Below are 144,179 nucleotides of genomic sequence, written 5' to 3' on the forward strand. Positions count from 1 at the left end.
CCCCAGCTGTGTCTGAAAGCTGATACTTCCTAAATAAAAAGCTCCTTCTGTTTCTCTGTTATATATATGTAGCGGAGATAAAGTATATAGAGCAAGGACTGTTCCTCAGAGGACTTTAAACATACTCTTTGACCAAATGATATTTGACATTTCCTTTGCCACTCTGCAAGGCTCCTCAGAGGGCTGAACTACTCTTATTTCTGCCACGGAAGCAAAGCCACCATTTCACTTCCCTCAAGCTAAACAGCGTATGATGGGCAACAATTCAGAATTAATTTGACAGTAAGGGAGATGACAACTATTACTGTGAGGTATTTCTGCTATGGACATTGTCATCCTGTCCTCATTTCACCCCTCCACCCACAAGTTTTGAGGGTTACAAGGAATCTCTGAATAGTGGACAACCCCATATACAATGCATACTCGTATACACTGCTGTCTAGGCAGAGCAGTAACTTTGGACTCGACAGCCTCTGTGGGTACAAGAGCCCTAAAGTCCCACAAAACTGCAGCTCTCGCTTGGAGATAGAAAACCATCAGCATGTAGCTACAAAGTGCATAACACACACCGGTCCTCAGGAAGTGGCAATTTCTTCTAAACAGAATATCGGCATAGAATCATAGACTAATTTTTGTTGAGAGGGATTTTTGGACATCATATGGTCCAATGCCTTGCTTAAATCATAAGACATCTAAGGCTGTTTCCATCAGGAAACAGGAAAACTTTTTATTTTCTTTCTGGCTAATTTTCCACTATGAATGCCCAAAACAAACTAGAGATGAAAGGATGCGTTCTGTGTACATAGCTAAGAAAAACAGTACAGATTAAATTTAAAATATGCACAATTCCTTTCTTTCTAACACTGGTATCAATGCAGAATGAATAGCATTGAAGCCAACACAGTAATAAAACCAGACATCACTGGCTACAATCCCCACACAGCATCAGTGGATCCTCTCCGTACCTACATCGATTTGATTTATTCATGTATACACAGTAATTTAGGTCTTGCAACCCTGAGAATAATGAATGGCCTAGGGTGAAGAAAACCATTCTGCAATCCCTCTCAAAACAGCCTCACTTCCCTTTGTCTTCTCTTCCCCTTTCTAAAAAAAAAAAAAAGTGATTTCAACCAACCTTGTGTGAGTTTGGCTCCTGCTATACCAGATACTCCTACCCAGCAGAGAGATGTATTCCACCCGCTCTTCTACAAATACCCACAGAAAGCGTCTAGGCTCACTGCCAGTTTTCAGATACGGCCTCTCCTTGATCCTAACCTGCCATACGTAATGACTTTGCGACCTTCCTGCGGAGAGCCAAGCTAAAGACTGATGCTGGAGCTGACTACTGAAGAAACCCAAACATGGCAAGAATGCCAAGATGCGTGAGGACAGGCATTGCAAGCAAGGGAGAGGCAGGCAACAGGGTTGGGGAGAACAGGGCTCAGACCAGCCTGCTCCTAACTCATTGCCCCAATAGCCTCCTATTAGCTCAGAAAACACTTTAGGTCTATAAAGATTTTTATACGCAGCATGGGCAGGTTCCTGTCCAGCTGATGAAAGAAATTTCCTTAACTTTTAATATCTTAACAGCTGAATTTGTAAAATCAGAACTTAATGCTGTACTAAGGTATTAACACAAAGTCTCAGCTCTACTCAAGTCAACAGGTGCCTCATCTCTGACTTCACTCTGCATAGCTAGTGTAGGCTTATTTTAGTAACTAACCCTGTATCACAGGGACTATAATAAAAAGACGTAATCTCTAAAAATCAGTTTAAGTATGATACGTGAAAAACTTCAGGAAACAAGATGATTTCAGGGGGCTTTTATAAATGTAACTTCTACAAGAATAACAGAATCGCCTACTTGGTCTAACAAGCAACATGTTTGCTACTTACAGGTAGCAATTATTTCAGCAGACTACAACCAGAATACAGTCATCTAGCTCCAGTTTTGAATAAGTCCTTCCTTTCCTTTAAACAAGGACAACAGGGACGTCAGTTAGCCACATGCTGCTGTTAAAAATGGTGAGCTTGTTTTTACTGGAACCCTCCCTGTTGGTTTTCCTGTGCAGCCCCAAGCAAGTCAGACACAGTGGCTGTGTGTCACTTCTGTTTCTCTAGAAGGAAATGAGCACTGCTGCCAGCTTCACAGAAGACAGGTAGTGATCAAGATTTTGATCTTTTGACGGGTTGCAGCACAGAAGAGCAAGATACTTTCATTATTAATATTCTCATACATTTATCCTGCAGTGATTTATTGCACAAGCCAAGAATTATTCCTCAAAGAAATGTAGAAGATAAATCCTCTCAAACTCTTCTATGAGCAACAGAGCCAATGAATGTTGGATTCCTACAGATTTGAGTTCTTCGTCTCCTAAATTCTGCTGCCCACCCCGCAATAGTAGCTCTGCTGCATGTTCCCCTGAAATGCCCACTGGGCATAGACAGCACACGCTGCAGTTACTGTGCAGCCATCCACAGATTGGCGGGCTGACCAGGTTATGTCAAATGCCTGTATTCTGCCTACTTTTTTCTCATAAGGGTCATTAAGCTTCCATGTAGCTATCAATTTTTCAGTAAAAAACCCTCTTAAGATCACATTTGAGACTTCTACATCATTTAAATGCAGCTGAATATGGCCAGTAGGCCTGAAAGTTATGGGGCAGGGTAACAACAGATGGATCAACCACAAAAATCAAGTCTCCTTAGGAAACTGGGATGTTTCTCCCATCCCTAATGTATGGGATGGAAATGCAACATCAAGACTCCCAGACAACCTTCTGTTTTATGGCAATAAAATGCAATACAATACTCTAAAGGCATTTTCATATTTTCAGGATAATTACCCTATCTTGTCATGATAGGGCTGAATCCTTTTTCATGTCCTAGATAAGCATTTAATAATCTCATATCTTAATATAATTCTAGATTTTAAAACCTTTTGGTTTTGGGATAATCCAACATTCCTATAGCATATTTTATTGCAAATTGCTAATATGATGGAGTGGATAGAGAACATAATTTTGTCTATAAATTCATAATGAAAAATGTCATATATGGATAAACTACATTTCTAATGCCTTGAAAATATAAAGTATTGAGCCTAATTTCAGAGCTGTCCTTTGTTACAATTGAATCTAGCTTTTCGGTCTTAAGATCAGTTTTCCATTAAGCTGCAGGCTGATGAAAAAGTATAGGTAAAAGTACAAGAAGCAGCCTGTTCTTTGGCCTGGCTAACTGCAGACAGTCCAAATAGTTATTTTAATACATCTTACTCTTTAGGAGAATTATAGTGCAGTGCATTTGTGCTTTAGCATTGGCAGGAAGGTCATAGGTACGTTCAGGTTTTTTTCTGAGTATGCTTTTACCTAAGCTAACAGGGAGACCCAGGAAGGCCTACAGCTGTACGTACGCCAAAAAGGAGTAGTGTCACTGTGACAGTGCCATAGCAGCAAAGATGTTAGTTACCTCAATTAATGTCAGTCAATGTACAAATGTTGCTTATGGCGCTTAAGTGATAGATCAGTGCGTCCAGCTGGATGTGACCAATGACTCGCCTCAGAAACAAAGGAGCAAGGGTACAACTTAAATGGATGTTAGACTATAATCGTGATCTTTTGGGGGTACAAACCACTATAATTTCTTATTTCCCTTACATTAATGTGTCTGTTAGAAATTGCCTTTCAATCACTTCCCTGCATGTTCAGCTTAGACGTACCCTGCAGCACACTTCCTGGAAGCTTCGTGTTTGCTTTGCTGCTATACATTGTGTCAAGGAATCTAAAAATGGATTCTTAACTTTATAAAGATCGTTGCAACTACACAGATATGACTCAAGCAAGATTGTAGGAAGAGAGAGTATCTTTTATTATTCAGTCTAGTAAAATACATTTCTTTACCCAATAGGCCTTTCCTAATGTCTTTAATGGAAAAACATACCATAGAGTTATTATGTGACTCCCAATTAATGAGAATTGGCTCCGAATTCTTCTGCTTAAGATGTGCTGGCCTGCACTGCTCTAAACCGACAGCTTTAATTCAATCACTTCAGTACAGCACGACCATTTGCTCTGTGCTTCTCAGTGGTACAGATCACTGAATTCTGCACAGTCCCTGTGAAATCAACCAATCCTGTCGCCTGATGGCTCACACAGCTTAGTCAGCTCCGTGAAAGGTTTCGTTTTTTAAATGAAAAATTCAGATGAAGATTGCTGCTTTAGCTTTCTGTGATTCAACTACTTGTAAAAAACGCAACGTCCTCTAATATTCATTGATGGAACAGTACTGGCATACTGGAGTGACAATCAAAGTAAGACAACATGCAATTTTGAGTGAAAATAAGGTATCAGTGTCTAGAATATCTGAGGACACAGTTTGTGGTTGCATGGGACATGCAACAAGGGAGGAGGAAGCCTAGAAGACATACCACGAGGTGTGGGACCCCAGTTTAAACCTCACTTGAAATGGAGTTGGTAGTCCTGTGTTTCTGAGGTGAAAGTTGTATTGTCACATCCAACGGGAAACACTGACCTGTTACCTGGCCTCTGTAGTTTCACTTTAGACAGAATCACAGAATCTGGTGTTTGTTTGATCTCTCCACAAGCTAATTCAGCATATTGTGCTGGCAGAAAATAGCTAGTTTTGGTTTGGGTGGGCATAAGGTTTTTGTCAGTGTTATTCAGTGCAGAACATAAAAGCACAGGGAGGCAAAGCCACTTGGTAGGCCAGAGGGGCATGGCTTCCAAGTCTCTTCCAATGCCAGTCCAGTATGGCTTCATGTGTTGTTTAAAATATCGAAATGCCCTCCAACATTTCAGTGTCAAAATCAATAGTATTCTGATTAATTGGGCCCTTCATTTTCTTCTCCCTCCCTGCCTTCCACATTTTTAATCTCTTTCTCTCTGCTGCTATACTAAATACGTTTTGAGGTTTCAGACAAATTGGGAACATTTTCATTTTTAATTTTAATTAGTAGACATCAGAGGACCTGACCCCTTTTATAATAACCGGAAGGGTTGAATAATTGAGATCTGAGTAGTCAAGGTCAAAATATGTTGCTTAATGTACATCTTACAATTATCTAATACCGACTTTATAACACCACATATGTTAAACTACAAAATCTTCAGAACCCAAAGATCTGTTTTTTCTCTGTGAACAAATTAAACAATATACATTTTTTAAATTGAAAATTATTAATGGCATAACATTGCGTGTAGCAGCAGTGCATCCGCTCGCGTTTAGGTCTGTTCACATTAGCAATAATACTTAGGATAAAGCTGCTTCTGTCTTTAATACAGGATCTGTTATGTCATGGGAGGTTCAATGTCTGCAACACAAGCACAATTACATAACGATGCTTCACCCACAGCATCTATTAGTGTGCATTAGTCAACAAGGATGAGAGGCATACGCTTATAGGAATCGATGTTCCTGTTAACATATTGCATTAGAGATATGTCCAGACACCCCCATGAAAATGGGTCCAAGGAGCAGGTGGCCTGGTTTTCTTAAGACGTTGTTCTCATTCTCCCTAAAAGTAAGAACGAGATCATCTCTGTTTGGTTATGCTAATCTGTTTTCAAAGCTTTATATAATTTGTCAGAGCAGGCTATTTTACCAATATAATAGCTGTTAACTTGGGGTGTTACTTCTGCAGTAATAAATGTAGGAGAGAAAGGGGAGAACTTGATCTACAATTGAACCACCAGTTCAAGGTACTGCTTACAACAATACAACTGCATTTGTATTTGAGACTTACGAGGAACGGTGGAAGCTATGTCTCAGAGCAAAGTAAGTGTGCTTGCACATGTTTGAGCCAGTTCAACTAAACCATTGTAAGCTTGTACATAATTATTTCTACATAGCTGCTTCCTATCTCTTACATTCAAATTAACTGCTTCAGTCAAGTAATTTTTCTTCAGATTTTTGGAAAGAACAAGCTAGAAATAAGGTGCTTATATCAGAAAAGAGTAAAAGGCAGGAAAAGACACATTGTAATACAAACACTATGGGTCCCCTAGCAAGGAACAGTTCAAAGGAGGGCAGGGTAGAGCATTTACTTGCTGCTGAATGGGCAACCAACCCCCATAAAGGTGAATACTGCGTACTTGTCCCATAACCTCCTCTTCAGTGGTGAGCTCACCAGACCCTTGCCCTAAAGTCTGTTTTTTTCTTCCTTGAACTTTTCTTCTCCTCCTCTAGCTCTGTGTTTGGTAACCTTTCGGAGCAGTGCAGTGAGATCTGACAAGCATTTTTAGTCAGCCCCCTGCTGCCTCAGCTCTTGGCCCGGTCAGTTAATGCAAACTGAAATCTGGGCCCGTTCAAATCAAGATGCCACACTCTGAATGTAACATCTGAAGGCATACTGCCTATCTACAACTTTTTAAGGTAGTAGTCACCACTAGCAGAGAAACTGAAAGGCGCAGTAGTAAGCTTTTCATCTGCCGCAGGTAAATCAGTTAAGAACCATGAATTAAGACCGCAGTGCTCCTGCCCATTGGGGAGCCTGGAGGGAGCCAGTACTGCAGATAGGAGAGGCACCGCTATGAACAGGCAGCTTCGGAGGCTGCTTTTCACTGGCTGCACACATCACTAGGAACTGGTTGCAGATTGTGTTTTCAGCATTACCCAGTGACGTGGACTTGACTTGGTTTGAGAGACTGTGTTTGGGCAGTACTCTTCCACAGGGCATCTCAGCCAAGTTAGGCAATCAGGCGTCCCGACTGCAGCCTCAGGCATTTACTTTGAAATTCTTTCCCTCCCTGACACATCTTTTGTTGAGAAAAAGCCATTACACAATATAAAACAGGAGGTAAACCCCAACACGTTTGCTAGCCCTAACATTTGCTCTATACATAACTATTGCTAGTCCTAGATTCCTAATAACTTAAAATAAAAACATAAAAATTAAGGTTTTATAAAGCTGGAAGAAAAGACTTTCTAGTACAGTGCAAAAATGTAATGCACCCCTCACATCATGTTTACTCATCACTTTAAACTAAGCAGCTGTAAATGCCACTCTTCTTTTAAATTTTGCTACACATGCACTTACTGCCTCTCCTTTCCACTTTTATGCAAATGTTAAAGCAAATTGCAATCTCTAAATATTCTTCTAAGTCTTGTAGGTACGTGACATGGCTGAATAGAAGTACCTTCCCACCTCTTTATTTTCTGTGTTTTATGGTGCAGTCCTGAGATAAGTAAGCGAGCTTTCTCCTCACGTGAGGCTTAAGTATGAGCCATTACTTACCTAAAAATCCAGAGAGAACGTCGTCAGCGGAGTTCTTCCCCAGGTCTGGGAAGGCATGTGGGCAGGGAGAAAGTAAGGCTTACAAGAGAGCAGCTTCCTGTTGGCTATTTAGCTGAAACATTTATTGTAAAATCTCTCAGTCACTGCTTGAGCACAAGCTCAAGATCCCACAGCTTTTGGCCTGAGAAATTCCTATTCGGGCCAGCACAGCGGTAGAGACGCTAAGCCGATGCCACAGAAGCCTGGGCCTTCCTAGTAAATCTGGTTGATGGTCAGTTTAGCAAATACCTGATATCTACCACAGATCAGGTGAATGTAACATAATTAGTAACGTGCTACCTCACCAGAGAAAACTAATGACAGCAACCAGTTTGAAAGATCTTTTAAAATAACAAAAATGTCTAGTCCAAAAATCTCAGCACAGATGTAATAATCCTCTTATTTATACATCTCCTTTTGGGGGAGGGGGGATGAAGGACTCTTAACATTCCAGCACTGGAAACTTCCACTGATGATGCAAGTTGGAAGAAGGATGCTCAGTGTCCTGAAGGATTGAGGTAGCAGAGCCTCTGCAGAACCACAGCAGGCGAGGTAATACTGTCATTCTGCACTGTTCCGATAGTAAGGGTTGAGCAATCCAGGTGCAGCTGGTGGCTACAAGCTGTTCTTTTAGAAATGTTCTCCAACCTTCAAATGAAAATTAGATAGAAATAGCAGGTTTCTCTTTAGCTGCGGCATATAATTTCCGGAAGGATTTTACATTTGGGAAGTGCTTAGCAGAGACAATTATCATCTTAAAGGAACTGTGGACTTTGCCAAAAGTCGAGACGCTCCTACAGGCTGGCCTGTGCAATTATGTTTGTGGCAACTCTTTGTTTGGAGTACAAAGAACAAACAATAGCCAGCAAGCAGCCCACAGCCTTGTGCACAGCCGAAACCACCATTTTATCCTTCATGCTAAACATCAGTTTCTCCAGGTGCTCTCAAGCTTTTTGTTTTCAACCTAAAACAGGGTCCTGGGCATGAAAGAGCAATCCTAATGTTAAATCTCCCAGTTCTGAGTACCATAGGGATTTGCTTGACTGAGGAAAGAGCAGCACAATTCACATCAGAGCCAGTTTAACTTTTGCTGACATTAATGTCACATTCTGATATAGGAAAAATGCTGGTCTCTGTCTTAGCTGAAAATGTAATAACTAAAAAAGACTAAATTATCAACTGTTATTATAAATCCCTATAGGATACCGGGATTCACCTTACTCTCCCAACTAAGATTAATCACCAGAAAATATTTTGTCCACACCAATGCTTGTATTGCAAATTATTCAGCCAGCTCATGTAGCATGGTGAGGGTGCACTTCATTATCTTTTCAACCCCCTGGAAAAATGTGCTGGAATACAGGGACCTACCAGAGTGCTCCAATTTTTAGAATCGCATATCCAAGGAGCCCTCTTGAGATCCAGTCATCCTAAAAACACAAGTAACTTTGGTCAGGTAGGGATAAAAGCAAATTAAGTATGAAAAGTGAAAAGTTTTATAAAGGTTTACAAGAACAGGAGAAAGAGTCACACTTTACTTTTCTGAACCCAGTCCTGAATTCAATTAAAGGCAGGTAGTAAACTGACAAACTGTAGATGCTGGGCCTACCCACTTAACCTAGTGCATATTTTCCTAGGCTAAGTTGCATTTGTAGAGAGACTCCAGGTGGAAGAAGCAAGGTAGCTTTCTATCCCCATCCTTTTCTGAATAAGATTTAATGAACCTTTAAAAGCTACGAGTCCCCTTTCCCATCTCTCAAGATGTAGAAAGTTGTTTTGACTTTCCCACTGATTCCGTTTTGTCTGCCTCCAGCTGTTCAGAAATGCAAATATCTTCCTGGCAAAAAGGAGATACCATCTTCCATGTTTGATTTAATTACTAGCAGTCAGTGCACAAGGCAGGAAAGAGAGTAAGCAAATCTCAGTGTGTAGCCTTTCCATACAGAGAACATATATTTTGCATAAATGTGTAAGTCAACTCCTACTCCTTATGGAAACACATACCCAAGACTCCTGCATGCACCTTATTGCTTGCTCATTAATTTAGTCTTAAGTAACAGTTATCAGTCTTAAGTAACAGTAACAAGTCTGGAGTAACTGACACCCAACTTTGTCTTTGAGGCATATATTGACAGCAGTGATCTAAGAACATAGGCTCCCATTTCAAAGAAATGTGGGGTGTTTTTTTTCTTTTTTTTTTTTTTTTTTTTTTTTTCTCTTTTTAAAATTGAAATACCATGGTCTTTCTAGGAAGAAAGTCTATCTTGCATCCTGATTCTGGAAGATATGGGTGTTAAATAAAATATTTTGGATTAACAACATTTAGTCCCTTCACAAAAGCACAATGCTTTAAAATTATTTAATAATTAATTTTAATTATTTTAATAAGAATAATAATTAAAAATCAATGCAACCCCAAGCATGATAGGACACATTACAAAGAGCCAGAAATGGATTCTCAGTTGTAGCTTATTCAGTTGTCAGGTTTAGGCACAGGAGCCTTATTGTTTGAGTTTGTTCTGGTTTAACTTTACACAGCCTGTAGCCTGTGAAACTGCGATGTGGTGCTACCTTGGGGCATTCTCTAATCGAGTGCCATATACAATAATGACAACATAATTGACCAACTTACAGATTGGGCATCCCTTATTCCTTGCAACCATCAGCTGTCTTTAAAGAATCCTTGAAGAAGTTAAAACATTAAGCTTTTACCCCTTTTGCCAGATTATGACAGAGAGGAAGACTGATCAGTTGAACAGCTGCAGTTTTCTACAGCTCCTTTTTTGTTGTTGCTTTTTTTTTTCTTTTAACAGTTGTAGCCTTCTTAACCTTCAATAGCAGATGATGCAGCAATTAGAAGAAATAAGTATAATTAATTGTTAGCCAAATGTATTTTCTTTCCCTCCTGACTTGCAAACACCGCAGTATTAAAAAAAAAAAAACAAACCAACTTGTCATACTAAATTTCCTAGGTGGGTACCACACTTGTACATTACCTTGTCATGGTAACATAACTTTTGATATCAGGTAAGGGTTATTGCCATGACCTGGAGACTTCCATGCAGTGCTGCGAAGCAAGGAACTTTTTGTTCATTTAGCCATGGCTCTGGCCTTTCTTACTATGCAGCTTATTCCTGACTCATCTTCTGAGCTTACAAAATACGAGATAAAAATAGATTATTGTTCTATCTAAATTCCCATAATCCTTGTGCTCATTAAAAATAGAGTCATGTAACTGTTCTTAGTCAGGATTGCACTAATTAGTGCAATTGGCACTTCTGACCTTGTGATATCTTCCCTTAATACAGCCAGGTTTGCTGTGCTGCCTGCATTACCATACACAGCATATATAATACCTCCTTACACAATAAAGTGCTGGAGGCATACATGCAAACCAGAAAATAAAGGTCAGGACCTTTCTGCATGGTAATATATAGTTCTTCCACATCCTCACCTTAGGCTTAACTGAGTATTTTGGATTTATTTTTGTAAAATGAACTAAAGGGCCACAAATAAAAATTAGAGGCCAACTTTTCATAGATCCTTTAGGGAGACAGAGCTGTTCCCCAGAGAGCTCTTGACGAGAGGCTCTGGTTCAGGGTAGCAGCATGTTGGTTTCTATAAACAACTGCTTGGTTCTCAAAGATTTTGGGGAGATACCAGCAGAAGCTTCTTAAACTTAACCTCATCTGAGTGTTTTTTGTTTTGTTTTTTAAAGACAGACAGACTAGGATCAAGGAACTAAATTCCCTTTTGCTCACTTTACCTGATGGAACAGCTTTATCTTTTTAGTCTCCTTCACTATGCAATAAAATTAAATGTGCATATTTTTGTGCAGGAAATTAAAAACTATTGGCAGTAGATTTTTTGCTGTAGCTGCTAACATATTTATTGTTTGATTTATATATGTTTTACTCGAGTCAGGAAATCACTAATGGTAAATCCATTAATAAATCTAATCCTCTCACCATCAAGCTGTATTTAAATAAGTATTTAAATAAATTATACCAATAGGACAATCAATTTTCTGAAAGTTGTAATAAAAAGCAGAAGGAACTTAACTATGCAGGTGATGGATCTACCAGAATGAGAATAGAAATTTAAATAGTTCAGAGAAATCCTCAGTCATGGTGGACTGACAGAGGTATATAAAACTAGGAAAGGCAGAGAAAAAAAGCTACATCAGGGATTTTTTTGTTTAAACCTCTCATAACTCAAGAGGGAAGGAACAACCAATGCAAAGACAGAACATTTATAACGAATGAAGCTTTTTCTGAAACAAAGTGGACTTTTGAAAGAGCTTATAAGTAGCCTGCGGGACTCATTAACCTCCCCAAGCTCAAAAATGTAGCAGGACAACAAAACAAAACCGACACCGAGGAGGCAGACTAAAAGGAAAACAAAATAGGGATATAAATTTCAGTGGGCCAGGACATTAAGCCAGCTTCTAATGGAAGGGTTAGGAAGAAAATCCCTATATATAGCAAGGTTATTTGACGCTTGTCCACTCCAGGCATCCTTACAATTTTCCCTGAGGCACTTGTCCTGGCTATTCTGGGTGTGAGGATAATGGCTCCGACGTATCTGGGGCCTGATTCTCTATGCAGCTCCTATCATCTGTGTTTACTTAATAAAGGAAGGCATTTTAATAGTTACGCCAAATATGAAAATTATTGAGTAGTCTGAAAAATTAGTATTGTATTTGTTGCTATTTCTTGCAGAATCAGGGTCTTTGTAAGCCTGGAGCAGAAAACAGAAACATAGTGTTGAGAAGTTAAAAGCCTAAAAAAAGCATTGGCCATCTAGCTACTAATAAAATTGTAAGTTTCATAGATTTTCAGGCCAAAAACCATCATGACAGTTACCTAGTCTAGTTACCTCATAATGTAGGTCACAACCTCCCACTGTAATTAGGCTAAACAGTACCTACTTCTATTTCAGCTCTGTAATAAAATATTTAAGACAACAGTTTTGATTTCAAGACTTGAGGGATGGAGAACTGAACACATACCCAAGTTGGAGCTTCCCCCCCCCCCCCATTCTGAACTCGGGTACATTCTGCACTGAACGGCTGCATCTTAAATCTTTTCCTCCATACTGGAGTCCATGATTGACAGCACCTGCCGAGTACTTGTACATAATAGAATTGTATTGTACTTTCCCTTGGATAAACTAAGTAGACTAGACTTTATTCTTCCACTAAAATAAGTTTTTCTGGATTACCTTTGTAGCTTTAGTTGGCTCTGTCTGGGGTCTTTTAGGGGTGCGGTTGGTATAGCTTCATTTTGTGTCTGTGTGGGAAGGTTTATTCAATGACTAATGCTAAAAACCGATCTTGATCTAGATCCTTCTCTCAGCACAACTGAGAGACTTGTGTAAGGGGCACACGGTAGTAGGTGTTACCTTTGGAGGCCGTCCTCCCATACACGTTCTTCTGTCCGCTTAGCAAGTACTTAGTTGTCTGCAAAACATACCACTGTTCTAAACATTAGATAACAGCTATAGTGCAAACATAAAACACAAACCACAACTTATTAGTATTACCGTAGGGCAATGGCTGGAGTAACAAAACCCATCAGCTACAACCCATCAATACTCAACATTGGAATAAAGAGAAGCGGGAGAAAATTTATTTGCCAGAAATTAATCCAGCACTGGTTAATCAACATTGTTTCAGCAAATATTACTGCAGGCTTGCGGGCAATTAACAGAGCTTAGTTTTAAGACTCTACTGGTCTATTAAAATAACATTTATACTCACTTTTATCATCAGTTTGGGCTAAGGAACTTCCTGGAAAAACAACCCCACCCTAATTATAGCATATGAGGTTCAGCTCTGAAGACTCTTAAAATTGTGCTTGTCAAGCGTAGGCCCCATAAGCCGTTGGCTGTGGTGTAACAGAGCAGAGCACTGCGCATAGAACGTTCCACTACTTTTACCAGCTGCGAGGGAGTATTTAGTCAAAGCAGTGGCAGCCCCCCGCCCCAAAGCCATCAATTCTGTTCTACAAATTTTAAGTTTGCCATTTTCAATGCAGGAGAATTACCGTGTCGACCAGTAGAGAGAGTTTTCTTTCTTTTTCAGAAGGATGCATAACATCTTGTGCACTTCAAGATACAGGTGCAGAAGGACAGCCCCTATCTACGAGGTCTGGGTTTCTCCCCTTCAAATACTTGCTGATGAGTAAGACCCAAGCGAGTCAGCCTAAGAGAAACACAGAGATGAGGGAACACAGCAAGACCAAGAACAACAACAAAAGCATCTTCAGCGTTTTCAAAAGCGTGGAGGGAAAAGAAAACCCAGCAGCTTCACCTCGGAGGAAAGCACCAGCAGGCTGGGTTTCACGGCGCTGCCGTACCCATCTCCTCCTCCTCAGGAAAGGAGGTATGTGCAAGGAGGAGGAAACAGGCTGGCTGACTGGACTTGCTGGTGGTAGGTGAGGGTATGACAGAAGTGAATCAGCAGCAGTGCTTAACATCATCGCATCTGAATCTGAAGTTCCAGCTTCTAACCTCTTGCCTGAGGGAGCCTGCTGCTTCTGAGGGGAGAGCCAGTGGACGAAGGGGAATGATTCTTCCCTAAAAAACAACCAAGATTGCGGGGCAAGGGAAAAAAAGAAGGTCCAGGGTGTAACAAGCAGATGAGTTAGGGAGCCATAGCTCAGAGCTGGGAGTGTGCAGCTTCACCAAAGACGAGACAGCTGGAAGGAGCAGTGAGCAGCCAGCCACCCCTCAGAGGTGAAGAAAACCTTGCTAAGGGACTGGGCAGCATTTATTTCAGCTCAGAGTCAGCCAGCCAGCCACGCCTAACCCAGAAGCAAGGACACCATGGAGAGGGAAAGACTGGTTTAGACATTTTTTTTCTTCCACCTTATCTAGCCATTTTCCGTCAATATTCAGTGTATGGTCTCGCTAATGCTGCAGACAGAAATCCTACTGCCCTCTGCTCCTACTTGGCCTATGTGCTCAAAGAGTCAAATCTTTTATTTATATGTATGTATTTATTTACAACAGAAACTCATATGCAGCCATCAGTTGCACCAGTCTCTCAATTCTTTTCACTGTCACTGTCTTCTGGGACAATTTCTCTTCCTGATAGACTCTTCATCTAATCCTTGTGGCTAGACGACCTTCCTTTTGCCTCTGTTACGATGCTTACTGTCAGACACTCGTTACTGAGCGATTTGGACTACTCAGGGACTTGTCCTCATAAATAACAAATTGGTAGAATAAAAAAAATTGTATTTTATTTCCTATCATTTATGAAAACATTGTGTATCGTTGAACAGATCTGCAGAGAATTATACTAGTTAACTGCAAATGGAATTTTTTCTCTTCAAAAGCAATTTAATATAAATTGATCTTTCACAGTTTTTCTCCTTCAGACTCTCAAGTGAGATTAAAAAGCCTCAATTATATTCTGTCACACAATAATCAGCCACATTTGCCATCTCATCCACTCTAGTATTGTAGTTTTGTTTAGCAAAGCCATTGTTGCTTTTTCCCAAAGCCACGCTGACTGGCCTTACTGAGGTTAGCTTTTATTATTTACCCATTGTATGGACCTGGAGTTTGACCTTATTTATCACTGTCACAACATCCACTTTCCCAATTTTCCAAAAAAATCTGTACATCACAATCCAGTGAGCTCCTTGCCATCTTTAATACGCAGGGATCAACCTATCCATTCTTGTCAGCCTTTAGTACTTGTGCAATAGTATCATTTACAACAAATTCTACAACTTTTTTTTTTAAAAGTAAAAATATAAGCACCTTTATTCAGCTGCACTAGATGCTAGCACTAGCTGCTCTGAAGTTCCTCCAACCTCATGGAGAAGTCTTCATCAAACCAACTGGCTAACTCAGTACAAAACCAGACTGACATTAGACAGGACAACCGACCAGACAGACCTCTTCCTTATTCCATAGAGAACCTAAGGACATATGGGAAATTTAAGTCCCAATGGATCCTATCTATATAAAGATGCCAACAAGAAAGGCTTTTTTGCAGAAAGAGATACTGTGATCTCAAAAGTAAAGGTAACCACAGCATGTAACACGTCTGACCATCTCAGGCGCCCGTTTTTGCCCACACTTCAGACTCCCGGTCCATTGTGAGCCCCGTTCTTACAGCTCTGCCCGTTTCTCCACAACTTCTTTTAAGAGAAGCCGCACATTGACCATCAGCCGGAAAGTTATGTACTCGCTCTGCGCGCCCCGTGGGCTAAGCGCGCTATTTTGTAGTAGATTTGAAGCTCACGGCAGGTCTTGGAGAGTCAGGGAGGGACAGAGGGAGAGAAACACCTGGAACCTAATTCCCCTGTGCCCTGCGCTAACCCGCAGCAAGCCTTGCGGTACATTTCACAGGGTGCTCTTTTTTTTTTAAAATCAACAAGAGATGTTTCTTTGTAAACCGGAGCATGCACACATGACATTCACGTACCTTTTTTATTTGTTGCCTCAGCTGAAATTAGTGGTATTTAAAAATGCAGAGCAGCCTTTCAGAAAACCTAAGACAGTTACCAGAAGAGTAAAAATACAAGATAGAGTCCTGAGAGATAAAAATTTATTTATATCTGATCAGCACGTCATGATATGGTCACAACTCATACAGCTGACATTCTCATAGCCAAAAGAGGGATTTTTTTTTTCTTTTTAAAAATACATTTTTCTTTCCGGCAAGAAGGATTTTTTTAAAACAAACATTTCACACTAGGCAGGAATTAAAAACAATGGCTTTTTCAGTACAACAACGCAGCTGGTAAGCACTGGATCCCCCACCAGTGTCTTATATTCAGATTTCAAGTCTTCCCTCCCGCTGTCTCCCTCCCCCTCCCCGATTCCCCCCACCCCTCACAGAAGAACACCGCACAGAAAAACAAGACAAAATCCAGAAGGGAAACAAAGAGGTAGATGTAACTACAACCATGGCGCTGGTTTGGAAATTGTGCAAGATGTCTTACTATGCTCCGAGGAGTTCCTTTTTCCTTTGTTCTATGTTGCAGTACTACCCACCAGCAGTTACACGAAAGGTGACAGGGAGCTAAGTGCTATCGTTACCGAGAGATGCCAGGGCCACAGAAGGAACGGCGCTGTGCCACTCGATATTGCTTTGCCTAGCTGAAGTTGTTCAAAAAGAGACCACTCTCTTCAAAAATATACGTATCTACAAAATGATCACAGCCTCGCTCGCAAAAAGGTTGGCTCCGCATCTCGCTAGGATGGTGGCAATGCAGGGTGGATGGGGGCCCGGGTTCTGCTCTCGGTGTGCCCTCAGCTCTCAGGAACTTCAAGGGGAATCATTGCCAGGCAGTGACCTGCGGGGGAGCGCTGCGGCTTGAGCGCCGGCAAAGCTTCCAGCGGGTGCGGGAGTGAGCGAGGGCTGCAGAAGCTGCTTTCCCCCCTCCTCCCGACTGCTCCGCTCCCCCCCTTACCACTTCTGGCATAGAAACATTTGCCTCTGTGTCCCTCCTGATGAGAGCTCTAATAAGCAACATTATCTATCGTAAATTAACACTGCAGCTGTAGAGTGAACCCAAGTGTTATTTTGCTATTTGTTGTGTTTATGGTAAGCACAGTAGAGATTGTGTATCTATTGGATAGAAGCACAATAAATACAACCAAAGAAAAACATCTCGTCTATTAAGGATTAGAAGCACATGAAATAATCTTGAAAAAAATTAACTTTATTTTTGCCACACAAAAAAAATAATGGGAAAAGACACCTACTAATCTCTGTAGAGAAATGCTGCTTCTGGTATCTGTCTACATTTCTGAAAGACGTCTTGGCTGCTGGAAAGATTTGATAAAAAATCCAATGAAATTCCATAAAATAATTCCAAACACGACCAGCCCTTTGCAAAATCCTTGAGAGTCACTACAGGCTTCTACATCCATTTTATCATACAAAACAAAAATGGAGGTAACACAGGAGGGAAGGAGAAAATTGGAGGTGAAAATAACTGGTATCAGGAAAACGAATTTTTATCATACAAAATGAACACCATTGTAGAGTAATTTTAAGGAACTAACTCACTTTAATAGGACAGTTGTTCAGTGTATAATTACTTCATTATCCAATGATAAAATAAAAGGTTTAACTTTAAAATGCATAGAATCCTTTTAAAGACTTCTTTTGTATCACAGCCAGGTAGTCTACAGTTTTTACAGGAAAAGTAAAGCTGCTCAGAAGTGTTCATTATGTATGCAAACATTTTTAAACAAGAGTATGGTTTCAATTTTGCTCTTCCAATTGTTCTTTTTTTTAAAAAAAGTGTAAAAACTATCAAATATGCAATTTTGCAAAATAACCCTTTATTTCATATGGCTCCATTATTTCCAAACAATACAGTACCCCAGATGTATAATTGTTTTGTATAATTGTATCGGATCACCACAAAATCTCCAGCTGACTATCAAGAGAATGCACCCAACCCCGGTCTCATGATTTGGAAATCCCAGTTTTTAGTACCTTTGGTCCCAAAATTTTATGTCAAGGCAAAGTGGAGCGGTTGAATCCTGTCACACACAGTGATCGGTATCTGTTATCTTGTACAAACAGGTGAAAAAAGTTAACAGCACTTTATGGCAGTGTCAGACAGAAAAAAACAGTTAACATCATTTGCAAAACAAGTGAATAATGAACAGTACCACAGTGATCATTGTATTTTTACTGCAATAAGATGCATCTTATTTTTGATGCTGGGGCGGGGGGAGGAGGGAGAAGGAAGCTTTTCATTTTCCAGCGAGCGCAGTAAGCTGGAATCTTGCTTTTCCAAATCTGATGAGAGCAACTTAAAAAAAAATAATCCCTCCTGCAAGATACATCGGTGTTGAAAAGCTTGCTAGAACCGTACATAAAATACTAGAGAACCTGTAAGGAAGGTGCACTCAAAGGGCGCTGAAGAAAACACTGCTCGTTGTGAATGGGCAGATACTCTTCATGTAATGGGATTCGAAGAGCAGTAATGCTAAACCATTAGGACTTACATCCTTTCAGTTGTAACAACTTGTTTGTAAACAACTAAACATAGAAACATACAGATATTTTGTGTGCAACCCTGGCAGAGAACCATCTTTATTCGCAATACACTTAAATTGCTGTGTTCTCGCTTCTGTGTGCAACAGCTTTCAGTTAGTGTTTTTTCTGTAATTTTTTCATTCTGTATCACTTTATACATTCTTCCATTATATTTCTCTTAAGATAAATTCAAAGTTATATTAATTAACCATTTTGTGATCAACTGTATGGTTCGTTAACATCATTTTCTATCCAATGCATTTTGAACTCTTCAGAAGAGGACGCCCACGGATGGCGCAGCAAAATGCCCACTGCAACTGTAACACCGGCCAACTGCCATCATGTAGAACCGAACTGCAACCGACAGGAATTTACATTTTACAAGCTAGCCTACTAAGCTCCAAATGGTCTTGACCAGCGTGGTATTTTTAGCACAGAATTTCCTATAAGTTGTATACTTTTTATGTTTTTCCCTTAATAGAAAAAACTTCTTGTATCCCATTTATTCTCTTTCCTGAAGCAGCATCCAAGTTCATGCTGGGAGGGTACTTCGGAGTTTCTTAACAACGGTTTCATTCCACTGTCATCTACAGCAACTCAGCCGTAAGGAGACACAACGTCAGGCTCTCTTCACATTTTCCAGTGCAGGCAGGAAAGAAGCCTAAGACCTAACACTATTTACTCACTCTACCAAAACAAAAATCAGTGCTTGAAAACAAATGTCTTGCAAAAGTAAGAACTACGGAGGAACAAACTGAAAATGAACAGGACCAGATAAATCAAATTATTATCTGAAACATTATGGCGCATTACTAATTTCTTTAGGCAGCATGTGAACACTCACTATTGACTGCAATCCACTGAAAAAAAAACCCAAACAACTGCATTTGAAAAAACAGTATGCTCTGACATGGAGTTCACAGGGTCTATAAAGAACAACCTCCTGATGTGAGTTACTGCTGTGCAATCTGCTTATATAAACTTCCCTTTTTATATCACCCCAGTCTGTCCTAGCTCAAAATAAAACCAGCCGTACTATGGGCATCTCTGTGGTTCTGATCAAACCACCTGGTGGAGGACAGAAGCGAGTCGTTTGCCATCTGCATTTTGCAGCTTTGAGAGTCCATTTATGCCCCCGTGCAGCAGACATAACCGCTTACACGGTAACGGCGCTGGGCTGCCCCAACACCCTCCTATAAAATGGCAGATTAAATACATTCATTCCATCAGCTGTACTTTAGTAAAAGCAACAGGAAAATAAAAATACTCCCAAGACTGCTTCCCTTTCACTTCTTTTTAAATGGATTTTACGTTACACCAGAATTCAGGTGTGTGGCTGGGTGTGAAGCGATAGGATTTAGAAACAGTATCTTACCTAAAATGTTAAGCTGTAGGCAACCACCGTCCTTTGCCTCCCAGCTGCAGTGGTTCTTTTAAGTCAAAGAGGGGACTCACAGTTCAGGGGAACTTACTATGGTGTATCATTTTGCAACCATCCCACTGAGCTACCTTGGGATAAAACTACTGCTTTTGGGGGGGCTAGGAGTGGCATATTTGACTAGGTATTTTTCCATTAAGTCAGGGAAATCGGCATTGTCGCATATTTTGGTACGCTCTTAGCTCCCACCACAAAGGAAACACTGACTAGGTTTTGTATTCTGCACACCACCCACTGCGATTCATGTAGCAGGAGAGGGAGAGAGAATGGGGATCAATATGGCTAACTCGGAGCCAAAACTACTGAGGGCTTACTTTGTTCTCAGTAAAATTACTCTGTAAAAGGCAGTATGCCAACATCTGAAGTTCTGGCTATCCTGCTTGTATTTAGAGAGATTAGTTTTATTTTAGGAACAGCTCTCTCAAATCTGTGTATAATCACATAAACACGATGCCAACTAGACCTGCCAGAAGTAAGATTGTACATCATAGACATGCTTTCAAAAGCATCCTATGTTACACATCTGAAAGTGTCTTCTGTTCCCGTTTGCCTTTAAATTCAACTCATCCTTCTTCCAGTAAGATTTTAGCACAGTGGTGAGCTAATTAATACTGCCCTCCATGTAGTTATTCAGAGTATTTACCATACTTTTTTTTTTGCAGCAGTATCTTCCTACAGATTTATGATAGCAATTATACCTATTTTTTCTTTTTTAAGAAACTAGTTTTTCTTCTATTACTCCTTAGCAAAACATTAAGATGGTTGGCATTGAATTATTTAAACTCTCCCACAAGTATATTTAGCGCTGTTGCAACTAGCGGGGAGAAAAAGGCCTCTATAAACCACTCAAAGGTCACCTTGGTTGGACTGCAGTATACAAAAATACAAAGGTGGCTAAAAATCACCAGCAGCACCAGCAGACCTTCAGAAACAGCTAGAATTGCTCTGGCTTCCAATGCGTGACAAATAAAGCTTTCCCCTATTCCCTAAGTTTCATGTCTTTCCTTCACTGTATTTTTACCTTTAAAAGTGCATTCTGAAAACTGATAATGATCGTTGAGATCTGAACAAAAAGGGAAAATAAACCAAGTGACTTTATATTCTCCAGGTTTCCTCATAATACGAGATACTGGTAGCACACAGAATTCGGAGAGCTGATGGTAAGACCACAGCAGGGATGGGCTGATTCATCAAATGTGGATAGCTTTTAATCACACTGTGATGCTGCAATGCTGTTTTGAGGACTGATTCCTCACAAAACACACCTGACGCTGGATCTTATTTGGGTCTTGGTTTCAGATCAATGTGTCTAACACAACAGCTGCTGACTGCGTAGCCGCAAAGATACCGCCACCAGCTCCATCGAGTATCTTTGACTCCAGCACAATGAGTTGCAATAAAGTACAAGTTTGTGCAAACGAGGAATCTCTACCACACCAATGCTGTACAGACTACTGAAGAGACAAGTTGCTGAATTTTCTGAGCTCTAACTACAATGCCAAGAAATACTTGTGGTGACGGAGCTTCCTTGTCACAGACATTCTTCTACGGTGGTTGTACGATTGCACCTTTTGTCCAAATGCTGAATTTGCTTAAGTGTGGGTGAGAGTATACATTTTTAAAAATACAGACAATTCTTAAAATAATACATCATCAGGTCACTATGTTACTGATCTTCACTTTTAGTGGAGTTTAAAATTTCCCCAAAGAGAGGTAAGAGTCCGTCCAGTATTTTCCTTTACTCTTGAATATTCACACTTGTACATACAACATGATATTCATTTGCAAGAGCCTGGATTCCCATTGTGTCCTCAGGTCCCATTCCACTTTTAAAATAGGCAATGATAAAAATACTGAAAGATGCAGTACCACATACCGCCTGACAAAAACGCAAGTGATTGTATGCCGACTAGCCACAGGTTACTGAGGGTCATCTCCCGAGAAATAGCTTTTGTTTGACCCTGCAGGGGAGGAAAAGCTCCTAAAAGAGAAAACGAAACACATTTAATGCTTCTGCAGCAGGAACGGTAGCCTTAATGCATTGTTCTTTACCATCACTGTTGTCCCAGCAACAGTGCCCACAAACAATTAATTGGTTACTTCTGCATTATGCTTAAACTTTAAAAAAATTCTCTGGCATTATCAGTTATCTCCAAGAAAGTAAAAAAAGCCCTTTTCTTTATTATTAACAACAATTTACATTTCATTTGGATATAAACTTAAACTTAAGTATAAACTTCAAAGCATTCCTTAAAAGGAGCCATCCTCAACCTTTGCAGGGAGATCCGACTGTCAGCTAAGTTTTCTGTGTTATTTTTAAAGTTATGTTAACGTCCATATGATCAAATTGAATAGACTCCATATTAAACTTTACAGCTGTTTGGTAATGATTTTGTATACTGTGAAGAAGCAATACATGTACACTCTCAAGTCCTCCTTGAATATATATGCACATATACACATGCACTTTTTTTTTTTAAACAATAGTTTCCTTATGTTGTTTGAACATTCATTGGCCAGACAGTCATATAGACTAAGGAAGCATTGCAATTTGCTATTCAGTTTTCCAGAAAGACCTTTTAGAAATGTCTGTTTAGATGAGAATGACTGGCAGGAGATACAGCTGACACGATTTAAAAAAATTCATTTTTCCCTATTTTGACCTTTTCTGACTTACAACACTAAATTACGTTTGTCTGAATTCATCAGAGCTTTATGATCATAAGCAAACTATTGGCATATATTTACATCAGCATATTTAATAATTTGCACTACATTTTACTGACATGCATAAAGCCTAGATGATATGAACCACTTTTTGTTGTTAATCCTGAACAGTGGATATAAAACCTCTAAATATACCAGAGAAGATGATGTACTTGCTGCAGCATTATGGAGTCATAACTACTCATAGAAGGACAAGAGATGAATGATTCAAAGAGTAAAGATATAGCAGTGTCAATTCTGAATCTTAGAAACCACAGAATTTGGGCAATTAGATACCATCAGCAACTTATCTCTATGCTTCACACTTGCAATCACCGGAGGAATTGCAATCAAGCATTTAAGACAAAGCTTTTCTTCCTGTACGAACACTCTTAAATTAAAAAAAAAACTAAAAAAACCCCCTTGATGAGTCCCATCCTCTTCTCACTGATATGTATTTTCACACATGGGCAGATTTGCCACACCATTTATTCCCCATTATTATTTAGTAATTCTCATTGCTAAGCTTCTATTTGTCCACTCTACGCTACATTTGTTCTTCCATGGTCCATTTGTTTTCCTGTACCAACACTGACCTTTGGTTTAAATAACTTTCCTTTTTGCTTGGTACTGACAGCAACTGTCTCTTCCCCCTCCTCCTCTCCCAAGCCAACTTGTACCTTACAGGAAAAATGATCCTTCACTTTCCTAACTGAGACAAGCCAAGCACTTTTAGTTGTCCTTCACAGAAAAGACTCCTCCTTCCCCTTAATCATCTTAGCGCCTATTATCTGTCCCTCTTCCCGGTTCAATTCATATTTCTTGAACGGGGATGACGGACCTGTAGGCAGAATTTCCAGATGAGATTTCAGATTTGGTACAATGAAGAGTATTTCCGCAGCACTGGTGAAAACCCTCTCCCGTTGCCCTGTAGGATGACATTGCTTACTTTTTTAGTTACATCACACCAGTTGGCTTACGATCAGAGTGAATGAGGAGCATGATGACTTCAGTATACAATTACTCATTTCCAACTGATAAGCTCCTAGCTTATAGTTTGTGGGGTTTTTTTAATTAGTCTCCAAGTGCTTTTGTCCTGCTAAATGTAATCTCATTTGTGTTACTGCAGTGTTCGAGGTTATCCTGCTGAAGACTTCAGAGAAATCATGAACTTGCCAATACAAGCTTTCCACTAGCTGCTAAAATAGGAGTCTTTGTGTTGCTTACACCTACAGATATTAACTGTAAACAGTTTTAATTTTATAGATGAAATGTTTAAAATGCACCTGTAAGAAAGGACGGGACAGTTTCATATTCAAATTTTAGGCAGATACTTTTTTTTTGTTTAATTTTAAGAGATCTAATATTACAGGTTTTCCCCAGATCCATTAAAGTTCTTAACACTTAGGAATACAGCAAACAGGAAAAAGGTGTTTTAGGCTTTGTTTCTTCCTCTTCCCAAATAAAAATATGCCAAAAGAATGTATTCCTACCGATGACATTGTCAATACAAAGTTTTAAAGCTTCATGTAGCGTTAAATGTTACTCCAGCTTTATGAAGTAAGCTTTATGAACTAAGACAAGTTCCTGAGCAGTGTGAATTTAAAAAAAAAAAAGAAAAAAAAAAAGCTGAAACAGCCTCAAGTCTTAAAACCACACCAACTTGAGACCATGTAACACATCAATACAAAGCTAGCTCTTGAGCAGCTTCAGGGATTCCCCTCACATCAGGCCTCAGGACTTTTCCAGGGGGTTTCCAAAAACTGTAACAGCACTTTTGCAGTAAGCCAACAAAAGCAATGCAAGCAAGTTCTCAACTGGCATAAATAGTAGTAACTTTAAATTATGCTAATTTATGCCTAATAAGATCCTGTGTCATAGCATTTACATTTAAAATATGTCTTATTAATTCATACTGATTACATTGGCAAATTATAACCAATTATCCTATTTTGGAATCGCATTTCAATGAATAAATCTGATTATATTCATTATACTCTCTGAAATTCTGGTCTAGTTAGATTTTTTGGGTATGACTTATTTTAATGGTATTTGTGAAATAATGTCTCAATAACAAGAATTCCTTACCTCCTATTGACTACACTTGTAGTTTTAAACAGATTCACAAACTTATTTGTCTAATAAGGTCCAATATACGCATTTGGATGCAATTTATATAGCAGGGTCTGACTTTTGCCATCAGTGCTGGATGAGTGACAGCAGTATTTCATAAAGCAAAATACAACTCTGGGTTGTTAAAGAACTCTATTAATCTTTTTAAGCACTACCATTGATAAATTAAGCACTCAAAAGCAAATTAAAGCAGTTTTTGCAATAAATCATCTAATAGAAGCAGCGTCTTTGTTTAACATAGTCACTCTAGAATGTTAAAGGCAGTTAACAAGAGACTGAATATTTTTCCCCCCTCAACAACTGTGCTACTTGCTAATGAAGAGATTATTTTTCTTCAGAGACAAGCTGCATTATTTCATCTGGAGTCCTCCTACTCAGTCTGTTTGATAAACTTCCTTTCCTGTATGTCTAAATAAAACTCTATTTTTTCCTCTCTGGATTTTCTTTTTTTTTTTATTTTGATGAATTCCTCTGTTTTGTATTCTGAATACACACACCCCCTCCCCCCTGCTGGAGGGCAGATGACATACTTCAGTATCAACTGGACGGAAAAAAAAAGAGCCTTGAGGAAACACTTCTCCAGCTACAGTTTCAAAGTATTTACCTGATATTTTAAATCACGTTTGCCAGTATCCCTTCAGTAATGTTATTAATGCCCGAAGTTTATTTAGATTCCTCTGATCCATTGACATTGAAAGTATATTATGATAGAAGTGACCCTCAGTACCTCACAGCAAGGAGGCCAGTACTCACAGCACCGGGCTGGAGATCAAAACTCCAGAGACTTTATGCTATGTAATTCTTACAGATCCTTCCAGTCATAGCATCTTTCTGTTTAGCTTAACAGGAAACAGAAGAGGACTATGGTTTTGGGTTAGACCTGCAGACTACTTAGATCAGTTCTCTCTAACAGTACCAGAGGAACATGCCAAATAGCCGCACTAAGCAGATAAAGTAGCCTGCCTCACGTCAGAGTCTTATTTAATCCCTTTTAGTCAAGAACTTGCTGATTTTAAACCTTGAAAGTTTTATATCCCCTCCAAACTTAACATATGCTCTGAATACTTTTACTATGCATGTGAGTGTTCACTACCTCTTTGAGTCTTGCTAAATTATTCCAACTCAATGAAATCCTGTGGCAGCAAGTTTCATGGCTGAACTGCATGTTATTGCAGAAAAAAAAGAGGATTTCCTTAGATCCGTTTTGAACGTGCCAGCTTCCAAAAACTACCCTATTCTAATGTTACCCAGGTAATTTACCTTTCCTAGATCATTTCTTATCACACTTTTTTTGCCACATAATAAGTATTGATAATTATATCTATTGTATTAGTGTGAAGAATGTGTATGCGTTCTCAAACCATTTTGAGATTCTTGTAAGAAAAGACATTAACAAAGCACAATTCTCTTTGCTAGCTATCATCCTACCTGTTTCGTAGAAATGTGTCAAGAGATCCTCCTTTTCAATGAATCGTTGATACAGCCAGTGTGTAAGAGCTTCAGGCTCTGCAGGTACATCTTTAACTGGAAAAATCCTACCAAAGAAACAAACATAATTAAACCTAGGAAATGCATTCTGTATGCGAAGGACAAAACTATTCCCTTCTGCCCAGCCCACCCCAAAACATAGAGAACAAGAGTTTGGTATAAATCTAACTGCGTGGTTCATTCTCTCTCCAATTCATGGATCACATAGGTATTAAGGATACAAAACCGAAATATTCCAGGTTACCAGCCAGATGCACAGAGAAGACATAGGCATTACTAGCTACTATCAAATGCTGCACTACAGCATTTGATAAAAGTTAGTAAGTTGCTAGGTTTTTTTAAAATAGAATACCACCACACTATATTACTATCCTTAAAAAATACAAACCAAGAAGCTATGAAGTTCATGCACTGAAACAGAAAGAAATAAAAGACTAAGAAGGTTCATCCACAGTTTTGAAGAAACAGTTCTTCAACAAACAGAAGCTTCGTAATAACGACATCACGAAGTACCAATAGCTCTTCTGTATCGTAGAAAACAAGCCCCTCTGTGCTTTTCAAAGGATGCCAGCATCTTTGTCTGAAATTTCTATGGCAGGTTTTACACTGAAAACTGACCATATAAGTAAGTGTACTCAAATATTGCTGTTATATTTTAAAAACCCTAGTGAAAGAATTACCAATGTTTTGGTACTTCTACACCGAATACTAGGTCTACTTAGAAAATCAGATATCCAGGGCAGAATTCACTGAGATACATACATACAGAAACCCCCAAACAACCCACCATACCTCACTGGATTTTTTTCAAAATAGAATTTCAAGTCTTACAGTAACTGTGAAATCTCCTCAGTAGACCCTAAGTGCCTTTTGATATATACAAGAACTTACATATCTGCTGTGTTTCACTGGGAGGCCAATGCAGAAGAGATTTGTGTATCAGGCTAGCCAGAAAAATTCATACTCTGAAATGTAAGACCTTTACTGCACATTTCTCTTTCCAGGTGAGCTCCCATTTACCCTGTCATCTACGCCATGCTTCTACTTTCATTAGGGGATTTTTCATTTCTTTTTAAACACAGTCTTGATTGATTATACTGAAAAGAATTTGAAGAAACACCACAATCATGTGGGAAGTGTCTGAACAGATATGAGAATGTCAGACTACAGAAATAAGACATTTCTGAAGAATGCTTTTGTTGCTGTTACTGTTTTCAACATCTTTGCTTGCTTTGTTGCCAAGTCATTTGTACCTCCTCCTTTCATTTTGATGCATGAAAAAATAAGCTGTAAGTGGAGGAGAAAAGCAGCAAAGCATTGCTCTAATGAGTGAATTAAAAATAATGGTGCTTCGGTATACAGAGATAACTTCAATATAAGGAGATGAACAATTTTGTTTTCCAACTATGGCATCAACATGAACTCAGATATTTCTCTAGCCTTTGTAGCAATTCTACCTACGTCCTTCTCACACTGTGGAGTTCTCTGTGCTCTAGTAAAGCCAGTCTCAGTAACCAGAAATTAGCAACTGTTATCTCAGGTAAAATACAGTTTGAAGAAAAGTCTTTGGCCAAAGACAAATTTTAGTAAATCGTTGGTGGTCCAGTAAATAGCTCAAGTTCTCAGCATGCATATTAAGAACAATGACAAAGACAGGTAATAAAGAACTATTTTATCTTGAAGCCCAGACGTTGTACAGCAGATTAAAAGTAAACCACATAGAAGCAAGTAAAAAACACACCCACAGAGAAAGGACCATTTTTGTTGAGGGTATATAACACTAAGACAGACTTACTCTATGTCCCCAAACACAACTGAGTTGCCAAGCACTATTTTTAACTCTCTTCTGCCTATCTGCTGTGGAGATAAAAGGACTCGGCAACAGAATATTGTGTTTCACAGTATATTTCTGAAGGACAGATGCTTGCTTACGCAAGTTTGAAGATGGTTCAGAACTAACAGAACACATGTGTGGGCTCAGGACAGAAGTCTAGCATTACCTGGCTTCATATGCAGTTTCCCTTGTAAGCTGCAGATATTCTTCACCTCCACCTTCACTTCTATTACCCAATGGGTAACAACTCTACAGCTCAATAACCTAGTTAAGCCTGGTATTTTTCCAAGAATGAACCTACTAGTCTGAAAACATTATGACAAGAGCTTACAAGGTACTCATTAGAAACAATTTACGAGCTGGCACTTTAATGGACTAGCAAAGTAGCATAAGTGATACCAACATTGTGAGAGATTAATGGAATGCAGCACACCACTTTCCTGCTTGAATCCATCCAGGCTCTTGTATGAATCAATACAGTACCAGAATACTTGAATCTCTCGATATAAACTCCGCTTCTTAGAAGTTTAAGAAGCAATCACCGTTACACTCATTTTGAATGAATATTAATGCAGAATGGAAAACAACTGGTTTTCCAGTAATGCTACACTGGCTGTTACAATTTAGCAATGGCAAGTGCTAGTGCTTCAAAATTTAGAAGCATTTTCAAACATATTTTTAGATTATCCAGAGTTATTTTTACAAGTGGAACATTTTTATTAATGACTGAGCTAAATTAGAGATGAAATGTTTAAAAAAAAAAAAAAATATCCTTAAACTGTGGCACAAGTCCTTCCTGTACTAGATAAGGTGAAGCTAAACCTCCCTGTATTTATACTAAACATACTGCCACTGTCATCATTCTCTGCCTGCCAGAGGGCTCAGCTGGCATCTGTGTTTTAAAAGAGCACCCTCTTTAAGGAGACTGCGTTCAGGAAAGGTAACTGAGAGAGTCTGATGTTACAAAACTCTCTACACAGATGATCCAAAATAACGGTGGAAAGCCATTGCTCTAACTGGAGCAGGGTCATTCCCGACCATCAGCTGCAAGGTCTGCCAGGTCTAGTGTGAAAGATGCAGGAAATAGTTTCTTCTTTTCAGTGAGATATGTAAACGTTGTCAATGTGGTCCCAACATGGGCATCATCTTGGCTCTACCCCACCTTTGTGCTTCCAGCATCAGGAATGCCACTAAAAGCGAACAGTTTGCTGATCTCCTGAGGAAAATAAAATGTTATCACCACATAAAACTGTCCTGACAAGGAACAAGGTCAACATGTAATAGCTGAAGCTTCTAGATTCTCTTGGGCACTTGAATCTTTCTAGCTTTTGGACAAAACCAACCTCGCATTGCATGAAAATAAGAGTGTCCTTGTTCCTGGTGTGGCAAACACGGAATTTAAGAGCACTGGATAAGGTAATTTGACCAGAAAATTCAAGCAGAATAGAAATACTTTCTTCTCTCATTTCTATCAAGGGAACAGCTGCTTTGCTATCATCACGGGGAGGTCGGGAGGGGGCTAAACTGCAATAAAAGCAGCGCTACCACAGGCTGCACCCTGAGAAGTTAAAAGCGGTGGTGGAAGTAAAGATATACTCCGATGGGAGTCTACAAAGCTGTCTCAGTAATGAAGCAGTATCTTCTAGCTGGAGGGTACCTATCTGCAGCTGCGAGATGACGGCTGTGGGACACTCCACGTAGCTGACTGAGGGACGGCAACTTTCTTAAACCACTACACAAATGTGTGTTTCTATGTCCCAAACCAGAATATATTAGCATAAATGACAGTCCAGGAAAGAAGAAAGGATTTTAAAAAAAGGAGATGTAACTGCCAAAGACATGTTGGCATACGTAAGAAATTGTGGAGACTTATCTACGGATAGGCCATTTCTCAAACGATCCCAATTAATTTTCAGAAATACAGCATTTTCAGAAACATTTAATCTCTTTTAAATAGTCCTTCTTGGAGAAACAACCTCTGATTCTGTATTAAAATTCTAAAGTTCATAGATACCACCTTTAAGTACTAATTGCCATTCATCATCTGTCCTATCCTGAATTAAAAGTTCTTTATTACCCCTACACCTTCTAAATCATAATATTATTTACTGTTTCAATGAGTGTTTAAATAAACTCAGCGTGATGGAGGTTGTTGGTAGATCTCAGGTATGACCAAAAATAAGTTGCTTGTGTAAAAAAAGCATATTAAAATATATTGCCAAACTGGATGCCCTTCATAGATGTTTCTGCAAAACTCATTCATCAACCACAATGTATCCCATCTTATTTATAGCTAAGAGTCTAGTTTATTTCAATAAATCTGTATCAATATAGACACAAAAAAAGGACTTCCTCAGTAGTTGAAAGCTTGTTTCAGAAACTGGTACGAGAAAGGTGACATAGTACTCATCCGCATTATGGCACAAAGATAGCTGAGTTAGCTGGAAATAGCGTGGTACTTTCATGCAGCATAAATGCAGCTATCCTCTGCGGCGGAGGCGACTACGGCTGGCTCTGACTTTGGAGCCTCTACACCACGATCACGATCACACAGTGCGAACGCGGGATATGGGCATACAAGGCCATGACCCAGCAGGAAGCTAACGCCAAAAAACCCAAACCCATGCCATTCTTGACCGAGGGGAAGCTAAGCATAGAACAAACTTCATATCCAGGGTTTTTTCAATTTTAAACTCTCGGGTTTTGACAACAGAACTGCAGCACATGGGAAATCTTACTATTAAAGAAACTTGGAGATCAGCTGAGAAGGCCAAGTCAGTTAGACTAAAGAAGTGACTGGTGTAAGAAGAAAAGAAATAATCCCAAAACTCAACTCACTGTGGGGAAACAGTGGGAGCCGAGTAGTAGCCAGTATGCGGTCTTGCTACACAGTCACCAAACCACTCAGCTTACTTCTGCTGAGTGTAACTGCAGTGAATCTGGATTTATGGTCAATGCGCATCACAAAATGACCCAAGCGTAAAGCTAAACCATTCTGAGAAGAGAAAACAAACCTTTCCAACAGACCCATTAAAAGGCAGGTCTTATAGTGATGCCACTAATTAGAGATGCCTAGCACCTTCCAGTCCTTTTTTTTTTGGTGCTTACTGCTTTAACAGATGGGTTGAAATTTCCCCAACAAATCCCAGTGCCATTTGACCTGGTAGAAGTTAATTACATATTTTCCTTGAGTATTATGTTTCAGAGAGCAAACCCAGTTTTTCAGCACTTTCTAATGAGTTTTGAGACAAGCCTGTCAGGGTAAAAAAATTATTTGATAGTTAAAAGGATAAATTCTCACACCTTTGTGTTTTGAAGAATCTGAAATTTGGTAATTCTTCTTTTTTCTAGGGAAGTATCTTTTGACATCCTGAGGAAAATCAGGCCACAGCTTAGCCTAATTATGAACTTCCGAAAAACATGTCATTTGTACAGAAGATTGACGTTTGAAAAGCAAGCTTCAACTCATTATCAAAATTGAGCTTCCAAACAAAAAAAGATTACTGGATTAAACTGAACCTTCTCTGCCATTTCCATCAGCTAGAAAAGCATCTAAAAATGAAAACATAAGGCTGCTTGCTGTGTCCTCTACACTCCTCTGTTGCTCCTTAAGTGGGATGAAAAAGAAATAATCCTGCAGTAAAAGGACAGTCTATGAGAAAAGGAGAACACTAAATTTGAAAGACCATAAGGCAGAAAAAGACAGGTTGTGACCAAAGGGAACAGCAGAAAGGACTGACTGAGCGACCAGAACAAAAGAGGCTCTGCAGTCTCCCCTGCTCCTGTTCGAGTAGCACAGAAAACGTTGCTTTTTTCCCCACTGGTGTCATACATCAATTCCTCACTCTGGTCTACTCTAAAAGGGGAAAAGCATGTTTAAATCCCGATTCTCCTGTCATACAGTAGAGACGGCACCTCGTCAAAACTATTCTTTACTTTTTCCAAAAGGGCTTTTTTCTTTTTTAGTAATTTTTTTTCCTATAACTCAGTTAAAAGAAATGATAGATGAGAAACTAGTGCACTAGAGCACACAGACTCATGCAGAACTTTCTCTCTCCCCACAGTTATTTAAAAATTACCCTTAAAATTTATTTCAAATTTAATCTCCCAAAACATTCCAAATTACAAACAACGAGCAAAATTTTATTGCACTAAATGAAGGAAAAAGGGGGGAATAACAACAATCCAGACATATTCGATATACATTTCATGAAAATTTCAGAGGACATCTGAAAAACAGAAACACCTCTGACATTTTCCATCTTTGGAAGACATTTCTGACATTTCCATCTTTTTAAAGATGAAGTCCACTTTACCTTGCGTTTTCCTTTGCTAATTGAGTTTATTTTAAAGAGTTAAAGAAACACACCAACTTTACAAGGGACATCTCAGAGCTCAACACAGCACAAGCCTTTTCAAACCTCAGTCACTGATTTAATCCTTGCCTGCACTGTTAAGGACAAAGAGTAGTTACTACCCAATTGTTACCAAAATTGAGAATTATTGAGGAACCACCTCGAATTTGTGACCTGCAGAGTAAGTGCTGGCGTTCCCAGCTGACAACCCCAGATACTCACATGGCTCTGTTACAGCAATGTTTTGGTCTCCACGTGGAAGATGAACTTAAAGAAGAAGTTTAGGTTTCCTGGTCAAGCTGTACAGCTACACAGGTCTGGTGTGTCATCTTCCACCCCATAGCTTAACCAGCTCTCAGGGAACAACACTGCACAGAAATCTCCCAGGACACTTCTCAGCACATTAAAAGGTAGCTCTGCATTTCCAGACAGAAGTGCCAGGGACGAGGGGAAGGAGGTTGACACGGCAAGGATCAGCTAGCTGGTCACAAAGTACAGCTGTTTGTAGCACACACTGCTTAACCAGCATAAAGCGTTTTGGTGTTTTTCCAGAACTGCTCCTGATTAAGATCTGACACAGAAACAGGCTTGAGACAGCATTGTATTTTCGGACAAGTGAGGACGCTACCTAGGAGGCGCACACGCAAAGCTCCCAAGAGACAGTTTTCCACTGACCATACCTATAATTTCAAAAATAAGCTCTAGTAAATTGATGTCAGCCCACTTGGCTTCAATTATCCAGCTTCCCAACCCTGGAGAAGGTTCAATAAAGTGATAGCAGAGCTGTAAGGTTTTCTTTAACACCAGAAACCCTCCGGGAGAGAAGGGTTATTCCCTACTCTTCCCTGTCCGCCACCCCCAGTTTCCCAGGCACACACTCCGTCTTCACAGGTTCTCAGTGGTACCAACAACTCTGTTCAAATCATCAATACATAATTTAAAGTTGTCAAAACCCTGAAAGTGCCCATCACATTACAGCATTCTGCTAAAAAAAAAAACCCTTAATGAGTAAAGTCAGGTGATGGGGGGGGGAAGGAATTTAAAAAAAATCAGTTGCTGTAATGCCCTGAAGGGATTCCAACAGTAAAATTTCTGTATAAGCAATAGAAAAGGATGATGCAACACGAGTAAATTCATGTAGACACGCTGTTCAGTCGCACTCTTCTAATCCTGCCATAGATAAACATATCCTTTATGTAAAACAGAAAAAAATTTTTAAAGCCACGCAAAAATATCTAAAAATAACATTTTATTGTCAAAAACACTGAAGGTGCAAATTCACCATATGCATTCCAAACTACAGCTCTAATTCCAGATACATTAAAAGGTCTTAGCATATCATAGCTAGATGATATGCTAAATTTGGAATAAAGGATACAAAAGCGATATGACTTTTTTGGTATAGAATTATTCTGGGCAGTCAAAGAGAAGAGTTGCAGAAGGACCTGACAATAGTTGCAGATGAAATTAAATAGCAGTAAATGCAAGGCAGTGAACACTGGGAAGGAAAAAGCACCAGCAGCTACGCATACACTACCACAGCCTCTAAGATTAGCTATTATTATTCTGGTAAGCGATCCTGAAATCACCGTGGGGAATTCAGGATGTCAGTCAACTCACAAACTAGTTATAGCAGAACCAGAAAAGGCGCAGACAAAAGTAACAAGATAATCAGGGAAAGGCTTTTGTGTAAGGAGACACCAAATAGATGAAGACTCGTTGGGCTGGGAGGGGGACAGGGGCAGCTAAGGCAGGATATGAGAAAGCTCTGTAAAATCACGGGCCATGGAGAGTGTGACTGAGAAATCATTCATCCACTACTGGCAGGACAAGGGAGAAACAGGATGCACCCACTGAAGGGTGGAGAACTTAAAACAAGCAAAAAGGAAGTGGTCCTGGCTGCCGTCTTCAAGAACAGTTACACGTTGTGTCATGGGAAATTGTAGAAGTCTAAGTATAAGCAAGTTAAAAATGGTATTAGACAAGTTCATGAAGGCCAGGTCCATCAGCACCTACCAAAAGAGCGATCCAGATGCGACACCTGCTTAGAACATGTTACAGCCACCATGTGTTAACACGCAGAGGGATGGTGCGTGGGCGGCCTTCCCGTGCCTTTGCTGCTACCACACGCTGTCAGAGCCAGGGTACTTTGTTAAATGCGTCTTTAAGAATTGCTACCCTGCATCCAACTAAAGCCCTTGCAGTCCAGAGGACATGTGCCTAAACTTGACGTGCCAATTTAAGAATTAGCAGGACTGGAAAGTTAGCCAAAGCTCCAGTTACAACCAAGACACTCAGTTCTCATTTCAGAGGTATTACATCCAGCTCTCAGCCTTCAGAGACATGCTGCTGCATTAGTTTTCCATTTGGGGCATACTGCGAATGTTTTTACAGAGCCAGCCATAACAACTAGAGGTTATTTAATTTAAAAAAAAAAAAAAAAAAAAAAAAGAAGAGAGGCTTGCCCCTGTCTAAACCAGTGGTTTAGACCCTCTGGAAGAAAACAACAAACCTCCACCCAACAATAAACAATTTCTAATATTTTTTTCTTAGAATTTTAGTACTAGAAGAACTGCAACATTCGAGTTCAATGCAAGGAAGGTCATCTTTATGCTCGTGCTCATAAATAGGTTTTGAATATACACATTTAGAAGCAGGAAGTTAATTCAACTTAAGATAACTTTCTCTCTTTTTTAAAGGAAGTATTTTTGGAAATACTGTTTCAGAAAATTCTAAATACATTTAACTATCCCAGAGATCTGAGAGAGTACTAAAGTGACCTGAATAAAGCACAATAGATATTACGGTATCCTACCTAAATTAGGGTGTAAGTATATTCACCTTCGGAAAAACTTGAAGGCAGATTTCTATAAAAAGCAGGGACAGATTTAAACATGGCTCCAGTGAGCAGCCTGTACTCTGCATCACACAACACTGACACAGCAGTGATGCTGGAGAAGGTCATTCCCAGTTAAACTGCCACACAGGGGATCCACACAAGGATACCTGAAAGCTTACTGTAAAAGTCTAAAAGCTCCCCAAATCAACAAAAGGGAATTAAGACAAAATAATGCAATTTTGGGATAAAATGTAATCAACTTATTTGGTATAGGGAGAGTGTTAAAGTATTTCTGGAGATTTCAGACTTGCAATTAACTGCAAACCAAAAGCAAAATGCAACTTCTCTCTCTGTTAGTTTAGGTCTTGAGACAAAGAACCGCTGAGGAGAAAAGTTTTAATAGTATCCCATCCTCAGTGTCAATGAGATTTGCTACGATTTCCACAGTGTTTCTCTGCTCAACTATTAAGAGTATGCTTTGAGTGAAAAAGCTGACATTTCTTTGTCAGAAAGTTAAATACAATATCTAATAATCTCTCAGGAAACCTGTTACTGAATAACACAGTGGTTTTTAATTTGTTGTCGTTATTTAAAAAAAAAAAAAAATCAGGTTGAGTTTACCAGCACCTTAACATTAAAGTGGAAAAGATGACCTAGTCATCAAATAACTATGTTCAGCCACAGGATATTAGACAATAACTTAAATGTGCTAAGATATGGAATGGTCACTGAACTTTTCAAAAGAAAACTGTGTTGTGTTTAGATAATATGAGTTGCTCACCTGTGAGAGACGCACATAAAGACATTGCTACTGATTTCCCATATTCTGAAACATGATGTTACTAATTCGTGAATACTCGTTTTTTAATATTTTAATTCAATTAAGAGTAGAAGGTTTATTTCCTACCTGTAATGTACATGTGTAACCGTTGGCTGTCGGTAGCCAAGAATCCAAGTTTGGATGTCTATAGGTTCACCTTTGGGATACGCAATGGTTGTATCTATCACCCACTGGAGGCCTTTTGATTTGCTCTCTAGGAACAAAAAGAAATGTGATATTAAAAGTAATCAGAAAGTGAATGTCACTCATTTGATAGTTATTCCATTTTTGTATTACTTCATGAGGTATGAGGCACAAATAAAATAAGACAGCAAAAAATCAAATCCAGAAATACTCTTACAAACTTCAGCTAGACAAAGATTTTACTTTCACAGTTATTTCTGTTGTTCTTACATATTGTAGTACACAGAATTGAACAAGTTCACTCATTGGGTATGAATATAGTCACACAACATGTTGGCCTAAATGTTAGGTGCTTCCCCCCATTCACTGAAAGGAAAACTTCAAAAATAAAAATCCAACTTTCTTAGTCAGCACTTTAAGCACATTTACAACTGGGCCTTCGTAAGAGCTCGCAGTTGCAGATCCCTGATGAAGCAACAGCCATGCAGATCCCTTTGGACAAATAGCCTCACTACTGGGTTAGGACAAGTGGATAAAGGTGATTTATGTTATACAACATAGTTAGATTTTCAAAGATTTTTTTAAAAAAAATCGCTCAAAGGTTCTTAAAAATCTGAGTTTCAGGATAAAAAGGAAATACACCACTTCGTGTATTAAAGACAAGAAAGCAATGAATAGAAGATGGTCAGTTTTCACAATGGAGAGGAGATTGCATCCACAAGGTCCCAGAAAGACTGATACCAGTACATGTTCATATGCTGCTTAGCATATTTAGAAACTGAAAAAAGGATCAAAGGAGATGAAAATATTTGCTATCAATATTATTCAGGAGAGTCAAAGTTAAATCTGAACATAGGTTACTACCAGCAATAGTCAAGGTCAGATATCAGCCTAGCCATGACCTCTCTCTGGCATGTCTTCAATTCACATGTTTGCAAACAGGGAGAGCAGCAGATCTGGAAAGCAAACCAGGAAGGAAGGGCACATTGCCAAGGTGGCACTTTGAGTTTAGCTTGTCAATTTAATATCTATTCTGTGGGAACTGGAGCTGCCTTGTAACTGAGGTCATGTTATGTTTGGGCTAGTATAGTAATATGCTTACTTAATGCTTAATACACTAGTATAGTAATGTACTTACATCATACCCAGCAATATCTTAAAGTTTTTAAAAAGTTGACTATTAAAAACAGCCACCTGTTGGCAGAAGCATGTAAGAGGTGTTAGGTCTTCGTACAAAGTACAAGACTCTTCAAGCCTGCAGCTGAGATAGCTATGAAAGAAATATGATAGAGGTTGACAAAAACACTGTTGGCCTGAAGAATGTGCACAAGGATAGATTGTTCACCATCTTTCTCAATACTAGAATAGATGAAGCTAAGCGGGAAACTTTTCAAAGCAAACAGAGAGAAATGATTCTTCGTGCAGAGGGGAATAAAACTGTGGGGAACCCCTTGCCAAAGGATGTCAAGGATGCAGAGAGTTGGGTTCAAGAGGAAATTGGACAAGTTTGTGGGAGAAATCCGTTGGAGGGTTAACTAAAAAGGCAGAAACCCCCACCTGGCTTGGGAAACCTACCACACTGGAAACAGTCAGAAACTAAGAGAGTATGCGGGAGAAGAAAGATGCATACTTGCTGTGTTCACACTCTTCCTCTGATATCCACTTGGAGTCATGGACAAGACGTTGGGCTAGACTGATGTTTAGTCTTGCCCAGAAACGCCACTCAAATTTTACAGAAGAGCTACCACACACATGAAGAAATCTGCAACACACAGTCTGAGGTGCACTCTAAAAGCCACAGAGTTATTAACACCAACTAGAACCTATGTGCAAGGCCTGGCTCGCGAGTTTCTACCTGCACTTAATTTAATTTAATTTGCATTTAATTTAATTAAGTGTGAGAAGACAGTTACAGCAATGCTATCACATATATCTATCAATTATTTTAACAAACAGCTAGTGTTTCTGTGGTATCTACTCAACAATGGAGTTGTACTGCTTTGTTACAAATGCAAACACACTACCTGAAAAAGGCTAGACAGTATTTCCTAATATTTAAATTATGAGTTATTAATAGCATGCAATGTGCTATTCCAAAATTTGACCAAGTGCAAGCTGCACAGGTCAAGCTGAAACATCCAGTGTCACCTTCTGGAAATACAGTGTTTTAAAACCCTGACAGACATGTGAAATGAGAACATGAGGCCCCATTAGAGGCTCCAGGCTTGCCAGCATCATGACAGAGTGCTTGTCAAGTCTCTCTTAAGAAAAGCACTAACTACAGAGTCCTTCATTTTAAAAGTAGCAATGTATTAGAGAAAAGCCAATATGAAATTAATAGTAAATCCACAGAAGTATTAATTTAGAAATGGATTTCGGAACAAAGCCATTCAATTTATTATTTTCCCAGACGTAAAGTAAGAATGGATAAAGACAAGTAAATTGTCTAAGTGAGTAAGCAACAAAGACCATTAATTGCAATTAAAAAGTGCCAGATGAATACAGGCACACTATCTTATTATTTACAGTAAAATGCTTTAAAATCATTTATTAAATATTTAGCTAGTATTTCAAACTGTTCTTTCAGTGGATAATGGTTCAAGCTTCATTACAGGAAGACTCCTGCAGTCCTTTTCTGTGCTGATTTCCTACCTTCTGCTTTTGTGGAGCCGAGCTGCTGCTGCATCAGACCAGCTCCAAACCCACCTCCAGCCCCTTCCAGGGCAGGGTGGGGAGAAAAACCTGCCTCTGACAGCCCACCAGGAACCCCAGGTTGCTGTTGCTGGAATTCTGAAGGCAACGTCAGCCTTCATAGACCGTCCTTTAGAGCAAGCAGGTCTTAGTGCAGCTACCTCCAGGTGCAATTACCAAGACATGCTATCAAATCACAGTCACAGGCATATTTCTGCATGCTCTGGTTTAAAGTAAGCCTTACATAATCATCCAAGATCTCACACTGCCAAAAAAAACCCCTAAGTCACCAAGGATTTCAGAAAATTAGTTTTGAAATAAATCTTGCTGTCCTTTTTGGGGGGTTATACTGTGCTGTGCCCTGCTCATGAGAATATTTATTTTAAAGCCAGGAAGCTCTAACAAATCCTGAAACTGAAAAAGAAACAGACAACTGCACACAACACAAAGGGGTAGGACCTCAGTATGCCGGAGGATGCTGCTTTCAAGCCTAAGCAGACCTTTGAACAAGAATAAACCCTATTATTTTTTAAATAGAGCACACTAACAGGAACTCAGAACAGAAAGACTGCTGCATTAGTTATACTATGGTGTGAATCTCAGGTCTGGCATTTGTAGCTGAAAAAAAGGAAGTTGTGTATACCTGTTCAAGAACTCCTCTTGCCAAGTTTGGCTTGGGCAACAGAGCCACAGATGCTTCTGACAGCCAAACCCTTTTGAACTTTCTACCTACCATTAAAAGACACCCCAATTCTTCATTTCTAGTACCTGCTGAAAGATTGAGCAACCCGGCTACCAGAGACTTCAGCAGAAGAAACTGCTGCAGAGGCCAAATTTAAGCTGATCTCTCTGAGGACTAGTTTCTCTTCTGTGATGTCAGTCTGCTTGCCACTTTCAGCACACGTGGAGGATTTTGATTTCTCAAATCGCCTCAAAATGTTAGCAGTCTGATTCTTTTTAAATAGTACGTAAATGTTCAAAACAGGCCTGCAGGCATCTGTCCTACACAGTTGCATCCAAACCACATAGTAACAATGTTCCTTAGTATGAATGGTACATACTTGCCTTATGAGTGCTAAGACAAGACTGATCGATAACATGTAACAGTAGCTTTCTGGCCTAGACAAAAAAAATCAAAATAAAATTTAAATAGTCTCCTAACTTTTTTTTTTTTTAAAAAATCACCAGCACAGGCAAATCTCCATAACTACTTTTTTTCCTTATTTTTGTTCTAGCTGTGGATTCAGCAATAGTAAGTTACTTCATATTTAGTTATGAAGCAACTTAATCATCAGCGTCTTCAAGATATTCAGTGCTCCATCATCCTCTATGGTCCTCTCACAGCAAATACTTGACTGTCTACAATCACAAATTTAGTGGGGTTCAGAGCTCCTCTTCATTGCCGCTATGTCCTCCCTGGAGTTACTCAACCAATGCTAAAAGCTGGATTTGACTATGCGCAGGACTCTTCAAACTTGCCAGCAGACTGCCAGCGATTACCACTGAGAAAAACAGCAAGTTATAAAGACGGGTTTCAGCAGGAAACCTCGCCTCCAGCCGAGCTCTACGTGGTGGGATGCTGCCGGATTGCATCCAGAGTGGAAAAGAATGCACCAGCCAGGTGTGAACCTGAGGACTGCAGCTTCCACTTGAAAAAGAAAATATTTACTAGCATTCACTAGTATTCAGGTGTGGTCTCCTGAATATTTACATCACCCTAAACACAGCCAAAAGAGGCTGTTGCCTCCCCCTGCATAGCAATGCGTTCTTGTAACTTGCCACTTGTCTTGTCCTCGTGTGATCAACTGGACCACTGACCTTAAAATTAACTCTTTTCCCAAAGATTAGCTCTCAGACTGAACATCTTACTCATTATCCCAAGATCGCTCCATAACAAATCACCTGGAACAAAACAAGAAGCCCCTTTACCAGGATTAAAAAAAAAGCCTTCCCACATGTTATTCAAGTCACATTCCTCACATAACAGTGAATCAAAAAGTTTGATAGAAAAAAAAAAAATCAATTACAAAGTCCAGTGTCCAGCTCTGCAGAAGGGAAAATTTAATTTCTCTGAGAAAAAGCATCAGAACTGAATGTACTGTGCTGCATTTGAAAACAATAAGATAAGATTTCAATATGGCTCTAACCAAGTTCATAGCAACCTCTTATCAGACAAAAAATTGCTGCATGGTAAAATACAGCAGAATTTAAAAAACATACTAGAGCAAGGTTGATAAAAAATAAGCTCTGGAACGCGTATCTTCAGTGAACAATTGCTCCAAACTCCTTTGAATTGCCAGCTGTTTAGCACTTAGAACATTTTGCTAGTTCTAAAACTCACAAGATCAATTCTTATTAACTGAAGAAACATAGTACTTGCAAATATGTCAGAGACTAAGCATTCTGTTAAAAAATTAAACAAACAAAACAAAACCATAAATTAACCCCCCCACAAACACATCGGTCCCTACAGGGTTAAGGTGATGATGGCTATGCATCAAGTATTTTCATGCTGCCCATATTTCTATTCTGCACTAAAACCTAAATTCCGGAACGCAGGCGCTGGCAGCAGCACTCTGTTTGGGGGGCACAGCACATCTGCCCAGAGGGATGCTTTCATCAGACACCAGAATTAACTTATACCATCTTCTCAGGGACAGACACCACTTAATTACATTGTCTGTACTTTCTAGCTTCAAAAGCACTCAAGCCATCAAGTGATAGTACTACCTTTCCTATATATTTTTCCATCCTTCTATTTATTTAGGAATAAAATTGTACAATTTCGTTAAAATTAACAAGTGTTTCAAAAGGTAGCAAAAGCAACAACTCTTTTAGTCATTTAATTTAGTATTTACCAACAAAAAGTTAAATTTCACCCCGATGAAGGCTAGTACTTGGGACATTAAATATGAAAGAAGGCTTGGAAAACTGTTAGGAGAAGGAAATTAAGAAAACAAAGGCTGCTTGCCTTGGAAAAGCAACTGATAAAGAACTGATCAGTTTAAGTACAAGAATAATCAAATAGTATTGATCATCTAGCTCAGGAACATTTGTTCTTCCTGCCACTTTACAGAGGAAGAATCAGGTAATAAACTATGGGAAATTCGTAACTAGTACAAAAATAAACTGAATATCGGATATTAAGAACACTAATATCATAGTTAAGGCTAATGAAATTTTAGGGAGGCTACTGAACCTCACACTTCACAACATAAACCCACCTCTACCGAAGGAGGGTATTAAAGAGATTAGATTAGAGACCTTATAGTAGAAGGACAGATGATGTAGCATTTAGCCGTTGCAGTTTTTGAACTCCTATTTGAAGGCTGTAACTCCAGCGACATTTGATGTACAAAAGCAAGCTAGTGGGCTGAGGAGCAGGGGGGGTGACACGATGAAACAACTGTATGCAACTTGATTTGTACCAAATTAGGGTGCTGCATAGCAGTATGTTAAGAATGAACCATCTTTTCTTATACCTGCTTTTGTCGTCTTTTCTTCTTACAGCCAGTATTATACACCATTCCAGCTGGGAAAGTAGAATGGTATAAAATCTACAATGGTATAAAAGCTACAAGGATAATTTAAAATGAATTAAGTACTAATAAAATGACAGCACTCAAGAACACTGCAACTGTGTATCATGACTCATCAGAAAACATAGCTACCCAGGAAACTCAACAGGAAGGGGACGTAATTTTTGATGAGGAGGAGTTACTCTTAATCTATAAACGAATTTAACTAAAATCGAGGAGGGGGGGAGGTGAACCCCATCATTATCAGTAAAGCTTGGCGGTAACAAAAAGATTGAAAGAATGATAAATAATGGAGAAGAAAGCTTATTACAGTAAGCTGAATAATTTGGTAACCCAGGACACCAGGAACATTGTTAAATAAGACAGTATAGAGCACAAAAAGCGGCGCAGAGGAAAAATGTTTTCAGTGAACCATGGAGTTCAAGTGCGATGCTACTGACACAGAAACCACTTCCCAAGCAAAGGAGTACAGTAATAATGTACAAAAAGTTTATACGCAATCTCTATGCAAGACACTGGTGAAACCTTTCCTGTATATACTACGTCTAGTTCTAGCACCCACAACTCAACGATGGTAACCCAAAGAGGATACAGGCAAGTTTGATTTTACTGAGCCAGGTTTTTTCATGTGGTTAAAAAAAGGGAAAGGTAAAAGAGAGAAAAAGTAAAGATGATCACTAACTTGTTAGGCTTCTAACTTTGTAATATAACCTTATCAATTTATACAATTATATTTCATTTAACTGAACAAACATTTTTCAAAAAATTTTCTGAATTGGCAAGAGTACAGTAAAAGCATTTGGAAAGCAGAAGATTAGAGGAAGCGTCTGTTATACAAGATAAAGATCAAGAATTAACCTTTCATACACCTCTGAAAGGGAAGTTTTACCATGCTAGAAACATTTTCTGAGCTTAAGAGAAGAGAGGACTTAAAATACCTCAGCTTCATATGTATCAAATATTACTGTTCCCTAGCATACAAAATTTACTTTCACTTCTCTTTTTCATCCCTTTTATTATGTTTTCATGTCTATTACTCTGAAAGAATGATAGCTAAACCCACACATTTCTTTCCTATTTTTGCCCACTTGTCTTTCCTTCTGTCTTTTGAGTAGGATGGACAGATGTGGTTCCATTGTATTTCTGAGACAATTCCTTTATTTTAGTTCCCAGTTAGGTCAACTACTATCAAATGCTCATTTCTCCAGAGTCTGAATCATGCCGCTCAAAAGAAACAAAACAAAACAAAAAAAAGAAGCAGCCAGATTTAATGTTCAGCTAAGTTGATAGCAATCTAAGAGTATGAAAATACAAAATTGGTATTTGATGAGTTCTTTTGGTCCCCTTTCAGAAAAAGAAGCCCGTAATTCACATTTGGGGAACTTCTTATTTTTCATACCTTTTTGCCTTTGAGAGGGAATAAATAGAACAGGAACAAGCCAAACTTTTCTCCTTAAAAAAATAACTTTTAACAAGGACTAGGGTATTCTGTTTTTCTTTTAAACCTAAAATCTTCTAAGACAACAGGGGCTTTCTTCAGCCTTTCTTTTCCAAATGTAGCCTGAAAGGAAATATTCTGATGCATTCCACAGCTTGATTTTCCGTTCATTTAAAATCTTGCCTCCACTCCTGCAAGAACATCATCTCCATTCATTTCCTATGTTGACAAGATTAACTTCAAAACTAAAAATCTGAAAAAATCGGTATGAGGCTTCCTGCTAACCCTGAAATTTGAACTTCAGCACAGAAAAAACCCAAAGTCATCTGCATATGTGGCTTCATTAGGATGGACCTTTGGTTCAAACTGCTAAACGATTATAGTAGTTTGGCTATGGAAATACCAGCACCACCCATCAATAAGAAACCACCACAAACCCCCAATGCATTGTGTCTATAATAAGTAACAGAAATTCATAACTAGGTTAAGAAAGATCTAACCCTGCTCTCTGAACGTGCCAAGAAGTTAATTTTAAAAATTGAGACACTAAAAGCACCAAGGCCCATAACTACAGGCATTATTTATATCCCAGATGTTCTCTCCCCTTCAGCCCAGGCGTCCCAGAACAATAATGCTGCAGGAATATTCTTATTCCGTCATAACTCTTCTAACATAAGACAGCCAAAACAATCCTTCAAATCTAGTCATCAGTGACAGTTAATTCCAGCAACAAAGGGGACAGTCATCATAAAAATCTGTAGAGAATAGAAGAACTTGAACTCAATAGAGAACAGTTCAAGAAGAAGAATGAAGTATGCAGTACTGGATGCAAAGAAACGTTTAAAGCCAGGAACAAAAATTTGAACATAGTTCGCATATTTCAGAAATACTTTTACTATAGTTCCATACTACCATAAACCAGTGCAAACCATCAATAGTGCTGAAAGGAGCAGCCCATCTTCCTGCCCACTCTGTGTGCTCACTTCAGTATCTGCTCCAGTATCACATGTACCAAGACAAACATTCATGCAGCCACACCATAGACTAAATCAAATTAAAACTAAGGTTTTCTTTTTTTGTGTGTCTCAAAACAAAAAATAAACTTAGTGGAACTAAAAGCAAATATGAAAACATTTATATAAATATGACGGTGCATTATGGATGTATTTGACACTTAAAGAGACCAATTCAACACAAAATGTTTTGCTTAACGCAAATCTTGGACATTCAATTTGTTTTTTATCAACAAGAGTGAAGTGGTCTTTACCTTTTATCACAGCGTCTCCACCTGCTGGAGTTCCATTTTCTTGTGGTGCTACAAGCGTTTTCAGAATTACTTGTGTTGCCCCAAGTCTTGGCAGGGTGACATGTTTAAGAAATGGCAAATTGTTTTTCTTGGCAAATGCCTGGCTTGTTTCTCTCCTTTTCCTAAGAAAGCCACCCTCTGGAAATAAAACAATCCATTTCCGATTACGGCTCCTGTAGTATTTTTCTAGATGCTCCTTGAGTAACACAAGCTGCTGGTCCCGGTGTGCTTTTCCCTGTAAGGATAAAACATTACCTAAATAAAACGAATACTTAAAAGAGATAACATTAAGACAGATAATTATTACATTTCTATGATTTCTCTCTCTTTTCAGAGATACAAATAAGCCTCTATGACAACACAAAACAATGTTCCCATAGTACTCACTGGTGGCTGAGTTAATGCCACGTTACAGAAAGGCTGAAAAAAAGCCCTTGAAATTGAGGATGAAGTTCCCGATTTGATGACTTCTCTGCAAGAGCGACATCCAGACTGTAAACGGGAACTCCACATAACGGGAGGATGTATTTACAGAATTCCCTAGTTGTTACCGGGTCTCAAGTTGAATTTGCTAAACCAAATTCTGCAAAGACAATCTAGGGGTCAAGCTATGATTTGGAGGTCCACGTATCATCAGTAATTTCTGCAAGCCAAACAGTATCTTTGCTCACTATCTTCTACGTACCTCTCCCTGCATCCTGTACTAGAATAGCAGAGGTACCAGAAGACACAGCTGGACCTCGAGACCAGGCTTGAGTTCAGTTATCAGAGCAGAACCACAGATTTCTCCCAAACCTGCACTGCTTGAATGCTTAGTCTCAGCTGAAATCAGCACACTGATAGAAACACTTACTGTTTCGGGGCGGGGGGGGGAGAGGGGGAGGGACGGGAAGTGCTGGGCTCTGATGTTTGGAGGTTTTCTTCCTCTAGGAGAAACTGTTGAGTAGGAAGTGATTTTATTTGTGTGAACTTAAAGAAAGCCTACAACAATAAAAATGAGATGTCCTAGCCAACAAGATACTGTATGACACCAGCTTCGAGTTTGATAATTAGCTGTGTATAGGATATAGCCAGGTCATAATTAAACGTGAAGGACCAAGTGAAAAAAAAGAAAAAAAAACAACCCTCATTCATTTCTCCTCTTTGATGTATTAGCACAACTTTTTCCACTTAAGACAGTACGAGTTGTCTTTAATTACTGCAGAAATATCTTCAATATCTTCAACAACAATCTTTTCTCTTCCCACTTCCACACACAGCAAGAGCAAGCTACCCAAATTTTCACGGGAATTAATTTACATCAATTATCATTTTTGCGTGCTCCAAAGTGACTTTGCCAAATCACTCAAAACACACAGGAGTCCAAAATTTAAGCTTCCCTCAGCAGAGATGATTTTAATTCTCTGAAATGTTAACAAAACTGCGACAAACATTCCACTCTCTTGGTTTTTTTTGGAAGGGAAGAGGGAAAGAATGGGGTTGAGTGGAAGACAACAAGAAACAATATTTTATTGAAGACAAGTTTTGTGAAAGTGTTTCTCCTAGATTTTAAAATTTCACGATTGCAATTACTTCCAACTTACCTCATGAAAGGGAAGGAAAAAGCTCTGCCTGCTCATATTAATGCAATTAAAGAGCAATATAAAAGTTCCTCAGTTAAAACAGTCCTTTCCCACCAGACCACAGGACTCCAGGATAGCACAGTAGTTAAAAAAACCAGCAGTGAACAATAAACTTTTCACACATTAGATATTAGAACTCTCCAAAACCTAAACAAACCTAATGAATATGACTGGTAGATAAATTGCCATTTAGCAAATACCGTGAGGTTTAAGATGCTGCTGTGATACAGAAAAGCCTACTGGACTAATAGGAAAGAGAGGAGTGTTTAAAAGCAACCGTGACTAGTGGAATACTGAAAAGTCCTGGAAGATAAAACGTAATTAACATACTGTCCAGAAAGAAGAGAAAGTAAGTCATAAAAAAGCAGAAGCAGCTCCTTAATACAGCCAACTCTTGAAGACCACGGCTAGCTGATCACCATCACAGGGAACAGGCTCAGCCTTCTTTCCTTTAGAGGAAAGAAAGCAGACTGCTGACAAATTCTTTAGGATGCCATGCACTTTGCATCACTGATATGGCAAGCTACTGACAGTCTCGGTTTCCAGTAAACTTTTCAATAGGAGAGGAGAAAACACTATTCAACTTCTAGTAGACCTCAGAAGCATTCCTAAAACTGCCATTGGTGCTGCTCATGAAAATGAGGCTAATGTACATTTTTAACAAATAGGATGTACTGTACCATGATAAAGTTATGTTATTTTACAGGGGAAAAAAATGAAGTATTTGCTCATCCAAACATACTAGGGCCTTTCTATAGTTAGGCAAAGGATCATTACTCACTCACCTTAAGTGTTTTTGCTACACCCAAAGGCTAATTAACAACTAAGAAACATTTTATTTTCAATTGGTTTATCTTTAGACTCACACTGACATCATTTTATTTGTGATGTTGCATATCTCAGCCACTTTACAAAAATAAGGAAAAGCCTTAGTTTTTGCAGCTCAGTAATGGTTTGGTTTTGTAATTGGAGTTGCAACACCACATTCAGAAATTACAATTAACAAGCTGACAGCCACGTGTACCTCAAAATGTGTATCTTGTGAATTTTAACTACTGAAATAGATTTGTATTTTACAAAATGTCAAACCCTATTCCTTTCCATACTCTCACAGTACACAGTTGTGTATCTCTGGAGACCTTTATTTTATTATCTAATTTTGCCTGAGGTCTTCTAACCATGCCTCTAGTCTTAGTAAGAAATCTCACTTTAGCTGTGTATAGCTGTGATTAAGTATTTCTTTATTTCATTCTGAGTAAATTAGCTTCTCCTTCTCTATAACATGAAAATTCATTAATTCTCTCTGGCTGCCCATACATTTTAAAGTCCAGACAAATAAAAATAAGGAGAGGAAAGAAATGTGTATGCTGGATGTCACAGTTCACGTAACTGGCAGGAGGTTCAAGCTTATCATTGTACTTCTAAGTTTCTACTTTTAGACTGCAGTTTGATCAACAGCTACCAAACAACAAAAAAAAAAACCCCAAATTGTAAGAAATAATCTGAGGTTTTCATTCCTTAATATTTGACATGCTGGGCTCAACACACATTCTTTCCTGATGCTCAAATAATAATTAACCTTCAAGAATCAATTAATTACTATTTATGCAGGTCCACCACCACCTTAAACTGGTCTACTACCATGTCACCATCAAAAGGGACAGTCCTGCCTTTCCTTATCTGAAACTTTGACAGTCAGAAGGGTGACTTAACCAGACTCATTGCACAGCTTCAAGGTCACTAAGGAAAGAAGAGAGGTACCAACAATGGGCAGTTGGAAGCAGAGAGACAAAAAGGACTGCCATGTACTTTGCTTGTACACCTCTCTCATAAATGGCTCCCATTATAATTGGGTTCCGTAAACGTTCATGTCTAGGCAAATAATAAAATAAGCTTGGAAAAAAAGCAGTTTCAGAACAAAGCTCTACCCAAATACACATATTACAGCATAGTTATTTTATCCTGCAAACCATCCAGGAGGTAATGAGTAAGTCCCATAACATCACAACGTTCCAAATATACGGATAAATCAAAGCACTACTACGTGTTTCCATTTACCTGTCTTATAAAGAAGTCTCCATGGATTAGAGACACAATGCCGAAGTTTGTATACTTAAAAATATGATCCATCAGCCACATCATCTGACGGACAACCTGAAAAGGTAAAAAAAAAAAAAAAATTTAGTAAATATCAAGTGCAGAGAATTATGTATATACTGGTCACATTCTTGTCACCCTTTCAACAGCAATAAAACTAGCAAATATATAGAATAAAGTCCTTTATTCCCCAAAGTATAAAGCAGCACAAGTGCTACACTTCTCCCTCAAGAGCAGGATTAAATAGTTGTGGTTTTGTAATATAATATACAGTTCTACACTATTAGCCACATGCTAGGGTAATTTCTACTCTGTCTTTTCACACAGGTAGTGTAATGCTTCTTATTGACATACCACCACAATTTTAAGCCAGTTGCAAACTGAAACCTTTTTCAGTGTTAGTTCAAGTACACAAAACAGTACAGATCTGTATTTGAAATCTCCAACTGTTTTATGTCTACCACAAAAATATGTTTCCTTATTTTTTTTGTACTTGGCGATTTTTGGGATGAGATCATGTTCTCGTGCTTCTGATGTGCCCATGCTCCATACACGCTCACTCTATCTTTGAACAGCAGCATTCACTAAGACCTATGTACAGCCCACATGCCATTACCTATTTCTCTCATGGCAGAGCAGCCACATGCATCCCTGAGAATTTCATTAAGTCATGCTCCTTGTCCCAGCTGAGAAGCATGGTGAGAAGGCAAAACCAGAGGTTGAGCCATTAGATTCACTTTGACCATCACTTCTCACCGGTCAGTGAAGGCAGATGCTATACCTGTTCAGTCCTTTGAGATTTAAAATAGAAGAATTATCTCCCAGAAGAGATAACTAACAGAAGGGAAAAGCTGCTTCTCTCACAAGGTCTTTCCCTATAGCTCCTACATGTAGATTTTGAGAGGGGTAGGAATTGGCTCTCCAAAACTGGAAAATCCAGTGTCTCTTATGTGCTCTCAATCATACAGGCTAGCTGCCTTTACTCTTCCCTATGTTATAAGGCCACACCAAGACTGATTCAAGTTCAGTGAAACTTAAAGTCATATAACATAGTACTCTTCCATTTATCACTATCAAAAAAAGCATATGGAGAACCATGACATTTCTCCAGTTGTCAGAAGATCATTTTTTGAATCTTAAACAGGCACCTTCTGCTTGGCATCTTTCAGTTGTCCAAGATACATAATTTGAGGCAAAGACAGAAAGAAAGCAGTCTAAGAAATAAAGATTTCCTCTAGAAAATACAATTATTGATTGCTGATTACATCTACTGCTAAAGTGTACTCTGTGCTTCTCTCCAAACACCAGAGGCTTGCACGGTAACTGAAATACTCAGAATCCATATCCTCGCCTTCAACAATACTTCTAACAAAACAGTTTGATACAGTGAAAGATGGTGGCTTTTACCTGTTTTCACATCTTCACATGTCTACGTGGAATATGTAGAAAGAAGCAGACCATATTTCATGCAGAAATTCTGTTTTGCAAAAGCAGCTCGATAATTTGCAATTTGTATCTAGAATTGCATGTATCAGTAAGTCTTTCTTCCAAAGAAATCTAATTATCTCTTGGAGTGCTCTGATTATCTATTTTCCCTCTTGACCACAGAAGCTATAAATGAATCCTGGGTTATATATTTGGAGAAAGGTAACCGTCACATACCCTGTTTCTTTTACTTATCCTTAAACAACTGCGGCCGGATACTCAGCAAAGTGAAGTTTTTACATACTTGCAAGAACATACCTGCCAAAGAACGTTTAAGATAGTTTATTGCCTTAGACATATAGCTGATCTCCCAGCGAAATCTGAATGTCACGTTTAGAAGCTACCTATCCTTGCCTAAGAGCACATTAAGAACACCTCAACTTTTGTGGTTTTTTAATACTAGCAAACTTTCTGTTTGAAGATCTTGGATAATGCAAAGGTCCCTCTAGCATCACTGGAAGTAGAAAAGGAAACCACCTCTAAGAGAAAAGGACAGCTCTCAAAGATATGAAAGGTTTCGTTTTGGAAACAAGCATCCATTTCTTCTCTGTGACACGCTAGTATCCTTTCCTGTCTGCCAGTGGTATTTCTTACTAGATGCTACACATCCAGGGGAACAAAGACGCACTATGTGTTTGTGAGTGATTAAAAAAAAATTAGTTCCTAGATATAACTCCCCACTTGAGACTAATATTGGTGAAATGGTTTCTCATACAGCTATCCCCGGGCCTCTGTTAAAATAAAAGAGAGGATCTTAAAGCAAAAATTCTGCTCTGCAGAGATTCACATTCTTTCCATTTCAGTAAATCAGAAAGCCTTAGGGAGGGGGAAAAAAAAGAAAGAAAAGGTGTGCCCTAAGGACAAGAGTTAAAAAAAGCATCACTGAGAGGTGTTACTGCTCTTCAAGGCACTACAATATCGTAAGTTCATGCCCGTGCACCAGCCCAAAGATGACAGGCTGGTTTAGGGAACCATATCCTTTGATAAAAACACCACCAAAATTCCACTGATGATAATTTAGCCTGCAGCAGTACTCATATGACTGTCAGTGTTCATCATCTACTTTGGCATTTTGACAATTATTGTGCTATTATATCAAGCAGAAGTTAAATCAATATAATCTATTTTACTGGAGGAGGTAAGCAAGCTTAATAATCTGCTACCCTGAAAAGAAAATGTTTGTGTCTTTTGAGGAGTCAACACTGGTCGCTAGATGTTCTATGGCAATCCTGGAAGAGGAACTCTTGCCCAGCAATGCTAGTGCTTCTCTCCTCCCATACCACTTTTTATTGTCTTTTTATTTGGATGACAGTAGGTTTATCCTGAAAGTTGATCATTGCTCTTCAGAGTCTGAAGTCCATCTCACCATGTTTTAGGTGACACGGGGCTTCTAACTAGCATCCCTGGACTTCCTCGGAGTTTTTGAGGAGTGATGCGATTGTGTCAAAGATCAGAGTGACTTACAAGTTATAACTAAGATAAAACACAGAGGCAGTTTGCTGCAAGTGGGCTACAAAGAGACAAACTCCAGAGCTCAGTGATTATAAATCTTCCTTTAAGCCTAGGCAGTGCTAAGAAGCACAAAGAGGAAATATTTTTATGTATGAATTAATAGATACATACACACACTCTAACACATAAAATCAAAAAGGAGGAGTTCCAAGAATAGGACACAATTACTTTGTTTGTAATCAAAAGGCAAACTAGATTAATTGATATTCATTCTGTTTTGCTACCAAGGGCAGAACAGAGGACACTGCAAGATATTGGTGGTGGCTCTTCCATTTAGCATCCTCAGGAACGAAACAACGCTTATCAGATGAGTCTCTTATCACTTGCATTTCAAGCAGGTTTAAGCAAAGACATTCAGAAGTGTTTTGAGCACAGATTCATAGTTGTTTATGGATTGAAAGAATTTTTGGATGCCATTTCACGTCCTTTTTGCTTCATCCTTCCTGCTTAAATAAGTTCAGAATGTAGAAAAAGCTTTTACCAATCTCATAAAAAAAAAATCTAGGTGCCTCCTATTCACAGGCCCACTTTCATTTCACCCTACATAGATTTCATAACAAAGCAACCTGAATAGACTGACTTTCATCTTTCAAGCACCTGTAACTTAACAATGAAACCTGGCAATGCTTATCTTGAAACTTGCACTCAAACAGCTGCAAGCTCTACTTTTTCTCCTCACTGCACCCTTCCTGGCACTGCTTTCTGCTCTAAATCAGAAAAAATAGCCACATTTATCAGTCCTAATCCAGTCAGAAAGCAGTAATAGCAGCATTTTAATCTAATTCTCTTTGTTAAACACATAACCTTTAACATTTATGAGACCTCAACTAACTTACTAAGTTTGTTCCAATTTGTTTGTGAAAGTAAGTGTTAAAACAACTTATTGAACTATATAAAAGTGTAATTAGGTCACTTCTGATTCAGTTGAAACCTTGCTCTGTGTGGTTTGTCTTATGGTAACATGTATTAGTCAAACAATACCAGTCCAGTCCTTCCATTAAAATTATAATTTTTAGCTAAGTTCCACTTCCCTAATAAGAGATCATGTTTTCCTTATTCACGTAAGTGATTTTGAAAGACAAGAAACATCTTAACACATGTATTTTAGTCTACTACTTAGTGAGATTAAATTTGCTTAAAACAGATAGGCTACACTATCATTTGTATGTAAGAATTTATAAAATACTAGAAAAAAATACCATCACAGTTCCTGACATGGCCTTTAGGAAAAATTGACAAGTTGCAAGAACATTTCAGTATTCTACCTCGCTACACAGAAAATCACACAACTTTAAATTGAACACTTCTCACGTCTTAAATTAACATTTTTTAAAAAGCAGCATTAAACGGTAAGTGCTTGCAGATTACATCTGGTTTAAGTCTGTACTGGCTGGCAAAAGCAAGCAAAAGAAATTTTGGACTGCCACAGGAGGAAGGTCTTCCTAGTTCTGCCACTGCACCATCACCAGTGAGAGGCCGCCTTTGGTAAGCTGTTTTACTTCATTGTACGCCCTTCTGTGTGAAATGGAAGTGAGCCTTTCACCTTCCCGAAATACTCTGAGAGCTAAAAAAGCATTGCCTGAGTGGTAAAGTATTTAGGAATTAGTGCGGCTTCACCGTCCTAAACAAAATAAAACAATTCTTAGAAATTAATATCTTATTACTAACAGATGAATATGAAGGTTGTGAAGAACTCCATGTTAAGTTTAAACTGTATTTAAAGAAAACTGCCCAATTTAAATAGTTGCCTATTGTATAATGATTTTTTTTGGACAGTTGGTTATTTTTTTTTCTCTCCAGTGGTTTCACAGTCATTCAAAGTGAAGACAATTCTCTCCTGTTCAGAAATATGAAGCATGCTATTTTAAAACACCTGATTCAGCAAGTTCCAGCAAGGATAAACTTTCCCGATCTTTCTCATTATTTTTAGCCACCTGTACTACTCATGCTATATTTTAAGCATGTGTTGAAGCTCATACTTTTTTCTTTATTAGCTAAAAACATTAAAGCCATACTAGGCTCTGAACATGTATATTCCAAGAGCAACGACTGCAATTATTTAAGGAAAAAAATAGTGATTTTAAGGATGTTTTGCTTTTCTGAAAACCCACAAACCTAACAATGTCCACGGTGAAGATTATTTGCCATCTCAATGCCTTCCTCCATTTTCAACATCTTCTACATTCACTGAAACTTACTCTGTCTTGACTGAAACTTTTTAGCTATGGAGTCAAACAGGATAAATGTGGCATAGATTTATATACACACTAGTATACATACATGAGTCAATGAAGCTCCGTGATATTTAAAACACCTGGGACATCAATAGTCAAGATTATATGCAATACATATCCACAGGACTATACCCTCACAGTCACAGCTTTATCACAAGATGGTCTTGTGCATAATTTTGATGAAGGGGGTCATTCTACTCATTGGGATAGAGTACAGAATACCATATATACCTAACTTCCTCAATTCCAAAAGAAATTAAATCAATTAAAAGTACTTTTAAAACACAGTCTTCTCTAGGCTACACTAGAAGGAAAGAAATTAGTCTCTGCTCAATCTTGAGTGGCATTTTCATACTTTCTGTTTTGAGTTTGGTTTGAGTTGTTTTTTTGGTTTTGGGGGGTTTTTTTTGTTTGTTTGTTTTTAATCAGCTCTGCTGTCATAAGTAAGATCTGGGAAAATTTCTAAAAAAATGTTAAATCACTGGTAGAGATACAGTGTATACACAATCTATATTAATATACACTAAGAAAAACAGTGCCAGTTACAAGTTGTGCAGATGCAACAAAAAGTTGTTGGTTTTCCTTGTTTCTTCACCGTATGGTCGCAAGAAAGAAGACAACACTATGACAGACACAGCTGATGCATTTTTTCAGCTTGCCAGGTATGTCTTCCAACATTTTGTAGCCTAATCACACATACCCCCTTCCTTCTGATTTGCACATAAATTTAGTTTCCTGTTTAGATCCCATACTTTAGTTTCCAGCACTACACTCCTTAGTTGTGAATTTTCTGAACAGCAATGCATGAAACAATTGACATTAGTTGCACTTCTCATCAAGAAATGCTTAAAAGTTTGTGAAATAAGAGCTCAAGCAATTTTGACCTTAGCTAGCTAACTTAGCTTGGACATGCCCTCATAGGGAAGTCACTTTCAGTTTCTGAACTCCTACCAAAATCCCATACACAACTTGCTTCTAAATTTGAGAAAAATTCCATGCTGGAATAAAGTCATAACTGAGAAGCTAGACCTGTGTTGGTTTGAGCAAAGTTGGCATGAGTTGCACAAGGGCCCAAGGTGAGAGGAAAAAGTCAAGCACATGATTACCTGCAAGGAGATGTGCTTCCCTCTATGTTAACCTAGGCTGGATGTACACTGACTCTGCTTGTATTTGACCTTCTTCAAAGGCAACGTTTATGGTCTAAAACCTGCTCCAAGCTACTGGCTGTCACATTAAACCAAATCTAAACAAAAAGCTTCCTATTCAGGGTCTTGAGATTATTTGGAGGATTAACACACAAAAGTCAGTCATCGGTACCGCACACAGACGCAAGCGCACCCAAGGTAACAGATCGCATACACAGAAGCTATCCCACTCCCCGGTTGTAGCCTACCGTGCCTTTATCCTGAAGGCACATCATCAGAGTGCAGACGTCACCCGTTGCTTGATGATTCACCAGCACCATGGCTTCATCTTCTGATACTGCTTTAACATCATCACCCCATTCCACTACTATTAACAAAAAAAAAAAAAAAAGGTAAATTTTACAATGATCACACGGAAATCTTACTATCAACAAAACAAAAAACCCAAAGACCCCACACCCAGACAATTATAATACAGAAACCTACATGCTACATGTCAATTTAAATTGGCACATAGCATAAGATAGGAATATTAGCAAGACCATTTTTCCAAGCAAAGGGTATCCAGCTTAGTTTTAAATTGCATGCGCAGAATAAGAACAAAACAAAAATACTCTACCAGAACATGTGCACAGAGATCGATCTTTTTGTGTCATTACACCATTCTATATTTAGGGTCTCAAAATTACGTAAGCTTTTGACCCAGTTTTCAAGTTCAACTGTCTCATCTTATTAGATGAAAGAAAATCATGTTGTCAAAAAAATTTTTTTTTTTTTTAAACCTAGCAAGTTTGTTTCATTTCTACACTTACTATTATTAAACTACTCCAGTAAAAGCAAAACAAAAAAATCTGTAGTTGGTTCATTAGGTTTAAAATGCTACATTAAACAAACTCAGTAATTCAAATCTAAACAAGTTAGCTATAGGCAAGAAAGTGGGTTCAGAAAATGCTGCTCAGATGACAGAAACTATTAGTCACTATTTTGTAGACCAGAGACCAGATACTCCAGCAGCAAGAATGATGTCAGGAGGAAGCTACAGCTGTTGATCGTTCAACATTTACACTGACTAGCAAAAATATGCTGAGGTAAGGAAAAGGAGTTAAAATTGCTAGTTCCATCATCACAAAGTAACTAAACAGAGAAAGAGAAGACTGCCTCCCAAAGAAGAACACAGGATGGAAAACTAGAAAAAGTCTGTTGTAAATTAAAGACCAGAATACGTCTAATGCTGTTATTGGGGCAAGGAGACAAGCAAGCAGAGTCTGGCCCTCTTCAATAAAAGGGATGGTTACTGCAATGCGGTGTAAAGGGAAAGGACGGGCAGGCAGAGCAGCTCTATGAAGTCCAAAAGGAAAAGTAAGATGCATTGCCCATGCATGTAAGATATGATTATTTTTCTGTGTGTGTTTGGTATCTTAAGTGGTTCTTGTTGGCTATTATTTTCATTTCTGACATCAAAGGAAATATTTCACCTCCATTACTGAATCTTTAGTACTGTTATAAACAGGTCTCCAGGCAGTGAACAACTCTTATCACAGGACAATTAATTACTTTACTACTATCTGTCTTCTAAGCAGTGGTTTAGCTGATGCAAAAGCAATAGTCTACACACTGAAGACAAGAAGCAATAATCCATGCATACCTTCCCTGTCCTTGCAGAAATCCAATTAGCATCACACCTTTGAAAATTGCCACTTCTATTACTTTCTAACCGCTCCCAAATTAGTACTGAATTGAGACTTGAACACAAAGCAAAAAAATAAAATGCTGTATTCGGTCACAAGCAGATAGAATCAGACTAGAGCTATGAAGGTGGGGAGGAGTATTCATCCCGTAATGTTCAACCTCCTTTCCTTTCCCCAGGCAAGCTAAGCACAGATCCTTTCTTATCTTTCTCAACATGAACTTGGAAGATCCCCTTTATCCCTGCTCCTTGATTACATGCAAATTCCATCCGATGTCCTCTCTAACTCCATGGAAGTTGGAAAATGCCTGGTTGTGGCAGTCATAGTTGACCGTGGACCTTCCTTATCCAGTATTTCACATATCTACCTATGGCAGTACCCCACAAGGCAAGAAACTAAGATGAAACAAGAATTGTTCTAAAGGGAAATGAAACGAGAATTGTTTTAAAGGGAAATGAATCAACTGCGTACTGGTTTTGAAGTTGTAACTTCAGTGTCTTTATTAAGCAGCCAATATACAACAGTCTTACTAAAGTGTGGCTTTCCAAAAGTACTAAAAACTAAATACATTAAGCATCTGCAAAATAAGGTTTCTCACAAGTAGCTAATCATTTCCAAATAAAATTATTTTATTTCTAGATCACTCAGAGAAAAAATTGATTACTTTACTATAGCTACTTTCCTGGAACATATCAGTTTATACTACTAATCATTTCTACTGTAGAGCAGTTTAAAAAGAAACTATTTTTAATCTTCAAAAATGTTTCACAGATCTAACTTTCTGAAGGATTAAAATAAAGTTCATGACAGAAAAATGTAAACCATGAGAAGTAGCACGCAATTGCAAATAACTAGAGAGGAGAACTTATGAAGCTTAATTTGCTAGAAAAAAGCACATTTTTAGCATACTAGGCAAAGACTAATGTCCGACTTTGAAACTTTCGGATAGGCCCCAGTCAAAGAAAAACAGGAAAAAAAGGTTCTGCTGTTACCTAGAGTTTTTTACCTTCTCTTTTTAAATACAATAGAGGGTAAAAACATACAACCAGCTTACAATGTGCTAACAAGTTTCACCTGAGAAGAGGTAAAAAGGTGGGCTCTGTTATCCCACTCCAAACACAAGGTTAAAAAAAAGAAGTTTGATTTAATTCTTTAATTTACTTACTCAATTCATTTTATCTATCAACTGGCCAGGCTAATAGCTCAACTTCTGCAGCTCAGCTGACAAGTAGTAAGTTATTAAATCACAGTGATTCAGCTGGACATCCTCTAGTTTCTTTTCCCTCTGTCATTTCTCCTCAGGCAATCAGGCTGTCTCTTGTGCTTAATAAACACTTTATGGTCAATTGATTGACCTGATTATCAAGGAGAAAAGAATCAGTTTGTGCAAGTCCTTCACAGAGCATTTCTGGATCGGAAACAGAACAGCAAACCACAAAAGTGTGCAGAAAACCCACTGCCATTACCACAATTTTTTAAAGAAGAAAAAAAACCTCAAATAGCTAGAATTTTAAGTTCACACTGTCCCTTTAAACTCAGGAGCGGGGAATAAATGCTTGTCTTCAATCTTCTCACCACACTGAAATTTTCAAAAGGAGCACTTTTTGCTTTAAGAAATACTTGTGCTATTACATTCCTCCACTGCAGTTGGAAACGCTCAAATCAAAACTTCAGCTGCGTGACACTGCTTTGCTCCACTGTAACAAGACAAAAAACAGTTCAAAGACAAATATTTGTCACTCAGGGGCCTGAAAACCAGCAAACATTTCTCCATGGCTTCCTTCTATTGCCAGGGCACATTTTATAAGGATACCGGTTCTGTGTCTACAGCCTCGCAATAGATTTCTGCAAGCGCAGTTCAACATAGTGAAATAACAAAGGAAGGAAAGAGCAGAAAATCAGTTTAATGTGGTAATTTGAAATCATGGTAAACTCAGTACCAAGAAAATCTGGTAATCCTGATTAGTAATGACATCTTTTACCCACAAGATTGAGACAGAATTGGCTTAGCTGTAAGAGATACTTCATTTGTGACTTAGTGTTGTAAGCAAAAGGCTTCTCCAGGAAAGGATGAAGACAAGTTTACTTGCAATTGCATGCGCTGTAAGACAGAAAGATTTATCCTTCTCTTGTAACATGAAGTCCAAGATGTACATAAGTCTCTAAACCATCAAGAATATATTTCATATAATGAGCTGCAAACTGAGCTTTTTACGAGCTAATCCTTGCAGAGCTTAAAGAAGAAAATAAAAGCAATAAAAGTTTTTTCCACGTTTTTACTCAACTATTACACATTTAAATGTAGCTATTGAGAGTTCTCAGAACACTTGGCTGCTTTGTAACCATGTCCTTAACATAACTGTGTGCATGTAAGTGATGCTATGAATAAATATTCAAGCACTTTAATTGCAGTATGTCATTAGGCTGGGCAAATGACTACTCAGCTAACTAACAATTCAGTAGATTTATTTTATACTTTTGAATATACCTGGCAAGAATGGCAGTCTAGTGTTCTGCGCAATTTCCTAGCAATTAATATGAATTACCTCACTTTGCATTCTGTATTCTAAAACTTAAAAAATGTTCTGAAATTTTTGACCGTCTCTTCTTTGTTATAGTTAATAGTTTCATTGCAGTACGTGCCATAAGAATTGGCATAAATTTTATCGGCATCTTAACAACTTAAGTTCTAATGAATACCTGGGGTTATTATTTCAAAATGTATTGAGTTTTAACTTCTTATTTCTCCACTAAATTGGAAAGCGCAAAAAAAAAAAAAAGCCTTCTGCCAGAAATTTTAACAGCTATTAGGAAATGGGCAGTGAAAGAACCAGTTGCAATTCTCATACTAGCATCATCCAAATCTAAAAGCTACCATATTAATCCCATAAATAAAAAACATGAAGGGACTGATGCTTTATGGAAAGCTCAGGGAAACTCTTTAAGTGTTCTAATCACAATTATTAAAAACCCCAAACCCATAAAACAGCTAGATAAATCACTTGAAAGTTATGATATATGTAAACGTATAATTGATTTGGATATCCACTTTATTTGTCATTTAGATTGGAGTCTACACACAATATTCACAACTTTGTCTAGAAATTGGAGAAGTTAAGAACTTTTACTACAGAACTTCCCACCCCTTAGTTTATTTTCCTTCTGATCAATTGTAATCACTTGCATCCATGAGGCAAAACTTCAAGAAAACCTGTTCCAAGATGTTGCAAGTTGGCAGCACTTAGAACTGAACAGTACCACCTTTTATCAATCACTCAGAAACCTTCAGTAACAAATAGACTGCATTATTAATGGACAGCCTCCTTCGCTTCCTCAAAAGCCACACTGCTTTCTAAAAGAAGGAACGTTATTATTAGGTATTCAATAGTGACTGTAACTCATGACAACCAAGTTTCTATGTTTTCAACATTTCTCCTCATACTCAAGCATTTGTGCCTCACAAGTTGCAACCCTGCTTTACTGTTATTCACAAATGGCTCGTCAAAGCATGTTTCAGCTAGAGTAGGTATGTACAGTTGTTAAACTCATTTGTCTCTCCTTTATAGATGGAATTCTTTGATAGCTGGTATTAAGAAATCCCAGAAGTGATGCCAGAGGTTAAATATTACTCAGCATGCCTAGACCACAATTAAAAAAAAAAATGGATAAAGGCGTGCTAAAGGTGTTTTTTTCCCCTTAACAAAAAGGTTAAAGGCATTTGTCTCTGTGAATTGGTTGCCTGCAGTGGAAAAAAAAAAGAAAACAAACAATGGACTACAAACAATGGACTAAGCAAATCAGCAGACAGTTTTTTACATTTATTAAGTGTGTATTTTAGGGTTAGAAGGTCTTTAAAAACACCTATATAAAATCAGACACATACGACTGGAAAGAGAAAAATAGCTCTTCCTAACCCACCCATTCCTTCCAAAATTCATACTGCCAAGGAAACCTTCATATATTGTCTTTAAGTACACACAAGACATACAGGTGATCAATAAAAGTACAACCCAGAAAAGGAGGGAAAGAGCATGCATACAACATCATATGTCATTAAACACAGCTTCACTTCAGGTGTTATCTTTCTTCTCCTATTACAGAATGTACCCTTACCAACAAAAGTATTGTCAATTTCAATGCTATTACAATATACACATCTCAAGGTTGTAAAAATACAGTTTCAAACAAGATTTTGATACCAGAAAAAGCATCTTTTACAGTTAACTTGATTCAGACTTTTACGATGATAACAAACTGACCTTCCCTGACCAATTTTTCCTTTTATTTCCATTAAGAAAAACACTTATCATAGAGAAGTCAGAGAAGCAGCAGCAGCTGGGAAAGAGAAGCCTGCAAAAAAAGGGATATTGTTCCTACAGTACATGTTAATAAACCAAGCTGGGTTTAAGACATCTCAGTCACCATTTTCATTTTTCTGTAACAAACCATTTTGCACACCTCTACACTTCATTGTAGAAAACAACGCACATTTCCTTTTGCTTTCAGTTGCTTTCTTCTTAGCTTCCACCTTCTCTTTCTGCAGTTTACAGACAGAGAAGAGGACTTTAGCAGTCACAATATTTATGCCCTAAGTCAACCCACACTCTTCAATTAACTGACACTAAGAGGTGTTAAAACCAGGAAACAATTACACCAGAGATGTCCTGGCTCTTTCATCTTTCTAACCAACCCAAGAACCACGTTTTTCCTAAAGCACAGCAGTTCCTTTTCGAAATAGGCCCTAGCGATGACTACTTTTGAAGACTGACTTAATTTTCCTGGAGTGCATGTTCAAGACCTCCTGGGTACAGTTTGCTTGAGTTCTATAATTCACTGGCACAAGAGATGATGCTTGTGGCTGAAGAGAGGGCTCCTTTTACCCATCTGCGACTGAGAATCAATAAAAGCGAAACCTTAGCTCACCTTCAGTGAAGCAAACTTCTTCCACTGACTTCAGTACAGGCAATATCATTTCAAGAGCTTCACACCCCTTCGCAATTATGCTAGGCAAGCAGTTTATATGATAAGAAAACTTTTAAAGTTAACAAATTCTGCCAAGATACACAAGCTATGCTCACTACAGATATTTAAGGAATAGTTCCAATATATCTGAAGTCTTAAAAGAACACATCTTTCACTGGACATACCCTCCACATTTTGCTGGAGGTCTCCAACAGCTATTTTATACTGCTCCCACAACACTGCTTGAATTGTAGAGGCACCAAAGTCCCACAGCTCATAGTTCTGCTCATCCAAACTGGAACCCCAGTTGTATATGATGGTTACTGCTTCCAAGGAGCGGTACAAGAGATGCAGTGTTTGTAGCCACACAGGCAAATGTGGACTGTGAAACGTGAAGACTGCGATTGATGTCAGCTTTCATGACTGTACTGGTAATAAACTGTAGCAGCCAAGAAGCAACTCCACTGTCTGTTTTGCTGCTTCTATTATTAGAAAAGCAACTGCAAGACTGAAGAATGGAATGGAGTGCTGAAATCCTTTTGAAGTACCTCGAGCTCGTGAGTCAGACCACTTGCAGAAGGAGCAAGCTGTACAGCACATTCCTCCCCGGTGACAGATAAAATACATTAAGTATTAACTACCCAGAGGAACATCAATGCATTCATGAACCAATATCCTAATGCTCTAATACCTTACATACTGCAGATGTTATAATGGTCAGGAAAAAGATCTGTTTGTTTGAAGCCTAGAAGAAGGAGAAGCAAAACAATAGGGCAGTCTCGCAATTTTTTCTCACCATGAAAGAATACTTTTTTTAACATTTTTAACACACTTAGGAAATAAAACATCAGAACGAGTAAAGGTTATTACGGGATACTGAAAGTCAAACAGTCAGGCTTGAAAGTTTAAAACAATTCTAAGAAGTTTCAAAGTATTTACAAAAAATTACCTAGTTAGAAGCAACATTGTCACCAAGGTCCTAAAAAGACAGAAGAATCTGAACCAATGGTAAATATACTTCAGATTAACTGCTATCACTTGAGTTCATATTTAAAGCTGGTACTCAGTACCATTTTGGTCATTCCTAGTTACCTCGTGGAAAGAAACACTGTCAATCTATGTTCAAAAACGTTTATTTCCAACATTAAATAAAGACAAAGTTTACAGGACTCTCTTTAAGATGACCATAAACCAAAAAGAGGTATATAAGCTAAAGATAAACTTTTGCCTTTTTCTGGTTAAAAGCTTCTAACCAGTCTGGGGATGACCAAAAAGCTGTAACACCGTAAGTGACAGAAACAGAGAAACATATCTCTGTAAAATAAGCATCGAAGAGACTCTGAATAGAAGGATCTCAGCTAAGCTGTTACACAGAGCAAAGACAAGATTTGCAGCTTACTAAGACTGCACAATTTTATGTGGCAAGAAACCTACAGTACTGGTTGACAGCCGGCTGAACGTGAGCCAGCAGTGTGCCCAGGTGGCCAAGGCGGCCAACGGCATCCTGGCCTGTATCAGAAATAGCGTGGCCAGCAGGAGCAGGGAGGTGATCGTGCCCCTGTACTTGGCACTGGTGAGGCCGCACCTCGAATCCTGTGTTCAGTTTTGGGCCCCTCACTACAAGAAGGACATGGAGGTGCTGGAGTGTGTCCAGAGCAGGGCAACGAAGCTGGTGAAGGGCCTGGAGCACAAGTCTTATGAGGAGCGGCTGAGGGAACTGGGGTTGTTTAGCCTGGAGAAGAGGAGGCTGAGGGGAGACCTCATCGCGCTCTACAACTACCTGAAAGGAGGTTGTAGCGGGGTGGGTGTTGGTCTCTTCTCCCAAGTAACTAGCGATAGGACAAGAGGAAATGGCCTCAAGTTGCACCAAGGGAGGTTTAGATTGGATATTAGGAAAAATTTCTTCACTAAAGAGTCAAGCACTGGAACAGGCTGCCCAGGGAAGTGGTAGAGTCACCATCCCTGGAGGTATTTAAAAGACGTGTAGATGAGGCGCTTAGGGACATGGTTTAGCGGGCATGGTGGTGTTGGGTTGACGGTTGGACTCAATGATCTTAGAGGTCTTTTCCAACCTTAATGATTCTATGATTAAAAGAGCCACGGCTTTCCCCCGCCTGCCCTTTAAAAATTACAGGTATCTTTACGAAAATTGCCATCTGGAGCTGGAGAAGTGGTTCCTTCCTGGGTTCAAGTCAGAAAGAGTTAGAGGCAGGCTTCCCCTCCATATATATCTGAAAAGAATGAGAAATAAAATGGAAGGAAAGGGGAAAAGTCGTTTAGAGCACAAAAAAGGGATATGGTAGTCTGAAATTCAGTATGTCAACACCGGGACTTGAGCTTTAAGAAGGAAAGCTGTAGGAAAGAAAATCATCACCTCCAGCAGCACAAAGTCCAGCTAGAGGCCAGTTACTAGGGGTGTACCCCAGCGTCGATACTGGGACCAGTACTGTTTAACATCCTCATTAGCAACCTGAACAATAGGACAAAATGCACCCTCTGCAAGCTTGCAGCAAGTCTGCAGACAACGCACAAGAGTGGTTGATACGCCATCTGGTTGTGCTGCCATTCAGAGGGATCGGACAGGCTGGAGAAATGAGCCAACAGGAACCTCAGGGAGTTCAACAAGGGGAAGTGCCAATTCCCACACCTCGGGAGCAGCTTTGCAGAAAAGGCCCTGGGGTCCTGGTGGACAAGCTGACCACGAGCCAGAAATGCAACCTCATGGCAGGGCAAACAGTATTCTGGGCTGCATTAGGAAAAGCATTGCCAGCAGGTGGAGGGAGGTGGTCCTTCCCCTCTGCTCAGCACGGGGAGGCCACATCTGGAGTGGGTCCAGTTCTGGGCTCCCTAGTACAATACAAGATGCAGACTTGCTGGAGTGAGTCCAACAAAAGGCCACTAAGATGATTAAGGGACCAGAGCATCTTTCATACGAGGAGAGGCTGAGGGAGCTGGGACTGTTCAGCCTGGAGAAAAAAAGGCTCCGGGGGGGGAATCTTACCCATGTGTAAGTACCTGATGGGGGCGCAGGGAGAGGAGTAAAGAAGACTTAGCCAGACTCTTTCCTGCAGTATCCAGTGACAGTCTGAGAGGCAACGGGCACAAATTGAAATACAGGATATCCCACTTCAACACAAGGAAAAAAAGAAAAAAAACCATTTGTACTATAAGAGTGGTCAAACACTGGCACAGGTTGCACAGTGACACTGTGGAGTGTCCATCCTTGGAGTTATTCAAAACCTGATTGGACATGGACCTCGACAGCCTGCTCTAACTGAACTTGCTTTGAGCAGGGGGTTCAACTATATGATCCTTCCAACCTAAACAATTCTGTGATTCTGTGATCTACAGCCTGACACCAGGAGGAAAAACGCAGTGTTAACAGAATTCTTTCTTAGTGGATACCTTCAACTACACAAAACCTACAATTTCATCCTGCAGCATGAAAAGGAGCAGTCTTTACAGTCACAAAGCACATGTTGCAAATACAAACTGGCAAGGTTTTTCTGTCTTACTGCTGCAGAACTGCAGCAAAGACATAAATTTGGAGGATAGTTCTAATCTTAATATGGAAGAAGCAGAATATGATTCACCTGGGATCATCAGACTCAGGCAAAAAAGTGGGACCAGTAACCAAAACCACAAACTTGAGGCAACGATGCGTTTTAGCCAGAATAAGACACTGTGTTCACTGCTATAACGTCTTGAGATCTTTATCCAAAGATAGAGATCTTCAGATCTTCATTTACGTCTTTATCTGTACCTTTAGTTATATTACGAAATATTATGGCAAATTGAACTACTCTGTTGAGACTGTTTTGTCTGCATGTCAAACACAAAGCATGCAAGCAGCTACATTGAAACGGAGCTACTTTTAATTACTCAAACACCAAGACATTCAAATTACTACTTAACACTCAGATATAGCTACTGACACCTACCTAAACATAAAACTTAAAGCTTAGAGTCGTAACAAGTAAACAAAAAAAACCTCAACATGTAAAGTGGGAAGGCCTCAATTATTTCTCCTACTATCTTTACCTAAGATATTTCTTATTTTTCCTATTTTGTGCAAGTTGCTCTGATACTTGAGAAGCAAAAGAGAGCCACTACAACATCATGTGAGCATCTGTGCTGGTGAAAAAAAAAAGGAAGGGGCAAGCCAGTACAATCAGAGCTATCAGAAGAAGATGGGATGATGGGGCAGCAAGCACCAGTTGGACCAGAATGAATCCTTATGGAACTGCAGTCTGCTACGCTGGAAGACCTGCTGGGCAAGTCCGGTTGGCCTGATGTGCAAAGCATAACCAGCACGAGTCACCTAAGTGACTTTCGAAACTGCTATGAATTTCTTTTTAAAACAAACAAGCTTGTTAAGCATGTTGTGATCTTTAGAGCATAGCAAGCATAGAGTTTTGTTCTTTTAAAGAACATTAGAACATGTTAAAAACATGCAACCCCCCACTCTTCTCCTTTTCTCTGTAAACTTAAGTACAAAAGAGAAAGATAAACGTCCTTGTTACAAAAATTTTGTAGCCATGTGCCACAGACACTACAGTACCGCTATTTAGACAGGGACAGGGTGACAGCTGTTTGATTTTTAGTGGACTTTGGATTTGTTTGGGAAACACAAATTAAAGAAAATATTTTCTCCCTAAGAGAGCACTCTGAAAGCACACCCTCTGTCACAGTTAAAGTACGGCACTGTAACAATAACCTGAGCTGTCTTTGCAGAGTCAACTGTCTAGGCAGCAGAACCTACCCAGGGGCAGTATCACAACTACAATACTATTACTACGGTTTCCTCTTGAGTCACTGGCAATGGTACGCATTACTAATTTGATCCTGTCACTTGTCTTTCCAGATGTGAAATTCCCTGTGATGCCAAAGAGTCATTCATAAAGTACTTCACGTCCCTCAACTGTTAAGGTGGCTCAAAAAGTACAGCTACCATATCATACAGCCTTAAAAAGCTAATAGATACAGGACAAAAGCAGATCTTCCCAGTCAGGTTCCAGGGGAGACAATGCCCAGAGAATACACCCAGGCCCTAAGTAAAGGGATACTTTTCAGATTGTGTAATCAACACCAAAAAAAAAGTATATCCAAACCAACTGTGTGAATTAGGGTAATGGTCTATGCAAAGCAAATTACTTGTGAAATAGCAGTCCTGTTTCCTCCAGGGAGAGGACTACTTCTTTCAAAGCAAGGGGAATGGTTGAAACCTGCTTTGCAGCCTCAGCTGTTAACTCTGAGATTGATGCAAACTAGTTGGCCTAGTGCAAGCTGGCTAAAACAAACTAATACTCAAAAAGCCACCGTACAGGATCACAGACTCCCACAGTTTCCATTCAACTGTTTGGCCGCTTATGCAGAGCTGCACACTGCAACACCACAGGACTTTCTATTAGGAATCAAGCTTTCTTCTTTATACGACAGAAATAGAGTCTGCACTGTGTAGTCCAGAATAATATGAATCCTGGGGAAACGGGACAAAGACTCCACTGAAAAAAAATGCACCCACAAGACAGAAGCAAGCCTTCAAATAAATAATTGGGCAAAATCTGTAATTCTGTTTCAAGAAGAAAATAAGACATGAGCAGAGTCTAATGGCTTAAAGAAATAAAGAGAAGAATAATCTATTATCATAAATAAGTAAATAGGTGGATGTAACCCACACTAGATTTTTTGCTTTTGCTTTTGAAGTGGACAGATTTGAGTCCTTACTGCTTCTGGACAGTGACACATAAGACTTGAAGAAACTTGTTACAAAAAGTTTAAGTATATTCTGTAATAACTGTTGAACTGCGCAAAATGAACTCCTGATAAAGACTACACAAAATTTTCACTGTTATTTAAGAGGGAGCAAGCTCTATTACAACAAAGTTCTGCAAAAATTGCTGTTTGGCTCTTTTTTAAAAAAAAAAAAAAGTGAGGTATTTGGAAAGCCACAGTTCTAGTCATACGGATGATTCTGCTCCTACTTAATTTAGATTTCCAAGTCAGGCCAGTTCGAAGTATGGCTTTTAAGAGCAAGTATCTGGTGGCACATAGCAATGAACCTGCCCAGGAAGAGATGGCCATTTCCTCTCCTTTTAAGATTTGTAGATTGCAAGCTTCCTATATCATTTCAAGGAAACCAGAGCATCCAGAAGCTTTTCAGATGTTTTTCCCAAAAAACCACAGCTGCAGAAATAACATGACATATTCAGCAATCTTACAACAAATATCCCAAGGCCATGGAATATCAAGTCTTTCTGGGGACAGCGGAAGAACTCAACAGAATTTAGTTATTACCTAGTGCATAAGGGACTGGAGAGGCTAGCTAGCAATGAAAAGACACGAGCTGGAGGTCTCATTTCCATTTTTAACTGCAAATTTTAAGTTACTGTATATTTTGGGACCATAAACTTTTCAGAGTGCTATACAAGAGGCTCTTTCAGGTAAAAGACATGCAGAATGCAGAAAATTGGCACTGGATTGCAAAAGAGGGAGAGCAATTTCTCATAGGAAGCTAATAAAGCACATTAGTGTACTTATATCGTAGCTAGAGAGGTAACTAATCAAGGGTTTTCTGGTACCCATGAAATTCTCTGAAGTGCCTTGAGATTTATCAAATACAGGAAGCAGAAAACTGTAATAGGTTTGGAAGTGAGCAAACATTACTTTTTCTTTAAACAAGATGTGTAACTTGCCTAAAACTCCAAGTGAGAGTTTGCATTCATTACCAAGCCTAATTAACTAGCTCGATGAAAAGACTTGATCAGCCCCCGAGCGTTCAACTACTTAGCTCTAGAACTGTACCACCAGGACTGGGCGCAGACAAGGGTTACAGACAAAAGGGTACATATCAAGAAAAGCTGCCAGAGTGACTACAGGTAAGAACTAAGACTATGCTTTTCAGAAAATGTGCTAGGTTAAAAAAAAAAACGTAATTACACTACTGAGCAAGGAAACCATTTTCCCAGTGTTCAAATCCAACTGGGCTCAGAAAAACATGATTTTGCATATATCCTTTAAATAAGTCATATTGATTCAAAAAAATACCAGACCTTCATCAATTTTTCCTCCTAACGGAAGCAAACTGCATTACTTTAATCACTGGCTGAAGGTTCAAGTCAAGAAAACCAACAATCCTATTACTGGAAATCAAGATTCTGAATGTGGTAAGGCCACCCCTATATCCCAGCTCTGGTCATTACCTTCTGCTTATCTAAATCAAGTTCAGTTACCTCGCAGCTACCTCTTCATATTCTTCAGGTCTTGCCTAAGTTACTACAAAATGCTGTTGATACTGCCTCGTTATACAGCTGACGTTTTTCAGCCCAGCTCATGATACGGTACAAATAATCACCACGTAAAAGTAGTGCCAGATGTATTTGTATTTACTTTTAGATTATCTCTCTTAAATGGCCTACATGGGAAAGGCAAAAGGCCATTCTGTGCATTTATTTACTGTCTCCCTACAGTGACCTCGGAACTGAGGAGCTTGTCTCCACTTGAATGACATTGACCATTTAAACCTTTTCAACTCAGTCAACTCTGGACAGAAAAAACAGAGCTACTGAGCGCCTGAATGATCAGAAGAACAGAAATACATATTCAAACAGATTGCAGAAGTAGCATAATCTAAAAATCAATATCCTCAAGCCATAAAACTGGCTACTAATCAAACAGCTGCAGCATTATTCTCTCCTCCCCCCATACACCTCTGCACCATCCTCCAGTTCCAGTGAGTTAGCGTTGCCATATACCACAAAACAGAACCAAGTCACTGGACATTTTCAAGTTGCAGTGTGGAGGGGAAAACTTAATAATGAAAGGCATGCAAAGAATCAAAAAATAACTGGATACAGATGCAAGGAAGCAGAAGGACAAACCTTTTAAAAGAAGCCTTAAATGTTTGCACCGTTAGGTTTCAAGGACTTTATTAAACTTCTCACCACACTACAAACAACAGTCTTTACAACAAAGAAGTTGTAACATGAACAAGAACTATAAAAACATTTCCCCTTGGACTTTTTAGATACTATGTTCTTTTTTTTAAAATAATGGATTTTATAAAGGCCGGGGGAAAATGATGTTCAGTTACCACAAATTTAATCAAAATAATTTAATCATAAAACAATAAGAAGATAATGATGCAGATGAACGTAACAGCAAATTCCTATATTCAGTTTTATGTTTCTGTTTATGCAAGTCCCATTATTAAAACAAGAGGCCACAGTAAGTTTGAAAAGCATGTTGGAAAGTGTATGACAATAATTCTAGCCAAGAACTTAAGCCAGTACTCTTGCGGGTATGATGCAGCAAATGATTCAAGCCAGCAAAGCATCTTACCGTATTGAAATTTACCCCAGGTTATCCTATACCAGTTCAGCGACTCTTAAGAATTAAGCGCGTGGCCAAGTTTCAGGTTGACAGTAAGCAGAAGTCCATCATCATAAAATCAGAAGCGATGCCTTTAATGGCACTCTCAGGCTACCACAAATGAAGTAATTAGCAGGAAAAAACAGCCTCCCTCATTAGATTATTCTAGCTGATGTACCTCAAAGCAGCAGCAGAAAGTTTACTGTTCCGAATTTTAAAAAAAGTTTAGCTCTCTGGCATCTGTTACTATTACAAAACAAATAATCCTCTTACACCTGCTGACAACTGCAAAAAATACCTTGGACTTGTGGCTGACAGTCTTACGGGGAGTTTCAGTAGTACTTTTTACATAAAATGGTCGGACTCGATACAAACAAATTTATTCAAACATTCTGAATGGCTGGCTCCAATACCTACCCTTCATCCTCAGCGCACAGACTGATATTCAATGCACCTTTCAATGAAATACCCAGATCCTAATAATTTTGAAATATGCTGCTGCAATGACAGTAATTGAGGCTTCTCTTCCTCTCTCTCTCTTCTCCCTCCTCAAATTAAAAAAAAATTCCACATCTCAGATTAAAAAGGTTTTCTGTACATTGGGAACAAATGGTAAAAATGACAGCAGACAAATGCTGGGGGAACAAAAAAGGAAAAAGAACAGACTTCAGAGTACTTCAATTAAAAACAGTACTTCCCTGCAAGGCAGTTTCTCTGGAGAGCACCCATGAAGGGGTTGAACAACAGTGTTGTGAAAGAGACTGTTGAAATGGACTTCTCCATTTCAAATACAGCAAGTGTGCCACAAATGCAAGAAGGTATTACAAATCTCAAAATTCCACTTTATAATTAAATGATTAATGTGAATACTCCTAAATCTGTGAGTAGCAATAGGCACTGTAAGCACTTACATGCAACTTGTCATGATCTGTGGCTACAAGTGCCTTGGCTTACTCATGAAGCACTTGCCAAAAGTGTTACAAATTACTCTTCCCTCAGACAAAAAGAAAACTAGGCAAAATAAATTTATTCAGGCTATGAAATAGTCTAGCACTCCCACAGAGCAAGAGCTTTGGTCAATCCACTTCAAACATTAAATTCTACCTATCCAACCAAATCCTCCGTACTTTTCTCAAAGAAACCCTGCCTCAAAGCAAATCCAGTAAGGGACCAGACACTCAAATTTACCACATTGTTTCTGTAAAGCATCAGGAAAAGGTGTAATGGGACTGGAAAAGGAAGGAGCAGGCCACCTGCTACGGTTCTTTCTTCACCACAGCCACCCAAATAACCCTTAGCCTTCCTGCAGTGACGCACGGCAATGCCACTCGTGGTTACATGAACTCAGCTCTGCATTTTAGCTTTTAAAGTTCAGTAGGCTGTTAAAACATTTGCAAAGAATGTACGCAATAAAGGGGGGAAGAAAAAAAAAAAAAGGCACATTTCAGTATTTTCTCCTTCTGAAACAGAAGAGGGACAAAAGTGCTTCTCTAGCCTGTAAAAATCTTGTCAAACTCCAGAAGCCCAAGGTAGGCGTCAAAAGATCTTCAAACACATACAAGAAAATAGAATTACCGGGCAAAGGCCTTGCTGTTGTCACATTCCCTTCCTACGTTACTACGTTAGAAGACCAAAGTATTAGGTTTGACAATACAAATAGAAGAGTTTAAAATACAAAACTATATTCATCTGTTTGTTTTCATGTAACCCACTACATGCAAGAGTCTTAACAGACATTTATATTAACCATACTTGCCTCTAAAAACATTTTTACAAATGTAAACTGAACTTCATAGGTCCTTTGTGTTATATTAGTGTATATACAGGCTACGGTTATATTTATTTCCAAGTAAAGCTGTTGCTAGGAGAAACAACAACTGAATTTTATGCCAGAGACAAGCACAGGAAATAAAAATGGATATGAAAGAAGAATGCATTTGGAAAGGAAACTGGCAGTTACCAGAATTGGAGTTTTGCCAGGCCATCTATATATATTTATGCATATCAAAATAGAACAGGTTCAGGTACAAAACTCAAGAGGTTTCTAATGTAATGCCTTCACACATGCTACACAGTGGTACAGAACTCTTCTTAACAGACACTCATGCTGCTTACTACCCACACCATTGCTCTCTCCCAGGTCTCCGCAAATACACCTCGAGCCTCATGTTTCTACGTGTCCCTGGGTCAGATTCATAACTGACTTTTTCTTTGGGTCTGCCCTGCCTGCAATAATCTGAGCATCACTGCTCTTTCTTGAGAGTTTCAGTCAGGTCGATGTCCTTCCAGTCCTCCTTTCAGGAGGCTACACCAACTCCTGTTCTATATACAGAGTAGCAAGTCTTAAAAACACAATACTTTAAGTTCTTTTACAACCTTATCCTTTTTCCTAATATTGAGACTAAGCAGTTATCTGCATATACCTTTTGGATCTAAAAGGTTATGATAAGCAAAGTGGACTAAACATCATCTAAAGGAAAGAATGCTGCTTCATACACCCTCTGCCACTGCCAGATTAACACGTTGCTCCAGAAGCAGCAGAAGTAACAAAGCCTGGTTTCCCAAAAACTTGTTGTCTAACCTCCTTCTCCTCAATGGGCTGGACAAGATATGCCAGCACTGTGGCAAACCCAAAACCATTGATGCAGTGGCTGGACGTGCAGCACATGTCAAACAAGACAAACGATGGCCAAATCTGCCTGCGCAACCTTCAGCTGAGGCACTAACTTGGGTCGGTCTCTCCTCCACTCAGCTGCCAATTTTCACAAAACTCATGAGAACACCATTATGTCTGAAATCTGAACCATCTGGTCAATCACAGACAGATTTGCAAGGAGGCAAATCAGAAGTGTGGGAGGAGTGAGAGAAAGAATAGTTGTTAAACAAGTAGCTTAATCCCATCAGGAAACCATGCTTAAAATAGTCACATTTATCTACATAGATAATAAAATACCCAAGTCACCAAATTATATTAAAATAGTGTTCAATGGCCAACCCTAAACACCACACTCAAACATAACTGATGCTTAAATTAAGCAAAACCACATATTCTTAATATTAATGGGTTTTTTTTCCCCAGTTCTGGCAAGCAAACAGCCACTACAGACTCTCACAGAAAGTGCACATGCTTGTAACTTCGGGATGCTAGAAAACAAATGAAACTAAATTAAAAAACCTCAGACAAAATCCTCCTTTTTGTCACCAAAAAACCACACCCACAAGCACTCATGCCACTGTCCTAATGAATCAACTTTCCAGAACCCATGTCCTCCCAAACAGCAGCAATGCTGGCCCTTGCTCTTAGAACACCATTTCTATTTTTAGTTCTACACAAGTGAGAAGCAATAACAAAGCTATTAATCTTTCCTCTCCCCCTTTACTTAAATTACAAAACTGAGGTGAATCTCTAAGGTAGACTCCGTAAATAGGGACAATTCCTTACTTTTTAGAACTATAACGTTTAAACAGTAGGTTTTCAGATTATGTTGTATGATTCAAAAGAAGAAACACCATTGACACTATCCTGCAAAGTCAGATTTGTGAAAAGACATAATGAAAGTATTTAGGAAAAAGCAAGCAAACAAACAAAAACCCGAGGCATTGCTGTCTTATTAAATCTTAAAGACTTTAATTGTCTACTTTTCAATGACACTAAAAGTCTCCTTCTTCTTTACACAGAGGCAGGGAGATTGCATCTCTTCTGCCCAGGAAACAGAATCACCAAGTTGTCCAATTCATTTCCAATTCAAGTTCAGCTGTGAATGAAATTGTTCTGATTTGATTTCAGCTTGTACTAATGAAGCTGTTGACCCTCTTAGAGCTCCTTCTTAACTCTTCAATAGCTTTAAAACAACTGAGACTAAACCAGCAAAGTGTGAAGTGGAACCACTGATATTTTTAATATTATTCTCCACCTCGTTCTTTACATATTTTATAACAGAATATAGTTGTGCACTGAGCCAAAACTTTCCCTAAGCTCTCCACCATGATACTAATCTCTTTCCTAAACTGCTAGTTTACTTAAATGTTTATTATCTCCACCATGATACTAATCTCTTTCCTAAACTGCTAGTTTACTTAAATGTTTATTGCTTCGGACTGTTCAACTCTGAACAACTTCTACATTTTGTTGGCTATTCATACAGCTTAAGTACTTTTGAAGTTCTTTACAATTGTCTCTGTAGCTAACAAACAGTATGCATACAAAACTTCAGAGGAACCCCACTGCTAAGCTTTCATCAAAATGAACACCAGTCTTTTTATTCCTTTATCAACCAGTTTTCAGTTTATGATAACCCATTGTTCTCACCCTATGCTTAGTTTTCTTCCCTAAAGGAACTTTGCAGAAGGCACTTTTCCAGTCTAAACAACACTAACCAGTTAACAAAATAGTAAGAAAAGGTGAAGAAGTCTACCTTCAGTGACATCTCATTCACACACTTAGAGGCCTCATCCTGCACAGGACTGCTCTCTTGAATTGGAGCCGTAAGCAGTAGTTCAACAAATATATTAAAGCTGGTACTGTCACCAAAAGATGCCGTTCCTTCTTCTTGCCCTTTGCTATTTGTACCTACCTTTTTCTTTGACCACACCCGCAAAATGAACTGGGTTAGGGACTGTGTTTTGTGAGTCACCCAGCAAAAAAAGGCAGTGGGTAGTTTTAGTGTGGATCAGGGCCATGATCCAGATCACCACACAGTCATTAAAATATTTGGCAAATAAAACTGAAGCAGCAGTGGTAGGATGAGTCCGAAAGGCTGGGACTGGCTTTCTTCAGTGGCACTCCCTGCTCAAAACGCTTGTGGGGGGAGAGGAAGAAAAAAAAAAAAAAAAACACCACACAACCAGCCTCATATGCAGACTCCCTCACTGGTGTCATGGAACATTTTTAAGAATGCAAATGTATTAGCCTTATTTATTTCAGTAACTGCATATACAAATGGCTGGACTATTATCTCAACTGTGGTGACTGCAGTGCAATTACATGCCTACGCAATCCCGCATTTGACATGTCATCTTAAGCATTAGAGTTTATATTCCACTGTAATAAACGCCAGCAGATTACATATCTTGGAGCTGTATTTTGGCTTAGTTCACACTGGAAAGTTACACTGCTAAGCTTATATTCCATAAAGGATTTACTAACTACCCTGTCTAATTAAGGTTGCACAACTCTTCCATTTTTAAGATCCTGTTTTCAGCAACTTAAAACCTTGCCAAACTAACCTTTGGCAAGACTTCTCTGTCCCTCACACACACCCGACAGAGAAAGGGAAAGTGACATATTCTGTTCATCTGTTTGAGTTTCATTCTAAAAAAGTAATTTCCCAGAACAAGATGACAGTTTTACCCACATTAAACATCCAATTTTTTCTCCATTTTTCTTGAAAAGCTCTAAAATTTCTATGCTTTAGAACAGTTACATTAAATGAGAATGAGAAATTGCATCTCTGACAAAGGCATCATCTCTGACATGTTGCAACACAGATGCAATCACATTGTTGAAGTGGAAAAAAATTCCTCCTTCGTACACTCTGCAAAGAACTTGTGGACAAAGAATTTATCTCCCTAAGATTTTGCTTCTCCAAAACAGAGCTGGACAAAGGCTTTCCTGGAATTATTTCACATGGTTCCTAAAAGCCTACCATCAAGAAAAAGAACAAGAAAAGGTACAGAGAACAGACACACATCTCTCAGGTATTCTTAGTCATATCCTTTCAGGCACTCAACCAGCAACGAAGGGAGAAGTAAGATGACTAGCGTGAATAGATACGCTAAAAACAAAGGCCCAGAAGCAGTACAAGGGATGAAAACACATCCTAAAAATAGCAAACTCAGCCATAAGCAGGAATAGAACCCAGAATCCCCAGAACTTTGTCTTCCTTTGGCTGTTAGCACATAAGCTAATTCAGAAGCATCCCACAGCCATTCCTGGACTTAAAAGTAAATAATCAAACCTTTCTGTATAGGTATTCCTCAATAATTTCATCTTTACTATCCTTAGGCAGATGTGACAGATTTGGTATGCTTGCAATAGTTTTTGTATTATCCAGCGTAGGTGAACCAGGAGCAGAGAATAACCCACTCAAAAAAAAAACCAACGTAAATAGCAACAAACAACCCCACCACTAGCAAAAAAACAACAGTGTACGCTTTTACTCTAAGTTTTGTGCCAGAAGGCAGTAGCTTTCTACAAATAAAATTCAGAGAGCATTTCAATACCTAATCTTTTGGAATGAACCTTTATAGTTAAATGATACAATAGGAAAATGAAAGATAAGCTTTACTGCTTTTGACACGTTGCTGACACTAGATGAACTACAAAGACGTATGGTAAAGCCTGTAACTCATGTTCCAAAAAGGAGAGATGGGAATTTCCTGATGTGATTCTACATATTATTAAAATAGGACAAGGGTCACTGTACTGCACTCTTTACAAACAGACATATCACTTGCACAAAGAAGTTGACAGTAAGTTCACTGTACTCCTTACCGCTTCTTACGCAAAGGCACAAAAAGCCCTTGCTCTGAGGCCACAGTAGAAATGGCTCCAATGTCCCCAACTCATTCAACTCTGACCTTTTCTTATCAAGACAGCTCACAAATTACACACAAACTTCCTCTTACAAACAGCAAAATAAACTCAAAGATCCCTGCTTGATCTCAGCATAACCTACACATAAATCATACACATCAGAGAAAACTGCATTTAAGCCAGGGATTACCCAGAAACTCAACACATAGCCATAGCATAAACGAAAAGGTTCTGTGTGGTATGTTGCCACCCAAATCTACTGAGTCACATCAGGTATCTTTGCATGTTCAAAGAAAACACAAAACAAGAACAATTTTATTTCTCCATTTCACACACTGCCTGACCTCAAAAACACAAGTTGTTTCCCCCATGCCCCTCCCTGCCCCGTCCTCCGAGTAGTGACCAGTCCCAAAAACAAAATATTGCCAGTTAAAAATCACACTATAGGAACAGAGGAGGGTGGAAAACAATGGCAGGGTTAGAGGCACAGATACGTTTCCTGAAATAACACCTCCTGCCTTATTTGGGGCAAAAAATTTACTTTATCTCATCTGCTGCTCTCCAGCTTCTGCTGCACTTCCTGCCTAAGGAGAGGGGCCGACTTGTTATGAGAAGCAGCACAGAGAGCGCATGCTGTCTGCACCGAGGAAGTGCTGTCACAGCAACTCCACCTGTATCTCTTACAGTTCTGGAAGACAAAAATATTTGCATTCTTAGATTAGAGGAGTTGAGGCTGTTGACTGATGAAATGGAAACAAAGATTTTGAATTAGAGAAAAAAAAAGTACGACTGCTGAAAAAATTAGAGAGTGGTCACTACTTAATCATACATACAAATCAGCCAATAAATTTTAAATCACTTGAGGAGAGAGGAGGGGGGACACAACTAAAAATCCAAACCTCAATTTTACTCTACTTGGCTGAATAACAAAGGAGGAGAGGGAAATTCTCCTCACTTGACAAAACTTGACAATTCTTACAGACACTCTTTAAATGTCAGACACAGAACAGTAACAGGCAATACCATAGGATTAGTTCACTTTTTATTACGCACTGCATCATCATACCAGTAAGCATACTCACACCACTAAGACTTTTTTGTGTGTGGTAACAGCGGTGCATTACTCTTCTTTTCATCAGCCCACAGCCCACCAACCTGTGCAATGGTACTGCAAGACTGTGTGTGTTGGCAAGAGGCTGAAACAGAAGGTTTTGTCGAGTTGTCCTCTTCGCTGCTGGAGTATGAAATACTCCAAGCACAACTCTCAAGGAAATCCCTCCCAAGATGCACACAACCCTGCTGACCACATGCAACACTTCTCTGGTACCCTGGCAGGCAGAAGAGCGCTGACGGTTGCTGCAGACAGAAGACACTCACCCTTCGCCAACTCCTCCCCATCCCCAGCCAGAGGTACAGGCTGGGCACACACCACCGCTCCCTACAGTGGGACCGAGCTGTGCGGAGCAGAGTGAAGCACAAGATGAGCGTCATGAATATCAGGACTGCATTGCTAACCGATTACTCTGCTGTCCTAGAGACTTCCAATTGCAATACTGCAATAACACTACCACAGGCTAATGCTAACTTCTGCATTTAAGACAGTAGGAGAAGACAACAAAACCGTTTGTCCAAGCATATTTAAGCAGTCCTATTATTAGCGATTTGATCAGATACAGGGATATTAAACTTTAGTCTGCAATAGTTATTTGCCCAAAGAAGTTCAAATCTAGAAGATGGTTGCTTTAAAACTAGTTTTGTAGGTGAGCAGGAGGTCATCAGAAATTCACCACTACAGATATGCTCCATCTCCCTCCCATTACATCTACTGCACTATTTAGTGGTTTCTGGTTTACTTGTATACTAAATGACAAATTATAGCATAGGGAAAAAAAGGTACTTGCCAACAAAGGATCAAGCACTCTCGAGTTTGCTTTTTTTAGAACGCATCTTCCAACAAATGCAGGAAAATATTTAGAAGTGTTATTCAAAGGTGCCTTTCAAATCACACTAATATGCAGATTCCGAGTGTCCTAACTGAAAAGCTCCTACAATGAGAGCAACACATTTATACAAAAAGCCTTTACAAAAGAAAAAGGCTTAGAAGAGTTATAAGAAGGCCTTTCTGAAAGCATATGAAAATAAAATAACATTGCTAGACTATCTGAAATTTCTTCGTAAAAAGACACTCAGTTTTCCTTTTCATGAGAAACACTATAGAGTTCAAGAGAACAACGTAGATATTTATCATACTCTGCCCTTTAAAAATCAAAGGCAACCAATTATACCGAAGTTCTCTCTCATACTTGCATCTTAAGAAGAAAAAGATCAGGGAAAGGAGAGTGACCTTTACAATTTCTCTTCCCATTCCTTTCTTTATTTTGCTTGTCCAGTTATACACTATCTCTTTATGTAACATCAAGTGCATCTGCAAACAGAAACACCTACGTTTATCAAAAAGCACAGATTAGAGCTGCTGATATAGACACAGATCATGTAATTTCTGTGGCAAATCCTTTAGGATCCTAGCACAAAAACACAGGTTTATGCGGGGGTGGGGAGGAGAAGGGCAGACCTAGTTCATGAGTTCTCCTCAGCTCTTCCAGCTTTATTCAATAAAATATTCCAACAATTACGCAACAGCAGCAAAGCCCAGACGGAAAACCTAACACTCACCATATTTTCTTCATTTGGTGTTGAGCTCTCTCCTACACATTACATACAAACTTACGGGGGGGGATAAAGTCTGCCCTGAATCTACTTTGCAGGCTGAGTTTAAGTTCCTAATTACAAATGGTTTATGTCACTTCTCACCCAACAGGTGACCCAAGCTCAGAAGAGGAAAAAGTAAATAAATTAAAAAACTGAAACACACCTTCAACACAACAGAAGCAGAACACTACCTCCAATTAAAAGACAGGTGAACTTATTTGGCTAGTTACCCTCTCAATCAAGAAGAAAAACAAAAAAACCCAAACCTCACCAACAGCTCTGCTACTCAAAAGAAAAGGAAAATCCTTAATCTTCTCAATGAACCCATACATGCCTACTATTTTGTATTTACTTTTACAAAGATGGAATATATTGAAGCCTATCTTTGACTTAGTTTTTGGAATTGAAAACAGAATAATTCTGGAGCAATGTCTCTTTCAGATGCACCACTGCAAGTCTTAGACACCAACTCTAATAAAGTATTATTTCAGTTCTGAATTAGTTATGTTGTACTCTATGAAAAGAGGGGACCAAGCAGCAGTCTTTTATAAATCTATCAATCTGGAAACAGACACATAAATTACTCTGCCTACATATGTTGAAGCCAGAAAGATAGGCTTTCCAGGTTTGTTCTGCACGTGGTGGTGAGCACTGATGAAAGTAAAGAAAGAACAGACAAAGAAATAAGCTATTCTTGCTATTTCGTAGCTTTCAGTATAAAATGTGTTAACGTCTTCATATCAAATAAAATACATTTAAACTGAGACTTCGTACAAGCGTTTGCTTAAAATCCTCCCCAAAACAAAAGCCATGCTTTATAGTGAAAAGCGAAAAGAAGGGCCTCCTTACCCATACACCATCCCAGAAAACACTTCTGTGTAGCTGTTTATAAATGATACTTCAAACAAATATACTAAGACATTTCAAGACTGTAAAACAAAGGATTTCAAATTGTCAAGATACATCAGCAACACCAATCAACAGATGCGTCAGGAAGACTCTAGGATATGCAGATCATGCTAAGACCACTTTCCAAGCAATAGGCAAAAGAAACCACACAGTTCTGCAGTCAGCAGTAAAACTATCCCAAGGAAACTGCTTTCAAAAATTGACAATGGGACAATGGCTTGAATTTTAACTAACACGTTCAATATACACAGCAAATCCCTGGGGTCATATGCTGTATGGCTTTAACATTACCATTATGCCCATAAACTTTCCCATTTCCAATTAATAATACACACAACACCTTGAAAGTCAATCCTTCCTTCTGGAAGGCCTTTGTGCTGTAACGCATAAAGCAGACTTTTAAAAATATATGTGCCACTGCAAATACTATGTGGACTTCTTTTAATGAGCAAATACAAACATATAAAAAGATTTTTAAAACAGCGTATCTGGAAAAGCTTGAGCTGTACCAGGCAAGGCAATTTTGAAGCAGTGCAACGTTGCGACAGTTCTAGCCCAATAGACCAGAATCTAGCTTGCTGCTGCTGCCACCATCTCCTTAAGAAGAACTAGAAGCTCACCTAGAGTATCCACAGAAACTTTGTGCATCTCGGAAAGGCACACGACAGGGTACCGAAAGGCACATTATCACAGAGGCTTCAGCTCTTGTAGCCTAACAAAAAGAGCGCTCCATCTGGGTCAACACTGACTTTCTGACTAATCAGGAGTCTGACCAGACTCCAGAGCTGTGTGCTGCCATTCCTTTTTTTCCTTGTTTACATGGACAAGACCTGCAGATGCAGCCTGGGCAGAAGAGAGGGAAAGAATTTTAGGAAGGCTATTCATATTTTGTACTCAGTAGATTCATTTCCTCCCCCTTCCAAGGTCTAAGCACATACAAAGAATTGATGGCTATTTTCTTGCACAAAGTGCAGTAGCCAGGATGAAATCAGTGCATTCAAGGACAAGACTAGAGCCTCCCTCAATATTTCAGTTCAGTCCATCACCTTGATAAGCCTATGACTAACAAGCAAAAATAAGTTCAGTAATAACTGCAAAGCAAGCATGCAGAGGGGAAAAAACCCTACAGACTCTGTAATTAGCTCTGCTAACAGTAAATGAAGAGCCATACAGTCGAGAAACATTGCGTATCACTATTTGTATGAAAGAGGTTCCCTCTGTTTCCCTCCATTCTGAAGCCGCAGAAAAGACAGTCCCTGTTGCAAGGAATAGAAGACCTACTCTTCTGACACAAGCTTTGTGTCAAACTTCTTAGCCTTGTGTCCTGATGTTTTTAAGCGGAGATGATTTAGAGATGCACAGACTTAATAAAGAAAAGTTTGGCTCTATCAGCTACATGCACAGTACAAATCAACTCTCTTTTGAAGAGACGTACCTTTCTCATGTAATACTAAAATAAAGTGACCAAGATACTTAGGAAAAATCGTATTTATAAGACAAAATATCGATTGAAAAACTCTTACTTAACACATAAGCTTGTACCTACAATTTAAAAAAAAAAGTTTCAGTACACTCGGCATCTCAATCCAGAAATACAATGCATCTGTGTAAGAAACCTGAAAGAAAAACATCCCACGTATCCACTATATTCAGATATTCCCCTACACATCCCCATACAAAAACATCTCTGTTTTAACACTTATTTACATCTTTATATTTGTACATTTTAAATTAATAAGACATTCTTACCTGAATATCCTGCCCACCAGCCCCAGGAAGCCACCATAGCTAAAAGCCACTTAAATAATACTCCTTCGATATACCAGAAGCTTTTACTATCCAACACTCGGAGAGGCTGCAGCATAATTAAATACAAGACGTAGGACGGAATAGCAACCAGGTTATTGGCGACCATAAAAGCGAACCTGAGGAGTGCTTTCAGACAGGTACAGCCCACCCGCTGGGCCTGCTCTAGAGTCACGGCCATTCTCTTCACAGCGGGGGGCGCGGGACCGTCCTACGGGGAGAGGAAAAACAAGGCACAGGTAGCGCTTTCCGAGGGGGCGAGGGTGCCTGCCCGCCGGCCCCAGTCCCAGCCCGCTCCCGCCTCCGCCGTTAGTCACCGGGGAAGAAAGCCGCCCCCCGCTCCAGGGGGGCACGAAGGAAGCGGCGCGACCCTCCAGCCGGCGCCGCAGCGGGGGCCGCCTCCCCTCACCTCTCCTCAGCGGGCTCCGGGGGACCCCATCCCGCAGCTCCCCTGAGGGGGACACACGCGCGGTCCCAGCCGGCCTCCATCTTCCCCCCCAAAAAAGGTCGCGGGCGCTAACGCGGCGGCCTCTCCCCCCTCTCCGGAGCGGCTGACAGGAGCCGGGGCCCGCGGGCGGCGCTGAGGGGAGCGGGCGGCGGCGGGCCCGGCCGCGGGACTCACCTCCGGCAGGGCGGCGGAGCGGCGGCGGAAGCGGCGGCGGGGCTGGGGGAGCTGGGCCCGGCGGTGACGGCGGCAGTCCCGGCTGGCGGCGGCTGGCGGCGGCTCATGGACCCCGAGGTGGCTGGCCCGGCCGCGGCAGCGCTACTCGCCCTGCGGCTCCCTGCGGAGAGAGAGGGGGGCGGGCGGCGTGAGCGCGGGGGCCGGCGGGCGGGGAGGCGGGAGCGCCGGGCCGGGCGGGCAGGCGCAGACCGCGGGTTCACCTCGGTTCTCCCCCGCCGGCCGCCGGGCCGGGCCTGGCACCCCTTGCCCTTCCCCTCCTTGCCTGCTCGGCTCAGCACGGCGCTCCGCGGGCAGGACCGCGCCGAGCCCCGGCCCCGCAAGGACAGGCGGGTGCCGCGGGCGGGGGGAGGACTCTGCACCTGTTGGGGGCGGGGGCCTGGCCCGGCCCGCGCAGGGTCCGTACCTCGGCACCGCCGCCTCCGTCCCCGCCACGGGCAGCGCGGGCCGCCGGGGCGTCATGCCGGCCGCTCGGGCCGCGCTCCCCGCCCCCGCCGGCTGCGTGTCCGCCGTGACCGCCCGCCCGCTCACTGCCGAGAAGCGGGGCTGGCCTGCAGCGAGCACCGCCCCCTCACACACAGACACACGGTTGGCAGCGCGGAGCGGAGCGGGGCCCGCCGCCCCCGGGAGCGCCTCCCGAACCGGGCCGCGGGGTACCCCCGCTCCGCGGAGGGGGCAGAAGCAGGGCCTGCCCCTGCGGCGGTCCCCCGGGGCTTCTGCTCCCGTCCCGGAGCCCGCCGGGGCGAGACCGGGACGGCCGGGGAGCGGCACGGCCCGGCCCCATGCGCCCCCTTGGCGACCTACTGCTTTAATCCCCCTTGGCAGCTGTTTTCGTTAAAGTTGGGTAAACGGGGAAAGTGGAAGAGGGGACACTGTCGCAGGTCCCCTCAGCAGCACCAGAGACCCTTCTGGCCCGGACAGCAACAACACGTTTTGTTTTGTCCCTGTAGTCGTAAGTCCCTTTCACATGCTTTTTATAGATCAACTTTTCCAGCTTTTTCCTTCTCTCTTACCTCTCCCCTGCAGTCACAAACACCATCTTCTACTTCTAGAAAACCCCTGCAGAGGTCTGTGATCTACAGTGCCACTTGACCCCAGCCCAAAAGCAGCCGAGGGGGTAGACTTCGCAACCCCTTCCAGATAACCTGCACCCCCACAAAACCGCTCCAGGGTGAGGAATTTTTGCCTTCTGTGTAACTGCATCATCCCTTGTGGGGATACAGGACTGTTGCCTCTCATTCGCTCACTGTGCCTGTCAGAGACAAGTCTGCTCCTGTCTTCTCTGTAACCCCTGTACGGACCTTGGAAGAGCACTGTCAGACCTCCTCCAGCCCTCTCCAGACTGACCAGGCCCAGTTTCTGCAGCTTAGTTCTATTATTATAATACCTACACTGAACAGAATGGCTTGTGCCATGTGATCTTAACTCTGTTTGGGTTCTTAAGGAATAGAAGCAGATTTAAAAAACAACTACACCTGAGGAAGGAGACATGCTAGAAGTTCTTTTGTGCTGAAAAAAAAAGAAAATTTTCAAATTGTAATACTTAGACTGAAAAACATATCACTTTCACATACAAACCATGCCATGCGTAAAGCTAGTCCACTGTTTCCTAGACAATGAGTCTTCAGAGATGACTGTACCATCACTAAAATTAAATCCCAACCTCCATTCCAGGAAGAAAACAAAGTTCTTATTGCAGATAAATTTCATTTGAGAACTTAAAAATGCAAACAACCAAATAATGCCATCATGTTCTATTTGAGCAAAACAAAACAAAACTGCTGACCTTCTTGACAAAAAGGACGCCTCTTGCATAAGTGTTTCCAAGTCTGGATGTTTTTCTGTCTATGTTATGTTTATTGCTAGGTTAAATCTGACAGTTGCAGTCAGTAATCATTACAGAGTCAGCTTGAGCTGTTCTGAAGTGTTACCAGCATCAGTTTGTTTGTTTGTTGGGGTTTGGGGGTTTGTTTGTTGTTTTTTTTTTTATATCTCATGCAAACAACTCTGGGAATACACTTGAACTTATTCTCAGCATAATTCTTCTCCAAAATCCTCAGGTAGAAAAAGGATGATTTTTAGGCCATAATTAAAGTTACACTTCAATTTTTACATCCCAACAGCAAAATGAAGCCTTGTTTATATATTATTCCAAAATGAAAAACATGAATTATAATTCATTTTTATTCACACTGTACAATTTGGAATTTTATTCTCAAATCTGATGCATTGAAATGAGGGACTGCAGAAATTATGTTAGACACTAATGAGTTAGGCAATTTATATTGCAGAAAGGAATTGCACATGGGGAAGCAGGCGTACAAAGCATTCTTTGTCAGAGTGACTGCCTTAAAGCTTAGGAAGCTGTGGTTTAGCATTTTGCTGAATGAGCTAGTAGCAAAGATCCACCCCTATTCCTCATTTCCTGGCCTTCACATGGACAACCCAAGTCCTAGGAAGCGTGCAAAATTAAATACCCCTCACGGATCTTGAGAAGCCTGCTGTCTGTCATCCAGTCTGAGCCTTTGAAGAATCCTTTCCAGCATAAAGTAACACGTACATGTATATATGTGCCATTACTGCAAACAAAAAGAAGGAAACAACTAAGCAGTAGAATTTTTTTTTCATTTTCAAATTAAGAAATCTTCATTTTCTGAAGCTCAAGTTTCACAACTGGTTTTTGGTTTTGAGTTTTGTTTTTTTTTTTAATTCTGATTTCTGGAAGCAATTCCTCATAATCTCTGAGCTTCATGAGCTTTCATTATATATTTTGTCATTTTACTATTATAAATGCAAAAAAGGCAAAAGATTAATATAAGTAACACTCAGTTTGTGGCCTTTTCAACCATTTCTCTAAAGTTTATATATTTTTTGACTGAATACCCCCCTGTAGCTATGTCTTTTCAGCCTCGTGGAAATACCAACAGGGATGTCACTACTGATAATTGTAAAAATACATTTTAATGTGCTTATTAACTCATAGATACAGATACTAACATTGGTAATATTAGGTGATTAACTGATGTCAAGGATTGCTGGAGCAGATAATTAAATATTGGAGTTGTCTCCCACTCACCTCCAAAAAAACCTACGGACCAAAAACACAGAAAAAGAAGGTTAGACTTATCCCTGCCTGTAAGAAGAAAAAACATGTTATTACTGAGGTGGGGATGTTACACGGTAATAAACACACACATCTGTTACATTCAGTTACTTTAAAAAGTTATCCTAAATGGCATATAGGTTACTGCAAAGGAGCTGCATAGTCTGGAAGATTCTTAATTCACACAGGCTGGATTTGATCACTGCATCTGGCTGCAAGATTCAAGTCAGGTTTTAGTCATAGACTCCTTGAGAGACTTTTGAAGAAGATAACATTTTTTGTCTCTGGGTAGACTTCAAGAAGTGATTAGCTACTGTCATTCTCATACGCTACCGTTCAATGGCACGTATGTGCATTCCAACTTTGCCATAGCATTAGAGCTGCCTGCAAGTGTAGCTGCAAGGAGGGAATGCGCTGCAGACATTCAAGTAGTCCATGAGTCACAGAGGCATGGATAACCGTAATGAAATCCAGATTCAAAGCTGTAAACACCAAACCAACTAAAAGTTTGGTTTCTGCAGTTCAGAAGCAGCAAGTTTTGGAATGCTTTTGAACCTCTGTCTGGGTCAAAGACTGGGAAATAAAAAGCTGCTCATCTGTCCCAGCCAGATTCAAGCAACTCTCCCTGCTTGCTTTCCAAACTGAAGTTACAGATGCCATATGGTTGGGGATAAAAGGGTTAGGAGGATGCACTCGTGTGCTGATGACACTAAAACCAAAATTGCCTTTAAAAATCATAAAGGCCTGTCATACAGAGAGCAAAGACAAGAAAATAGCCTGAGAAATCTCAGAAATTCTACAGAACAGAAAAGTACTGCTGTTTCCAACCTCTCAGAAAGAGCAACTTGCTACTTGAGAAATTGTATGAGATTTTATTTAAAAAATAGCATGACAGAAAAGATGAAAGTAGACAAAACTGCCATGAGGAACTACAAAGATGGGAGCATGTGCAGAGCACAGACTGCTGGAAGATGCATAACATGAAATAGGGCATATACTCAAGGGAGCATAAATCCAGGAGGCATCTCAAGTGAATTAAGTAGTTAGCATTGGATTTGGGAAAAATTACAGTTTAAAGAAGCACCAAGAAGAACTTAACAGCTATGTTTTCTATAGGCTGCAATAAAGAAAGAAGGGAAAACAACTGGTGAGGAAAAAAACAAACAAACAGAAGGGAGGAAGTTGTGCACCCTTTAAAAAAAAAGATATAAATTTTAACCTCCAATTCTGAGCTGCTTTATAGAGTGTCAAATACCCCGGTGTGGACGATTTTTGCATTGCTGTCTTCAGAACATTAAACATTTCATTAATTTTCATAATAACAGTTAAACCTTCCAAAATATTCTGTAACAGTAGCTTCCGTTATGTCCTCTGTATGAGAAGCAAAATCACCTCCATTCTCCAAGTAAATTCTTATTTGAAGGACAGTATCAGTCACTCCATCTCTACCAGCTGTACCTCAGCAGGAAACATGCTTGTTAAAGTCCCTTGATCTTCAGCGGCAAGCTGTTCTTATGCATGTCCTTTCTCTTACTCATCCAACAGTAGACCACACTTTTCAAAAGTTCTATTTTCAGTAACCTTTTAGAACGAGTTCCTTTTGAAGACTCACATTTACCACACACAAAATGCAAAACCCAGGCCATTTTCCTTTTCTGATTTTTCTTCAGGAAGTAAATGTTATCAGACTATTTGACCTTTCGGTCAAATCTTAAATCTTTTAAGGACACTTCAGGGTAACATGAAGGAGCCGTTAAAATGGAAGTAAATTGTGGCACTGACTTCAACTCTTGTTACATTCCTGTATTTATGTAAAAAGGCTTTAACTGACCTGACACAGGGCTCACCCCCCTAACAAGCTCCCTTCCCTTGCCCTTACCCTCCAGATCCCACCTGCAGTATCCCTCACCAAGACCAGCCAGCTGCAGACAAGCTGCCTTGCCAGTTCCTACAGTTCTAGCATACGGAGTTGTCATTTTTGCTCATTTTCTGTAATATTTTAAGCTCTTCGATGAGAGCCTACGTTTTTTTCACATTAAAAAATTATAGGCCTCAGAGAAAATATCACAATTGTAACCAAAAATTTCAGGCTCATGATAAATGCACTCTTTTTTTCCCCCCTCTACTAGCTTGAGTTGACATCAGACTTCAGTCAGTGTTAGTTCTAACAAGACTGCAGGATGCCAGGTTAAGTTCTTGAGTTGTTTTAGGGACATTTTTTTCCTGGGTGAAGGTGGCAAAGAAGATTTCCTGGTTTTAAACAAACAATCTATATAAAAACACAACCGAATAAACCAAAGAAACCAAAAAGTTATTGCTGGGGTAAGAGAGACTAAGCAACAGAAGGTATTTCTTCCGAGTCAATAAAAGTATGTCATGTTGTTCGACCCCAAATCTGTTGTGTTTTGTTTTGGGTTTGTTTGTTCGTTTGTTTTAAATCAGGAATCATTAATATTATGCAAATTGGATTGTTGTATAGTTCTTTGAGTTAGTATTTAATTCCAAAATTTTTGTAAGCCTAAATAAGACTAGGTAAACATTTTATAACCAGGTATTATTGTATTTGTAATTTTGCTCTAGGGAATTTTATGTAGTTAGACATGGACAGAAGAACAAACCCTGTCTCCAGTGAGGAAACCTCCCCTCGCATTCCACTCCAGTGCAATGCTTGAAATTCTGTCCCACAAAGTAAAAATTAAAATTTGACACACAGCTTCTGGGGAGAGCAGGCCGAGCCATAGCCAAGGAAGCCATATGACACGGATGACACGGCTACGCTAAATCAGTACAAGTATACATTATCAAGTGTGCTACTGGGGAAGAGAGAAGACCACTCACATCTAATGCTGGGTCTGGCTACGGTCCCATCGCTCCATCTAGTAAGTCCTGGAGCAAAATAGATCTTTATGCAGTGAGAAATCTCAAGAACATGTGTACTGCACTCTCCCTGCTCTGCACTTCAGATTGAGCTCATCTGTTGGATTACAGCTGCTCAATTTAATTGGCCAACATAGTTGGGCGCTCTCTATGGGAATGAATTTTTCTCCCATTTGATAGCTAATTCTTATTTATCATGTGTTTTCCAATGGTTTCCTGAGGCCAGGGCAGATTTGCTGGGTATGGACACATATAAAGTGATAGTTCATAAACTTTTTCAGGTGGAGATTATGTTCTAAAATTTAAAAGTACCCTGTTACTTATGATTTGTCAAGGGTTTGTTTTCAACTATTTTTGGATACATTTATTTCCTTTGTAGCACAAAAGCAACATGATAACCAGTATCTGTACTATTTTCTCTACAAAAAAATCTAAAGAGACTCTAAGTATAAGCTACAGAGGGGAACCAAGCCATATGATGCTTCGGTCAAGGCTATCCTGATCTCCCCAAAAAATTTGGGTAGATTCATGTCTGAATGTACTTACGCTTTCTACAGCATAGCAAGACCAAATCAAGGAAGTTTGGAGCTGGATAAGAACAGCACACTCATCTTTGTTCATCACCTTCACCATTTGTAAGAAAAAACAGAATACATCATATTTGAACAATTTGCCAGTTAGTCAAGGCTAGCAGAAGGTGAGGCAGATGTAACCATCTCCCCCTTTCTTCTACCAGCTATATGCAAATTTCATAATTTTCCACTTAGGCAGAGCTTGTTAGCCTTTACAACAATGCCACTCAGATTTTCCACCTCAATCTGTTTTGCATAAAATGTATACATAAGCTTTATAATTTTTTTTGGTTATTTTGGCTCTAGCATATCAGGAATATAAGCCCTCTTGTTGCAGCTTTGTGTTCTGTAACTTATATGCAGATCCGGTAGGATTACTTGTCATATTTCACAGTTGTCCAAATCAATATTACCTTCAAAAACAGAAAAGTTAGCTCTCAAAAAAAAGTTAGGTTTTAAATAGCTAAACTTCTCAAAAGATACTTCAATCTCCTTAAAGATGCAGAAGTTAACTTGAAGTTCCCTTTTCTGGCTACAATTTTCATAAGGGTATAAGATAAGCAAGAACTTCGTATTAACCATAGAGGTAAAATGCCTTGAGTCTCAGATTTATGACTGTTTGTTTCAACAAAATACACATTTTGACGTGGCTCTCAACATTGCAGTAACCTAATATATACGTCTCCCAACAGGAAAAAACCTGTTGTTCCTGCTATTACAATGCCATTTCATACCATACTAGGTTTTCCCATACCAACACCTGTAACTGAGCCAAATAATTCAGATGATTTGAGGTGTTTAATTTATCATTAAAACTAAACCGAAGACTTCGACAGAGACCACTTGTTAAAGATGGATAACAAAGATGGATACACTGCAATGCAACCAGATGGTCAGCGAGCAACACTTTCATTTGTTACTACATGTAATGTGTTTCTGCCATACTGTGTGTCAATCAATGGGCAGCTTAAGTAGAGCACAACAAAGCTGGGTTCTCATCTCAGTTACACGGGTGTTTTTCATGCATTGACACCACTGCCACCAAGGTTTGCTTTTGGCTTTGGTTTGTCTGGGGCTTGTTTGGGGTTTTTTTGAAAGAAAGGAGCTCTAGAGTTTCTCCAACTACTTATTGAATCTTTAACCTCTGTGTTAGCTTAGTCATGAAATCTTTTATCCATGACAAATTGATTTAGTTCAATCGTATCTACAGAATCATATTACTTCAGGCAATGATGACACGCTGATTATATATAAGCTTGCACTTTGCAAGATTTTTATAAGCCCATAAAGCTTGCGTATGGAAGCATGGTACAAACACAAAGATGAAGCCAGCCTGTCTTTAGGCAGATGGGACTCCTAACATTGTCTAGCTATCACACTGTTTTCGATTAGCCATTTTAAAAAAAGAATGTAGTAAAAACGGGGACTTGACTGCAGTGAATTAATCTCTAATATTTTTCTCCATCTGTACTGGCAAATTAAGCACTAAGCACAAATTAATCATTAAGCATGATTCTGATCATAAAGATCACATGCTGTGAGGTCAGTCATCAGATGAAGCTCCTATTTTCTTCAAACCCGTTCAAGTTCATTTCAAGTCAACATTTACCAGACTGACTGACTTGGGTTTTGGTAAACTCTTATCAACATCCAGTCAATGTTTGTACATCAAACTGCAAATACAAGAGAACTAAATAAATACTTATCACTGTTATTAAGATGATTCTCACACTTAAGTCCCTAGTGAATAGCTTGTTATAAAATTAAAGAAGTATTCAGGCTACTTTATCCTTCTTACGTTTCTTGGATTCTATATTGTTACAAGCTAAAATTAATGTTGATGTTTCAGAAAAGTGGTGTTTTTTCCAGTTGAAAAAGAAAGTAAAGAGTCCAATGTAATAGCGACAGCTGCTTTTGTGGGGGAGTCTATTTGTCCATGTGCTGAATTCCAGTGACTTCAAATAGCACTGTGCAAAGTGCAAAGATCCATCCCATTTGAACTGACAGAAGAACTGGGGACAAACTAATCAGGTCTGATCCAAGGTCCACTGAGAATTTCTAGGAAGTAGGTATTGTAAAATAAATACCATCACTGAAATTTGATCAGGACCAAGGTCTATTAAAAAAAAAAAAAAAAAAACAACAAAAAAACACCCCCACGCTTCATCCTCCCTTCCCCAATTTAGCACCATTTAACACAGCGTACAAACCCCTTGTCTTACAATGCCATATGCAGCTTTACAACTCTTTTGCTTTGCTTCCTCAAGACTATGTTTAACTTGGTTACCGAAAGAAGGTAATGATAATACGTCCATGCTGCAAACTAGTTATGCAGTTTCTGCACAAGCTGAAGCTGACTGAAGAAATAGCACAACACTGGGAAATCCAAAAGGAGAAGTCACATCATAATTTGCATTTGAGCTATGTTCACCCACATCCTCTGCAGTCTCGCTACCTGCTTGTTCCATGGCTGAAAAACACTATTGGTGTCTCTCTGCTGAATGTAGTAGAGTACTGTTGTCCGTTGTTAACAGCAATTAATCATTTCCTTGGGAAAAGTTCAGTTAGAGCTACTGTTGGCATTGGTTAATCAGCAATCATTAATTAAGTTAGATAACACTATTAGTTAGGCATTAAAAGTCTGCTTTTTTTTTTTTCTCCTGAGTTAAAGATGTAGGAGGAGGTTGAATTCCAGAAAACCCTTATACATCTTAGTTGTAGTGTCAGATTAAGTTTATCATCCTAAACCAGGGACAGTCCCAACGTGCATTGGAGGGAGAGGAAGGGAGGAAGCTGCATGACAACTGCCATGTCATATGACTGGCATCAAGAAGAAGGCCCCTTTCTGTCCTCCCCACAGCAGATCCAAGCTAGGCCACTTTATCCTGATTTATACTAGCCAGCAAAGACTTAAGCAACAGTCAGCATCAGTTGAAGAATTTTGATCTAGAGAGATGAAAGTAATGCTTTTACATACTTCTTATTACAGACACCCAAGACCAGTTTCCTTAAGTCTGTGCCACAGCACAAACATGTTTGTAAGGGACAAATACTCCATATTTTCATGCCATAGAGTCAAGTGCTGCCCAGAAGGTCCGCAGGTTGGCATGTACAGCAAGTGCTGGAAATTGTTCTTCCTAAAATACCACAATTGTTTATTATTAGTGCTATTGATGTATTTCAACTTAATAAAATGTTATAAAAGCCATTACACCATTGTTAACTGTGGCTAAGAAAAGCAATCCTAATGGTGTGGATGAATCCAGCCAGACCACGAGGGATTACATAGCTTGATTTGCTCAGCCTAAGTCTCGTAACAAAAAGGCAGAGGGAAACAAAACTAAGGTTTCAAAACGATCAAGACATAACTGTAATGCTACTTTTGCTTAGATTTATTAATCTACTATGTCTTTAGGAAAAAAATGATTAAAGAACATAAAAACACAACAGAAAGTCCCTTTACTGCACAGAAGTGATGCAAGGGGAAAAGAAAAAACCCTTTCAAACATCTGCTAAACTATTATCACTTTTTCCCCTGTGTATGAATACTCTGCTCTCAATAGTCCCAGTTCCACTGAGCTCCTTTGGACACACATGCACCCTTGTTATCTCACTTGGCCCAGGCCCTGGCTGATCCCATGTACCAGTGTTTTACACCTACTGCCTCGCGCTGTCCCAAATGCGACAGTTTCGCCAAGGTCCCAGCTTTCTCCTCTTAGCACTCTATAGGCCCAAGGGTTCGGGTGGAAGCTGGGGCCAAAAGAGCCCAGAGCAGAAGGAAGCAGAAGAGCAGACAGCGTATTTGAGTAGGACATAGTACCTGCAGCATACTTACCCCAGGACACTCACCACATTGTTCAGATGGAGATGCATCCCCAGCTTCGAGGGGTAAAAAAAATGGTAGTTGAAGTTGTGAGATGGATAAATGAAGTCTGGTTATTGGTATAACTCAGGTCTTTCTGTTTGCTTCCACTAATAATTGTCAAGGCTGTCAGGCAGCAGTGAAAGCCACTATAAGTAGATTTTTGGGGGGAGGAGAAGAGGAAACAGGCTGATTTGTTGAGGTTCTGAAAAATTATCAAACAGGATGGGCCTTGTGTTAATCCTGAGTGGTGAAATGATACATCACAGCAAATTCAGTATCATAGAACCATAACGGCTTATCACACTGAACTGTGAGAACTTTGTACTGACTTAATTGAGGTCAAGATTTAACTGCATGTCTTTTAGATAATATTTCTAACTGGCAGGATCTGTCTAAAGAGAAGACATTAATTCAAACCTTTTAGGCCAAAAATCTATAGAGAAGCAGAAAGTTCCACTCAGAGAAAGAATATGAAAAAACTAAGTAAAAACTTATCTTCTCATAAAATGTGTCTTGACTGGCAAACTGTAAGTAAGGATCAAACCAATAATATGCTAGAGAAATAGCTAGGTACAACAGAGTGTTGGCTTGGATATTTAACCTACTATTCAATGTTCTTTTCTCTGTACTTGCATATTCCAGGGGATTCTTGCCTCCTGAAACCAGCCTAGCATCCTCTTTTCTGTTCTTAATACTCAATGATGACTGGAGTTAGACCCTTATTAAAGCAAAGCTACTAAACACAAAAATAAAATCCAGCGGTTGAAGAACAAATTGTATTGGATTTGTTACAGCTTGTAAGTAAGGATTTCTCAAGCTTGAGTGGACAGGACATACGATGGGGTGGTACTTTAATTCCAGACTATCTTGGTGCCTGAGATCACCAGCTGACAGCCTAGTAGGGAGCAACCCTAGCTAGAGCAATGTCTTGGAGGTGGGAATCTGCAGGAGGATCTACCATGCCCAGCTATAAACTGTTTCTTTTCCTGAAGGCAGGGAGGAGTGGAAGCAGAGGCTTGACACCTTCTAGTCCCACATCAGCTATTGCTGTCTCAAGCTGGGGTGGAGGCCGGTAATTTGGAGTATTGCAAATTGTATTGCACATTCCATTCCCTACAACACATGCTCTTATTGTGGTAACTTCTGTCTCCAAGTGGAGGTAGTATAGGAGTTGTTACATACCTTAGATATTGATCATCTCTCCCCTAAGGATGGGGTACACATTAAAAAAAAAAAAAAAACCAAACAAACCCAAAAACCCCAAAACACAAAACAACAGCAGTCATTAGATGAGGCCACAAAAACATTCCCTGGGCTCCACTCTGACAGATGGCAGAGGCAGAAGCTAGGACTGCAAGAAAGCATAAGGTATGCGTGTCCCAATCTATAGCAGAAAGGCTCACATTCCAGGTGAGGAAATGCACTTGCATCTCTACTATTCATTATATCACCAACCACCTTAATACTTGCTGCTGGCCATTAAATTTTCCCAGTGAAGTGTTAACATGGAAGAGAGCAGCCCTAACAGAGCCTGGTCAGGCAGAGGCTGTTGCTCACTGTAAAGCAACACATACATACACATTATTTCCTAGCTCCCTCTGCTCTTTCCTCTCTGACGTAAATTCTAAGTACCACAAGTTTTGCAAAGATAACTTAAGGGAATGACAAAAAGAATCACTAGGTATATTTGGAAGGACTGGGTACAAACACTGTTGTACAGGATGACCTGTTAGAAGCTATGGATTATGTCTTGAGGAGACTGATGAAAAAGATGCAAGGTAGCAGCTGGATAAAGACAAAATTGAGTAGAAATCCACTTGTGAATTTGAAGAACGAAGGTAATAGATTGTAGGGAAAAAAGTTAATCAAGTGTTTACGTAAGATTGCTCAAATATACTACATAATACCCTCTGGAGAAACCTAAACCATTGCAGTAAGTCAGGAAGATTTGCAAATCGCTGCTCTAACCAACACACCCAGAAGCAGTCATGCTTCACCAGTGTTTACCAGAGGCCTTAGGAAACACCACTACTTGACTTTATGACCAAAACAAAAAGATAAAAACATTGACTTGCAACTTGAGTCTTGCAATCCTGTAGTCCAGAGGTCAGCAGCTTCCAAAACCTCACACTGTCTCTGGTCACTATCTTTAAAAACAAATAACAAATGAAACATCCTTACAAAATACAATGGATTAATATCCTGTTCTGATAGGAAAGGGTTGAGTGCCACAGAAAAACCTATATATTTGCTATTTTAGTTGAAAGCCTGTATTGTTCAAATATTACCACTGCTTTTCAGTAGAATCTCTACTTAATTTCTTCCTAGGACTCTGTGCTCTTGTTCACAGAGCTTTTCATCCTCTGTGAGCTATGTTGCTGGGATCCTACCAAGCCTGTAACAGCTGATCTGGTTCACATTGAATTTCAGTTGAACTGTTATAAAAATCCTACAGGGTTTCTACAAAGGTCATCACAATGTACACAAATGTACGTTCACTTATATCCTTTCATCATGCAAGATAAACAATATGAATTGCTGATTAAAAACAGTTCATGTGAACCTAGGTATTATATATACACCAAAGATGACTTTTATATAATCCGATTGTACTAGTCAGTGACTTCATTATGCAGGGAAACATGAGCTGGAATACTCAGATTTTTCAGTCCAGTCTACAGTTTCACATATTTGCATGCATTCAGTTCCAGGCTAAATCCACTCCTAAGCACATCTGTTGTCTGCAAACAGAGTTCAACAGAGCTGCTTACATAAATGCAAAAAATCAAATTTTGAATTTGTGATACAATGCTATTGGATTGGCCGTTAAAAAAACCCCAACATACAAACAAGCACAGGAGCATATAAATTCCAGTTATTGCTACCAGCTAGATTAAAAAGGATGCTTATGAATAAGATTCTAGTTTTAGCAATTCAGAAGTACTAATTCTGTTACATGAGACTTGACCATCAAGTACACTTAAATTAATCTTTAATCAGTAGAGTTTCATTACTTAACACATGTTATTTGAGTGTATTTATTAAATATACTGTTAACATCTCCTCCCCTCGAAACTCAAATACATCAAGATCTTTTTCAAATTCTCTTTTAGAATTCATCTTTAATCTTCGGTATTACAGAAGTATAAATTTGTCCACTTTCTCTTATCTTCCATCCCCCTTCAGAGTAGCAGTTGCTTACACACGCACAAATACTTTAAAGACTTAAATTCTTGAAGAAAAGGTACAAAGCTTTCATGCATCTCCAACATACTTTAGTAAATGGAATGCCCACTCAACTGTAGCTCCTTCTACTCCTAGATAGTCAAAATAATTAAAGAAACAATTTAAATAATGACATCATTAACCACATTAATCTTTGCAATGACTGAATTCTTTGCCATTGCCTGGATAACACAGGTAAATATTTCACTGTATCAGGTTGTATGTCCTGCCAGGCTTGTAATTGAAGTGGCCTGGAAGTTTTAATATTTTAGAGTGGCACAAATGAGTCATGGTCTCGACTGCCTCTGCTGAGCATGAATTATGTACCTCGTTTTAACAGAAGTCTAATACAGAACTATAGCAGAGATCCTGTGCCCTCCGTCAACCCTACTACAGCATTAATAGGATTTGTCCTACATTGAAGGAAACTTTTGTCTACATTCTGTTTAGAAATTTGATTCCTGTGAATGGCTTGTGAATCCATCTAGACTGTCGAGTAACCAAATCACTGGCGAACAAGTCATGTCTCAGGCAGCACAGCTGTAGATTGCTGCTCTCTTGCTGGACAAGGCCCTTTCCACCTCTGTCCTGTAATTTCAGCTGTCAATTTTTCATTACCAACACCACAACTAGTACTAAGAACGGGTACAAATGAATCAGTGCTCAAACAGCTAAACTGCTATGACTAACCCAGGCTCCATAGTTTCTTTAGAAAACTGCTTAGTTTCTTTCCTTGAAGGTAAAGCACAAAATGAATTATGTTTTTATTCCCAGTGGTCTCAATATTTCAAAACTCTAGTTTACTGAAGACATAACTTTATTAGTTGTAATTATTTCTATGAGCACAATCAGAGGATGTTGAGTTTTTTCTCTTCTAAAAGGTGGAGATGAGGAAATAAAAACAGGTGATAATTACAGCGACGCATTTTTAAATTGCTAACTTGCAATCAACTTTTGTCAACTTGCACACAAGTGCTCCTCACCTCCCACCCGCACTTCCTTTTCTACAGGTTTGAGTGGAAGACACTTGGCCTGTAAAACTTCTATTAATTTCCTATTCTGCTGTTCCTTTACTCCTTGAATGGCCAAATATGTCAGGCACAGCCCTGTAAGACTGGGCATTTGAAGGCCAAATCAAAGCTAATTGAATTGTCTAACAATATTGTCAGAAGGACAGATTTTACTGAACATTTGGTTCTCGGTATTTAAAATTTTTTTTTAAAGCCACACTTCCTGGAGTCAAATACTAAAAATAAAAATGAGATTATGCAAAATGTGATTTACGGCTATCATGATTGTGGAGATGCAGCTGAAAGTAAAAGCTCAAGAGATTAAAAGTGGCATTTTTTTAATTTATTCAGATTGCATAGCAGCATATTTGAGGTGGCCAATGCCAACTTCTCCCTGGGCTGCCTTGGAGCCGCTGGAAGCAGGCTAAGATTTACAGCAGGAAGAGGGCGTCAAGCTCCCAGCAGTTTTTCATATCAAAGAATATTCTCGTGTCTGCCAGTAGAAGATAAGTGGCCAGAGATAGGTAAGAACTCCTGAATCAGAAAAACTACATTACATCACAGGTAAACAGTGGCTGACTTGGCAGTAGATTATTAGCCTGTAAATGCTGTTATTAGCCATGACAATAAGGGTAGTGCCCAGAAAGCACAAAGCCCAAGAGAAGCAGAAAGGCACATTTCAGGTGATTAGGCAGGCATCGCAGAGGGCTCTCCCATCTGTCTTATCACAGCAAGAGCTCACTATGTTTATACTACAGAATGGGCTCCACTGAAAACAAATTTTAAGTTACCATATCCCTCTTGGTAAGCTGTTTTCTGGTGAGGTAGTGTTTACATATATACATAAATATATTCAGTGAATCATCGACATTCCCATCTGCCATTTAGTACACTCCTATCATTAAAGGACAGACCTGGACATGAGTACCTGGTCTGCATGACTGTTTTTTGTTGAGAAAAGTTTTCCTTAAAAAAAAAAAAGGGGGGGGAGGGAAGATTGATTCATCAGCATGGCATTTTAAAATAGTTTTTCTCAAAAGCATTATTGTCATGCAACCACGCACTGGTTTTATTATCTTGTCAAGTTGAACTACTGTAGGTATTGTTGCAACGTACTTAATAGTCAAGGGTTGGGACCTCCTTTTTCCTATATAAAAAGAAAAAATATCTCCTCACAAAACAACAGCACAGTATTTTGTACTTCCATAGCACTAATGAATTTTTAAAACTCTGAACAGCAAAGCGTAAGGAATTAGGGTTTGGTTTTGTTTTTTATTTAAATGGGACAGCCAACAGACAATAACTACGTGCTTTTCTTAGCGTCAGGCCGAAATATCAGAAAGACAACTAAACCTACAGCCTTCAAGCTGTCTTTATGTTTCACCTGTATCACCCCACTCCCCCCCAAAATAAAAATCAGAGTATACACTCTTAACCTAGTGTATACATGCTAACAGAAATACAAATCTCTCTAGGGGATCCATCGTGTGGGCTATACCACCCAGCTGCACTCAGAATTAATCCTCTCAGGAACTACTACCCAACTCACAAAGACTTTGTCCACACTAACACGCAAAGCCTTACGAGAGGCAAAACAAGGAAAGGTTCTGCATCTCTCTCACAGGACACAGAAGACTGTCAGGTAAAACTTTTCCTCTGCAAGGATGAAAATGCACGTCAATTCTTTACTAGTGTCACACAGAGAGACACAAAGGAAACAAACTATCAGTGTTTGTACGTTGCAGATAGGATCAATTCACACTGCTTAGGAAAAAACGTGTCAGAGTGACACGTTTAGGTTCACTAAATGAGTTACAACAATTAGCATAATTAATTACAATAGCTTTTGTTCCTCCCTCATTAAGTGAGGGAGAGAGACCTTCGGAAGAAGTCAGACAACATTTCTGAGGAATTATTACAACTCCTGGAATTTCCTATCAGTCTGAGGTGGGTGACTAGCTCCGACAGGTCTCCATCCATGTTGCTCTTCCACTTTACTCAGTGGACAATGATCTAGTTTGAACATTGTCATTAGTACAGACCAATTTCTGCAAATATGTAGCCATGAAACTAGTGCCAGTGGATTTAAGATGAAGTGATAAAAGCCTGGCTTTAGCCAAAATTTCAAAGTGTTCATGTAGGAATAACACCAGTATAACTAAAAAGTAATGTGAAATCAGAATCTTGACATCTGCACGCTTTAGGATATTGTTAAACAAAGCAAGTCAGACAGTTGTCATTGCTCACAACTGTTAGCTACTACCCGTATGCATTGCTGGCAGACCAGGACATCCTCAAGCACACCTCACCCACTCCAGAGCAAAGACTGACAACCCACTGCAGGCTTGGCCTCATCCACTGCTCCACATGGGCATTTCTTCCCTTCTGCTGCTCACTTGCGGGTGGTGACTCACAGCAGATGGGAAGGCCAGACAGCTGGCTGGTAACTACTGCAGTGATCCCTGCCCTCTCAAACTGGCCATGCAGAAATGCCGCAGTTCAGATGTACAAACAGATAGTTCCCTCCAGACTAGTGTTAAATACAGAAACATATCACAGATGCACGGTCAGTCAGTCCAACAGTTGATTATTACTTCTGGGATACACCAGCACCGGTCTTCCCCAGCACCTTCCTTGTACTGGCTCTGTTGATCAAGTTGCTGCACAGTCAGCCAAGACAAACCTGCTGATTCAGCTGAAAAAACACCCTAGGAAAATGAAACTGTTTTAACTGGATAAACTCGTGATCTGATGCAAAGAGCAAAGATGGAGGCAGGAATAAGCAGCAGAGAGAGCCCCTTTCAGCAGCACCACACACATAGACTGTGTTAAGTGAAGCATGAAACTCTACTCATCATCTTCGGCAGAGTCCACCCCTCCACATACCATTCAGTTTATATTTATCACAGACAGTCTCTTCTAGTTCAACTGCTACTCATTGTTTTTGCCCTGTGGTTAGAAGCTGTGTGTTAAGCATGAACAGCTATTAATTTCAAATTAACTGCAGTCCTAAATTTAGTACTTCTAGTAAGCAGGGAAGGAATAAGATGGACAGCCAGCAAGTCACATACTTAAACTGTTGAGCAAAGGTATTTTAAATCAGCCAACCCACACAAGTCTTTATGTTATCTCCTTCGGAACTTTGTAGTTGCCCCTGATACCTATAAAAAAAAAATTCCAAAGAATTGCTTTTATTGATCAGAGTCTTATAAGACTTCTTGAAAACCCCGTCGAACTCAAATCTGAGGGAATGTGAATGTAAGACTCCCTATCATTGGAAAAAAAAAAAAAGGGGATGATTTTTAGGACTATGAAGGGACTATGGCCTAAGTTTTATTTCTACACAATAGAAGAGCTGCAGTATCTCCTTGACTGCTCTACTGGGTCACTGGTTCAGCACTGACAAAAAGAAAAATCAGCTTTCTACTACAGTTAGGTGTCCAGTAGACTGAACAGTTTAAGACATTGCCACAGGCTCTTTCTAGCCTGAGAAAGATTTTTCGCTCAAAATTCATTGAACGCTCTTCTTACCTTGTCTAACATCCTTGGATCAGGAGGCTGAGGCTAATTGGAAACTCCATTAAAATACAGCCAAGCTGTCCTTAATTTCGATAGCATTGCTTTGAGATGGGCAAGCAAGAGGTAGATAAAGACTTTATTCTAAAAGCAAATGAGGACACCAAAAGATACTTCCTATTTCTCAGCACTATGCTGACAATCAGCAGAGTAGAGCAACTTTCTGAAGTGTGCAGAACAACAACTGGGATGACTGCTCACTGAAATACATATAATCTGTGATTTCAATAGCCAGTTTAAGCAGCTGCAGTTTGTCAAGAGAGATGTCCCTTGGAGTCCAAAGAACTCAGGAGCTATCTAGGGTCACCACTAAGATAGGCTTGTTTCCCAGCAACACAAAACAGCACCTGGCTTAAAAATTCACATGGCGAGAAGGTAACTGCAACACTGCATTATGTATCTTGTAAGAAAAGCAATGGAACAGTTGTTTTCCCCTTGCTTTCAAGAAGTGCTTTTGTCTCTATCACTCTCTCTGCTTTGGAGGTTAATATGCCAAGGTTCTGGATGAGTCTCCTCCTAGCATCTAAGGTTGTGTCCTTAGAGGCATCTATGTGGGTGAAGCAAGAGCAGCTCCAATAGTGCTGGACACTGGGTTACAGCAGTCGAGCAGAGAGAACTACCAGTTCTTGGGCCCTACTCAACTCAGAACTGCTTTGTGAGCTGGCAGGGCTCTGAAGTCCCCTCCTCTACCCTCCTTTATTTTTTCCTCCCTTTTTTTCCCCCCCTCTTGCTTGGGACAATGCAGATACCTGACTACACCTGCACTGCCACAAAAGGAACCGATTGTTTTGAGAAGATGCTGCCAAGAATTAAAAGGGCACGTGTGCAAATATGCTGACCAAGGAGACAGCAAATCACTGTGGACCAGCAGAAAGAAGATAGACAGAAAAGAAATATAGCTACTTTGAGGGCAAGATGCTTCTATACTGTGTTGTATGAGATCTCTCTTTCTCTACATACATACACACACTGAACATCATTCAAAAGAGATTTTAGGAATGCAATATGATTCATTCAAATCCTATCAATTCCTTCAATAAAGTGGTTTTTTTTAACTAGAGCTGTGACATCACTAAAGAAAATAATTTTAAAAGTTTATGCATATGTTTAAAGGACCATTGAACTTGCTTCTAGACCTGTTCAATTCCTGCACAGCTTCACAGGATTTAAGCCAAAGATATACATATATCCACTATCAAATACAAAAACCTTAGCTAAATTAGGGCGTTTCAGTCCTCAGGTAAAATGAGTGCATATCCAAGGAAACAAAAATGGGAAGAAAGGGAAATCTAAATGCCATAAATACCCACGATGAGTGCAACTTCAGGGAATCACTTCTGAAACACACTTAAATGACCTTCGCAGGAGATTACATTCTAAACTCCAGAGGAAGGCAGAATTTGACAGGGGAAATTCCTTCCCTACCCCTTGTTGAGTTCCACATTGCTTTGAGCAAGAGATAAGCCAGGAATCTAGAAATGACACTTTCTGGTATATCTGAGCACAGGTTCACAAGAATGTGAGTAGCAAGTACTTCCGAAAGTAAGTGGCTACATCATCCACAGAGAAGTCAGGTTAAATTCTAGAGCCTAAGCACCAATTACTATTGGCTTAATGCAGAACTGCACGTATTATGAATACCTCCAGTCACCTTAATTTGATCATCTCCACCCTTCCCCAGCCCATGAATTTATCAAAGCTAGATGAAAGCATATCTTAATCATTAAGACTAGATAATGATGTAGCTGCTTGCATAAGTCTTTTTGTTGTTTGAATTCTTAGCAGCAGCTTCAAGACCACTGTCCAGCCACTGAATATTTTCTTTCTTTTGCCAGAAAGTGAAAAAGACCTGAATTGTCTTCCATTATCAGTGTGCAGCTATGCATAGTGATCAAGTTACTGCTTTGTTTATTGAGAAACGCTAAGGAGATTTAACTTGGGTCCATATCGTAGAATTACTTTCTAGATTCTTTGTTGCACATCTTCAAGTATGGGCACCAGAAACAGAATGCAGGATTCAAAAGCAAGATAACCTCCCTGCTTCTATTAATAGTCAAGGGTCACTTCACTGCCAATAGCTCCAACAGCAGCTTTCTGTACAGTGCTGTAACTGTAACACCCTTCCTCACTTCTCTTTGGGTATTTTGAGTATTGATTTCTATGAAAATCTTGGTTCCTGTTTGCAAGTTTACTTCACAGTGTATTAGGAATAAAAATACACAATGTCTGAAAACAAACAAAACAAACACCCAAAGAATAACCTCAGTACAAACCCCACATAACATAAAACACTGTGCTTATGTAAAAGGACAATTTAGTAACAGGTCCGGCGTCTTTCCTGATCAGCACGCACATATACCTAACCTGCAAATGAGCCAGCATGAGAAATCCTTCAGAATTTGTTAGAAATTCACGTACTTGCACAGCAAGCCACCTTCCTATACAAGCTAATTTCCAATAAATACTACTTGCCATTTTCCAGAAGACATTTACCCTCCCCCTGCAATCTCCCATACCTAGCATCCAGATTTTCAGACTTCAGTTATTATTTGCCTGGCTCCAAAATTGATACAAGTTCCTGGAGTTCTAGTGGCCTCTCAGATCAGATGAACATACTTGTTTGGAGAAGGAACAATTTTTTCATCTGCAGCAGGGTTAATCTTACTGGTTCACAGACAGTTACGCCTCAGGCCAGGTCAGGGCTTTCTCTGGATAAGTTTTTTTTCTACCAGGCTTCTCGTAAGTTTAGCTATGCACTGTGAACATCATATGACTTATGAGAAAAGTCTAGTCCCCAATGTGGAAATTTCGTTTCATTTCTGAGTTGTTTTGGAATGCCGCCATCACAGGTTTCCAGCAACATATTGGTCAATAGCAGACCATGAAACACACATTCATTATGCAAGATAAAAAAAATTGTTTGACCTCTTAGTCTTTTTTTTTTTTTTTTAATTACAATAAGGAGGGGTTTGTGGTCAAGACACTGATCTACGACTTTAATGAAACCCAACCAACCACAAACAGTTCAGATCTTCAATCTGACAGACTGCAATGCACAACACTAGGTGAATCATCTCTTTCTGGACCACATAACTATACAGAGCTATTAGGTACATGTATGCATGCATGCATACATAGCTGTATGTACATACACACACAAAAAACTAAGTATATAACCATAAAAGTGGGGACAGAAACCACCACTTTCCTCAGCCAGCTTGAAAGGCAGTGGTAGTTTCTGTCTCCTACACAAAATAAAAATCAGCTTTAAGAAGAATGCTGGTGAATTTTTCACCGATTTTGTAAGTCTTCTATTTCCACCTTGCATCCCAATCATCTTTTCTGCTTAGGATTATAACCTGACCAAGATATTATGAAATCTACCATGATCACTTCCTTTTTTTTTTTTTGGTTAGTCTCAAGCCAAGAGGAAGAAAGTTGATTTCTTAAGCAACTATTACGGGAAAACACAGCGAAAACAATTTTTCATCCAGCTATGCCAAAGAAACCTAGGCTTATAACAATTCATTATCATATTCTCTGCATACAAAGCAAGCAGAATCTGCAAGCTCTAGTCAGCTTCTACAGTGAAATCAACTTGAAGAAATAACAGTATCTCAGGAATTTACTGAGAAAATAAGAATGAAAGTTTCTGCTCCAATGAGACTTTACAAACTGAAGTCTGTAAGAAGTGCCATCCTTCCTCCTCCCTACTCAAGTGGGTCTTACTTTCCTGGAGAGTGATAAGCAGAGATTATTTATGAGAACCAAGTGAAGGACATGTTATGTGATCTATAGCCCGGGAGTCCAGACACAGGCAGAGTTCAGCCTTTTACATCTCAAAGGAAGCATGAACACTATGTATGAAGGAGCATATTTCCAAAACTATTCTGAATCAATTTCTAGTATTGGCAAAATTCTCCTTCAAGTTATCCTATAAAAGTAACAATTAAGATTACTAAATTGGTCAAAGAGTACACAAGATTACAAAGCTTTGGTATATAACATTTCTTTTTAAAAAAAAAATGCAGTTAAACAAATGACAACTTGCAAGTTAAGTTCCCTCTTAAAAGAACAAACAAAAAACCCAACAAAATCAAAGCCTTCCAAAATACAGATACATGAAGATTTAAAAACAACATAGTAATCTTTTCTATATCATCTGAGAAACAGTTATTGTTCCCACCTGTAAAATTCTGCATCTTGTAAGACTCCCCGGACAGCAACCCCTCAAGCAGTCTCCTCCCTCTACAATGACTGGGTATGAGAAGTGAGCTGCAACTTTTTTTCTTTCAGATGCATGCATTAAGTAGTGCTGATGAATTGTAATAATACACATACACCAGCCAAATACTGGAAGTTGCTATTAAAATGTCAGAAAAAACCCTCTGGATATTCCTGCCAATTCCTTCACATTAAAAGATACAGACTGGGTATTACACTCCGTTCTGTATAACTAGCCAAAGTGTTTACCGATGTCCCGTAAGCCTAACATTAGAACCTATGCGCTTCAAAAAAAGAAAGTACAGAAAATACCCATCAAAGAGCTCTTAGTGTCCCCCTGCTGTCAAAGTTTGTGGAACCTGATGCAACAGGTTTGTAAACAGAAGTAAAGAGATCACTTAGAAGTTCTTACATTAAAAGCACAACTCCAAATTTGAACAGAGTTGCCTCTGCTGAATCAAATTTACCCCAGATACTTTAAAACGCAACAAATTGCTGGCATCTCAGACTTTCTAGGAGAAGGTTAAAATTGTAGGTCTTTCAAAAAAAGTGTCCAAGAAAGACTAATACCAGAGCATCACTTCTGAGAATTAAAACCGTGAATATGCTGTTCTTTGCTGTTGCTGCTGTGATGGCGGCTGTCCTTGCTGTTGCTGAAGACGAACCTGCTGGGAGTATGGATCCTCAAGAGATTTAACAAAAATAGTTGTTTTAGGCCCAGTTTTCCAGACAATACCATTTGAATCTATTACAGAGGACTCTACTGTGATGTTGTGGGTGCCAAGTATCACAAAGTTTAACAGAAACTGAGTGCTGAAGTAGTCGTTGTGTGGTTCCACCCTCTGCTCCATTTCGTTGGTCATGTTGTCAATAGGAATCTGAGAACACATGGAAGGTTAAAATGCCATTTTGTATAAACCTATTAAAATAAGTTTTCTGCTCTCCGTTTGAAGGAGAGAAAAAGAGAAAAATCCTTGTCCTCAATTTTCCTAAACCAATGCATGTGCATATTTGAGCCAGCTTGACATGCTTTTTCATCGATGAATGAGTTATTTTTATATCTATTCACAGAAGCAAGGTAGCTAACAAGACTTTTTCTCCCCGAGAGCCTAGTTTTCCACAGAGTAATGAGTCAGACAAACATTACACACTTCCTAATCCTGTAGTTCTTTTAGAAGCAACTGACTTTTTCCTTTTCCCCCTCAAAAAAACCCCAAACAACAAAACAAAACAAATACCAACCCAAAACCCACCAAAACAGGACTTTCACTACGTGTCACGTATTAGCAGAACCTGCACTTCAGACATGCAATCTTTGATAAAACTGTTGACTTGAATTTAATATGTATCTCCTCAGGTGCTATTTAATTTGGACAGCCTGTCCTCCCAATTTCCGTAAACAAAAAATCCCCCTTAAAATGAGGATAAAGAAGTTCTAGAGACTATGTGGTAGAGAATAATCTACTCCTGCCTTTTTTCCCTGTGGAGTTTCATATGATATATACCTAGGTTGAATTTTCCTGATCTCAAGCATATTCCTAATGTCTTGTTCTGAACATCACAAAGCCTCTTTTGTGTGGAAGAAAAGCTGTTACTAAAAAGGCATCAGCACACAGCAGACGTATAAATCCCAGATCCCTTCCACACACTATGCCAGGCTCTGGCCAGTCCTTGAATGTCAACTGTCAAGAGTGAGAGGATTACAGAAGAACCCATTCATTTCAACCTGAAAATTCTGCTAACCAGAGCCAAACAAAAGAGCAGGAAAATACAACAAGAAAGCTTAAGACTCCTCCTGGCTCTATTCTATCCATACCTTATAGTCTTGTCCAGATTTGCTCTGCAGCACAGAAGAGACATTTAGACAGACGGATTGGATTTTACGGAAAAGGCCTGGTTTAGATCCATGCTGAACCACTCCTTCCACCTTTAGGGCCAATTGCTGATTGTTCTGCACTGCAATAGGTTCTGCTGGGTTCCTCGGAGATGGGGATAGAGCAAGCTGAAACACAAGAAAACGACCAAAATGTAATGTCTCCAGAAAAGCAAACACAATTCAAGGATGAAACAGAACACCTTGTTATAGAAAAATTTCCAAGGAGGGGTTTGGTAAGGAAACCAGCAAATGGAAACACAGAACTTATATCTGAGACTTGTTACTATAATCATTAATAAGCATCATCAGCGATACCAGATCTGGTTTTTACATCAGTTTCATTAATTGCACTTCTTCAAAAGAAGCAGGAAAAAAAAATCTTCTACAAAATAGCCACAGGTAAGCATATTAAGCTTAACAAAGAAGTAAAATGCAATAAGAGTAAATATTAAAAATCTGAAGGCTTCCCCTTTTCCCAGAAAAAGGGAGCATTTGAGTAAAAAAAAAAAAACCCACCAAACCAAAACAAAACCAAAAAACTCACCCCGCCCCCGAAGGTTACATATAGCCATTCTTACTCAGTCAGCTGATAAATAGTACAATTTTCTTCCAAGATAGTAAACATTGCTTTTTAAAAGAAAAGGAAAAAATAATACAAATTTATAAAAGTTGCCTTCCCAGGACTAGAACGTTATTTAGCTTTGCTGACTCAGAATCAACAAAAATTCCTGCTAGATTTTATCTTCAAGGCTTTGCAATCAAAGAACTGAATCCTACTCACCCAAGTCACAGCCTAGTGGTTCTTAATGATCATATGTACATATTATTCAAGTTATTCCTAACAGATAAACTCAGATGCTATTTGCAGTTAAGTATCTTCACTAAAAATGCTGACAGTTTGTGCCTTCAGTAAGTAAACTTAGTAAAGTAAACTTTATAGTAAAGTAAACGTTATAGTAAAGAGAAATTTTAGGCCACATTTGAGCAGTACTTACCTTAATGCTTGTAGACTGCAGTTTTTGAAAAAAGTACCTTTGAAATGAAAGGGGTACCTTCAACAGTGCAATGACAGCATTGCACAGACAAGCTGTATGCTGTAAGAAACAGAGCCAAAACAAATGAGAAAAAAAAAAATCTTTCATAGCATAAGAAAAAGACATGCACTTGAGGTACTGAAACTGCAGTAATTTCCACTAGAAGTCCAGAAATACATTGATACAGTCATAGGATAACAGCCAGTATGATGACAGTGACTACATTTAGCACCTCTGTTTATGTTCTGCCCTTTATAAAGAAGGTATTCTGTTCTGGAAAGAACAAGGAGGCCAAGAAAAAGAAAAATCCAAATCAATTCAGTCCTAGTGTTAGAGTCAGCAGAGCAGGATCTGCTTGAAACACTCATGCACAAAACCCTCACATACAAACTCTCAAATAAACAACAATTCCCCTCCAAGCAAACAAGACTTGCATTACCACAACTTTTTGTGGTGCAATAATTAAGTTTTAAGCCTCTTGTCTACTCTTCCTTTCCCCACTGCACTATACTGTCTTTCTGGCTCAGGTGAGCAAAGGCAGCGCTACTGAAGTCACCAAGCTGCATCGGTATGGAGCCAGTGACAACTAAGTTTACAGGGTTTACCTTTGCTACGTCTTACACAACTCATTCTTCTATGCAATTTGGAATCGGTAAGAACTGTTGAATTTAGAAACAAGGCAAATAGATGCCAGCCATGACAAATGAACTACCTTGTTCTGATCAACATGCATTTCAGCTTTATGATGTTTACTAACAGTAAAAGACGAAACCATACTAGTCCTGTAAAGGAGTACGTTATCAGCTCCCTGTTTGCATTCAGCACACTTTACATTGTGTTCTCTGATGACCGGTATTGATAAGAGAAACGCTACACTCACAAAACACAGTATTAACTGCCAACAGCTCAGCGACGAAGTAAGGCTAGTGCTGGAGGGTCCAGCACTATGCGTGGTAGGGGAAGAATCCCTTCATGACAACAGCATGAACAAAGAGAATGCACTTCAGTATTTGAATGCGAGACATCTGACAGAGACTTGACACTTCTTTTAGGTACCTTATCAGCATCTGCTATATTCTTAGTAACAGAATTTTTAAAATGTTATTTTTAATCAGAGCAGTAAGGTTACAGATGTCTTCGCAAAACCTTTTTTGAAGTATTTTTGAAGTAGTGAGTCTCTGTAGAGACCATTCATGCCAGTAAGAGGTAATGTTAATTCACCGAGTGTGCTCTTCAGTTTCTTGACCACCATAGATATATGGAGTTGCCAAGTTTTTGGAATCTTTGTTTACAGAACATACGATTTAAAACTGTTACTTGCCAAGTAAGACACAGGAGCATATTTCCTGTTGAGGGATTCTACTTCTTCCAGTACATGATTAAATACAGACATCATTCTTCTTTCATATTCACTCTCAACATGTGCCGTTCCATTCGAGCTATATTCCTGGAAACTAAAAAAATAAAACTTTTCATCATGTCTAACATACTTTCCTCATCGTAATCTGGGAGCTCACTCCCAAACAGGCCCAACAAGACCATCCTCTGTTACAACTTGAAATCCATTAAGAAATAACTATGTCTTTCAAACTGTTTACTCTGTTTGTTTATTATTTTTCCACTATAAGACTTGTCCTTTACATTTAAACCCTTTCTTAACTACAGCTTATCCACCACTTTGTCCCCACCCTCTCTCACTTGAAGCAGTTACAGGTCTAACAGACTCAGCGTGCTTAATTCTCCTAGCTTTTATTTAAGCCTGCAATGTTTAATTCCCCTGGCTTTTATTTAAGACTGCAGTGTTTATAACATTTTTAAGTCTCACAACTTAAGGAAAAGCAAGAATGCCAGTCAGAGGTAAGACTAAATCTGGAAGTTTATAATCTCATGCTTTGAATACAATTCCATCTCCTAGACACCTAATGTTTTGAAGTCCACAGCTTCATGCTTTTTACAAGTATGATTAATATCTCTTCTAAGCAATGCTTAATTCATAATGAGTATGACAGTCACTTAGGATGTTCACTTTTATTTCCAGTTATAAAATCACACATTTAGAAAATGTTTATCCACATTATCTTCCATTTAATCTCAGCCCGGGAGTTTTAAAGAGTGATTCAATTCATAGGTACTTCAACATGATTTTTTAGTGGGTATAAGTTCACTGTTAAAAAAGAGCCAGAGGTGATAGATTTACATTAGAAGTTTAAACTAATTTAGTGCATATATTTTCAGGACTCTGAAGGAAACTAATGTGTGCTTACAAGTGCAAACCGTAGGTATGGGAGCTAACACAGAATGACACAAGTTAAAATCGGTGGCTAAAGAAGAGATTAAAAGGTTTTTTTAGTTTTAATGCAAGTCTGTATTTAAGACAAGTCCAGTATAGTGCTCTCAAGAGCAAAATCAGTATAAAATGCAGAACCCGAAACACAGTCCCTAGCCTGCCGGGTATAGCACAGAATCAACAGGTCCTCAAGCTGGCCCAAAGTAGAATTAGAAGGGTCTACTGAGAAACTTTCTGAACATTCTTTGAATTCTTAGGCTTAAAGCCCCAAGGGTTTAGAAATGAATAGCAAAGGAGTAGAAAGTTAACTATCAAACCTACCTTGCAGATTCTGGATCCAAAATCAGAGCTTCTATCGCATGCGAAATCAACAGGCAGCTCTGCTGTTGTCTGATATTAACACTAAGGTGTTAAAAGACTTACAAAGTTGGCACTTCAAACAAGAAACGCAGTATATTTACTGGCACTTTTCCTTATTTCTCTAGCTTTTGTGAAGTAATGCTACAGTCATTACTCCTTTAGTAAACACAGAGCAAGAACGATGAAAACCCCAAGTTTTATGCTGTTGCAATTTCTGTGTCATAACTTGTTCATAAAGCAATTCCAAACAATAGTATGGCAATGTTTATTTCCAAATAGGTTTTAATCAATTGGTACCTAATTTTTATGTTACTAACTGCTTCAAAATGATTTTGTGCCAGTCTTCATAGAAAAGAGGATTCATGCTGTCCACTTGAGAAGGAAAGTGGACAAATTTTAAGATTCTAAAAGGATACAGTTCTACATTCCTTAGAGTTGCTGAGTCTGCGTCAAAAGATGACTGATACAGATCTCCATACCGTGTAGCCAGGTTTCTGAATTCCTCCATTGAGTGTTTCATCTACAGAAACAATGTTATTAGTCAAAAAATAAAATCAAAGCAAAACAAACAAAACCCACACACATCCAGAAAACCACTACACTACAACATCCAACACTGAAGGAACAAGACAACATACTCTGGCGAAATATATAAAGTTATTGCTTCTTCACAAAGATAAAAATCACCAAAGTGACAGACTATTATCCACGCATTAAACAGGTATTTTTCCTGTAACACAGCACCAACATACCCTCCTTGGGTTAAAAATAAAGCAAAACAAAAAAAAAAACCACCAACAGCCTCCCCCATCCCCTACTAGTAAATCAAACTGCTTTGTCGTTCAAAGACTACCCACTGATTCCCTCTTGCAGACTACATGCATTTCAGAAGCAGACTGTCTTGGTGTTCTGTATGGTATCAAGTCAGTTTTCAACACTCACCGAAAGGACTTGCAGTATGATCCTAAAGTATATATTCTTCCTTAGTGTAATCACAGTATCTAAGGTGTTTCAAAACAAGGTATGAAAGGTCTTGCTGCAAGTTTGAGTGTACTGAGTGGCTTACTACATGCACATCCTTGGAAACTGTGCACGTGAATGTATGAGAAAACATATGCACACGCTCAACTTCAAAATATGGCCTGCTACAGGCAGACATTTTTATAGCTACAGGTGAAAACCAAGGCCCACTACTTAGCAAAACTCTTCACTACCACTTTTCATTTCTTTTGTCAGATATATTTGCTGAGAAGCAAAATTCATACCAGAGTCATAAATGTGACTGCACAAGAGTGGAACAAGAACACATGCCTGGTTAGAGATGCGTCCACACCTTTGGAGATCATTTCCTGACGTCATAGCAATTGTTGTGGCAATAGCTGGTGGTGGACTTGTTTTTAGGCTGTTGCAGGTACAAATAAGTTGAGAAAAAGCTTGCAGAAGGTCAATCCTGAGTTTCACAAATCCACACTGAAAGCTCAGAGGATTAAGTGGCGTACTAGCAGCCTGAAACACAGTAACAGGAATGTTGGCAATCTAGGTCAAAAGCAAACATGATAAAATAACTTTGCAATGTCATTGAACTGTCTCATCAGACAACTGAACCCTTCAGTTCAATTCCAAAAGCTGCTTTTTTAAAACTACATTTAACAGATTTGCTCAATTTAAATCATACTGAACATGAAGGACACAGAAGCTAGGTAATTACTAAGCCATATTTCAAGCGTATCACCCCTGTAACAAATGTGACTTAAGCTGTTACAATGCTATTAGGGCACCCATTTCCTCTTTTTCCAAGGCCAAGCCATTAGGCTTCAAATGACATTAGTCCAGACAGTCCTTACCATAAAAGAGAGCACAATGAATTAGAAGGCAAACAGAAACACCAAGGACTGAAAAAGTGATTCTCTGCATCAGCCAAAGGGGAAAGAATTGGCTAGAGTTACCTGCAGCAAGAGGAAGGGGTGATACCCTTTGGTTTTTTTGGAACTGTGAAATGGACAGAAACATTACAAAGGTACGGAACCTTGCATTTGATGAAGGCAGAGACATAGTTCAGTGACAACTAAGAACTCTAAATAACAAAATTCCAGGACGGTAGACATGCTGCTATTATTTAGAAAATATGGTTCTGTGCAACTTTGCTCCCTGAGAGCTTATCTAACTTGTAGAAGCATCTGTGACAGCTTAGGACACCCAGGAGGGGGTAAACTGCAGCACTCAAGAATTGATACTAGTTAAGCCAAAAATGTACTACTTATTTTTCTTATATTGTTGGATTTTGAGAAGAGTACACTTTTTTCTTTAGGGGGAAAAAAGCCATTTGCAAAACAAAGCACTGTGACCTTCTCTTACTCGGAGAATGGATGTATGTTAAACTCATGCATGGCTTCCCCAGTGCTTCTTATTCCTCAAGAGAAAAGGTCACTCCTGGAAGCAAAAAGTTATAACCCATCCCAAAACCTTACTAAGAACCATTCTTGGCCGGCAGGAAAGCAGAAAACCAGTTTCTCACAAAACATCACGTCATCTGATAACTGGCCCACTGTTGACTAAAACGAGGAAACATCAGCCAACTGCAACCACTTTAAACTATTGAGCTAGATTTCAACCAAAGAAATAAGACTATTTCATCACTTGAGCCATTCAGCCCCTCTTATCTACCACTTTGCTTTCCCTTCTCCAAGGGCATAAAAAAAAAACCCTTTTGAATGGAAATTGTTCAGTTTATTCTGCAAAGGTGGTTTCAGAAAACCCTCTGTGGAAGAGAACTCACTGCACTGTAATTGCTCTACAGAGACAACATGCTTTTATAGAGTAAAGTACCAGTACTTGTATCAGAAAATCCAGACATTTTTAGTAGCACAAATTGGACTCGATTCTTGTAAATGGAAATACAAGCTTGTCTCATTAATACCGCAATTTACCTTATCTGCTACCCATACAGCCATGGGCAATAAATGAGTTACAATTCTTTTTTGAAAATGACAGAAAGAGTTCTTTGGCTTAGCCAAGTTCTTCAAACATCACCCCTTATCATCAACATATTTGGAGTTAGTGCTACTTAATCAATGGTTATAAGTGCTTTGTTAAAGTTCTGCATCTTCTCTAGATTACCAGCAGTGAAAAATAAGCACAATGCTTCCAATAAGATGCATGTTCTGTGCCAGAAAGAGCAGGTCCTATTCAAAACCTTTGCTAACTATACAGGCAAGTACACAGCGAGACAGATGGGGACTGTGGCCAATACGCTTTATGACAAGTCCCTGCCTTCCGCCCCCCCCCCCCCCCCATCCATAAAGTAATGGGACTTTTTTCCTCAAGTGGACTAACTCACATGAAAGAACATTTTGCATACAGCAATGCAACACAGTTGCATGTATATCAAGAGGGAATTGAGAAATTTTCTGACAAGATCAGACACTGCCTGAATATTTCATCATTGCTAAACTGGGCTGACTGAACATCTGCAACAGATTTACTGGCACAGTGTTTTCCAGCTACAAAGTGGACAGCTACACAGTGTCCATCATACACACTAATGCTCTGCAGCACCAACAGTGCTGAGTCATGCTCCTCACGGAAACAGCGGCAACAATAAAGCTGAAGTCACAGGGAAGAGACAGCAAGTCTTCAGCAGTAAGATTTTATGGCACTTTGCTCCCCTCTGAGATGTTGAGTTGTGTAGATGCATGCAGCGAGTGGCTCTTTTTACAGCTGATACACTCAAGCATGATTAAGAATTTGTCCAGAGCAATGCAAGGAGTCAGCAACAGCCAGCAATAAAACCCAATTTCCTCTTCTCTAGCCCTCCAAAACCTGTACTTACTCCTCTGGACCACAACAACCCACAAGGAAATGCTTTTCTGGGTGCAATACCTATGTGCAACATGCAGGAAGTGAAGTCAGCAGAGGAGATGAGGACAGGAATCCTTCAACAGAAAAAAAAAAACCACTCTAGGGAAAGGCTAAATTACTGAATCACAGAATGACCTATTTAAGCAAGTTATTTTCCTGCCTGTATTAAATATTAACATCTGATTAGATGAAGTCCCCCCCTCAATGTCTTCTAGACGTTAGAGAAATCTTGAAATGTTGAATTAAAATCCTTATTCACTCAGCCAACAAGTCAAAGACAAATACTTCAGGATTGGATGGAGCTTTCTCTCAGAGGACAAAGGTGTAATAATTACGTCCTTCCTGCTTATTCAGGGACAGTTTATTAATAAGCAGTAATATCTGAACTTCATTAAACACTAATCTCTGAATTGTCGTGACACTGATAGTTCCAGTAATTGCAACAAACACCCCGCCCTGCAACAGCTTCATTCAAAAGACACAGGAAACTGTATGTAAAGGTTTCTTCATGGAAACTAAAACATGAAAGAAAGTATTGTGTGCAGCTGGATCGTCTTTTGTTAAGAAGCAGCTTCACATAAGAACTGAAGGTCCATATTCATTAGTGCTTTTTTTGTTTACATTCACAGACATTACACACACAGCTTCTTGCTATTTTCACCACTTCAGAGAAGCAGAAAGTATTTGCATAAAAGCAGGTACCATGTGAATTCTGCTGATTTGATGAGACTGAATTGTCCTCCCTCCTCTTACTAAATTGGTGTTGTCTTGTTGTTAGGATTCCATAGGATCACATTGTCAAATACAAGGCAACATGAACTCAGGAGGAGGGAGGAAGACAATTAAATCCTTCTCCATATCTTGAGAAGATAGCAGCCAATTTAGACAAATTCCCAGGCTTGACTATTACAATAGTGTTTATTCAGCCAAGACAAGAAGTGGAAAATTTTAAGTACCGTAACTTTAAAAAAGATCTGTCACATATCATGATTTGATCAAGGCAGGAAGTTGAGGCAGGGGGTGGGGGCAGAAGAGAAGAAAAAAAAGAGAAATCAGGATCTTCTCTCTGAAGATGCAGTGTGCTACAACTGGCTCTTCCCTGCAGTGCCCTCAAGAAGAGAGTCTGGCACATGTCAGACATCTTTAAAAACTTTTCAGAAGTTTAAGAACAGAAACCAAACAGACCTGCTGCAGTATACAGAAACATCATCACTAAAGTAGAAGATCTGTGCTAACCGTCAGTGACGCTATTCCTTTGTGATAGGATTTTAAAGCTTCAGCAATGCAAGAAAGCGCTGAGCTATAGTTGTCCTCCTGCAAACCTGTCAGACACTGTTCTGCATGGGAGAACTCCTTCAAGCTGTTCAGCCAGAAGTAGAAGTGTTCTGAAGCCACCTGAGTCAGCAGGCTTTGATACAGTTCTCTGGCCATGTCATGGTTGCCCTGTAATGACAAGAAAGTTTCTAAGAGGGTACACGGAAGAAGGCTGCAGGTTTCTACAAAACAAATACAAATAAGAGAACAGTAACATCTCCAGAACTACTCTTACTTTAAAAATAAAAATAGTGAAACTTCTTCCAATCATTTGATCATGACAATCCTAACAATAAATAAAAGCACAAATGCTTATTTTATGGAAATATCAGCCTGTATAAGGTATAGTACTTATTTACACAAGATAATTTGACAAGATGAAAAGCAAATATTGAAATTTACTTTTATTTTTTACTGAAAACATATCTTCCACCCCCACAGAAACACTGGGTTTAAAACTATCAAGTGAGCCCAGAGGTAAAAATCAAGAATCCCGACTGATTTACCAAAACAGTGCTAAGTTCTGTCCCCTCCTCTGCAATTCGTACTTTACCTGTTTAAAATTACCCCAGCATCTCATACTAGGGTTTCTACATAATTCTAACCCCAGCTGTGACTTTACTGAAGGGAAAAGGGAAACAGTATCTTTTCCTTTCTTCTCATTGAAGAAAGAGAAGCACACATCAGGCTATCACCTTCTAAAGAACAGCTAGACAACGCAGATTAGGCATGCGCTCAAGAAAGTATCAGGTCATTACTTTCTTCCTTCTCAAATACTTCAAAAAGACAAGTGAAAAAGCATCCTGATGGAATGACTGCCCCCTAAATGGCACATATCTGAATCAGCATTCCAGGAAATTAAGAGGGAAAATGAATTTTTTTTTTTTGCCCCTCCCCCCCCCCCCGCCCGTCTTCCTCTTCCTCAGTCCTACCATTTTCCTTACTTTCTTTTTCCAGTTCAAAGAAGTCACTAGCGTCCTTCCAACCACACCAAACTATTTTTCTCCAGGTATTTTCACTTACCATTCTGGAAGCCTGCCTGGCTATCCTGTAGGCTGTCCATCCATTGGAGGCATTCTCAAGCTGCTGTTTGATAACAGTTTTGATTTCTGAAGATAAAGCTTTCTGACTGGAAACAAATATCACTGTGGCAAGAGAAACCTAATGAAGAGTAGAGGGGAGAGGAAGAAGGTTATATTTTAGGAACTTAACAAAACAAGAAAAAAAAAAACAATTCTGTTTCCTAAACTACCAGAAATGATCTGCTTGATTTTGGACTCAAAACTACACAGAAGATTATGTATTGTTTTTAACGGAGGAACTTTTCTCAGTCATATATCTTTTAAGTAGTTATGGCAACCCAAGTATTTCTTATAGATGAAAGTCGCTTTCATTTAAAGAATCTTTACTGTGGCTTTTAACTGAGGTATTTCAAATGCTCCAAGTGAATTAATGGGAAGCTTGTCATTTCTTAAAATTCAAATTCATTTCCAAAAAGATGTGATAAAAGCATTTTTATCTCTTACAGTATATTAAGAGTCACGTGTGTCAGAGTACCATACATGAATTGAGCTAACTGCCATTTTGTTCTTCTAGAAACATAATTTCACAGGTACCCCAATAATTTCAATAGCTAGGTTTCTCTAAGCAGTGCCATCTGCTGGAAAATCTAATGGAATACACTGCACTGTATAGTTCAGCTCCATCTACGAGATGTGATTTTGACATTGAACACTGACATATGTAGTCAAAAGTTAAAGCAAAACTAAAAATAAGGCTATAGACTGGCACATCAACTTGGACATAACAAATGGCTTAGCTGCCTTTTTAAATAAAATCCATCCACAGTAGTTTATATAGACTTTATCCATCAAGGGCTATTCACCAGAAGGAGGTCTTACCAAGAGTTCCTGTTTTTTATCTGTGGTAGATCGTCCAATTAATTTATAGAGGTCCATTAGGTCTCCTAGCATCCCATCTGCTAGGACAGGCAGCTGCATGGCAATAGCTGCTAAACAGTGGCACATGAGAATCCTAGCAGCGTCCTGGGCACTGTGCAACTGGGTCAGCAGGGATTCAACTACTGACTGGCTCAGGTGAGGACGGCACTTGACCAGCTTCACCATGCAAGTTAACGTGATCTGCAATTCACACAATCAAAAGGTACAGTAAACACAACGTCTACTTAAAAATAAAAAAGCCAGACACACTTATCTGCAAGTATGATTGCAGAAATATAGAAGATCTGGTATTTTCAGGACCATGTACTCTACAAAAGATGAGATTTTTCTAAGAGCCCCAGCCTCTGTCACAGCACAAAAACATATTACAAAGTCAAGAAACGACAATCATCTTTCTCATACCACTAGCCTTTTCAGGTAAATAACTAGATAGAATTACTGGTAGCAGCTTATGAAGTGGGAAAATAAAAATAACAGTTTGAGTGTTGTAATCATGTACATTGCATCCCCATCTCCAAAAAGCGGTTCTCTCCAAGATTCTCTTCATCCTCCAGAGACACCTCCACCCCATGTTCAAGTTCATGTTTTATTACAGCTGTTCCTCTGAGAGGAATGCATTTTTTTTCCCCCTACAACAATCAACTTATTCTAGAGCTGAGAGGAGTTGCACTATAGTTGTGCTTAGTTTCTCTACAGCTCTGAGCTCTGATTATGAGCAAAACATAGAAAAATCTTCATTTCCTTCCAGTATGTTATGCTTCCACCAGAAAGGATCTGCTGCACACTAGCCTTTCTGTTATACAAGTTATTACTAGAACTTACAGCTGTGCTAGGGAAAGACAACAATATGGTCACCTTTAAGGTTGCCTGAGCTCCTGGACTGTCATCTTGACTACAAAGAACAAGAAGAGATTCTAAGCCAAAAACTGCATCTTGCTCCAAAGGCAGAAGATCTAAGAAAAGAAAAACAGAGCAAGTTAGTTCCCTGTTACATTTTCTGACCATAATTGGTGTAATGCTTGCACTGGTGTTGCAGTCCTGACAGATAAGTATCTTTCCAATACTTCTGCCTTACCTTATTTTGATTAGAAACAATCCTGCCATTCCATGTCTCAGGTGACATTTCATATTCAGCAGTCACACCAACTGTGACATTTGTAGAGCGTGCATAAGTCTCTGGACTAAGATTTCTAGATGCCTTGTTATTCATTCGCAACAGACTTTGTGCTAAGAGTTTTCAAAGGTTGACAGACAATTCACTAGTCTTACAGCAAAGGTAAGACAAGCATTTATTTAGCATGAGTTCTACTGTGCCCATTAATTTTTTCTAAATGAGACGAAGATGGAATCTTCCCAACCATTCATAAAATCATACAGAATATTTTCTACTAGATTATAGTCCCCATTCTCCCTAACCAGCATGAAGGATCAGAGAGATTTACAGACAGGTTCACAGACAAGACCAGTCAGCACAAGCCTGACTGTAAACAGACAGTTTTCATTGTCCTTGCTTTCATTTACCTTTTTCCTGACAAGAGGCTGATATATTAGTCAGAATTCTCACGCCATGAGCTGCAATGCCACGGTTATTATGGTAACAGCACTCCTGTGCTAGTTTTACTAAATCAAATGATCTCGCAGTTGTAGCTGCTGTTCCTAAATAAAGACAAGGCAAACAGGACAGAAATCAGCACAGTCTATAATTACATCACAGATCCTTTCAAGTACATTCCTGCAAAAAAAAAAAAAAAAAAAAAATCTATATTGACATATATATCCTATATATAGGATTAATTTTTTCTCTCTATGTTTAAAGGACAGGATGAAAACATATATTTCTCCCTTTTTCTCCACACACAGAGGCTCTCCCTCCATTCCCGGACACTATACAAGTTAGATATACATGAGAAAGAATATTTGGGTCTGAAGGCTGATGTTTCAGGGACTCAGAGAAATATTGCTTTAAGAAATATTATCTCTGATTTAAAAAGCTGGTGAGCATATTAATAATTAAGACATGCCAGAATGACCGAAGAGGATGTACTATTTTTTTTTCATTTCTGCAGCCCATATAGTTGGCTCATAATACTTATTAGGGCAGTCTGGCTTTCAAGTATGATCACCATTGTAAGAACAAGATACCTTGAATCACTTTAAAACATCTACTCTGTTTCTCCAGAATATAATCACAAGGCAGAAAGGTTCACCTGGTACTGAAGCAGATCACTCCCAAAAGGGCTGCATAGCTTCACTGTGCCAGGGTAACACGCCAGCCCAGTCTCACACCATTAAGTCTCCATGCTACTCAAAAGCTATGCAGATCCATGGTTTTAAAGCATCTTAAGCAGAATGCAGGTCAGCCATTTGAGAGGCATTACATTTCTTCATTTTATGAAGAAAAGTTGAAGACCCAAAGGTAAAAAACCCTTTCATATAGCATATTACCCATAAAATCCAGAACAGTATCTCAGACCATGACTATTCATGGATATACAGTATCCCATTTTAAGTTTACATATGATGAACGCAGTCTGACTCTCAGCTAATGTTCTGAAGTTCAAAAATAATTTAAGAATATGCTACAAAGAGTTTAGATGAAACATTATCAGTAGACAGCCAAACCATTAGAAATGCCAAAGATAATAATCTAATCTATTTTTCTTACCTGGAGCATTGCTGAAGTACTGTTTAATGGCAATGGTCCCCGATAACGTGGAAAGAACAGACAGCATGCCCAGTTTCAAGCTGTCATAAGGAGTGTGAAGAGCAGATTCACAGAGTGCCTAAAGATTAGCAGGAGAAAAGATACAGACGGAAGGACGTTCCATGAGCTCTCTGTATTAAACATTTAGTTGCACTTGTCTGTGAAAAGTTTTGAGAGTCAAGATTTTTTTCACAGAAAATACTATACTGAAATCAAAAGTTAGAAGTCATGTCCTGAAGCATCTGCTTTAGCGGACTGAGGACATGGCTTGCAGAAGAGTGACAGTGGGTCTCATATGCTAGGAAACACCAGTTATAAGTCATTTATTAATTAAAAATCAGTGGCAAAAATATTATTAGGTCTCATTGATCAAGTACTGCAAAAATTTTAAGACAGTTCTCCAGTTTTAGAGGTATACTGATTATTTTGCCTTATAACAATCTGCAGGGTTTTATGTAAGTATACATCTCTGAGCAGCAAAGTTTCAAGCGTCATTTCCTTTAACAGTCCTGGTGTCCAACAGAATACAGTTTAAGTTTCTTGATAAACATCTTAAAGCGTATTTTATTTTTTAACTCATTCATAGTAGAGCTCCTGCATACTTTTGTGCCTTTTGCCAGATCTCCTCAGGCCTTATCACATCTAGATTGGAATAACTCTTAAAATTCACATTGTTCTCAGATTTATTATGCCAACACAGTCCACAACTTCATTGTCATTCACTGGGTTTGGAGGCTTTTTTAGTCAACATGAGAGAAAGCAACATGAGAGACAAATGGAAAATGTAAGTATATTCTGCCTCAGAGAGAGCCAAAGCTGAATGATAACATCCAGTAACTGAATAAAGAAAAATAACACCACAGAATTTGTTCCACAGAACAAATAAAAACCCCAAATAGTGTTCTTATCAGGCATACGTATGTTCTTGTATGGTGTAAGGGTCAAATTCTAAATAAACTTGTAATTTGTACCAATGTAGCATTTTGCTAATCCACTGAATAGCATGGCAGCAACAGACAGAAGAAGATAAAACGATTAGGGTTGAAAATGAGTGTCGATGTCTCCCAATACACTGATATTTTAGTCCAGTGCTGTTAGATCACCACTCACAGAGCATATTTGAAACAGTAACTATGAAAAATGCCAAGAGCACAGAAGAATTAGCAGAATGGACTGCAGACTGCTTGTTACCTTCATAGTCCGTAGGAGGACTGCTCTAAGCATCAACAGCAACAGCTTCTAAAGCTGATGTCTGGAAGTCAGTGAAGTCTCCACAATTCAAAGACCAAGCCTCCTATCTGACCTACACAGCCAGACCCAAAACGCTGAAGAAGTTAACACTGCTGAAACTCTTGTTGGTAAAATGTCTTTTAAACATACGGGAAAGAGGTGCCCAACCCAAAATGTTGACTATATATTTTAGAAGTCACAAAAACTCTCATTACTACTGCATGGCATTCAGCAAGCAATAACAAGCTTCAGTCAATTTTGTTCTAACCCAGTCACTGGTTTAGTTCCAATATCACTGGAACTTTTTCCTATGCATTTCAACCATCTTTCAACCATAGAGGACACATACTTTAAGACACTACGTAACGATGAAAGCCATGTTATCAATGTCTCTCACTTGTACTGAGATAACTATCAAACAGGCGTAATGGTATAGAGTAGCATTTTGACTGCAAAGAATCCATAAACCATTAAAGGAATTCCTTGAAATTCCTAAAAGGAAATAAATTTCTGGTATTAATCCATTATGAAGAATAAAGCAGTTCACTAAAATAAAAACCTCTGCACACCCCAAATCATTTTATCTAAGAACTGGAGACAAAGCAAAACGTGCTTTATTTCTCACATGATTATTAACAAAAATCCGCATAGTTTTTCCTCCCAGCTGCCTTATGCTCCAACAGCATATAGCAAAAGTAGCTTCCAAAATTAGTAAAAACAAAGAAAAAGACCCAGAAAAGTACAGCTATAAGCCTGTGCCATAAAGTTCTTGAAATATGTACCTCCCCATTAGAATCTTAATCTAATCTGAAGTTATTTTCTATAGTCATTTCTACTAGAAAAAGGGAAAGACAAGGAGAAAAAATGTTCATATGCAACTGCAATTGGAAGAAAGCAACAATACTCTCTACAATATAACAACTGTTTCCCCAAATAACAGAGATGCACTATAAACATCTTCTAGGGTCTCATTCATACAACAGGAGTCACAAGAATACTACTGAAAATGAGCCATTAATTCTAAGAAATTAAGCCAAAATCACGTTTGTCCTTTCAAGTATACCTTGCTGGATGACATGCTTTGATAAATCCCAGAGAGACTCTCCATGTTACATGAGAGCATTAATACATGCTCAGTATCATAAGATTAATGTAAACATTCAGCTCTCATATCTATTACCTTAGATGAGTTTTTCAGATGGAAAAGTTATTTCCTTACTGTAAAAAGGCCTACTACAAGACACATGCCTTTCCTCAGTTGTAATACTTCAACTATTCATTAATACTTGGCTACTCTGCTTGGCAGAGTAACCCAACCTCAGGATATGGAGATGTAAGTTCTTCCTTTGTTTATCTCTCGAATTGTTGTTTTGGGAAGAATTCTACAACTAATTGAAAAGGTTCATAATAAACTTTAGCTTAAAAATGTATAAACCTGAATATTTTCTCTGCTCCATGTATGTGGTGTCTTGTTGGCCAACAACTTTAAATCTTGGATTGCAAGCCTCTTCACAGCCTTCCTGGGGTCATTCTTCAAGTACTGCAACAAAAGCTGGATCTGCAACAAAGTAAATCCATTGTTTAAGAGAGAGATGCTACTAGAAGGAAGTCTTTTCAAGAGTACTTGTGAAGAACTTTTGAGCATACTCAGCCAAAACTAACTTGCCTTATCTGTCTGATTGCTTGCCACATGGAAAAGCTCCTACTTCGGCTATGATGCCATGGCAAGCTAAAACAGCCTGACAGCCAATTTCTACCATCCTGCTCTCCTTGTTCATGCACTCTTCCCTGCATCACCCTGCATACCTGAGAAGCCTTGAGACCTGTTTCAGCACTCACAGAAATACCATAAAACATCCCTGAGAAGCTAAGTAAACACTTTATACTGTCGTGATTATGCTACTAGCAAGGATTCTGCGCATTGATGCCCATTTGGCTGTCTGCATGATCTGCAGTTAACAGATAGCAACACAGACATACCTTGTATGTCTCAGTAGTTGCCAAAAACAACCTCAAAAAACCACCAAACAAAAACAACCCCTACCCACCCCCTCGGAAGCATTTATCTCAAATTAAGTGACACTTAACTGCATGTCCTTTGTTGTGTTCATTTCCTGCAAATTTACAGAAATGGAATAGCCAGCACATGAAAAAGCATGAACATGCCAGCCATGTTTTTGCTCTTCATCCCCACCCTGGCTACATCATTAAGCAGTGTTGGCTGTTGTGTTGCAGAAATACAGCCTAAAGCACCATGCTTACTGCCATTAAAAAAAAAGCACATCAAGCGTTCTAATGTTGTTTCAGTTGGCTTAGATTCAATACTATCAAAAGCATCCTCTGAAATACAGAAATCAGCCATACCAAAAAGAAGTTTCAGACAGATCAATGCTATTAGTCTAACAGTAACAGACACCAGCCTTCCATAGCTGTACAGGACTGAAAGAAAGCAAATAGATTTTCATGACTACTTTACAAGGATTAGTTAGATGAATCTCAAATGTCACTGTGTTCAGACCTGCTATACAAATCACACCCACAAAGCACATTATCAGAACATAAAAGCATTGTATTTTTCCATCACTGTTTTCCCACAACTTGGTTTATAGTCCTAAATTATAGCAGCAGATTCAAATTCCTCAGAGTTCTTCAAGAAATACATTTTTAAATGCACTCTATGCTATTGAAATATTCATTTGTTTGCATGCAAGGAAGGCAAAAGGCACACCCACGACCCAGTGAAAAGTGAAGCCTGGGTTCTACAGGTAAAATGAAATGTTTTCAGAAAAAGTCAGGGTGTCTGCTTTCCTAAATGCTGATTGATCCTAGCTGATTTCAATCCCAGTTGATTTAAAGAAAGACAGGTTATGATCTGTAAAGAAGGGTCCCTATGTTTGATGGGGTTATCTGGAAATGGGACCAGAAAGGCCAAAAAACATGAAAGCAGCAGCAGTTTTCAGGGTATTCTTTCTCCATAGCAGATAGGAGCAACCATCCTAGCATATCCATCACGATTTATTTTTGGCATCAGCTAGAATCTGAGTTTTTTTTAAGCGTACTTTGTACTTTAAATTGAAGGAATGAATTAGGAAGAATTACCTGTTTAGGAATGTCAACCAAAGAAGAAGCAGCAAGCAGAGTAAAGGTGTGCAGAGTAACAATGACCATCTTGGTAGAGGGATACGATGTTACCAGCTGCTGAAGCAGCTGCCGGGAGCTGGAGGCCAGGCTAGCATCATGATGCATGTGCTGTAGAATAGGGATCAACTTCAATTTCAAGTCCACAGGTGTGGCTAAACCTGCAACAAGGAAGAGAGACATAGGCAGAGTGTTAGTCCTTTGTAATGGCTTTTGGCAGTACTGAGGCACGCAATACGTCTGTATTGCTACCACCTCTGAACGCAGATTGTGCAGACACTTGCATTAGCTTCAAATAACTCATCTACTAGCTAGCAGCATAACCACAGCAATATCAAGCACTTTCACAGTTCTTACCTTGCTTCGTTGCAGGTAACACACATATTAACTCATCTGAAGCAACCTGCGATAGTCTATGTAAGTTCATTCATTGTACTATAGGTGAGCTTTTATTCTTTAACAAACAGGTGTTTTGAAAACTTAGATTTTAAGAGGACACAAGAGCCAGACATCAGATTCTTGGTTACCTAATTTAATTTAAAAACCTGTAATCATTTGAGGATAGGGGCAACAGTATTCTGATATCTGATATTTACATGTGGATAATAAAGAATTCTCAAAGAAATTAAGAGCTTTTGCCTTTATCATTCAATATGCATACATACCTTGAATCATCTCACTGATTTTATTACATATTCCTGCAGCAAAATCCCTGTAGAGAAAAGACAAAGTACCAGGTGAAACGAAAAATAAAGAAATAAATAATTAAAAATAAAAATCAACTGAACTACCAAACATTGCATTTTAACAAAAAAAACTTTTACAAAAGAGTGCTTGCCAAGACCTAAGTCATTTTAGAACCCTTGCACGTGGGCATGATCAAATGATAAAATGGGATCGCTCAAAAACGTGTCAAAGTGACAAGCAGCACTACATTTAATTGCCTAACATAACTTCTGTAAAATAATTCTTGATTAAAGCTGCTATTCCACTTTGCATTCCCATATTTATGAGCTTTCCATTAGTATTTTAGGAAAAAAAAAAAAGAAATAAAAAATTCTGTTAAACTTTTATTGAGATTTCTTTACAATACTGTTATTGCACATAATTAAATGTTTTGCTACAAATGACATGGCTAGCACTACAGAAGAAAATATTAAATTTTGTGAGTACCCGTGTCAATGGAGTTTCCATTCTCCGTAATACGAAAAAATGAAAAAAAATTACATCTTACTTTGATTGTGCAGAGAAGTTGGCAGCAGCAAATATAGCAGCTTCAACTTCCACATTATCATGGGAATCCAAACTCTGACGAATACTGTGATGTGCATTCTTCCTTTCTGGAATAATAGATGCCATGCTGCCCAACATCCTACAGAAAAAAATCACAGCAAAATCAGGAAAAATAATGAGCATGAAGAAATGCAAGATGAAACCAAACAGAAATGTAAAGAGACTGTTAAAAGACTCATTTTTTTATATAAATATGTGCTCTTTCATATCTGTTACAGAAACAAACAAATGCTAGAAGTAGGCATATAATTAAAAGGTAACAAATTTTGTCATGTGGTTTATGGTAATGGTTTAATAAAAATTAACTACATTTTGGTACCTTTTAGCTTGAAATGGGCACAGTGAGAAACTTATCATGAATTCTCATAAAATTAAGAGTGCACTATGGCACTGTGAACATTGAGAACTCTTAAGATGCTTTTATGTTCAAGTTTTAGTATTAATACAACAGATTTAATGCTAAAGCGTACTGATGGCTATTTTCAGACACACATGAACTACACATCATGAGATTTAAAACCAGAAATATGGTAGTCTAGGGGGGTAGTCTAGGGGTAGTCTAGTCTAAAAAAACATTTAGAGAACTGTTTCTACCCTCCTCCCAATTAAGGCCGCGGAGTAAATAAGTGGCAAATGTCTGAACAGTCATAAACGTTAACCACATGCTAAGAAAGCAAAGTTTCTAAAAACTTTGTGTTACCATGGTCAAGCAAGCAAATGCCAGACTTTCATCATTTGTTTCTAAGATCATTTGCTGATCTGAGTTAAGGTTATTATTGGGAATAATGTAATACCTTTTGTGTAACTGCTAAAAAGGGAACAAATCAAAGTATCTATACTTTTGCTAAGAATATCTCAAAGATATTTTTCAGACAAATTTAGCATAAGCACTAGGAAGAAATTTAACCCTATCCCAGCCGAAACCAGGACATCCAGTTAAAAGAAGAATGAATGCAGGACGTGCACTGATGGTAATTTTAGCAAGAGTTCTATGCAAATATTTACACACAGTTATCTAGCAATAAAATTACTGCCCAGACACAAAGTTTTGTTTTAGCAGATCTTTCTTTCAGCATGTTTTTTCTTACTGATGCTACTTAAAGAGGACAAAAACCAATCAACTGAAGATTTTCATACTGCCGAACCAACAGCCATTTTAACCTTTCACTTGATGCATCCTGTGAATTGATTCATAATTTAAGTATTTTTGCAAACTGAGCAGATTCCTGGACTTCTAGCAGTATGTCAAGATAGCCCTCAATACCTGTCAACAAGTGTAATCTTATATTAGAATACTGAAGTGGAACTACAAGAAAACATACAGAGATACTGTACTCACACATTTCTGAGACACTACAGCACCAAAGCATAATCTTAAATTTAAAAAAAAAAATCAAAAGAAGAAAGAAATGGACGTATGAGCTAATCAAACCTCTGTTAATGCCTCTCGTCTTTCAGCAGTGAGATCAGTAACAGTTCTAGATGGACAAAAGAAAAGAATACAAAAGGAAAAAGAAGAGTGCTCTCTTCACATTTAAATTCACTTGCACAGGAGTTAGAAGATGCAGTTAAGATGGCCGTGTTGGGTAGTGTTAGAGATACAGACACCAAAACAGCAGGACAGTGACATTGAAGATAGCTTAATTTTTTTTTTTTTTTTCCTCTATTTGATTCCTAGGAAGGCCAAAGCAATAATACAAGGGCATTGCCTTAGAAGTTATTATCAGAGCCCAACAAGCAGTGAACCTCTAGCATAACAATAAATGAGAAACAGGTGAAAGCGTAACAAGGTTCACATAAGTAAGTTTTACTTACAAGCTAACAAAAATTATTTTGACACATGGGGAAGCACTCTCCTTTTGGTCTTGGTCTAAATATGTCATATGCAATGTATCATGTGTTGCATATAGCTACATACATCTAAGTTATGCATACAACAGTTTTATTCTTCTTCTCTTGAGAACACAAACTTTCCATGTTGCAAATTCCATTTTGCCTGAAGTCATCCACACAATTCTTACCATCATAAACAGTTAATAATTTTGTTCTTCTGATCACAGATCCTTATTGTTCACCCCCTTTAAGACAGATGTCTTTGCTTTTATCTCTATGACCGCTGCAGAAGACGCCTCCTACACTTCATTCATGGTAGTTGCAGATTTTGTTATTCCAGGCTAGTACACTAATAATTAGCTAGAGATTTCAAGTAATTTAGGTTTATTTATGTAATACATACCGAAGTGTAATAGCTCGAGCAACTGGATCATTGCTATGAATTACTGAGAAAACTCTTTTCACGAACTCATCCACATTTAGGATCTTCTCCAAGTGCTTCTCACTCTGCTGAGTAACTTTCAGCACACACAGCCTCAGGAAGTTGTTTCTGTTAGAAGACATACGCATTTCTTTATCAGGCTGTTTTACAATAAAAATTCAAACACTTTAAACACGAAATTATTTAAAAAAAAAATTCTGAGAGTTAATTAAAACAAGGAAAGGTCTATACTTTAGAAATGGTATATTTAAGTAGACTGACATAGTTAAAAAGAGACTATTAACACACTACTGTTCTATTTTCTAGTACAGGTAGTGTCAAATTTAGGCCCAACTCCAGGGAAATGAACCTGTTGACACAAGTGAGAAGGTGTCTAAGCAGATGCCTGTTTTGTGCACACTTAGGGATCTAATTCTGCCAGAAAAGCATGTCCAGGACTAAGACAGAAAAGTCTAATTGCCATTGCCAGGTGTGAGTAAATTTCTTTTCCTTCCCGGAGCCAACAGTGAAGATTCCACAACAGCAACAGATAACTATTACAAAGTAGCTCCCATTTCATCACATGCATCATTTAGACATCAGGCACTTGGAAAAACTATACTTTGGGCTTTGTTATTAACATCCTTAGAGATGGAATTTGCATATATGATCATGCACATTTATGAATTATGAATTGGAACAAGCCCGTGGAGCAGAATTTACACCAGTGAACTTAAACCAGTTAGTTAGCAAATGAATCCTCAAATCAGAACAGATGTAAAGGAACTGTGTCATTGATCACTCACAGCCACTTAAGCCCACTGAAGACAGGGAAAGCAAGTTCCAGTCAAGCACAGCTTGTCCTCAATAGAGTAGGTACTATTGTGGTATTATCAGGCAACCAGAAAAACCCCACGACTGCCCAGGCTCCAAAGCAGCAACACTCCAAGATACAGTGCATTACTACGGACCAGAGATTTGAATGGATAGAAGCTGACTGATGCTACTTACCCCACTCTGAAAACATCAGCTAGCTTTAGGAAAGCTGAATTAATAAGAATAGGGAACGGATATTTCTGGAAGAGCCTGGGAAAACGAACGACGGCTTCGCACTGCTCCCCGAGTTTGCCAGACCTGAGGCCTAAACAAGAGAACAATAATTATTGGGGAAACCGACGCTCCTCCAAAACCAGGTCCTTCCTCCACCCCCACTCGCGGTAAAGCGGTGCAAAACAAAGCTCCCAGCCGCTGGGAACCGAAGGACGGGATGGGACCGCCCCCCACAGCGCGACGGCGGGCAGACAGCGGGCGCCAACGGACAGGGCATGCAGCCGCAGCCCCGCCACAACCCCGAGCCCGCCCGGCCTCACCTTTGTCCAGCTCCATGAGGGCGGAGTTGGCGTCCAGCTCCTGCTCGCCGTAACCCGCATCGGCCAGGAAGGACTTGGCGCTGCCAGCCATACCCACCCCCCCACCGCCGCCCCGGCCGGCCTCCGCGCTCGATCCGGCCCTGTCGCCACGCATGCGCAGTCACCCTCCCGCCGCCTCAGCCCAGGGGCGGCCACACCACCTCCGCGCAGGCGCCAGCCGCCCCACCCGCCGCGGCCACTCGCGGCGGCGGCTGCAACGCTGTGAACCACCGGGGGGTGGGTGTGGCCTGGAGGCCCTGCCCCTCTACGCCACCCAATCAGAGGAAGAGGGCGCGGCGTAGCGGGCGCCTGCTGCCCAATGAGGGGCCGAGGCGCGTTTGGCGGGTCGGTCGGTGGCGGGAGTTGGCGCCACGAGCCGGGTCCGCGCGCGCCGGTTGTTCTTGGCCATGCTGTGCCGCGCGCTGCTCCGCCGCGCCTCGGCCGCGCCGCCCCGTGAGTACCGCGGCCGCGCCGCTCCCCGCCCTGTCCCCCACCGCCGCTGCCTCTTCCCCGGGCGGCGGGACCGCGGCGGCGTGAGCCCGGGCCGCCCGCTGCCGTAGCAGTAGTCTCGGAGCCCCCGGGGTTAGACCCCTCCGACGGCGGAGTGGGCGGCCCGGGCGCCTCCACAGCCGCTGTGGGGGCCTCGGGGTTCCTCGCGTCCGAGTCTGTGGTGTCCGGTGCGGTTACGGTCCGTCTGTCTCGTTGTAGGTCGGTCCTCGGCGCTTCCCCTGCAGCATCTCTTGGATAGCTACCAGTGCAGCCAAGAAGATGACCACCTGTCCTACGGGGAAACGGGAATGCCGGTCCCTCCTTTCGGCTGCACCTTTTCTGCAGGTAAAGTCACCTTCCGAAAGGCCCTTTTAGGGGCCAGGGTGTGGGCACCGCTGTCAGCTTTTTTTTTTTTCCCTTACTTTTTAAAATACGTCTCATGATTTGGTTTCAGAGTTTCTTGTTTTAAAGTGAGCTGGTAATAGTGTACTTGCACCTAGATGTGATATAAATTGCATCATGGTGCTCCTAGGTATACTGGTGGAAAGTATTCCCTTAAAGAAGCAACTACAAAGCATTTATTTTAATGTCGCTGTTTCAGCTTTGTCTGTTTCAAGGTATGTCCTCTTGGTAACAATGCTAGGCTACATAGTTGACAAATTGGGCTTTGTTCAAAATATATAAAAGACATAACAGGATGGAGAATAGTATGTAGAAATCGAAGAGGAGGATGGATGTCACTGGACTGTTACATGTAGCGTTTCCCCATGATAATGCATGATGAGTCAAGTAAGCGTGGAAACTCCCTGATCTTTAGGGCAAAACTCTAGTTTTGGAGTGAGCTTATACGTTTCTCCAAGGCAGCTTCCTGCTTTTCCAGCTCAGATCCATAGAAAGTACTGGAGGTTGTAGATGACAGGTACTGTAGATACAGAAAACTATAACTAGAAAACTATTATAGCTGGTCAAAGAGGCCATTATCTCAAAAGTTGCTCCTGGAGCCATTTGATTGCCCATGTATAGCAGTTCCTGAACAGAACATCTAGAAAAAAAGCTTGCCAATATTTCTGCATTTTGAACATTTAAATTGCTATGTAAATACTGTTTATTTCACAGCTGTCTATTTGCTGTGTACCCTATTTAAAGTGTCTGTGGCCCTTCACAAAGAGCAGGGGCATCGTTATGAATCGGCTACATAATACACAAATACGTTTCAATTTCTTTTCAGCCCCGAATTTGGAGCATGTACTGGCAGTTGCAAATGAAGAAGGATTTGTTAGACTGTATGATACTGAAGCTCAAACTACCAGCAAACTCATCTTTAAGGGTAAATATTATATAGAATGTGATCTTCATTTGATGTGACAAGTACGTGATTTACTGGAATCAAAGAAAGCTTTTTGCAAGTCATTTAAACATAAATGTGGGCAGCACTTAAATCCTTTCATATTCTTTGCTGAGTCTTCTTTACAAAGCAGCAGCGTGAGCGTGCTCTTAGAACAGCAGTAGTAGGTGAATTGTTCTGTGTTGTTTTTCATGCCTAAGGCAAGCTGTTGACAAGTTTTCTGATTTCAGTGTCTGATGTTCTTTAGTCTTCTGCAAAATATCATGCTGCAATGCACTGAACTAATTTTGGCTTTTGTTTTCTTGTTAGAATGGCAGGCTCACTCAAATGCTGTATTTGACCTTGCCTGGGTACCAGGGGAACACAGGATTGTAAGCAGTCTCTTGCCATCTAACTTTATTTGTAATGCTTTGGCAACTGTGTGCAGAAAATGACTAAAGCTTTTTATTTTTTCCTCTGAAGGTCACTGCTTCAGGAGATCAGACAGCCAAAGTGTGGGATGTGAGAGCTGGGGAGCTTCTTGGCATATGCAAAGGTCACCAGTGTAGCCTCAAGTCAGTTGCTTTTTCTAGATTTGAGAAAGGTAAATGTTGATATTCCCTGTCGTCTGTTTTTTCCTTCTTCTTTCCCCCGGGCACATCAGTATTTCTGGGGCTAAGAAAGGGCTTTGCAAACTGACAGTTACAAATAGCAGAGGCAGACTGAGCAGCGACCAGTGAAGCAAAACTAACTTGTTGGAACTTCACGGTGACCTGATGCTAACATCTGCACATTTCTGATCTTGGGCAAGTGTAAGACATAATACCGAAATCATTCAGTCCTTACTTCCATACATAAGTGTGTAAATACTCTTTTCATAAGCTATCTTCTCTAGAGTAGTAGTAAAGAAAGACTAGGAAGAGTAAGGAAACTCGTCAAAAAGCATGGCAGAACACTGGCCTGATTTTTGTGTTTCTAGGACCGGCATACCAAGTGTTGGGGCAGAAGAGCCAGAGGCACATGGATGGCATTGTACTGTATTCAGTTAATTAAATTAACACTTTTGGAAGCTAATAGCACTCTTTTTCTCTCTCTCAGCTGTCTTCTGTACTGGAGGCAGAGATGGAAACATCATGGTTTGGGATACCAGATGCAACAAGAAAGGTAACTGAACTTTCAGATATGTATCAAAAAAGCTCGGTATCTCATGTAAAAATAGTACTTAGATGTACATGTTGGACTAATGCTTTCTATTACGATATAGGCAACACTTCAGTAAGAAGAAGATTGTCAGATAACAGTGGACTGCTTAGTACAGTAAAAGGGTGGAATAGGTATTTCTTCTGTGTCTAATACTTTTTTCCACTTTGTAATAGTCTCAGATTTGCAGCATGATATACATGCTGTCCTGATAATACCCTGTGTATTGGTAAGGAGATAAGGGGGTACAGAATACATCCTTGTGTGGGACAGCACGTAGATAGATGGGCTGGGTGAGAGTGCTTAGGTCAGAGCCATTCGGAGAGATGAAGCAAAGCTGGGAAGACTCCTGCCAGAGTAGGAAGGAAGGCAGAAAGCGCAGGAGCAAAGGAGCTTGTGAGTGCTGGGAGCAACTGAATGTGTTGTGGGAACACCTATTAAATGCAGGGTGAGCTCGTTCTGCTCCTCTCTTTGTTTCCTGGAGCTTTTCCTTCCCTGGTCAGGTCATGCCCTTATGCCTCTTCCCAGTTCCCTGCTCTGTCCCAGAAGTTTCCTGGCCTGTACTGCCAGAACATTTCTCACTTTTTCACCTGTCCCAGGTCCCCTGGCTCTTCCAACTGGCAAGTGGGGGAAAAGGGAGGCTCCACATGATTGAAGTGGAACGTACAGGAAAAAAAGTAGAAAAGTCGCTTTACTCTAGCAAAGCAGTAAGTTTCATAAAATGAGAAGTAGCAGACAAAAGGCTAATAGAAAATTATGAAGTAGAGTGGAAAAGCACTGGAAACCTACCTATGAGTACAGTTCTGCTCGGGATGAAATGGGTTGAACACTCCAGATGTGGATGCATGCTGAAGACCAGACCAAGGGGTAATGATTTCCATAGACAGCCTGCCTAGCCCAGTTCTAGCTTCAGTGTGCACGCTACATTGACCTCTGCAATTTTTTGCAATATATGCTCCTGTTTTCTACTGTGTTCTCATTGGTTTCGTACGTAACTAATAATTTTTGTTTTCAGAATACATTAATGATTTTAAAGGTTAGTCTCAGCCACTTTTTAGGATTTTTTCCAAGCTACTGCCTGTTTTGTTAAAGTGATGGCAAAATTGCATAGAAACTATTAATTGAGATGTCTCTGATTTCTTTCAGATGGGTTTTATAGGCAGGTGAATCAAATCAGTGGAGCACACAATGTGGTGGACAAGCAGACTCCTTGCAAACCGAAGAAGAAGAGGCAGAACCTAAGAGGACTTGCCCCCTTGGTGGTAGGTATCTGGAGAACAAATGAAATGTAGGCTTGTCTTCTGAGGACAATGTTATTCATAGAAGTCTTCCTAAGTAATTATCGTGAGAAATATTTGGCTTGAATGTGGTAAATGCTTCAATTTATCTTTGCAAAGGTAGGTTTTTGTGTCATGGTCACTTGCTATGGCTAATTTTAGACATTTTTTAGTGTCTAACAACCTGTGTGCCATCAACGCCATCTTTGGGCAAATTCCATGTGAAAATACATCTTTTTTTTCCAGAGAGGAAAGGAGTGGCCCAGCATTCCTTTTTTGAGGGGTGAGATAGGGAGGGTTGTCATTTTTTTTTTTCATTCTTTTTTTTTTCCCCTAATTTGACGACACCAGTGACTGCGTTAATGGAGTAAGACCTGGTCTTCTTTAACCTATTAAACCTTGTGATGAAGGCAGCTCTCTTATCTCTGACCTGAAAGGTATAACCTCAAACTGCTGCCCAAACACTTACTGCTCAGTGGCAATTTCACTGGTGGGAGTGTTCGAAGGATTGTTGTGTCCTAAATGGCATCTGGTATTTCCAGGTTCTCCTGCCTGGCTAGGAGGAGGTTCCCTCGGTATTCACTTGACCTTGGACTAAGCAGCAAGATCTTGCTGACCTTGAAAGAAAATAAAGTTGTGGGGTTTTTATTTTCTTTTTTTTCTTTTTTCCTTTAAGGATTTCCAGCAGAGCGTAACTGTGGTGCTGCTTCAGGACGAGCATACTCTTATCTCTGCAGGAGCTGTTGATGGGTAAGGAGGGAGAACGCCTGCTTTTCTGTCTGTTCTGCATGTTCTTCTTAGTGGCACAAAAAGATTGGGTGATTTTTTCCTAAGATCACACAGTGGCCCACAAAGCTACAGTTGCTCTTAGGTAGAATTAGCAGAGCTATGCTGCCAGCTTGCTTTGGCAAAGCTGAATGCTGCTTTTCTTCCTTACTGGAGATGGCAGTGCTGGAACAAGTTGTGCATATGTGGTAAATGGCCATTTTAGTGTCTTAGCTATGGGGCAGAACGAGAGCAGTTCTTATCATCTCTCTCTATTCTCATGGACCTATTGGACCTCAAGTAAACAGACTGTTGTTAGACAGTGAGCTGTTTTGGGATGCAAGTGGGTGGTTGGTGCCTGGATATGTGTAGGCATGCTTGAGAAAATGTTGCCTTGAGTTACAAAGGATGCATTCTTTTAGGCGCCAGATCTGTTGCAGCATCTTGGAGCTCAAGCAAACTGTCTCATTGATTAGCGTGGCGATTACCCTCTCAGAACTTGATTCTTTAGAAGGCTACATGTGGTCACAGCCTTTCTGAGGCAGATAAGATTGACTCTCCTGTCTATGGCTCGTGAGAGAGGCTTGCTTCTGGAGAGCAAGAAAAACCTTGAAGGACTTAATTTTTAAAACTACAAGTCAGGAGTATAAAGGCATCCTTGTATTTCCTTTTACTGGTTGAAGAAAGTTGACTTGCGGACTCGTGTTTTATCTTGTGTTAGTTACAGAAGATGCTGCTGCTTCCTAATCCATAACCAGCAGAGCAATTGTTTTGCTTTCAGCATGTCTCTGCTCTACTCTTGCTCAGTTGTGCTCCTTAGCACTGGACACCCCTCACTAATGAGCAACCTGTCTTCCTGTGCTCTTAGAAGGCCCTATCAGCATTGCAAAAGAAATTTTGAAGTTGAAAACACTTGTGCTTTTCTATTTCAGTGTGATCAAAGTATGGGACTTGCGCAAGAACTACGCAGCTTACCGTCAGGACCCGGTGCCTTTCAAGTCTTTTTGCTACCCTGGGACCAGTACTCGCAAACTCGGTAAGTTATTGGAGGATGTATTTGTTAAAGTGCAAAGTGAATTTAAGCAGTACTGACAGTGCCATCTCTTATCTTTTTAGCCAATTATTGATCAGACTGACAAGGTCAGCAGGGTATTTTGATTGCCGATACCAAATTTTCAAGTTGAAGAGTGAAAGTATCGTTGCACCATTGATAGAAACTTGCATAAGCTTTAGCAGTGCATTTTCAGAAATGGAGATAAGGGAATAATAGAGCTCTTGAGGTAGAATTTAGCTAGTCGTTTTGACGCATGAGTAGAAATCAGATTGAACTCTTTCTTTGCACTATATCTTGCAAAGACAACAGACCGGACTGGGTTTTTACATTATAACCTCCCAAAGTCGAGCAATACTTGAAGCTGTTTGTTATCAAAAACAGTAGCGCTCTTGTTCGTGTTGCTCTGTGCTTCTTTGTATCTTAACGCCTTACAATGCTCTGATGCAACACTAATTCCTGATGGCTTGTCTAATCAACTGTCTTGACATGGTAATGGTCAGAGTCAGTCCCGAGAACATGAGGGAAATTCTCGAGGAGCTGGTTGTGAATTAATTTGCTTGCAGGGAAAGATTTTTCTTGAATCTAAATGGCTAGCAAATCAGGAGATGGCTTATTCTACCAAAGCATGAGGGTTTCTATTTATTTTTAATCTCTGCTTCTACAATTGGTTGTTCCTGTTATCCATTTGAAACTATCAAATAAATCACTTGCCTGCTCTGAAGGTGAGATTCCTCTCTAAATATCATCCTGAATCCTCATGAGAAAAGGTAGATGTTATTCTAGAAACTTCCCTTCTCCAGCAAGTGCTCTGTCAAACAAATAAACTTTCCAATGACAATCTCATATGTGATAGAGATCCTTTCCAAATTTCCCACTCTAGGCATTTCTTTGAGAATGCCTGTTTTCCAAAATATTTTTTGTGGAGTTATTTCTTATGAACAACTTCTCTCTTTGTCTATAGGATATTCTAGCCTGGTTTTGGATTCCACCGGTGCTAATCTGTTTGCTAACTGCACTGATGACAGTATCTACATGTTCAATATGACGAGTTTAAGGACTATTCCAGGTAAGCATGATATCTGTGGAAATAGCTGCAAAAAATACGTGTTACAGAGCATAGAAAGGCAAGTTTCTCCCTGTGACTTGGAGAGACCAGTTTGAATACTTTGGAAACCTATTCCATGCTCTTATGCCTAAAGCTACCCAAGGAGAGAGGGCACCTGTTACAAGGGCTGTTCATATTTTGTTTTAAGCCATCCACATGAAATTAATAGCACAAAAACTTACATAAGTGCAGATACTGGTTCACCCAGACTGAGACTAAGGGTAGTTTGCGTGTTATCTGATGAGGAATGGCTAATGTCCAGCTCTACCCACCTGAAGCAAGTTTGAATCAGAAGATTGCTTACTGGCAATCACTGATTTTTTCAAGCTCTTAGATATGAATCCATGTAAAATGGTTGTATTCAGATATTTTAAAGTGTCTTTTAAATTTAGCTTCTACCGCAGTTTCTGGGAGAAAGCATCCCCGGCATATTGTGGAGATGCTTCAGCTTTTTAGATTCCTTCAGCTCTGCATCTGTGACCTTTACGTTGACAAGACGGCCCACAGACTTCGGTGCATGAAGCTGCTATGTCATAGGCCAGTGGCCGCTTCTCAGAAAGCGGCAAAACTTGCTAGATGCATTCCAGCCAGACACATGATTTAGTTTCCATTGCCTTTCCTCAGTCTCTCAGTTAATTGAAATTAAATGAACAATGTGTTCTTCTGTCTGCTCTTCAGGAAGGCAGTCTGGTGGGTGGGAACGCTTCCAGAGTGGAGAAGCGGTGCAAGTAGTAAATATTAATAGGTCAGTTGTTGAGGTTAACCCCGGGTGCCACCGCTGAGCTCTGGAAATATGCTCACCGGTCTGTCCCCCCGCAGGAGTGGGCTCTCTCCAAAGCAGAGGGCATCCCGCCCTCGGCCTCCTCATGGAGCTCTTGCCTTCTGTCTGCAGCTGATAAAACCCAGCGAGCAATCTCGATTCATCCAGTGGGATGAAACGTGCGGCTTCTCGGTGTGCCGCTGTTCCCGCAGAGGGCAGCGCCTGCCCGCGGCTTGCTGCCTCTCTCCTCCCTCGCCGGCTTTCATCCCCATGGCGGCTGTGCTTCTCTAGTATCGAGGCAGCTTTAGGTTGCAGGGGGACGTGAGGAAATCCTCGCTGTAACAGGACTTGCCGGTAGGTCTGGCTTAGGAAGAGACTCGCTGTCCTGTAGCCACTGCACTGAGAGAGCTGTGGGTAAAAATTAAGGGATATTTTGGGGTCTCGCAACTTTTCAAAGAGTGCCAGAGGCAGTCACCTGTCCTCTGGTCTGTGGGTCGCCTCCTTCGCCAAAAGCACTATTAAAACAGGGCTGGTCAAGGGGGTACCAGCCCTGCCTGGCACTACATTGGGAAACTCACCCTTTCTGCCCCGATGAGAGGACGGGACATAGTGCGGCCGAGTGCTCTAGATCCAGACTCGGCTCCTGTGCCAGCTGCCGGCTCCTCTGGTCCTCGCAATACGGGAAACGGCAGCCATTCGGGGCGATGGTTTCAAGGCTTTAGCAAACACTACTGAGGCTTTAAATATAGGTAACCAGCGAGCATGGCTGACACGATGCAAGTTTTGTTGACGAAATAAAGTCACTGGCAGCAGGAGGAAAAAGCAGCAAGCGCCTTCGTTGCCGCCTGGGTGGAAGAAGGCCCTCACTATGCTTTCTGCACGACTGCCCCTGTTAACATAGCGGGGCTGGTGATGGCGGCCGAGAGAGGAAGAGACAAGGAACCTTAACCAGAGTAGCGGGGCAGGCCAGGTGGTGTCTCGGCCTGCTTGTGACATGGGTGAAGCTAAAGCTTTAATGAAATTGCCGCTGCTTCCTAATGCTGTGGAGAGAGCTGTTCAGGTAAACCTGCTTTGTTTGGGAAGCCTGAAGGGCTCCCGTTGAATAATAAAGACTTCCTGCCCCAGAGCCCCAGAGCGAGGGAGCAGTGCAACCACTTTCTCCAGAGGATATGTGGCTAGGCAGGAAAAGCCTGTAAGATCAGCCCTGCTTGCGCAACCGACACTGAGTGGGGCTTTTATTTTCTTTTTTTCTTTTCTCCTCACAGTGGCGGTTTTCAGCGGGCACCAGAATTCAACCTTTTACATCAAATCCAGCACCAGCCCAGACGACCAGTTCCTGGTCAGTGGCTCGAGTGACTGCAACGCGTACATCTGGAAGGTGAGGCGATTGAGGGGGACCCAAGTGTGCAACCCAGAGCTGCTTCACTCTTTAATTTAATTTGCTTTTCATGTTCACATAGGACACTCCCTGCCTCCCACTCCTACTTACAGCAGCATGGGGTTAGCTCTTGGCATGTTGTGCCCAGAGTGTGTTGCTGTCAAGGCTAGATGTAACTGTTTAATGTAAAATAGAGCTAACCTCCTGCCATCAATACGTCTCTCATCACTGCTGCTTATTGTAAGTTGCTGATCTTAATCTGGTTTTAATGGGCATTAAAATCCTCTTTCAATCCTGGCAATTCAGCCAGCTATGACAAGTAGACAGACAGTTCTGGGTTCGTATTTAGCAATGAAGCACATTAACAGAAACCTAACAATTTAATTGTTTTAAAGGGCACTCTTTCCCCCCACTTCCCCTTTTTCCAGCTCTTGCTTCAGACATAGCTTTTTCTCATGCTTAATTTACAGTAGTTAAAGCCTTTGTATTAGAGCAAGAGCTCAGCCAGGGCCTTCAGCAAAATTCCAAAGCACCATCTGACAGCCAAGAGGCTTCGTCACTTGGCATCTTGTGCTGACGTGTAGGAAATGCAAATGTCACCAAGTTAATAGCAGGGACCTCAGAATACGGTGTGCTTCAAGTTCTGCTCTCCATACTTGACAGCCATATAGGACCAGAGTGGACTTCTTATCTGAAGTAGAATAGACAGAAACCACAGGTGACTGCTAATTTCAGGTTTGGGGTAATTTTTAAGGAATGCTGACTTGTTTACCCCTTTCACGATGAGTTTGAAAGTAAAATGCAAACCTTTGAGAGCAGAAGGCCAGCCTGCTGTGGTTTGAGCATGTATTCTCTTTCATTTGGGCACCTGTAAGCAGCTGCACTTGTAAGCAGCTAGGTTGCTTACTCAGAAGTAGCAGGAGTGCAGCAGCATGGCTACTCCCATGCCAAAAGTGGTGTAATTTTAACCTTCCTCATGTTCTGTGCAAGTTCAGCAAAAATACCTGTGCAAACTTGGGTTGCGGATCCTGTGTTCACATGTTTTGATACTTTCTTGGAATGCAGACTGGGACTGGGTCAAGAGCATTCAAGGATGTCATTACATCTCAAAGTTTAAGCATTTAAGCACATTTAAAATGCATTGTGTACAGAAGGCTTCTGTTGCTATCACATGTGGGTGACAGATCCCATTGCATATTTATTAAATAAATCATCAGATGATTACTTTTATTTTAATCCCATAGTCATGTTAGAAAGTGGGACTTCCAGCAAAACTATCTCTTTTAAGATCCAGAGGCCTTTTAATTTGTCTTAAATGTTGGCAGATTTTACTGACTCTGAAACATATGTATCTTTTCCTGGGATGAGGACTTACTATGCTGTGAAAAAAACATGGTTAGATATTGCATGAGCAATTAACAGGTAATGTTAGAAAGAACTTAATGACGAGCGCTAGCTTTCCATATTTAGAGAGGAATGAAAGGCAGAGCAAGACTTTGGGGAGGAATGAAAGGCAGAGCAAGACCTTGTCCACGCAGATTATCTCTTTGAGAAACTTTTGCAGCAGTTCTAAGTTATGTTTGGGTCAGCAATTCCCAAGGAATACTGTGGCTAGAAGTTATTGCTGACAAGGACGCTGTTTCGGTCTGTTTCCATGTATAAATCACTTCCAGGCAATGAACACTCACTTTATTGTGTTGGTGTTTTTTTAATTACTAGTTCGTCAACTAATGAACTGACTGTTGAACTGCCCTAAGATTATAAAAGCCAGAGAGCAGAGAGGTTTCTCTCTACAAAGATGGTACCTAGCTGAGCTACCTTCCTGGTAATAAAAAAATATCTTTTATAGATATATACTTCCATAGTTCCATTGTCCTTTCAATCCTCTGGTACAGACCACTGTGAGGTGACCATATTAAGTTACCCTTTCGTCTGTCCCAGCACTGGAATTTAAGTGCTCCTGTAACGTATGGTGCATAGAACTATATACGCCATTTTATGCTGAATCTTGAAGATGGATACAACAGCTGGTTCAGTGAGTAGAGTAACTAATAAAGTCTCATTTCCTAGGTTTCTCTTTTTAACCTTTCCACAATAGGTCTAACTTCCTCACCAATATCCTGTCAAATCAGGCAAAAAGCAGCACGTGCTGTGGCTAATCCTGACTTAACATGCACAGACTGGCTGACCGTCTTCTGCCAAACACAGTGGACACAGCTGTAACTATGCATCTTCCTTTAGTTCACAATAATATAAGTTTAATTTACACTGGTATAGTGTAAAACCATTGTGTCCCAGCAAGAATAATTCTTTTCCTCTGCTTTCCTTTCAGCAATCAGTGGCTACTAGACCGCTATTGTGTCTGTTATGTGTGTGTAGCAAGACCGCTATTAAATGTAAACGAAGGTGTTCCCTGCACCGAGATCTCCTGTTGTTTATTGCCTAAATAGGGGTTTAGTTTCCATGGTATTGCATGTTTTGGCAGAGAACGGAATACTCTGACCAAAGCATTTAGTGGATATTTAGTCAAGTGATTGCCTCTGCTATGCCAGGAAAAAAAAAGCAGCCTGTTAAGACAAACCTCTTTGTATCAGAACAACTTTAAGATCTGAAACTGGATATTCAATTACGGTTTTGCAGGCTGTTGTATGAGGTGATCCACAAGAGAAAAACTTGTGTGTAAATCAGAAGCCTTCCCCGATGTCTTGCATCTTCCTTTGAAATCTGTATTAATGTCTACTCCTTTGCCCACACACTAAAGGATCTGTTAATTCACTTAGTCATTTATGCAAATCCCCTTTATAAATCCCCCTTATAATGTCACATCAATAACGGTGACTCATAGCTCCAGAAAGGATTGCCTGCTGAAAGCACGCAAAACCTGGATATAATCTCTGTGTGTGTGTATGTGTGTGTGTTTTCTTTCTTGGGCCACTTAATGCTAGCTTCAGCTGTATCTGTCACTTACATGAGCTGTAATCGAAGATTAATAGTCATACTGTAGAACAGGAAAAAGATTTTTATGAAAGGTGTAAGAGAAATGGAGATCAGTTTAATGAGCATGAGTGATTTAGGGAGCTTTTTTATGAACTTTTAAGAGGGTCTCTGGTCCAGCTGGTTGGTTGGAGGAGGTACAGGCACTTGGCAGTCGCACAAATGCCAGTTCTGAAGCCAGTGAAGGTTCATCTATAGGATTTTGTTGGTGGCAGTTTTATTTTTTTCATAAACCATTGACCTGTGATTGGGACATTTGTAAAATAGCAGCAGAATATATTTGCCTATCCTGATTCAAAGTATGAGCTTCCCAAACTTTTAAGCATCTTACCTGGAACAGGTAGAAGTATTTAATATAGTAAAATGCTTGTGTCATGTTTTGGGCTGACAACTCTGGAGGCAGAAATCCTGTGTGTAGCAGGAATTGAACAAGTGTTTCCAGGCAAGTCAGTACATCTCAGTGCTGACCAGCTGCTTCACCTCTAGAAATGAAACATGAACCGATTCTTAGGGCTCCATCAGTTGTTGCCTCATGATGACAAGCTGAGAGCATTTGATTTATCCGTCTCGTATAGAAAAGATGGAAAGTATTCACATGCTTCACAGGTGGGCTGTGGGGTCTTTTCTTAGTGATGTATATTAGGCTGCAGGGCTTCTGATTGTATGCTTGTTTTTCTATGGAATTTTTAAGATTTCTGAACCCAGCCTTCCTCCACGGATACTCCTTGGTCACTCTCAAGAAGTTACCTCCATTGCTTGGTGTCCTTCAGACTTCACTAAGGTTTGTTTTCTGGAAAATTGTCTTTCCCGTGAAACAATAGATCTGATGTGGCAACATCTGCTTTTCAAAATTGCAGCAGTATTTGTTTATTTGGGAGGAAATGTTTAGTCAATAATTTCTAAAAATGTTCATTTGGGGGGGCAGTAAACCAAGCTTGTCACATGAGTACAATGTATCAGAACTTTTTTATTATTTTCAAATAATTTAGGCTATTTGATAAGACCTAAAAAATTGCAAATGAACAAAGACGTCCCCTGATGAGAGCTTGTGACACTACCTGTAAGAGACAAAACTGTGAAACCGTTTAATCAGGGCTTTCATAAGCCAAAAGCTTGTTTTGTGGTTCCATGCTTACAGCTTCCTTACCTGTCTGACCATCGATACATCTGCTAGTCTTGTACAGAGCGGCAAGAAGTTTTGAATGCCCTTTAAAAAACATGTGGACTCTTTTCATTGTGACCTTTTTTCAAAATCTGAACTGTTTTTATGACATATTTGTGTGTACACCCAAAAACCTACAGTGACATGGGGTCAGTAATTATGCATAGGTATCACTAAAAAGAAGAGAACTGCAGTAGGAGGTTGGTTCAAATGATTGGCCTAGCTCAAAATGAGAAACAGCCCTGAAAAATCCCAGACAGTGTCCTAATAACAGCCAGAGTTTCTTTCACCCCACAAGCAAGGCAGCCACTTTCCCTAGCTTGCACTGTAGCAGGGGGCCTTCAGAAAAGCATTGCAGTGTAGGAGGGTGGGAGTCTTGCAGGCAAACAGAGGAATTGTTCCAATTGTGTAAGATGCACAAAAATATAAGAATTACCATTTTAGATGAAATCTGTGATCTAGAGGTAGCCCAGCATCCTGATCATGATGTGTTGGAAGTGCAGACCAACACAGCCTTCAAAATCGTTACTGACACAGGTAAGAAATCTTCAGCCATTGTACAGATGCCGAAGCATGAAGAAAAGCGGAAAATAAGCACCTGGTGCTAAGACAGGTCAGGAAACTGCTTGGAGTGATTTGAGAGGCAAAGTTGCTTTCTGTAGGGACAATATTGTTGTCACAGATGTCAGAGTAGAGGCACTTT

The 144,179-nt window shown here is 39.7% G+C and overlaps 3 protein-coding genes and 1 long non-coding RNA gene across 7 annotated transcripts in view; 1 reads left to right on the top strand and 3 right to left on the bottom strand.

Moving 5' to 3' along the window:
- Window positions 1–8,542: 8,542 nt before the first annotated feature.
- LOC142081436 (uncharacterized) lies at window positions 8,543–13,954 on the bottom strand. Its single transcript, XR_012673325.1, has 3 exons — window positions 13,342–13,954; window positions 12,698–12,770; window positions 8,543–8,724 (listed from the first exon to the last, which is right to left on the bottom strand). It is a non-coding gene; the product is annotated as an uncharacterized LOC142081436 (long non-coding RNA).
- A 3,010-nt stretch (window positions 13,955–16,964) lies between these two features.
- On the bottom strand, window positions 16,965–82,817 carry LPGAT1 (lysophosphatidylglycerol acyltransferase 1). Of its 2 annotated transcripts, none has more exons than XM_075147038.1 (8): window positions 82,742–82,817; window positions 82,063–82,330; window positions 55,389–55,507; window positions 48,726–48,821; window positions 45,007–45,280; window positions 36,015–36,141; window positions 26,020–26,126; window positions 16,965–21,733 (listed from the first exon to the last, which is right to left on the bottom strand). In XM_075147038.1, the coding sequence occupies exons 2-8, from the start codon at window positions 82,298–82,300 to the stop codon at window positions 21,582–21,584; spliced, it is 1,113 nt and encodes a 370-aa protein (XP_075003139.1). In that variant the 5' UTR covers window positions 82,301–82,330; window positions 82,742–82,817; the 3' UTR covers window positions 16,965–21,581. The 2 variants fall into 2 exon arrangements, with proteins under 2 accessions (XP_075003139.1, XP_075003140.1); XM_075147039.1 differs by lacking the exon at window positions 82,742–82,817 and adding an exon at window positions 82,529–82,629.
- A 1,947-nt stretch (window positions 82,818–84,764) lies between these two features.
- INTS7 (integrator complex subunit 7) lies at window positions 84,765–130,069 on the bottom strand. Of its 3 annotated transcripts, XM_075147037.1 has the most exons (21): window positions 129,930–130,069; window positions 129,571–129,700; window positions 128,542–128,688; window positions 126,247–126,384; window positions 125,678–125,724; window positions 124,974–125,173; window positions 123,310–123,432; window positions 120,606–120,723; window positions 119,462–119,596; window positions 118,796–118,893; window positions 117,881–118,120; window positions 117,003–117,140; window positions 115,902–116,108; window positions 112,119–112,313; window positions 111,224–111,327; window positions 110,769–110,837; window positions 109,482–109,614; window positions 108,122–108,220; window positions 107,067–107,252; window positions 85,796–85,886; window positions 84,765–85,377 (listed from the first exon to the last, which is right to left on the bottom strand). In XM_075147037.1, exons 1-20 carry the CDS (start codon window positions 130,018–130,020, stop codon window positions 85,824–85,826), a joined length of 2,661 nt encoding a protein of 886 aa, XP_075003138.1. In that variant the 5' UTR covers window positions 130,021–130,069; the 3' UTR covers window positions 84,765–85,377; window positions 85,796–85,823. The 3 variants fall into 3 exon arrangements, with proteins under 3 accessions (XP_075003138.1, XP_075003137.1, XP_075003136.1); XM_075147036.1 differs by having other exon boundaries at window positions 84,765–85,886; XM_075147035.1 differs by lacking the exons at window positions 84,765–85,377; window positions 85,796–85,886 and adding an exon at window positions 101,784–106,128.
- Window positions 130,070–130,375: 306 nt separating this feature from the next.
- The window catches only part of DTL (denticleless E3 ubiquitin protein ligase adapter), a 22,400-nt gene continuing 8,596 nt past the window's right edge, over window positions 130,376–144,179 (top strand). Inside the window, exons 1-12 of the mRNA XM_075147927.1 lie at window positions 130,376–130,421; window positions 130,677–130,802; window positions 131,686–131,784; window positions 132,112–132,173; window positions 132,265–132,385; window positions 132,880–132,945; window positions 134,128–134,243; window positions 134,935–135,008; window positions 135,956–136,059; window positions 137,039–137,143; window positions 139,208–139,320; window positions 143,006–143,095. Coding sequence (XP_075004028.1) covers window positions 130,376–130,421; window positions 130,677–130,802; window positions 131,686–131,784; window positions 132,112–132,173; window positions 132,265–132,385; window positions 132,880–132,945; window positions 134,128–134,243; window positions 134,935–135,008; window positions 135,956–136,059; window positions 137,039–137,143; window positions 139,208–139,320; window positions 143,006–143,095 — 1,122 coding nt within the window. The remainder of the gene's footprint in view (window positions 130,422–130,676; window positions 130,803–131,685; window positions 131,785–132,111; window positions 132,174–132,264; window positions 132,386–132,879; window positions 132,946–134,127; window positions 134,244–134,934; window positions 135,009–135,955; window positions 136,060–137,038; window positions 137,144–139,207; window positions 139,321–143,005; window positions 143,096–144,179) is intronic.

The sequence above is a fragment of the Calonectris borealis genome, chromosome 3, assembly GCF_964195595.1.
Source record: "Calonectris borealis chromosome 3, bCalBor7.hap1.2, whole genome shotgun sequence".
In the NCBI taxonomy this organism is placed as follows: domain Eukaryota; kingdom Metazoa; phylum Chordata; class Aves; order Procellariiformes; family Procellariidae; genus Calonectris; species Calonectris borealis.

What these genes read in the sequence shown, in the direction of transcription:
- INTS7 (XM_075147035.1), bottom strand. Translation starts at nt 130,020, where the DNA reads ATGGCTGGCAGCGCCAAGTCCTTCCTGGCCGATGCGGGTTACGGCGAG. An exon ending in CCTCATGGAGCTGGACAAAG is followed by an intron (nt 129,701 to 129,929) that starts GTGAGGCCGGGC and finishes TCTCTTGTTTAG; the next exon opens with GCCTCAGGTCTGGCAAACTC. An exon ending in AAGGAATAGCGTCACTGACG is followed by an intron (nt 112,314 to 115,901) that starts GTTAGCACAGAT and finishes ACTGTGTTTCAG; the next exon opens with GCTGCTAGTACGCCACTTAA.
- LPGAT1 (XM_075147038.1), bottom strand. Translation starts at nt 82,300, where the DNA reads ATGGCCGTGACTCTAGAGCAGGCCCAGCGGGTGGGCTGTACCTGTCTG. An exon ending in GCCTTCAGGATAAAGGCACG is followed by an intron (nt 48,822 to 55,388) that starts GTAGGCTACAAC and finishes TTACCTTTTCAG; the next exon opens with GTTGTCCGTCAGATGATGTG. An exon ending in TGGAGACGCTGTGATAAAAG is followed by an intron (nt 36,142 to 45,006) that starts GTAAAGACCACT and finishes TTTTGTTCCTAG; the next exon opens with AGAGCAAATCAAAAGGCCTC.